At 34.7% G+C, this 143,569-nt stretch overlaps 3 protein-coding genes across 5 annotated transcripts; all 3 read right to left on the bottom strand.

Annotated features, from left to right (window-relative positions):
- Positions 1 to 5,392: 5,392 nt before the first annotated feature.
- On the bottom strand, positions 5,393 to 11,548 carry KRT27 (keratin 27). Its single transcript, XM_051994537.1, has 8 exons — positions 11,081 to 11,548; positions 10,469 to 10,551; positions 9,916 to 10,072; positions 9,452 to 9,613; positions 9,012 to 9,137; positions 7,524 to 7,741; positions 6,363 to 6,421; positions 5,393 to 5,729 (listed from the first exon to the last, which is right to left on the bottom strand). Exons 1-8 carry the CDS (start codon positions 11,516 to 11,518, stop codon positions 5,587 to 5,589), a joined length of 1,386 nt encoding a protein of 461 aa, XP_051850497.1. The 5' UTR covers positions 11,519 to 11,548; the 3' UTR covers positions 5,393 to 5,586.
- A 10,497-nt stretch (positions 11,549 to 22,045) lies between these two features.
- On the bottom strand, positions 22,046 to 34,056 carry LOC127560177 (keratin, type I cytoskeletal 28-like). The gene is made up of 8 exons (XM_051994536.1): positions 33,527 to 34,056; positions 32,424 to 32,506; positions 30,770 to 30,926; positions 28,218 to 28,379; positions 28,001 to 28,126; positions 25,888 to 26,105; positions 24,665 to 24,720; positions 22,046 to 22,513 (listed from the first exon to the last, which is right to left on the bottom strand). The coding sequence occupies exons 1-8, from the start codon at positions 33,989 to 33,991 to the stop codon at positions 22,371 to 22,373; spliced, it is 1,410 nt and encodes a 469-aa protein (XP_051850496.1). The 5' UTR covers positions 33,992 to 34,056; the 3' UTR covers positions 22,046 to 22,370.
- An 18,401-nt stretch (positions 34,057 to 52,457) lies between these two features.
- On the bottom strand, positions 52,458 to 94,402 carry KRT10 (keratin 10). 3 transcript variants are annotated; one of them, XM_051994533.1, is made up of 15 exons: positions 93,704 to 94,402; positions 92,538 to 92,620; positions 91,775 to 91,931; positions 91,522 to 91,683; positions 91,287 to 91,412; positions 90,643 to 90,857; positions 89,722 to 89,894; positions 59,433 to 59,719; positions 57,174 to 57,256; positions 56,403 to 56,559; positions 56,146 to 56,307; positions 55,916 to 56,041; positions 54,665 to 54,879; positions 53,733 to 53,930; positions 52,458 to 52,821 (listed from the first exon to the last, which is right to left on the bottom strand). In XM_051994533.1, exons 1-15 carry the CDS (start codon positions 94,349 to 94,351, stop codon positions 52,815 to 52,817), a joined length of 2,799 nt encoding a protein of 932 aa, XP_051850493.1. In that variant the 5' UTR covers positions 94,352 to 94,402; the 3' UTR covers positions 52,458 to 52,814. The 3 variants fall into 3 exon arrangements, with proteins under 3 accessions (XP_051850493.1, XP_051850495.1, XP_051850494.1); XM_051994535.1 differs by lacking the exons at positions 52,458 to 52,821; positions 53,733 to 53,930; positions 54,665 to 54,879; ... (3 more) ...; positions 57,174 to 57,256; positions 59,433 to 59,719 and adding an exon at positions 88,616 to 88,983 and having other exon boundaries at positions 89,587 to 89,894; positions 93,704 to 94,400; XM_051994534.1 differs by lacking the exons at positions 52,458 to 52,821; positions 53,733 to 53,930; positions 54,665 to 54,879; ... (3 more) ...; positions 57,174 to 57,256; positions 59,433 to 59,719 and adding an exon at positions 88,616 to 88,983 and having other exon boundaries at positions 89,607 to 89,894; positions 93,704 to 94,399.
- Between the last annotated feature and the right edge of the window lie 49,167 nt (positions 94,403 to 143,569).

Raw genomic sequence — 143,569 nt, 5'->3', positions numbered from 1 at the left:
ATAGTGGAAAGTGTGGTTAATTTAGGGTTCAAATGCTGTTTCTGCTATTAGCCTATGGGATCTTAAGCAAGTCCCTTCCATTTTGTTATCCAAAAATGAGGAAGGAGAACTACTCTGAAGTCCCTGGGAGCTTTATTTCTATGATTTTGTGACGAACCTGCTCAATGAGTTTTTGCTCTTTTGAATGGATCTTCTTAGTGATTAGCATCTCACCCACCTTTGAAATTTGTATTATTTTCTATATATTCATCTGTGTGTCAGTGTTATCCTCCTTTCCTCCCATAGAATATAAACTTCTTGAGGACAGGTTTTTTTTTTTGTTTTGTTTTTTCCCTTATATTGCTAGCACGTTCATCACAGGAAACTGAAATCTAGTGAGGATATATAATTTGTTAAGGATCGTGTAACTAGCAAATAAGTGTCTAAATATTCAGGTCCTACTGGATCCTTACAGACATGTTCTTGTAGAGTCCTTAAATAGTTCATTTAAGATAGCTTATACACACATACACACACACACCACAGACATTCCTTTTCCTAGTCTTCTAACCCCAACATTATTTTCACTAGCTCAACTAGCTTTTTTCTTCATATTTTAAAATTATGTTATGACACATGGAGCTCATTTGGATGGACTCATGGTGTCATGAAAATAAGCATAACATTATGAATAATTTTTTTAACATCACTCCCAACCCCATAAGTTATGTCTTGAAGAAAAATTTGTTAATCACAAAAAGATAATTTTAATTTTGGCCTCCCCACTAACTGAATGGCCTCTGGTTAATTATTTTTTAAATAAAAAACTTTTAATTGAGACAGAATAATAATAAAATATGAAAGGAAAAAAGACTATTCTACAATGGAAAATTCCATGAGCAAAGGGCACAATTTCTCACAGATTGTCCTACCTTTGGAAAGAGAAAGAATATTCCTCAGAAAATTCAGTTCTACAACTGAGTCTCAGCTTGAACATGTGGTTAATTATTTAACCCTCTATTTCAGACTCCTTGTTGGTCAAAAGAAAATAATAATATTGAGTAGCTTGATTGGGATCTCTAATTAATGCCCATAAAACTATTTGAAAGGGCACAAATACGATATACATATTAATTATGTAAATTACTATAATAAAGTTGGCTCTGTCAGATAGTGGCCAGTCTCCATCAATTATCATGAAATCTCTGCTATTGCTTAGTGATTAGAGGCCTATGTCTTTAAGAAAGTACCTTTTTTTTTTTTTTTCCTGAATGAGAGTTTCAATGTCAGATATACAAAGTGCTTTGAAAAGAAGCTCTGATATTTTGTTGCCATCAGACTATTGGGACATCTGTCAGAAAGATCACAAGACTATAGACATAGATCAAAGAGGGACCTCAGAGGAAATCAGTTTAACTCTTTAGTTTATAAATAAGGAAATTGGGGCCTAGAGAATTTGTCACTTGCCCAAGGAAACAAACTCACATTTATAAGCTATTTTAGGATGCTAAACTGTCACCAAATATGTGGATTTTCAACCCTGGCTCTTGTATAAAATATTTTATAGAATTAGCACTACAAAATGTTTTTTATTTGTTTAGATACATGGTAGAACAAAATGTCACAGAAAAATGAAACCAAGTCAAGAGACCAGGACTCAACTCTTTATCGCTATTCTTAATTTAGTTTGTGACTTAGTCCAGTGATTTATATTTGCCCCTCTTCCAGGAGCAATGTGTGCATGAATATGTGTATGTATGTATGTATGTGCATATATATATACACACACACTCATATATGTGCTGTGAGTATAAATGTGAAACTATGATCCTTAGATGAAAGACATTCAAAAGACACAGAGTATTATTAACACAATAATCTCTTGATCTCTAAGAATTTTGTAAGCATGAATTAACTCACAATCTTTTCTGAGATAAGGAAAACCTATAATTTTCATGAGTTTTGAGACAAATAAGAGGTGATGTTAAAAACCCACACAAATCACAGGCCATACTAATATCAAGGCTTAGACTTTCTGATTCTTATTTCTTATTCTAGGATTTATTCATAAGCAGAGTTATAACTAGTAATTTTAGTACCTGGGGCAAGTAACACAAAATGAGATCTCAAATCAACTTTGTAATTCATGATGAGAAAACTCCATGTAAAAAAAGCTCAGTTGAGGGAGCAGATACTCTAGAGTTCTAGTTTCTGTCTGAAGGGTACCTTGGAATACCTGCTATCCAGGGTCAGAGAGGAAAAAGGAAATGACTGCACTGGAAAGGAATTACATGAAAGTATAACTTCAGTTGGAAAGAGAATACTTCATTTGCAACATTCTTATTTCATTTTCCAATTTAAGCATTAACTTTGATACAAGTGTAGTCAAAGTAGAAGTGCAACAAAATTAAAAACTGTACAATTTAAAAAATTTTTTACTTTAAACATTTGTATCTTCTAAATTTTGTAATCCTTAGGTTTATCAATGGTTCTTAAAGAATTGTCTGGGGATGTCTAGGGTTCCATAAGGTCTAAACTATTTTCATAGTAATACTAAGATATTTTTATTTCTAACATGACAAGTGTTAATAAATGTAACTCACATAAACAAAAGTTCTTTTGTGATTCCCTAGTAATCTTTAAGAGTATAAGGGAATCCTGAGACCAAAAAGTATGAAAACTACTTAGATAAAGTGCCCTTCATCTCACCTTTATTACAAGTTTGTCCATATTGTATATTCTAAATGAATATTTAGATATTCGAATGGTTATTTAATTAAAACTTAATATCCTAATGAATTTTTAAATAGTCTAAATGAATATTCTAGGTTAATGTTTTAAATTAGATTATATTAACGAATATCCAACAAGACCATGGTTTTATAGGAAGAACTTTATCTTACTTTAGAATGGTTTTCTCTCGTTAATTGCTCTCTTTTCCTCTAAAGTCCACCCGAATGCTTTAGTTGGGTTGTTTGTGGGGTAGTTTTTTTGTGTACATTAAAAGCACTATATAGTTATATACTATGTGATGTTATTATATATATATATTATACATATTATGTTGTATATTATTGTTATTATAGTTATGATAATTTGGTAATAATTTTGAATCATAAATAAATTTTGAATTTTGAATTTGTTATATATTATTATTATCATCATGATTATAATAATTGGATAATAGGTGAAAGTGAGGATTCAAAAAGATAGGCAATTTCTGAGAATACCCTAACTATTCATTGGTTGAAGTTATTGTATTCCTTTAAATTAAGTTACTTTGAATGATTTGTATATCTCTCATATCAAGGACACCAGCAACAATAGACATTAGTGCTTACTATGCATAGGGTCTTCTCCATTCTGATACCTCAATGTGGTATGGAGGTGAGACTGTACCACTAGAATATATAAGTTTTCCTAGGCCCTACCAAGCTGAAATAGCTTTCAATATCGGTCCAGTTATGGGCTATATTTTTGTCGTCTGAGAAACAGCCTATCTAAATTAGATTCATTAACCAGAAGGGCCATAGTGATGATTTTTTAAAAGACCATTCATGTGGTTTAATGCAAAGAGAATATAAGACTTTAAAAAACCTGAATTCAAATCCTACCTTTGACTATTCTAACTCTGTTAACTATGGGAAAGTAGTTTTAGCTTTTGACTGAACCTTTATTTCCTCATCTGGAAAATAGGTATAATAATGCCTGTAGTTTCTATATCACAGTGTTATTATAAAGCTTAAACCAGAGACTGTATGCAAAGTGTTTTGCAAACCTGAAATCACTATTTAAAAATGTCAGTGGTTATTAATTATTTGCTATGGTTAAGGGTGGGACAGCTATATAGTAAAGTCAATGGAGTGCCAGACCTGGAGTAAGGAAGCCTGTATTCAAATTCAGTCTCAGACATTTCACTAGTTGTGTGATCCTGGGCAAGTTATTTAATCTCACTGTGCCTCAATTTTCTAATCTATAAAATGTGAATAATAAAAACACCTACTTCATAAGGTTATTGAGAGGATCAAATGACATAAGTAAAGGACTTTGTAAACTTTAAAGTATTAAATAAATGTTAGTATTTCAGAGATTTGTTACAGTGCTTCTGAACCCATGTGCTTATCCTCATGTCCTACCATCAGATTTGAGGAAGTGTGATAAAATTTTTAACCATTTTAGCCAGTCTATGAGATAGAATATGAGTAGGGAAAAATGGTCCAGTGGAAAGAACAATGGAACTGAGAAGACCTTGGTTTAAGGACCTCTGATACTTCTTATGTAGGAAACTTTGGATAAATCATAACCTTTCAGTTTCCTTACTCATAAAATAGGAGATTGGGACTAGATGGCCTCAAAAGTCCCTTTAATTCTTGCTTTAGGATCCTATGACTTTAAGGTCTTTTTGAAGATAGGACCTCATGGTCCTATCTATGCTAATGAGGATTGTTCTGGATTCATCAGACCATACTTCTCTTTCCCCCTACTTCTGGAGAATTTAAAATATGATTTTAATTGAACATGCTGAAAAAGCATTCTTTGCCAATATCTGAAGTACTTAGGTCTAAGAAGCCACTTCTATTTAATCATAAAAGAACAAATTTCTGTTATGAAGATTCTGAGGATTTTTGTAGTAATCATATTGTAGAATCATGTAACTATTAAAGTCAGTTAAATGGTATAATGGGATAGAGTGCTGTGCATGGGGTCAAGAAAACCTGAGTTTAAATCTAGTCTCGGATATATATGACCTGTGTGGTCCCGGAGAAGTCACCAACTGCTTCAGTTTCCTCAAATGTAAAATAAGGCTAATAATAGCACCTTCTTTCCAAGGTTATTTGGAAGATTAATTAAGATAATATCTTGTAGAACACTTAGCATAGTGTCTGGAATATCATAGCTATTTAATAAATTCCTCCTTCCTCTCTCCCTCCCTTCTTCCCTCCCTCCCTTTTTCTTCCTTCCTTTTTTCTTCTCTCCCTTCTTCCCTTCCTCCCTCCCTCCCTCCCTGCCTACCCCCACCCCTTCCTTCCTTCCTTCTTTCTTCCCCTACAAACTAACCCTTTGTTTGTCTGGGGAAAATGAGATAACTTTGCCAGCCTAATTTATTTTTCTTGTGTACAGAGATGTAGATTGAGGCTAAAATTCATTCAAGGATATGTCTAAAGGCTTGTTGCTGAGCAAATGGCAGAGATGATGTTTGAAATATATTCCCCCAACTTTAAATCCAATACTCTTTCCATTATACAATGCTTTTCTCCTTCTCAACACTCAACAACAAGATTGCATTGAAATTTATTTCATATGTAAAATGTACTCCTGAGTTATGATAGCATCACATCAATTAATGGACTTGAAAGTCCAATTTCAGCTTTCCTTTGGATTTCTGAAACAAAGACCATTGGAACCAGTTAGATGGCTTGCGACAGACAGAATTTTTATTGAGAACTATTGAAGAAAAACAGAATGGAAATTTTACTATTCTAAGAACACTTTGTCTTAACTTGTTAAAAGAAAAAATAGAAAAAAAGAAGCCTTTATTTTCTGTACTTATTTTAATTGCGTATTTGAACTTCAAGACTTCTCTTTCAGCTTTGTCTTTGATCATGTTTAGGAAGGCACTCTCTGCTCCGTCTTGATGGTATTAATTTTGGAGGATTTCTCTTCAACTGAGTGGACCCTGGAGGAGAGAACTTTGCCCCGAGGATCAATTTCTTCGACAAGTGTTTTAACTACTGTGGTTTTAGATGAATCTAAAATGAAATAGCACTTATATGAACACTCAGAAAGTGTAGATAATTAAACTGTAAATATAGAACAATTCACTTAGCCTTTTGTAGTCATACACATGTGCACATCCTGTACACATGTTTGCACATATTTATAGTCATAGGCCTTTTATGCATGCACATGTATATGTATACATATATTCACAATGTTACATATATATATATGTATATGTATATATATATATATATATATATATATACAGATAAAATTTTTATCCAGATTTTTTTTCCATGTTTGCTTGTAGGCAAATATATACAGCACACATACACAATGCAGCTATGTAGACACATGTGCCTACACATGCACAATATATAATACAACTATACACAAACATGTAACATGCACAGGTCAATATGCTATAGACACATCCGTGTGTGTGTGTGTGTGTGTGTGTGTGTGTGTATACTTAGCACACATGCATAAGATATATGTGCACCCCAAGTCCATGCACACACGCAAGCAATACATATATGTATACATGCATAAATATACATGTATACATACATGAACACATGTACACAAACATATGCCTAATATAGATATATACTCAACACCATAGCAACATATTCTGAAAGATGGAATTTGTACTTGTTTACCTTTTATCTGATTTCCTGATCCTCCAGATCCAAAACCAGCTTTGGATTTGTAACAATCTCTATTAATTATATAAAAAAAAGAAAGTCAGGTCCCTGAAGTCAAGGTCTGGGTTTCATTTAATTCAGTCCAAATAATAGGCATTTACTTCATTCCTAATTCTATTCTAAGCACTGTACTTGGTGCTGATGATACTAATCCTGTATTTCCTCCAGTGAATGGTATGGTCCTCAACACATAATCAATGTTTTTAAATTTGTTTCTTATTTCTCTCTCTGCTCTTCTTGTCTCTCTATCTCTCTGTCTCTTAGTCTCTCTGTCTCTCACTGTTTGTCTGTTTGTCTCTCTTCTCTGTCTGTCTACCGGTTTCTGTCCTCAGCAAAGAACAAAGGAATTGAAAACAGAAGCTAAAGTTTTATGTTATCCTTTGAATTTTTTCTGTTCGCAATCCCAATCATAGATTCTTTAACTTGTTCCTTCTCCCCCTCCCTCCAATACAATAGATATTTATTTAACACCAATTATGTGCAGAGAAAGTACCATTCTACGTACATACATACACTCTACATAACCACTGAGCTTATATACAACCCAACTGATACCCTTATGGAACTTGTAGAAGCAGGGTGATATGAATTTAGAATTAGAAGACACCTAGATGATACAATGACCAGAGTGCTGACTTTGGAGTCTGAATGACCTGCATTCAAATCCCTAGCTGTGTGATCTCTGGCAAGTCTCAAACTTTTCTGTGCCTCATTTTCTCATCTGTAAAACAAGGGAGTTGGGTTTGGACATGTATACTAATATTGTATTTAATTTATACTTTAACATATTTAACATGTATTGGTCAACCTGCCATCTGGGGGGGGGGAGGAGGGGAAAAATTGGAACAAAAAGTTTGGCAATTGTCAATGCTGTAAAATTACTCATGCATATAACTTGTAAATAAAAAGCTATAATAAATAATAAAAAAGAAGAGATTCTCAGTGATGTCAAAAACTGAAAAAAAACAAACAAACAAACAAAAAACAAGGGAGTTGGGTTCCATGGCCCCTAAGATCCTTGTTAGTTCTAGGGCTATTGCCCACTCTATCATCTTGTTTTCCTCAAAGTAGTTTCCATTCTTCAGAAGCATAGTTTACAAAAGAAGTTGCACTTACCCATCCTCTCCATCAATGAGGGAGCAATATGTTCCAATTTCTTTTTCTAGATAAACCTTAATGTCTAGAAGATGCTCATACTCTAGCTTCTGGCCCTCAGTCTCAGTCCTGACCTGCTGTAGTTGCTCCTCCAGAGCCCCAATCTGGGCCTGAATTTGTGAGAGCTGCACACAGTAGTTCCCTTCTGTCTCAGTCAGTGAACATTCAAGTGAATGTTTCTATGGGGATAAAAAGAATTGATGGTGGAATTGAAAAGGAAACAGTCAGTAGAAATAAACATTATTACAATGTGTGTGTGTAGGATTCCAGAAAATTGCCTTTCTGGGATTAATTTCTGGTGTCAACCCAAAAGTAGCACTTCCCCAAGAATTTTCCAGGGATTAAACTCTTCTCCTTGTATTTGAGGATGGTACTACTATCTTTCTGGGGTGTTGGTGCATTTGAAAAGGTCAACTCTTTCCCCTCAGTCATTTCTATACTGGCTATATCTTAAGACTCATTTTGGGACTTATTTTCAAGGGAAAAATGTTCCTTGAGTCAGAATTTTTGAAACCAGCCTCTGATGCTAATTATAGCATGAGGTCTTAGTTTAATCACCTGTAAAATTGAGTAGATGGCTTTTAGGGTCCTGTTTAAACCTAAATTTAGGGTCCTGTGGAACCCTTGGTTACAGCTGCAGCTTCTCTTTCTAAAGCTTAGAAACTCTAATTCTTAAGATCCACATTCTTCACCCTTATTTCTACTGCCTCATATCCAGTTTCTCCAAGCCAGACTGGTCTGACTGCAATTATATATACTGTGTTTAAAAATAATTGAAACATTCTAAGGAAAGCCTGTTGAAACATAAAATATGTCCCACAAATAGACTCAGAGAAGGAATTTGCTCTTTAAGTTGGACATCCTTGGCTCTGTAGATGAAAAGACATCGTATAATCTAGAGAGAGATACTCTCTCTAAGCCTACATGATGTAGGGGTTAGATGAGGGCTGGGAGTTATTCGATGTGGGTCCTGGATAGTGTTTTTTGACCATGACAGAAGGGTGTAGGGAAAGCGGCATTTTGGTATTTCCTTTGACTTTGTGCCTCCCTATAACTTAAAAAGTAGCTTTGTATCAATGCTATAGCCTAAGGCCAAGAAGATACTACCAATGTAGAGTTGGTATCTAAGATCTTCTGTTATATGAAATATTGAAAAACTTTCTATTAAGTTAGGGTGGATCAATACTGAACCACACACACACAACCATTGTTTCATTTCAACAACACTACATAAATGCCATTTGAAATATATTTTAATTTTGAATGTATGTTAATGAGCAAGTCTTAATTAATAAAGCAGAGTTCTAATGAATGAAATGCAAATGTATTTTACCTTGGAGGCCTAACACAGATGAAAGCTAACATTGCAAAAGATGAAAGGCACTATTTTAAGTCTCAGCTTCCTCCTCCAACCTCTAAAGGAAATGTGTTTCGTAAATCTTCACATACCGTTGCCAAGAGGGATTGCAGCTCGATCTCCAGGGTCTGTACTGTGCGTTTCATTTCTGTAAGCTCACTCCTGGCTGAGGTGGTAGCCCCTGCATCATCTGAGATCTGCTGCTGGAGTGTGGCACTCTGGAATAAATGGCATTATTAGCTTAGGTCATTTTTAAAATGCAAAGGCTAAGAACTGAATACTTCCAACCAGGAAGAATGAAAAGAGAAGAATGATCAATGAATGAAGAATCCTGGAGACCTAGAAGGAGACACTGAAGAGCTGATGTACTATTGCAGGACTTGAATTTCATTAAGTTAAATTTAAATAGTTATCAAGCAAGTTAATGAGTTGTGTTGTTCAAAATTCAGATTATGTTCGGATATTTTAAAAAATCTTTTGTTGACAGATTAATAGTAAAACTCATATATAAACATTACTCTAGTAAAATTACCTTTTCATTGAACCAGGCTTCAGCATCCCTGCGGTTCTGCTCAGCCAGATCCTCATACTCGGCCCTCATATTGTTCAACAGAATGGTCAGATCTACTCCTGGGGCTGCGTTCATCTCCACATTCACATTTCCTCCAGCAGCACACTGGAGGGCTTTCATTTCCTGAAGGAGAAGATTAATTTAGACTATTCTGAAGAAGGTTCTACATACTTTTAAAAGAGCATAATGTCCACCATCTTTAGGTCTGGGGATCTGAAATTTTTCAGGTTTTAGATTATGAATATCTATGTGTCAAAAAAAAGGGGAAAAAACCCAACAATGTAATCTGCTTTTGCAAAACAAATCTTTCAATGCACTGAACAGAATTTGGTCAGCTTTTCCTTGGATTGCTCTTTACATTTGACACGAGTCAAGGGAAATGTCAGTTTTCAGAGGGATACAATTGGTGTATTGGAAACTTCTACCTCTTCGTGGTTCTTCTTTAGATAAGTAAGTTCCTCATTCAGTGTCTCAGCCTGGATCTCCAGGTCTGTTCTGCACAAGGTCAGTTCATCCAACACTCTTCTTAGACCATTGATGTCAGCCTCAACACTCTGATGAAGAGCAAGCTCTGTTTCATACCTCAAAAAACAGTAAAAAGTTTTTTCAGCCTTAATCCTGATTATTAAAGGATTATGTAAAACATAAAACTCAAGCTGAAATAGGTAGAAATTAAACATCTTCATTGGATTATGGGATAAACATGCTGTGCTGATCACTTTACTTAAAGAGATGAGACTAATAGTGAAAAACAAAACAAAATAAAACACTTTCTTGTATGCTGCAGACTTTTAACATTTTACTCTCATGATTTAGATGCAATTTTTATAAATATACTGAGATTTTAAGCTATTTTTCATTCTTATACTCATTTGAGTTTAAAAACAAAATAACCAATTTCTTAAAGTTATTTTAGATACAATGGATAGGAGAGGGAAATGCTTTTTAGTTGGTTTCTATTCCCCAAACTTCACTTACTTTAGTCTAAAGTCATCAGCTGTCAATCTGGCATTGTCATTCTGCAGGACCACATTGGCATTGCTGGTAGTTGCTGAAATTACCTGGTAAAAAAGGAGCAGATCAAGAAAAGAGAAAATATTTTCATGGATCATTTATAATTTTTTTTCTGAACACAAGTCACTTATCATATTATAGTAAGGCATCTGTTGCTCTCTGGCATGAAAGACTGGCTTTTGATAGTTTCAGATTATGTCTTTGGATTAGTAAAGACATCTGCAGAGAGAGACTGATTTACAATGAAATAGCTAAAAGATTCAAGTATATCACTGGAGACTTTTTGTATTCCTGTTGCTCTTTTGCTCTTTTTTGTGTTTTTTTTTCTCTTTTGAAGAGGTAAAGATGGCAGGAAGGTGTGCTACATGCTAAATTATTGATAAACATATCCATAGAATACCAGTTAGTGGATTTATCCTACTCAAAGATTTAAATTTTCACAAAAATTCTCCTAATGTCTAGTAATTGATTATGGAAATTTGAAAACTTCTAAAATGAAGTCACATATATGGTCAACTATTTTGAGAGCACAATATGTCTTGGAGTTTTGAGTCTTATGAAATTATGTTTTCTTACCTTATTTTTAAGGTCTTCAATAATTGGGAAATATCTGCTGTAGTCATGATCAAGACCCCGGCAAGAGCCAGGACCATATTTCTCATACCATCCCTTAATCTTCTGCTCTAGATCAGCATTTGCTTCTTCCAGAGCACGCACATTATCCAGGTAAGAAGCCAGGCGGTCATTAAGGTTCTGCATGGTTACCTTCTCATTACCAGAGAGGAGCCCCGCTTCATTCCCCAGCAAGGTAGCATAGGAAGAGCTTCCCCCACCCAGACCATATCCTCCTCCAGATGAATTGCCACCAAAAGCACATGAAAAGCCACTGCCTATTCCAGGCATTCCACATGTACTTCCAACCCCAAAACCTGCTCCTCCACTTGGCAATCTAACAGATCCAGGTCCCCCACATGAGCCAATCCTTCTGGATGAAGAAGAGAATCGGAGAGACATAGTGTCTATGGGGAAGGAACCTATGCTCAGATGGTGGGGTTCAGCAGTAGTGTGTCGGCAGTTTTCATTGGTTCTTTTTATACCCAGTGATTAGGGTGTTTCTTGCTGAGTTTTGCCTACCAATCTCACAATGATGTTTGCCAACTCATGATAAATTATGTGTAATTGGATGACTTTTTTTAATTAATGTCTTGCTTTGTCCAGTTTTGTAGGTGGGTGGTTAGTTGCTGGCTATTTGTTATCTCTTGGATGGGGTGGAGTATTTTCAAGGTCATTTACCACATTACATTTTTAATTTTAGGTGAGTAATTCTTTCCTGAAGTCACTGAGACATAAGGAATAGAGGATCAAAGTCAAAGTAAGTGTTAAGTGTGTGTAACTCTTGTGTCTGAGGATTTCAGGACCTGAGGAACCTGAAAAGGGGAAGTGTTTCTTATTCTCTTGACTTGCTTCAAATGGGAGATGGGGGACAAAGTGTGATAGCGTTCTGGTATCACACTGCTTCTGATAGGACTTCTTCCCCTCAGCATCTTAGAGAGAATATCTGGAAGAAATCGTTAGAAGTCATTAAATCCACACATATCTTTTTTTTTTTAAGGTAAGGAAACTGAGTCTGAGAGTGGCTAAATATCTTTCCCAAAGTCACCAATTTGTAGGTATCGGAGACACTTTGAACCCAAGTCCTCTTGACTTAAAGTCCAGTGCCCTAATTATTAAACCAAACTGAGAAACTAACGTGAAACCTAATAAAAATAACATAAAACATAAACACAATTTCTACCTGTTCTGTGAAAACTGGTGAATGTATAGTGATGATCCCTTAGATATCAGTTCATAAGAAAACTCTTGTAATATGTACAGGAAACTCCCATTTTATAAGTCCAATTCAACAAATTTCATTTTAAAACATTGTCTATTCTGCACAATGCTAGGTTCTGAATGTATAATTATGAAAGAAGACCTTGTCTTGTCCCTTGGGGAAATTACAACTTACAAAATAGCAAGTGAATAAATAACTATAATAAACATTATAAACGTATAAGAGAGGTTCAAAGAGAATAAAATAAGGGATAGGAGAAGAGAAAGGTCAGGGAGAGGTTAGGGAAGGTTTTCTGGAGGAAAGACCTTGAAGGAAAGAAAAGAAAGATACTGTGGAAATGCAATCACTGGCACATGATGACTGATTGGGGATGGAGTCAATTTCATCTTTGCCTCTCTCATCCATCATCTTTTCTCCATTCATATCACAACCACCTTCATTTGGGCACTCAGAATCTCTTGCCTGGATTGTTTGGTTAGCTTTCCAGATTTTTTTTTTCTGAATCCATTTTTTATCCCTTCCTAACTCATCATTCACACTGACTTGTATGGTATAAGTCTGACCCTATCATTGCTTTACCAAAGAGAGCTAAGTAACTCCTTTTTCCCTTTAGGACAATGGACAAATTACTCTTTTGGGTAGTTAAAGCCCTTCTCAGTCTGATTCTCATCTATTTTTCTACCTTATTATTCTACCTCACATGCCCTACCCTCGAGCCAAAATGACCTACCTGATGTTGCCCATATATAACATTCCATCTCTTACCACTGTACCTTTGTCTAGAGTAGACCCTTTGCTTGGCAATCTCTCCTTCCTCCTGGAATATTTAATTCTCTGTATGGCTCAAGCTTCCAAGTCATTTCCTTCAAAATGCCCATTTTTAATTCTATGCACATTTTTATTCTACCCATATACTTTACATTTATCTTGTATCTATTCTGTGATTTATCTTTGTTGAGTTATTTTTCAGTCACGTCTAACTCTTTATGACCCCGTTTGTGTTTTTTTTTTGGCAAAGATACTGGAGTGGTTTGCTATTTTCTTCTTTAGCTCATTTTACAAATGAGAAAATTGAAGCAAATAGGGTTAAGTGACTTGTTCAGGATCACATAGCTAGTGAGTGTTTGAAGTTGGATTTGAACTTAGAAAGATGAGGTCAGTCCTCTAACCTGGCCTTCCTTTCCATTGTGCCACTGTTGCTCCATTCTGTGATAATAACACTAATAATGGTTAACATTTATTTAATTCTTTACAATTTGCAAAGTGCTTTACATTTGTCATCACATTTGATCCTCTGGATAAAATCAACTCTGGAAGATGGGTGCTAATGTTATCCCCATTTTATAGATATGGAAATTGAAAATGAGAAGATCAAGTGACTCTCCTAGGGGATCATAGCTAGTGTAGCAGGATTTGTAATCAGGTCTTCTTGGCTCTAAGTGTGACTATGTACTGCACCAGCTACTGGGAAATCATTGGGGGGGCCCTAGGTATCCTCTAGAGCCAAGGGATGCTGTACTGAGTCATAGAGAGCTTATATAGGAGTAAGAGAGACCAGAGGGCTCAAGGATAACTTAATTATATCAGTTTACAGCTTATTGGCATCAGAGACCACTTTCAACTGTCATTCTTATAATTACATAGTATTTCATCTTACCATTGCAAAATGGTGTTGGCCAGTCTGGCAATCCCAGCACCTTAGGACTGAAACTACTTCCTAAATCACTTGATGTTAATTATGATCTCGTTGTTCTATAGACACCTCAAACTTCCCAGGCAGTTTTTATACTGGCTTCTCTGGTTCCTTAGTCCTGGGATTAAGATTCATCCTCTCCCAGACTTCTACAAACTCTGATGATACATGGGGAGAATGAATAGATAGTGGGGCAGGGAGCTAAGGAAATGAGAAGAGGTTCATATATCTCTTCTTTTTCCTCTCCTTTCTCTTCTTTCCCCTTTCATTGCCTCCACCCTCATCCAAGTCCTAATCACTTCATACCTAGACCTTGCCTAGTTGGCTGGTCAGTCTCATCATTTATGTCCAATTCTTCATAATCCCATTTATTTCTTTTATTCATTCATTCATTGATTGAATTTATTTATTTATTTATTTAATATTCCCAGTTAAACAATTTTTTACATTTGTTTTTAAATCTTTTGAGTCCCAGATTTTCTCCTTTATCCCCACCCCAACCCTCATTAAAAAACACATAAGAAGTTATGCAAAACATTTCCATAAAAGTCATACTGTGAAAGAAAGCATGTATTTCTATTTGGGGTTTTCTTGGCAGAGATACCGGAGTAGTTTGCCATAACCATATCAGCTTACTAGCATCAGAAATCCCTTTCAACTGTCATTCTTATAATCATACAGTTATTTCATCTTATCATTTGATAAAGATGGGCCATTTGATAGATGAAAAAAATGGAGATAAACAAGGTTAAGTGACTTGTCCAGAATGACACAACTAGTGTCTGAATCTGGATTTAAACTCAGGTTTTTCCTGGTTTGGACTCTAGGCCTGGAGCTCTATCTACTGTGCCACTACTCTCCCTTACCCCATTCAATAAACTCCAGTGGCTTTCTATTACTTCCAAGATCAATTATCTGTATAGAAAATAAAATATATTCTATTTGATTTTTAAGTTCCTTCATAATTTGGTCCCCTTGTATTATATCAGTCTTCTTATACCTTCCTTCCCATCACTAACATTTCAGTCCATTGACACTGGTCTCCTTTCTATTCCTTGTAATATTTATAAAATCCTTTTAGCAGTGTTTTGTACCTACTGGTGCTATAGAAATACTTATTCCCTTTCCCTCTTCTTCCTTCCTTTTTCCCACAAGACACAGGCCTTTTCACGGATTGTCCCCTATGCCTGAAATACTCTTTTTCCTCATCCCTTCCTTTTGGCCTCCTTTGCTTCTTTCAAGTCCCAGGTAAAATCTCACCTTCTGAAAGAAGCCTTTTCTACCCCTCTTTAACCTTAGTGTCTTCCCTCTGAGACTTCCCCCAATTTATCCTATCTCTGGCTTGTTTATACGTAGTTGTCTGCTTGGTGGTCTAGCCATTAAACAGAGGTTCCTGAGCAGTGTCTTTTGGCTTTCTTGACATCTTCAGTGCTTAGCAAGTCCCTGGTACATAAATGTTTATCGACTGACTGATTTACTTCTTTCACTTAAGGGGAGGGGGACTGAAGACCCTGGGCTGCCCTGGAAAAGACTGGGCTGATATGGACATCTACCATCTCCTACCAGGGTCAAGGATCAAGCTAAAAAAGAAATAGATTGTTTTGTTTGATCCCTGGCTCCAGGGCCCTCCCCTGCCCCATACTACAAGTCTATTTTTACTGAGTTCTATTTTAAATACTGGCTTCTTTCTCCAGACACTCATCCAGTGAACTCCTGCTGCTCTCTGTCTATCTGATGTTACCCAGACTGCCCTTGTAGATAAATTATATCCCCCTTGTCCATACTGGAGTCAAAACTATTTCCTAAATGAGCAGCTAGGTATTAATTTGATTGTCTGATTAAAGTAATCCACACTAAGGGATGAGAGACTTATTGGGAGAGGGGTATTGACCTTTTTAAAAGGGAATTTGTTAACTCAAATGAGTCTCTAATTACCACGTGCAGGACTCATCTGGGGCCAGGGAAACCTTTTGGTGCTGCTCTTCTATTTTTGACCACACACTATCTCACTATGCTTTTACACTCTTCTAGAAATAAAATAATAAAATAAATAGAATTGGTATTATAGTCCATCCAATGCATCTTTCACCCTACCCCTAGTAGCATACTTGATTTTGCAAATGACCTTGATTCAGTGAAACAAGAGTCACACAATTATAGAATTTCAGAGCTGGAGAGGACTTCAGAAGCCAAAATATAAAATAGTGGCCAAAGTGCTAGACTTAGAAGTGAGAAAATTTGAATTCAAATCCCATCTCAGAACCCAGGGAAGTTACTTCAACTGTTCATTGTTTTAGTTTACTTCTGAAATGAGGAAGGGTTGGATTCAATAGCCTCTGAGGTTCTTTCCAACTTTAAATTTTTGTTATTATGACTACATAGCATGGTTTCCAGTTTTCTTATCAATCAGATTACCCTCCTGGATATATGCCTCTTTGTTAATATCCTTCCTAAGCTTTATATGGCTTTTGTTCAGTCATTTTCAGTCATGTCTGAATCTTGGTGACCCCTTTGAGGTTTCCTTGGCAAAGAAACTGGAGCAGTTTGCTATTTCCTTCAGTAGCTCATTTGACAGCTGAGGAAACTGAGGCAAACAGAGTTGAGTGACTTGACCAGGTTCACACAAGTAGTAAATGTCTGAAGCTGTATTTGAACTCAGGTCTTCCTGACTCAGTGCTCCATCCACTGTGCCACTTTATTATATATAGTACCTGGAACTGAACCCAGCATTCCAGGACAAAGTATATCAGTGCAATCACTTTGACTTAATCTGACACTATAGTCTTTTTAACCCAAACCACAATCATATTAACTACTAACAATGATATTTTGTTGACATCAAATTTGTAGCTCAATGTTTCACTCTCACTGGGTTCAACTACTACCCCTTCCATATGTCTTGCAAATCCACATATAACATTAATATTAATAGGTACCATTTGTGTGCATTAGATGCGCAAAGACCTTCACAAATATTTTATAAATATATTTAGAAATCACAATTATGTGAGATAGGAGCTATTATTATTCCAATTTTTGCATATAAGGAAACCGAGTTGAACTGATTTGCCCAAGATCATATGGTTAGTAAATATCTAAAATGGGATTTGAATTTAGATCTTCCTGACTCAAGATCCATTACTCCTCCTGCCTTACTTGTCTAGTTCCTTCCTGTGAGCTCCATTCTCATATCAATTGCCTGTTGGACATATCCACTGGCATGCCCCATAAGTATCTTAAGTTCAACATGTCCAAAATGGAACCCATCATCTCTTTCCTCTTAAACCTTTCCCTCTTTTAAATTTCTCTATATCTGTCACCACTGTACTGCAGACACCCAAGGTTGCAGCCTTAAAGACATCCTTTACTATTTACAACCTACTGGGAAAAAATCTTACCAGTTTGCCATCAGCTGGGATGAGCCTAAGAAAAGATTCATTATGTCTGAGCCTGAGTTCCTTTCCTGCCAGTCTTTCTCTTATCACAATGGCAGTAAGATTTCTGAGTCAGAAATTCTCTTGTCACCTTTTTAGGTATTGTCCTTATTCATTTTTGTAGACTAAAAGCTCTAGATTTTTACCATACTTCCTCCTCTTCAAAAGAAAATTGTGCTGTACATTTCTCTAGCTTTAATCTTCTACTCTGTCAATAATATAAGAGGGAACATGTGAACCCTTTCAACAGTCATTGGATAGGCACAGTTGTAACCTGTATCTTCAGTATTTTATCTTTGGTTTTAACAAGAACAAAAGATTCAGTATCTTTCTGTTTTCTACATCTTGTGAAATATTTTAGTTTGTTCCTCTGCCACTGAATTAATAGAATATTGCTCTTCTTTGATGGATTTGGCTGAAGTTTCAATAAAGTTTGCTGTAATTATCCCATCATTCAGCACTTCTTTGAAGTCGAAAATCCACACAACTCTTAGTTTTTTTCTTATTAGCCTGATGGAAGTTTAAGCCAAAGGATGTGAATCATCTTGCTTGGAATTCCTGTTTTCTTCTAGCATATGCTATTGGATTCTGGCCCTTACACTGTCCAACTGCTGCTTTGTTCATTGATGTCTAAAGGAAACAGAAGTTATATATTCCTACTATCATAATTTATATTAGTTGGGAAAATATCAATCTAGATATTGACCCAAAAAATAGACATACCTAATGATACAATTTGTCATATATTTATATCTTTATATATTTTGTTTGTGCATAGTTGTCCACATGCTGTCTGCTTCATGAAATTGTGAGTTCCTTGAAGGTAGGGATATATGTGGTTTTCTTTGTTTCCCTAGTGCTTATAATAGTGTCTGGCATATAGTAGGCACTTAATAAATGCTTGCTGCCTGGATTTGGCTTTATCAGGAAGGGAAAGAGGGAAGGAGGGAAAGGAAAAGAAAAGCAAGAAGGGAAATAGGGAAGAAAAGAAGAAAAGGGAAAGAAGGAAGGAGGGGGGGAATGAAGGAGGAAGAGAGGGAAAGAGGAAGTGAGGAAGGAGTCTTCCAATTGACTAGTTCCAATTTGTGGAACAGCTTTACTCGCAGACATTTGTCTTTCATTCTTATACCATTAGGGAGGTGATGTCACGACATGCAAGTGAATTGGATTTAAGAGAGAGAGAATTATTTTCCTTATCCTTCCCAGAGTCATCTGACAGAATAAAAAAATAGAATCCTTTTTCCAATTCAGTCAAATTAAGCAAAACATCAAAAAAGTCTGATGTTATATTTATAGATACACATGTGTACTCCTTTACCTCTACAAAGAAGGCAGAAAAGTACCATCTTATATCACTTCTCTGGGACCAGATTTAGTCACTTTACCTTCAGAGCATTGAGTTTTGATTTTTTTTTAAAATTCCCTTTGCAAAGTAGTAGTCATGTATATTATTTTTCCTATTCTTACTTCACTTTATTTCAGTTCATATGTCTTGCCATGTTCCTCTCTATTTCTAGTAGAATTCCTGGGTAAAAGGATATGAACATTTTAATCACTCTTTTATCCTAATTGCAAATTGCTTTCCAGAATAATTGAAGCAATGTCCAGCTCAATGAACAAGTCATTACTGTACCTGTTTTTCTATAACCCTTCCAACATTGATTATTCCCATCCTTCATCATTTTTGACATCTTTCTAGGCACAAGATGAAATTTCAGAATGATTTTATTTTAAACTTCTTTATTGTTAGGGATCCTTTGTGTGATTGTCAATAGTTTGCAACTCTTCCTTTGAGAATCATTTGTTTTTCGATCATTTATCTATTGGGGAATGCCTTTTGGTTTTACATATTTTCATTAGTTGCCTCTGTATCCTGGATATCAGATGACACCCCATCCTGGCCTTCATTTAATATTTTATTTTTTTCCAATTACATGTAAAAACAATTTTTAACAATTTCTTAAAATTTTACATTCCAAATTCTTTCCTTCTCTTCTTTCCCTTTTACCTCACTGAGAAGACAAGCAATTTGTTGTTAAATATAAATGTGTAGTCATGCAAAACATTTCCATCTTAGTCATATTGTGAAAGAAAACAGAAAACAAAAAAATTTCAAGAAAGATAAAGAAAAATTTTTAAAAATTATGTTTCTGAATTGCACATATTTAACCCATATTGGATTGAGTCCTGTCTTGGGAATGGAGAGAAGGAGAAAAATTTGGAACACAAGGTTTTGCAAAGGTGAATGTTGAAAACCATCTAACTATCTTTGTGTGTATTTGGAAAAATAAGTATTATTTAAAAAAATTTTTAAAGTATGCTTCTAGCTGCATTCAGATGCATCAGTTCTTTTTCTGGAGTTGGTTGGCAATTTTTTATAATACGTCATTCAGAATATTTTAGGTCATTGTATTGCTGTGAATAGTTAAGTCATTTGCACTTGTTCACTATACAATATTGCTATTAATGTGTACAATGCTCTCTTGATTATGCTCATTTCACTTCATATCAATTCATATAAGCCTTTCCAGGTTTTTCTAAGAACATCCTGTTGATCAGTTTTTATAGTGCAATATTGCAATTATTTACCACAACTTGTTCAGCCATTCCCCAAATTATTTTATTGTGGTATATAATATAATATATTGGTGAGGTGTATATTTTCCTTATTTAATAGTTAGAAGATAAATTACAGGATGACCTTAATTAGGCATGGGATATCCAAAAGAAATTGGATGAAAAATCAATATAGAAAAAAACTAAATGGATGAAAAATTGCAATAATCTGTACAATGACTATAATCATAGCTGGAAGGTCAATTCCCCAGAGTGAAATGCATTCCATTTCCTCACACCTACCTCTAAATCTCTAATTTCTTTCAAGGCTTACTTCTAACTTTTTCTTAATTTATCTACCCATTGTTCAAACTACTAGTACTACTGCTGATTCCCTTCTAAAGTTATTTTATATTTACTTCTCTTCATATAAGTTATATCCTTTCCTATATCTTCTCCTTCTCCAGTGTAATAAATGCTCCTGAGGGATTATACTTTGTCACTTTGATTTGTGGCTCCAGAACCTATAGTGAATGACTTGCACACAGTAGGCATTTAATTCATGTTTGTTGAATTAAATGAAAATCATTACCTTAGCAATTTTCAGAGTTTTCTAGAAATGTTATTTGTATTCTCAACAAGCCTCTGGAACTGGTAAATATTTTAAATTAGGAACTGAATACCCAGAAAGGAATACCTATATTTAGTATTCTCATCAAAAAGCAAGGCTGAGGACTAGTTAGACTTCAGATGTTCTCCCCCATTTCCCCCATGCAGATACAAATTAAATTTGAATTGTGACAATAGTGGTACAAAGTTTAAGAATGCTTGAATGTGATTCTGGCTATTACCTAAACCTAATGTAAAGAGAAATGAGGAGTGTGTTGGCCAATGGGAAGGAGGAGGAAGTTCTTGGAGTATTCCTAGAGATAGCCTATCTTAGCACGGTGCCTAACACATAGATGACACTTAATAAATGCTAATTTACTGACTGAGCTTAACCTAAACTTCTATGTAGTTCCTTGGACTATATCCAAACTGGGAATCCAAGGATGTTGCACCCATTCCAGTTCAGACTCCTCTCCTTTATCCAACTCAGGAATGGGCAAAGAAAGAAAGTTGGCAGCTTAGATAGTTCAGTACATAGAGAGGTGGACCTGGAGTCAGAAAGAGACCTTAGTCAAATCTGACCCAAGATATTCACTAGCTGCATGACTCTAGACAAGCCATTTAACTATTCTGCCTCAATTTCCTCAATTGTAAAATGAGGTAAATAATAACATCTGCCTTTTAGGATTGTAGTGAGAACAAATAAGATCAAATGAAATTTGTAAAGTGCTTAGCAAAGTGATTGGCTTAGGGTGGATGCTATATATATGCTATAATTGTTATTATTTTTATTTTTGGTTACACTTTTTTTGTTGTTGTTCAGTCCTATCTAATTCTTTGTGACCTTGTTTGGGGTTTTCTTGACAAAGACACTGAAATGTTTTGTTATTGCTGTCTCCAACTCACTTTATAGATGAGGAACTGAGGCAAATAGGGTAAAGTGACTTGCCTAGAGTCACATAGCTAGTAAATGTTTGAGGCCAGATTTGAACTCATGAAGAGAAGGCTTCTTGATTTCAAGTTTAATGCTCTATTCACTGTACCATCTGGCTGTCCTCTATACCAAAGTTTTCTAAGCTGTGGGTTACGACCCCATATGGAATTGTATAACTGAATGTGGGAGTAGCGAAAAATTTGGCAACAGTAAAAGGATCAAATATTCCAATAAGATTTAATTTTTTATGTAAAAATAATCAAGCACATTTATCTCATTAGGATGCAAATTTGAATTTATTTTTAATAAATGGTAAAATTATATGCATAACAAAGAATTCTTCTAAAATAATATTTTTAGGCTTTATTACCAGTAAATATTTGCTTTTTATACCTACTTTATATACCTATATGTCTGGGGTCACATAAAAATTTCTTGAGCAAAAAGGGATCCTTAGTAGAAAAAATTTAAGAAACCCTGCTTTATTATCCTTTCTGTTTATTTTTATATCCACTGTTTATATCAATACTAAAAGCAAACAAAACATCCCAAGTAATTCCTCTACCCATTTATAAACAAGTAATAACAAAAATGACTCATTAAAGAAAATTATTAAGACACTCAAAAATAAAAACTGATGTATATTTGCTTCTTTATTTAACAACAAAAAAACCCCAAACCTGCTATCTGAGAAGAGGAAAAAATAGAAGCAGAGATTTTTTACTAGGTACTAAGAACAGAAACTATTTTTCTTCTCATGTTTAGAATCATTCATCTTTCTAGAATCCTTGTCTTGGCTGGGTTCTCTAGAAAGGGATCCTTTGTTCTGTTTTGCCATTGCTCATCTTAGAACTCTTTTCTTCAATGGAGTGAACCCGGGTTGAGAGAACCTTGCCCCTCTGATCTAGCTCTTCAACAACCGTCTTTACTAGAGTAGTTTTGGAGAGATCTAGAAATGAAACATAGGCAAAATCAATTAATTAGGCAAAAAAAAATTATTAAGATCCTATATTATGTATCAGCTGCTAAGTGCCTAGGTTACAAGAAGAGGCAAAAGACAGTCCCTGTCCTCAAAAAGCTTATAATTTAATAGGGGGATTGTAATGGGCTGAGGCTTGAGTTGATGCAATGAGGTCCCAAGCACATGAGGCTAAATAGTAGTTGGACCATACTCTATTAATATATATGCTTGGAGAAAGAATGGCCCCCGCCCACTCTTTGTGCAAGTCCTGATGTGTTGTATAGGAAATGACGATTTTGGTGGGTGGAGGCAGGGGAGTGGAAAAGGAAGGGGAAGGAGAGACTTTTGGGATTGCCTTGCCATGGTTTGCTCAGCTCACATCTCTCTCTGTTAGCTGGCTTCCTGTGACAACTGTCCATATTGCTATCGCAACCTTTCTTGCCTATATTTGCTATCGCAATCTTTATTCACCTCTTCACTTCAATAAATATTGAAGATTTTCCCCTTAACCTGAGTTCCTGACTCCGGCTGATTTTAAATATGCGGTCATTACAGGGGATAACATAACATATAAAACAAGCTATATATAGGATAATAAAAAATAAGCAGGGCTGGGGAAGGTTTTTTATAAAAAGGTCAGATTTTAGATGGGATTTAAAAGAAGCCAGGGAGGTCAGTAGATAGAGCAGAGAAGGGAGAGCATTCAGCAGGGGGCAAAGAGTCAGAGAAAGTGTCCAAAGCCAAGAGATGGGAGTATCTTGTTTGCAGAACAGTTAGGAGGCTATTACTGGATCAAAGAGTATTTGTTGGATAGAAAGGTGTGAGAAAGCTGGAAAGGTAAGCCAGGTCATGAAGGACCAAGTCCAACATAGGATTTTTTTTTTTTTTTAATTTTGTTCCCCAAGGCAATAAGGAGTTACTGGAATTCATTGAGTAGGGAGTGGTGACATGGTCAAATGCATTTTAGGAAATTCATTTTAGTGGATGAATAGAGGACAGATTGCACTAATGTAGACTGACTCATAAACAGGCTACTGCCATAATAAACAAAGGGTCAGGTGATGATGAGGGTCTGCCCCAGAGTCAGGGAAGTGAAGGGGAGTGTACTCAAGAAGTATTGTAAAGGTAAAATCGGCAAGCCTTGGCAACACATATATACACACGTGTGTGTGTGTGTGTGTGTGTGTGTGTGTGTAACAATAATAATATAATACATGTGGAATGGGAGTTTGGCACATACTTATTCCATGTGCTTTTCCACTTAAGATGACAAGGCTTGCCTAAGAGCAGAACAGATAGTTCTTTAGGAGATGTACAATCTCCCTCTTCCCAACCCCCTCCCCTATTGCCTTCTCCCCATCTTGTTCCCAAGCCTCAATGCATTCAGTTTTCAGTTCTGCTTGTCAGAATCCCTAATTTCTGATATGTGAGGCATTTCCTCATCTTGAAGCCATTTCTCAACAATTTTCACACCACTCATCCTCCTACTCCCCTTCCTCCTTTCAGTTTCCCACAAGTGTTGTCTTCTCTTCATTAAAATGTAAGCTCTTTGAATCAAGCCACTGTACTGCTTGCTTGTTTTTGTATCCCTAGCATTTAAAGTACCTGGCACACAGTGCAAAAATTATCTATTTACCTGCTTCGTAATCTAGCTATTCATCTCCATCTTTCTCACTCCCTCCTCTTCCCTTCTTTCTCTTTTCCTTCATTCTTTCCTTCCTTCTCTCTCTCCCTCCCCTTTTTCCCTTCCTCCCTCTCTCCTTTCCTCTCTCCCTCTCTCTTCACTTCCCTCCCTCCCTTTCTTCCTTCCCTTCCTCTCTCCTCCTTTCTTCCCTCCCTCTCTCCTCCTTTCTTCCCTTCCCCTTCCCCTTTCTTCCTTCCCTCCTTCCCTTCTCCCTCCCTCTCTCCTTTTTTCCTTCCTTCCTCCCTCCCTCCTTCCTCCCTCCCTCCTTCCCACCCTCCCTCCCTCCTTCCTTCCTTCCTTCCTTCCTTCCTTCCTTCCTTCCTTCCTTCCTTCCTTCCTTCCTTCCTTCCTTCCTTCCTTTCTTCCTTCCTTTCTTCCCCTCCTTCCTTTCTTTCTTCTCTTTTTGCTAACTGGAATATTACAAGAACAGTAAAAATAGGAATGCATTTTAATACCTTTAGTTGAATTTCCTGAAACTCCTGACCCATAGCCTTTTGTTTTGGAGCATGAACTATAAAAATAAAAATAAAGAAAGATGACTTTTTTTTAAATTTTTATTCTTGGTGTGATAACAGGAATATTTAAATCCAAGTGAACTTTGCATCAAAACCCAAAATCAGATCTAATTTTGCTGTAGAAGAAACCGAGGCTTGTATATTTAGAACCTGAAATTAAATGACATTTAATCTGAAATGAACATTTATTTAAAAGACCAGAACTGCCTTTTACTTATGAATCTTAACATTCTAAAGTGACAAAATCGACACATAGAAATGTGAATTCACTTTTGTACTTAGGAACTTATGAAATTATTCTTTCTAGATTTATTTTAGGCAGATAGACTTATGAGTTTCTCTTTTTACCTTATTCAGAGTTGCTAAGAAGTTTACTCATTCTCGTTCTCATCAAAACCTGGATTCTGCCCTTGGCACAAAATTTTATTTTTATAGGGAATCAGGTTTCCATACCACTTCCTGTGTACCATCCTTCTCCCACCTCCTTCCAATTTCCCTTTATTCTCTTTCCTAATTGGAATATAAACTACTTGAGAGCAAGAACTGTTTTTCTAGCTTGTATTTGTTATCTCCAGTTATTACCACGTTGTCTAGCATATAGTAACCACTTGATAAATGGTTTTTAAATTAATTTTATTCATTCATTTTTTAACAAATTAGTAGGATGGAAGTTTTCAGGTAGACGTGTTGAGATGAATTTGGGATGGGCAATTTGATGTTATTTAGGGAGAATAGACTAGTTCTTATGCTAAAGTGAGGAATGGTTACTAAATGAAGTCATTTGATCAGATTGGAGTGCCAGAAGTAAGGAGAAGAGAGGGAAAGAAGAAAGAAAAGATGGAGTGGAGAATCATGAATCCAATAAGAATCAATTGATAGAGAAACTAGTAAATAGGAACTTGTGAAAATAACAAGGATTTTGATTTGAAGGGCAGGTAACAGAATTCTTGTGAATGTAATACCATTAGAGATAGCATGATATAGTCTCTAGAGCTTATCTCAAAGTGAGAAAGACTTTGATTCAATCCTGCCTCTGACCTGTGTGACCCTGAGCAAATTACTTAATCTCACATTTCTTTAGGCAATTTGGTGACAACTTGTTTGTGTTTTCTAAAGTCTTGTGATCCTGAAAATAAATAGCATTTTCTAGTGGATTTCCTTACCTTCCATCCCCATCAATTAGTCGACAGTAGGTCTCAATTTCCTTTTCCAGACGAATCTTGGTATCAAGCAGCTGCTCATACTCCAGCTTCTGGCCCTCAGTTTCAGTCCTGACCTGCTGCAGTTGTTCCTCCAGAGCTCCAATTTGGGCCTGGATTTGTGATAGCTGCACACAGTAGTTCCCTTCTGTCTCATTCAAGGAACATTCCAGTGAGTGTTTCTAGGGGTACAAGAGAAAGGCATATCTAAGATTAAAATTAAATCAGAAAAATCAGGAATGAGTCAGATAATGAAAATTGGCCCAGTGGATCTAGGGAAAGGATTCTAAATCTAATTTTTGGGTCATGGATTCCTTTTGCAGTCAGATGAAGTTTTTTCAGAATAATGTTTTTGAATGTACACTTATAAAGTCATCTCTCAATGCTGGTGCCCTGCATTTCTGTGAATGGACATCTGGACCATCTACATAGTGTATTTGGTCTCAAGCTCATTTTTCTGAGAAATGTTGGGATGATGGACATGACAGTTAGCAGTTTAACACTTAAAAAATGCCATATGTCATACATTTCCTTTTCTTCCAGCTTAGTGAAAAGGAAAATGTGTCTCCACGCTGGCCTCTTCACACACAGCCAACTGATGGCTAAGGCTAAATGGTTTCCATTCTTTGGTCATAATGGGATTTGGTTTCTAGTTTTTGTGTTACTAATGGACAGATAATGTGCCTCAATGGAGAGAAGACTGATCTCAGAGCCAAATACATACTAGCTGTGTGACCCTGGTAGAGTGACTTAGTGCCCAAACCAAGTCTCTAAATTATATATCCTTGCTGATTTTCATTGGTATCAGAAGTTTTCACAATGGGAGTTCCCTAATTAGATAAAAAATTCAACATAGCATATTAAAAGAATAATGACATAATTTCTTGGTTAAATTTAGCAGGACACATAATTTATAGTTATTTAAAATATTTTAAAAAATAATCCCTATTTCTCATTGACTTGTATATATTTTTGTGTGTACATAAGATTATAAAGCTAGAGCTAGAATGGATCTCAGGTCATGTAGTCCACCTCCATTGTTTTACAGATGAGGAAACTGAGATGAGGGAAGTTGTGACTTACTTGAAGCAGTAAGTGATATAAGCAGTTTTAGAATCCACAGCCATGCTTTTTCCAGTATACCAGGCTATGGTTTCCATGCCAAAAATATAAGTTTCTTAGGAGTGAGGTGAGAGGTTGGAAAACTGTTTCATTTCTGTCTTTGTATCCATACTGCTTAGCATGTAGTAAGCACTTAAGACAGGCTTGATAATTGCCTGATAGTTGAGGCAGAAATTATTTTATAACATGAACTTTAATCAATTGACCAATAAGCATTTATTATGTGCCTATAATGTGCTAAGCATTGTCCTAGCAGGGGTCCTCAAACTATGGCTTGCAGGCCAGATGCAGCAGTTGAGGACGTTTATCCCCCTCACCCAGGGCTATGAAGTTTCTTTATTTAAAGGCCCACAAAACAAAGTTTTTGTTTTTACTATAGTTCGGTCCTCCAACAGTCTGAGGGACAGTGAACTGACAGTTTGAGGACCCCTAGGTTGGGCATTGGAAAGACATAACTAAAAAGGTCCCTGCCCTCAATAACTAATTTTTTTGGGGGGGGTCTTCAGGTCAGGAAATTTTTTTGTTACTGTAGATTTGTTATTATTTTTAAATGAGCATTCAGTCCTCGTTGGGAATAAAATGCTTGATGATTTCAAGGAGAGAAATATAATTTCCTTGTTGCCTTGCCTTCCTCCCTCTCTTCCTTCCTCTTCCTCTCTCCCTCCCTTCCCCTTCCTCCCTCCCTCCTTCCCTCTCTTCCTTCTCCTTCCTCCCTCCCCTCTTGTCCTTCCTTCCTTCCTTCCTTCCTTCCTTCCTTCCTTCCTTCCTTCCTTCCTTCCTTCCTTCCTTCCTTCCTTCCTTCCTTCCTTCCTTCCTTCCTTCCTTCCTTCCTTCCTTCCTTCCTTCCTTCCTTCCTTCCTTCCTTCCTTCCTTCCTTCCTTCCTTCCTTCCTTCCTTCCTTCCTTCCTCTTTCTTTTCATTTTCAACGCGTTTGATGCACACAATTCTCACTCACCGTTGCTAGAAGAGATTGTAGCTCGATCTCCAGAGTTTGGACAGTACGCTTCATTTCTGTGAGTTCGCTCCTGGCCGAAGTGGCGGCTCCAGCATCATCCGAGATTTGCTGTTGGAGCGTGGCGCTCTGAATCAGAAAACAGTTCAAGTCAGTGTGGTGAAGACAGGAAAAAAAAAAAAAAAAGACGGGTAATGAATATCAGCTGTAATAGACCTACTTTTTCATTGAACCAGGCTTCAGCATCCCTGCGATTCTGCTCAGCCAAATCTTCGTACTCCGCCCTCATATTGTTCAGCAGAACGGTCAGATCCACCCCGGGGGCTGCATTCATTTCCACATTCACGTTCCCACCTGCAGCGCACTGGAGGGCTTTCACTTCCTGAAAATAAATCACCAAGAAGACTTTCAAGGAGAAGTTTGATGCCAGTTCTTAGAGATTCACCGAACTGCCATATCAGTTTTGTAGGTTGAATTTTTTTTTTTTTAAATTGAATTCAAATTCATTCCGAATCCTTTCTTTGATGAGATTTCTTGCTTTAAAAAATGTTGATAGTTGGTATAATGCAGCATTTCCTAATCTGGGATCCATGAACTTCTTAAAAATTATTTTGGTAGTTATTTCAAAATAATTTATTTTCATCATAATCCTGTACATTTTATTTTATACATTTGAAGACTATTCTGAGAAGGGGTCCATCTATAGGCTTTTTTAAATTGTCAAAGGGTTGTGAGTTAAGTTAAGTAACCCTTAACTAGGTTAGGTTAGAAAGACATACAATCAGGTGTTGAAGTGTGATCCTAGAATAGTCACTGAGTCTCTCAGTGGCCCTTGGCAATTTGCTAAGAATCTAAACTGAAGAACTCTTTATCAATGTACTTTAATAAAATAAATTCCCTTATTGGAACTTCAATTCAATTTAATAAACATTCATTAAGTACCCACTATGTGCTAGAAACTATGCTTAAGTGCTGGGAATAAAAAAGGAGACAAAAGATAGTCCCTGTCTTCAAGGAGTTTATAATCTAATGGCAGTGGTAGGGGGCACATATAATGTGTAAACAAAAAATACTAATTCCCCCTCAAAGGATAAATAAATAAATAAATAAACAGTTTAAAAAGGAATTGAAATCCACTAATACCAATGAAACTATAGGTTTGATTTAAAATTTTAAAAAACCACACTCCCCCTAAAACAACAACAACAACAAAAAACTCTGTTAGATCCCAAACATTTATCAAAAGCTTATAGAACATTGGGTATTGTTTTAAGTACTTTGAGGTAAGAATTTAGAGAAGATATTAAGCAAAGTGAATGAATCTTTCTAAACTGGACAAATACAATCCAAGCTGGATTTAGAATGATAAGATCTGGATTTGAATTCAACATTGACTATTAATTATATTGGGCAAGACATTGAGTTTCTCTAGATCTTGAATTTTTCCCATATAAAATGAGGAAATTGGATTAGATTATGTCTAAGACTAAGTGAGCCCTTATCAAATGACATTATTTTTGTAAAGCACTTAGCACAATGCCTGACACATAGTAGGAGTTTAATACATGTTACTATTTCTTTCCCTTCCCTCCTATTTTAAACATTAATTTTTGGTAAAACTGTATAAAATGTACTCTAGAGTCTATTAAACAAACTATACCACATGAATATGTTTCATTCAAAAATATATATTGAGCAACAATTAGGTGCAATGCACAGGAGCTGGAGAAGATCTCAGAAGTACCTAGTCTAACCTTCTCATTTGATAAAGACACTGAAACATAGTGTGATTTTGGGACTGTGTTACACAGGCAGTAGGTATCATAGGTAGGATATGAACTCAAGTCCTGTGATCCCACAGCCAATATTCTTCCCCTTTTACCACAAAAATGGCTAAGACATTTTCCCAGATATATGTTGTTGCTCCTGGTTCGTTATTGAAGATTAGACCAAATGACATCAGGAGGGAGATACCTTAACTTGCAAGTGAATGGGCAGGCTGTACAAAGTTATCAGCCTCACTTTCTTAACATTCACTGAACAGTCGTAACACAACTGGCAATGGTCATGGATTCATTAGGAGATCTTGGCCTTTTAAAAGATCTTTACCAGATCTCAGTTTGTCTGAGACAATGTGCACTCAATAATTAAAGGCTTCTTAAGAATTGAAACAATCGATGGCCTAAATTGTCTTCATAACAGAGTCAGTCTGGGATGGGAAAACCCTTAGAGTTTCTGGCCTGAACACAAACTATTACTATGAATATAGGAGATGATTTTTTTTGAGATTTTGTAGTATTACAAATTTAGAGCTGGAAGAGACATTTAAAATCAAGCCTATAATTTTATAGATGAAGAAACTGAAGCCCAGAGGGGTTAAATGACTCAAGAAGGAATCTATGGCTGGATTTGAATCCAGATTTTACTGTCTAAAAGTCCATTAATTTATTAACCACACCATCCATAAGACCAATGAATTATCACTTTTTTTCTCTTTAAATCATCCTATATAGATTTTTATTTATATTTTAATATTCCTGGTTGATTGTAAGCTCTTTGACATCAAGAACTCTTTTTGTCTTGTCTTTGTTGTGTCTGTGCCATGTACTGTGCCATGGAGAGCTTTTAAGAAGAATCTGACCCAAAATCAGTCCATTAAAGTGGGAGAATAATTTGGCATAAAGGGGAAGCATGCATGATTATTATATTTGTAATTGACCAGAGGGCAAGTTAGTTGACTAAAGAAGGCATGGGGCTTTAATTTATTCCTACCTCTTCGTGGTTCTTCTTGAGGTAAGTAAGCTCCTCATTCATAGTTTCATATTGGATTTCCAGGTCTGTTCTGCAGAGTGTCAATTCATCCAGGACTCTGCGTAGGCCATTGATATCTGCCTCAACACTTTGATGAAAAGCCAGCTCATTTTCAAACCTTAGAGAACATTGCATTGATTTTCAGGTCAAGGCATAAGGTAAGACAAAAATAAAACCAAATTCCCTTTAAGTTGAAAATTAAAATAGGTCAGGATAGAACTAGGAATAATTTCTTCTGGGCAATTATTAATAATTAATTTATTATTAATACATCATTAAAATATGAATTATACATATATACACATACATTATTAATAATAATTTCCTCTGGAAAGTTATTATTAGTACCACAAACTGTTCTTATGACAAGTGGTATAAAATGTTGTCTCAGCGGTGAGTGGGGTAAGACAAAGAACTCTTATTTACCCCTTACTATACCAATATGAGACCACTGGTTGGGAGGTTATGTTCCTATGGGAAGGAAAAAGCAGGACAAAATAGAAGTAGAGCTCATTTTTGCACATTGCCTGGCAGATAGTAAACCCTTAATAAATGCTTCACTATTATTTTGTGTTTATGTTGCTAAAGGGATGCAAATACCATCTTATTGTCAGTTGTTTCAGTCATGTCCAACTCTTTATGACCTCATTTTTTGGGTTTTCTATACAAAGATACTGGAATGGTTTGCTATTTCCTTCTCCAACTCATTTTACAGTTGAGAAAATTGAGGCAAACAGGTTAATTTATTTGCTCAAGGTTACATGGGTAGTAAGTATCTGAGGCCAGATTTGAACTCAAGAAGATGAGTCTTCATAGTGCTGTAGCCACTGTGCTACCCAGTTGCCTGTAAATACTGTCGGTGTTCTCCAGATCTGGCAACGTTTCAATTCAGCTTCCTGGGGGAAAGTCCCAGTTACTCTACCATAGTTATGGCTCTAACAACTAATTCTCTGATAAACTTAAAAAGCATAAAGAAATTTTTTTTTATAATTCTATCTATAAATCAATTAACAAACATTTACTAAATGCTAGGCACTTTACTAGGCCCTAGCGTTACATGTATCTTACTCATAGTAATATCACTTCCAAATTATTTCACTGGTGTAAAGTTCCAAAAACCCATTCAAACTTTTTCTGTCTCATTTTTCCCTTTCCTTTCCTTTCCTCTTTTTTAATATCATAGGTTGTATTTTGTTAAAAATTCAACTATTTTACAATCCTGATTTTGGTTGGTAGTATTACAAGATGAATCCCCTTTCCACATTTTTATTATTCTTTCTTATTTATTGGATATTGAAACATTCAATCAAAGAAATAATAATAACTAGTATTTATATAGCAATGTGTGCTTTGCAAAGTGTTTTATATTTGATAATCTCATGAACCCAGGGAGAGAGATGTTATTATCCCCATTTTACAGGTGAGGAAACTGATGCTAAGTTTAAACTAGTTGAACAATGTGACATAGCTAATATGGATCTGAGATAATATTTAAATTCAAGTTTCTCTGACTCAAAGTCTAACACTCTTTCCACTGTACTGTGTAGCTTCTCAGAAATAGAAAGAAACATTTCTTCCATAAACATTGTCCCTAGCATTATTGTATACTTCTTACTTCAGACGGAAATCATCTGCAGCCAGTCTGGCATTGTCAATCTGCAGAACAACATTAGCATTGCTTGTAGTGGAAGAGATAAGCTAGAACAAATCAAAAGAGAAAGAAACTTTTAACGTGCATTTACAAGCCAAAATCTCATTTCACAAGACCAAATGTGGTACAAAACTAAATGAAGAGCTTTCTTAAAAAGCAATTAGAGTGTTTTCAACTTTAAAAGAAAGTACTGGTATAGTTTTATTTCACTCAAGATCACAGACATCAATCTGGATTCCACTTAAGTTATCATTCCATATTATTCATTTTATTTTTTGAGTGAGAGATAAAGAGGCCCATTCGTTTTCATACAGCTGGTAAATTGCCAATCTTGGGATTCTAATTCCAAATCCAGCTCTAATAAATATTATTATAGCAAATAAATTCTAAGATCAGAGAATTTAGAACTGAAAAGAACTTTAGAAGTTTTTTCCATCTCTTTCTTTTTACAGTTAAGGAAACTGAGTCTCAGAGAAAATAATTGATAGACCCAGTTTTCCTGATTCTAAACTCAGCACTTTCCTTCTACTTCAAGCTATCTCATCTTAGCTGAAAATGTTCAAAGTGAGAATACATAATTGAACTGGAAGCATCCAGTCCAATGCAATGAACATTTACTAAGTGCCTACTGCATGCAAGTCACTATTATAAGTGGCTGGGGATACAAGGACAAAATGAAAAATGGCATTGATTAGTTTTAATAACATGGAAACTCTTGAAACAATGTAAAATTCCTTACAAATGACTTACAATGACTTAAAAGAATAGGGATTGCCAATTAAAATTAATTATAACATTGTACCATACATGATAAGTATTAGAACTCTGCATTTCACCTTATCATAGAGATTTTGCTGGCACATTTATAATACCTAGGCAAGGCATACTTGGAATTCTTTCGAATTTGGAATTTCTTACCTTATTTTTTTTTATTTTAATTTTTCAAAAATTTTAAAAGCTTTTTATTTTCAAAACATATGGACGGATAAGTTTTCAACATTGATTGCAGAACATTGTGTTTCAGATTTTCCCCTCCTTCCCCTCATTCCCTCCTCTAAATGTCTTACCTTATTCTTAAGCTCTTCAATCGTCAGTTGATATCTGCTATAGTCATGGTCTAGGCCACGGCAAGAACCAGGACCAAATTTCTCATACCACCCTTTAATTTTTTGCTCTAGCTCAGAATTGGCCTCCTCCAGAGCTCTCACGTTGTCCAAATAAGAAGCCAAACGGTCATTAAGGTTCTGCATGGTGACCTTCTCATTGCCAGAGAGGAGGCCTTCGTTCCCCACAAAACCAGCACAAGAAGCACTTCCAAAGCTACCACCAACAGGGTTCCCACTGGGGGAACCCCCTGAGCTCCCCCCGAAGCAGCTTCCATAACCTCCACCAGGTAAGTTTCCACCTCCTACAAAAGAGCCGCCACACAGGCTATTATTCCCAAAGCTAGTGCTACCATTGGGTATTCTGACGGAGCCAGCTCCAGACCAGGAGCAAATGCGTCTGGGTCCACTAGAAATCCGAAGAGACATGGTCTTTGAAGAAAGAGCTCAATTTGTTTGTGGGGTAGTTAGAGAGTCAAAGTGGAGAGCCTACTTAGTTTAGATGGTTTCTGTGAGTTTTATATACAATGAGTAGGGGTGTTTCTCTTTGAATTCTGTCTGAGAAAAATGATATCTGCTAGATCAGCATGAATTATCCATAATTGGATGATTTGGGGGGCAATTAATATCTAACTCCTGTGAATTCTCTCCATATACATGCTAGCTATTATTATTGTTATTAGGAAGGCAACTACCTTAAGGATATTTATTATCTTAAAAATAATAGGGTGGGGCTGGGTTATTTTAATTATTTATCTTCTAATTTTTTGATGAGTAATTCTTTACTTTCATCCAGCCAGTAGACTATAATTATTATCATGTAGTGTAAGGTATTATCATATTTCAAAGAAAAAGTAAAAGTTTGATATGGAGCCTGTTTGTCTTTGGAATATCAATACTTGAGTCAATTTATTTAATTTAGAAAACCCTATAGTATAACTCACTACATCTTAGGCTTAATGTAATAGGCACAATAACATCTATAATTAAAAATATCAGGAGGACTTCACTAACTGTATATAAAGGATTTTTCTTCCATTTAGATTCTGCAAAGAATATTCTCTCTGAAAATAGTGAGCATCTTTGGTTAATATGTCTCCTTGTTTTATGTTCTGCTTAATATTGATTCATTCTATGCTTTTCTGCTTTATGAGATAGTACTCCTTATAAATGTCAATCATCCTTCTTTGTTAGATTTTGATAGACAAATTTATTATCTACTCCATTATGACTTTTAGCAGACATCTTTTTTCATGTGGGAAACAGGTTAGATTTTTACTAAGATGGTTTCTGGGTGTTTTTGGTCTTCTTGTTGTGGCAATTACATTGTTTAGAATTATTTAGAATTCTGAGTAAAATTACAATGTGTCATTATCATTTCTGTTGTTCATTTTTGTTTTGTTTTGGTTTTTAGTAATTCATTTAAAGAATTCAGGATTAATCCTTTTAAATTGCATGCCTTTTATTTATCATTATTTCTCTTCCTCGTGCTCCTCCTCTTTCTCTTCCTCTTTCTTCCTTCTTCTCCTCTCCCTTCTTTCCTCTCCTCCCTCCCTCCTTTCCTTCCTACTTCCCTCCCTCCCTCCCTCCTTTCTTCCTCCTTCTCTTCCTTCCTTCCTTCCTTCCTTCCTTCCTTCCTTCCTTCCTTCCTTCCTTCCTTCCTTCCTTCCTTCCTTCCTTCCTTCCTTCCTTCCTTTCTTCCTTCCTTCCTTCCTTTCTCTTTCTCTGTCTGTCTCTCTGTCTTTCTTCTTCAGTAAATTTTGACAACTTCAATGAGTTGACTGTGCATAGACAACTTAGAAATAACTCCCACATCAACAATAGATGTTTTCCTTTATGCAAAGATATAGTTAATTTCATTTTTCTGTTGATATTCTGGTACTCCCTATGTCTAGTACCTACCAAACCTATTTTTGAAGAAAGTGATCAGGAAAAAGCTGGTGCAGTGAATAGAGTAAGGGACCTAGAATCCAAAAAATTCAATTTCCCCTAGAATCCTAGATACTTAGGAATTGGATAACCCTGGGCACTTAATTTAGTCTTTATCTCCCTTGGTTGGAGATAATAATAGGAACTATCTCCCAGGGTTGGTGTGAGAATAAAATGAGATAATATTTCAAAAGTTTTTTGCAAACCTTACAGTACCGTATAAATGCTAATTGTTATTATAGAAGAGTAAGGCTTCTGTCTAATCTACAAATCTCATTTCCTTCTCAATCATAATTTCCCATATAAATAAATGATAATAAAATAATGATAAATGAATAAAATAATAGATTATAAATGTATTATATTATAATGATATAATAATAAATATAAAATATGATATAAAATAAAATAGTGTTTGCTACATGTAAAGCACTGTGCTAAACACCAAGAACACAAATAGAAAAATAAGACAGCCTCTGTTCTCAAGGAGCTCAAATTTGAAAATGGGAGACAATACATATAATATATTTTTCCCCATTCTTTCCCCTTTCCCCTTTGCATTGGAATAGAATATATTTTCATTTGATTTGAAGAATCTTATCAACTTCTTTGGAGAATTTCTCTACCACATTATCTTCAGTAACTGAGTACATGAGCTTTACTTATTCTTATGGTAGTCTTTTTGGAAATAGTTAACATTAGAACTTCTATACCTGATGTCTAACTATATCATGCATTAATTTAGGGTGTCCCAAAAGTCTTGGTGTAGGTTTAACTTTAATATTTTAATCCTTCTTATTCTTTTAATAGTTTAACATTGCACTAAGATTTTTGGAACATCTTGTCTTACTTTTAACCTCTGGGCAAACAATAACACCCATTCTACTAGCACTTTCTTTGCCTTTCCAAGGAGTATTTGTGAGCCATCCTTCACTGAGCTGCTTCCTTTGTTCTTCTGGCTTCATTAATGAAAAGAACATCAAAACTGCTATGATTCCACAGTTCTGGCAATGAGTATATTCATTAATTATTGAATAAAACTCTCATGTTTAAGAGATGAATAGTCAAACTTTTTTTTTTTTTTGGTTATCTGAAAGAAATTGTGTGATTCTTCAAATCTTGTACTTTCTTTCTCACTATTCAATCACCATCACTAGATGATATTAGTATAGGTATATCTTACTTATTTTAGAATAGCTTGCATCTTTTCTTTTTCTTATTCCTCACAGGAAAGGAGCAGAGAGAAAGGGAGCAATCATTAAGTACCTACTATATACGAGGCATCATCTAAGTACTTTACAAGTGATAAATATCATGTTTGTTACAACAACTCTCAAAAGGAAATATTATTCGCTTTTCATAGGAAAACCGAGGAAGCAGAGATTGTGTGACCTGCTTAAGGTCACACAGTAAGTGTCTGAGGTCAGATTTGCATTCAGATCTAATTCCAAGCTCAATCGCTCTATCTTTTGCCATTTAGCTACTATCTACCTAGTAGAATAGAATCTTTTTGAAAACGAGTTATTTCATTTGTGTCTTTCTATCCCTGTATTCAGGACATTTCTTTGTATGATGATTAGATACTTGTTGAATGTGATCTTATAAGGTCACAACATAAATATGGGAATCACTTTGTTGGAGTAGAGCCCTTATGGTTGCCTCGTGCTGAGGACTGACCGCTTTTCCCTTAGCTCTTCATAGTTGATTGCTGATGTGTTGCAACCTGTTCACTCATACCATCCACTTTCCCATTACCCTCTGAGTAACATTTAATTTTAATTCTTTGGAGACTGCTGTGGTCTATGATTCATCCTGATTATTAATCTCAAGTGGAGAATTAAAAACAATATTTTCCAGAGTTACAGAGAGGAGATTTAACACAGTGGCCACATTGAAGAGGGACTTTGTTTGTAGATAACATTTAGCACAATTCCTGACACATTAAATATTTAATAAATGTTTGTTGACTTACTGACTTGATCTAACTTTTAGCTTGCATCAAACCGTAAAGCAGGGAAGGAGGAAGGAGAAAGGGAACAGATGGATGGAAAGGAAAAAGAATTTTTATGTACTATGTTCCAGACTCTGTGCTAATAAGCATTTTACAAAAATTATCTCACTTAATTCTCATAACAACCTTGGGAGGTATGTGATATTATTATCCCCATTTTGTAAGTAAGCAAGGACATTTTGGTGTCTGGATATAGTTCTAGGCCCAAGGTCAGAAAGACCTGAGTTCAAATTTAGCCTCAAGAATACTTACTAGCTATGTGACCCTGGGCAATTAATTAACTCTGCTTTTGTAAAATGAGCTAGCGAAGGAAATGGCAAATCACTCCAATATATCAAGAAAATCCCAAATGGGGTCACAAAGATTGAACATGACTGAACAACAATAAGAAAACAGTTAAGGAAATTGAGGCAGACAGAGGTTAAGTGATTTATTCAGGGTTAGACAGGTGGCAAGTATCTGAATCTGGATTTGAACTCAGGTCTTTCTAACCTCAAGTATAGTACTATATTCACTATACCACCTAGTTTAACCTTTTTTGGTTATATACCTATTAATTTTTTTAAAAAAGCATGCACCTCTAATATATGCCTATTTTCCTAATTATAAATTGTAAACATGCATTATTATACTAATAATTCTGCTATAAAATTTACAGAAAATCTAGAAATTAACAAGATGAGATAAAGATAAAGATTTGATCCAAACTTCATTAGGGAGCCACAGGAGTTTATTGAGCAGAAGAATGTCATTGTCAGATCTGTGTTTTAGGAAAAATCACCAAGGCAACTCTTTGGAGGATAAATTGAAAACAGAAAGACTGTAGGAAGATAGACCAGGAAGTAAATGATAGCAGTAGCTGGAACAAGAGATGATAAGAAACTGAATCATGGATTTGACTGTATCACCTCTCTATTCAGCAAATTTCAGTGGCTTCTTATCACTTCCAAGATAAACATCACATTTTCTGTTTGTTTTTTAAAGCCCTTTATAACCTGTTCTCTCTCTCCCTTTCTGAAATTCATACACCCGATTCCCTTCCAAGACTGCTGCCATCTAGGACACTGGTCTCTTTACTGTTCCTTGCACATGATCCACTATCTCTTCACTCATCACATCACCCTCTAGCCAATTTTCACTGTCTACTTATCTCCCCACCTTAAACCTTGGAATTCTTTCCCTCTTGTCCTCTGTCTATTGCCTTCCCTGGTTCCCTTTAGGTCTTAGCAAATGATTTCCCTTTACATCAGTGTCTTCTCTCTGTGGATTACATCCAATTTATCCTTCCTGTATCTTGATTATATATAGCTGGTTGTTTGTTCTCTCCCCTGTTAAGTCATGAACTTCTTCATGGTAGGAAATGGTTTTGCCTTCTTTGTATTTCCAGTGCTCAGTATAATTCCTATCACATTTATTACTGTTATTCAGTCATTCAGATGGGCTCAGTTCTTTGTGACCCCACAGACCAAGCTGTCCACAGTGTTTTCTTGGTCCTAAAAGAAGTCTTAGACAAGATATTACAAACAAATTTATCCAGTTTCTCTAAGTGTGAGAATATATATATATGTTTTGGCATTTAGAATCCAGTATGGTTTCTATTTTCCTCTGTTCTCCAAAGTAATTTTCACCCATGTAAAGAAGTTTTGTCTTTTAAATTTGAATTTAGTTATTTTTCTTTTGTATTGAATTATTATTCATATTCAAATATGAATAATTAATTGTTGAATTAGATATTTTCCCTTTGTATTATTATTATTTTTGCTGTTTTTTTGTCATTTTTTCAGTTATGATTGACTCTCCATAATCCCATTTGGGATTTTCTTGGCAAAGATACTGGAATGGCTTGCCATTTCCTTCTCCAAATCACTTTACAGAGGAGAAAACTTAGGCAAATAAGTTTAAGGGATTTGCTTGTCACACAGGCAGTAGGTTTTGAACTCAGGTCTTTCCTATTCTAGACCCAGTGCTCTACCCACTGAGCAACCTAGCTGCCTCCTATCACATGCTAGGAGCTTAATAAATAAACATTTCTTGGTTTCACTTGAATTGGACTGGTGTCTGTGAGAGTAGAGAAAAGTAGGCAGATGTGAGTGATGTGGTAGTAGTAGAAATGACAAGATTTGACAAAAAAGTGTAAAGTCAAGGATGAAGACAAGTTTACCAACCCTGGCTACTGGAAAGATGTGGGTGTCTTCAAGAAAAATAGATAGTTTTAGAGAGAGACAAGTGTTGAGAAAAGGTAATAAACTCTGATTATTAGCAAGAGGTAATAAATTCTGTTGAATCTGAGATGCCTGCAGGGCATCAAATACCAAATGTTCAAAAAACAGTTAGTAATTCAGGATTGAAGTTTAGGAGAAAGACTAAGGGTGGATATATAGATCTAGGGGAGTCATCAGTATAGACCATTAAACCCATGCAAGCTATTGAGATCCTTGAAGGAGGGTGTAGAGAAGAGAAGAGAGCCTTGGGATACAATGGCACTTTGCAAATGGCACTTTGCAGGTATATTAAAATTGATGAGTCAGCAGAATGAGAGTCAATCAGATTAGTAGGAAGAGAAACAAGAAAGAGTAGTGCTATGACAGCTCAGAGCAAGAGTATTCAAGAGGAGAGGGTGCTCATCAGTGTCAAAATCTGCAAAGATAATAGTGAGAACTGGGGAAAGACCATTGGACCTAACAATTAAGAGACCATTGGAACTTTAGAGAGAATAGTCTTGATTGAATGAGATTTCCAGTATAATGACATTAAAAATCTGGGATATTAGGAGAATGCTGATGCCTTCAAGGTATTGAATTTATATCTAAATTTTTTCCCAGGCATATTACTTCCCAAAGAAAATTATTTAATAACAAGGTTAGTGAATTACCATTAAATCAGGTCAACTAATCCTTCTGTGTTTGATGACAATTTAATTGGTTTACAGAGCTTACTTTATATCAGAAAAAAAAGGAACTATATTCATGTGACTAATTCATAAGTTTTATTAGGAAGTATGTAGATTTGCAATATTTAGCTGCTGGGCGTGTCAGAATTATAATGAGTTTCTAGAGTGAGATAACCACTAGATTCAATATTTCATTGGTATGGAACTTGTGTCTATCATTCTGTGAATTTTTTGATAGTATTTTATTTTTCCAAATATATGCAAAAATAGTTTTCAATATTAACCTTTGCAAAATCTTGTGTTGCAAATTTTTCTCTTTTCCCTCCTTACTCCTCCTAAAGATAGCAAGCAATCTGATATAGGTTAAACATGTGTAATTCTTCTAAACCTATTTCCTTATTTGTCATTCTGTGCAAGAAAAATCAGATCAAATGGGGGGAAAACATAAGGGGGGGGGAAATGGAGAGAAAAACTAAGCAAATAACAATAACAAAAAGGTTACTATGCTTTGATCCACCTTCAGTTTTCAAAGTTCTTTCTCTGGATGTGGATGGCACTTTCCATCCCAAATCTATTGGAATTGCTTTGAATCACCTCATTCTTGAAAAGAACCAATCTATTGTGAATTTTTTGAGAAAGATCTTTCAGTGGTCTCCTGAGAATTTCTGCTATGGGCCTATGATGCTCAAAGAAAAGTAAAACTAATTCAGTAAAAGAAAAAACTTGGGGGTGAGCTAAGAGTCTCTCTAGGTGTCTGAAAAGGACAGTTGTATTTTTAGTAAAGAGTAATATAATAACTAAGTTTAATCCAAGATTGTTTTATTTTTATTTCTATAATATTGATTTTAACTTATCTACTACCAATTAGTTTCTTTGCTAATCCTATAAATTTTATTTTGTGTATTACAAAACTTTATTCTGAAGAAATATCCATAGATGGCTAAAGAGGTCTTAACAAAAGGTTAAGAATTCTTGATTTATATTTGTATATAATCCACATATCCATATCTACATATATTATCGACATCTATAATTTTATCTTCTCTCTCTTTTTCTGTCTCTATCTCTCTTTCAGCAAAACTTTTTCTATCCATTTCTCTTTCTCTTCTCTTTAACTTTTATCTTTCTAAATTACTTTGTATCTATTATATCCATATATACTCTCTCTACCTCACATTGAATTCTTTTTTGTTACAAAAGAATACAGTAAGCATAATTAACTGACAATGAATGTCTTTGACAATATATGCAATATTCCTTCCACGCATAGTTCTCCATATCTCTTTCCAGAGGAAAGGTGTGTTTTGTGACCTTTCCTCCAGGACTAAAATTTGTTGTTGCATTTCATCATAGTTTAGTTTTCATTTACTTTATTGAAGTTATTGTGTTTAGTGTCACTTGCTTTCTATTTCCAGCAGGTGGCAGCAGGTCTAAATTCTGGTGTAGGATTACTGTTTTCAGGATCCTGGAATTCCATCAAAATCTTTATTTGGCAGACCCTTAGCTGCACTAATAAATCATTGGTTCTTTTATTAGAAGTGACCACAAAGCTGGTCTATTAACAATTTCACTGGAGCAAAGAAAATGAAAACAAAATAGAATTGTCTAATAATGTTTTTTAAAATTAAAATTATTTTTTTGTTAAATATTTTCCATAACATGTGAAGAAATTTAACAATCATTTAAAAAATTTTTGAGTTTCAAATTATCTTTCTCCCTCTCATTTCTATTCCCTCTTCCCTCTTTGATAAAGTGAACATTTTGATTTCAATTATACATCTGAGTGTAAGGACAGATCTGTTCTGCCTTGATTATACTAATGTAAAGATGCAATCATCCAAAAGAACAGTCCTACAATAATGGGAAGACACTGAGAATGAAAAAAAAAATAGGCAACATATGTGTAGATTTATTAGGGTTTATTGGGCTAACTGGGACAGTTTACTAACAAGATTTTGTAATATAGTTTAATTCTGGAACTGCTAGGTCATCTTCCTTAACATTTAGAAAATTATTTCCTTGATATTTTTGACCTTTTCTTTTTCCAGTTGAATTTTATTATTATTTTTTCTAACTCTATAAAATAGTTATTTGCTAATTTGATTAGTATGGTCCTGAATAAGCAAATTAACTTAGGTAGATTTATCACATTTATTATATTTGAGTGTTTTACTTAGCAATTAATATTTCTCTAATTGTTTAGATCTATATTTGTGTGAAAAGTGTTTTGCAATTGTGCTTCCATAATTCCTGGATTTTTCTTGGCAGTAGATTTGCCAGTATTTTATATTGTCCATTGTTATTTTAAATGAAATTTCTTTTCATGTCTTTCTTCTGGATTTTGTTGGCAAAATATAGAAATGCTGATGACTTTTGTGGGTTTTATATCTTGTATCTGCTTAAGTTGTTAATTGTTTAAAGTAGTTTTTACTCACAAAGAGAGACAGTTTTGTTTTCTCATTGCCTATTTTTATTCCTTCAATTTCTCTTTTTTTTTTTGTCTAATTGATATGGCCAATATCTCTAGTACAATATAGAATAATAGTAATGATAATGAACAGCCTTACTTTACTACTGAGTTTATTAGAGAGGCTTCAAATTCATTTCCATTATGTTTGTTCTTGGTTTTAGAAAGCTACTACTTATCATTTAAAGAAAAGTTCCATGAATTCTTATGCTTTTTAGTGTTTTAATAGGCTTTTCATATGTTTTATCAAAAGCCTTTTCTATATATATTGATATAATCAAATGAATTTTATTGCTACTATTGCTATGGTCAATTATGCTGCTAGTTTTCCTAATATTGAATCAATTCTATATTCCTGGTATAAATCCCACTTGCTCATAGTGTATGATCTTTATGATATAATGCTATAATTTCCTTGTTAGAATTTTATTTAAAATTTTTGCATTGAATATTCTTAAAAGATGTATCATTTTCCCATATATATATAGATACACAGTTTAACCTTATTGAATTCCTTATGATTTCTCTTTCATGTTTACCATTTTATTCCTTATTTCAGTCATAACTGAAAAGTCATTTTTTTTTCCTATTCAGTTCCAGTCTTTTCATCAGGAATGCTTGGAACATCTTTCATTAAATATCATTTTTCCCATTGAAGGATTATACTCAGTTTTTGCTGGATATGTGATTTTTGTTTTTAATATCAAGCTCTTTTAATATCATATTTCACCCTCCCAGAACCCCTACTTCTTAACATGGGAGTGGCTATTTTGTGTGATTCTGACTGTGGTTCCACAATATTTGAATTATTTCTTTCTTGCTGTTTTAAGTATTTCCTCTTTGACCTAGGAGTTCTGGGAGTTTTCATTTTGAGATCTCTTTTGGGTGATGATTGGTGGATTTTTAAAATTTCTATATCTCTCTCTGGTTCTAGGATCTTGGGGTAGTTTTTTTTTTTTAACAGATTCTTGTAATATGATATTCAAAATTTTTTTGATCATAGATTTCAGACAATCCAATAATTCTTATATTGTTTCTCCTTAATTTTTTTCCAGGTTAGTTGTTTTTCCCATGAAATATTTAGTTTTCTTTTTGTTTTAGTCTTTTGGCTTTGTTTCATTATTTCTTCATGTCTCATGGAGTTATTATCTTTCATTTATCCAATTCAAATTTTTTAGGAATAATTTTCTTCAGTGAGCTTTTGCATCTCTTTTTCCATTTGGCCAATTCTGGTTTTTTAAAAGATGTGATTTTTGGTAGTTTTGTGCCTTTTAAAAACCCAAGTTGTTAATTGCCTTTTAATAATTTTATTTCTTTTGTTTATTTGTAATTTTATTCTTTTGCTTTAATTTTAATTTAATGAATCTATTAATGATTCATTTAATTGATTTAATTTTTCCTTTCCCACTATTACTTGATTTTGAAAACTGTTTTTTATCTCTTCTAGGACTTCTTCTTGAGCTTGTGTCCAATTCACATCTTTTCTTTTAGGCTTTGCTTGTAGCCTTTTAAAATTCAGTGTCTTCTTCTGAGTTTGTGTCTTGATCTTTTCTCTCATAACAGTAACTTTACAGTTTCTTTTTGTTGTTGTTTGCTAATTTTTCTAACCTATTTTTTGGTTTGGAACTTTTTATTAACATTGGTCTCTGTTTCTCATGTGGGGAGCAGAAGGCCTCTATTTCAAGCTTCTATTTCAAGTTTTTTTTTGTATTAAGTTTTCAGAGATAGTTCAGGAGGTTTGGAAATTTTGGATGCTTTTAAGGTGGTATGATTTGGGAAGAGTTGTAGTCACCACGATATTGGTCTTCACTTTGATCTGCCTAACTCAGGAAGAATCTCTGATTCTTTGTTATTACAATCAGTGCTGCTCCTTAGGTTCCTCCTTTCTTGAGCCTGAAAATGATACTGTTACTCAGGGTCCCTGATTCTTTGGGATCATAAGTGATGCTGCCCCTCATGGCTTCCTTGACTAAAAGTACACCTCTGCCCTTAATTTGTGACCCAGAAGTTTGCTAAAAGCAATAGAGTTGCCAAACAGTTGCCCTTCAGGGCTCCTACTTCTTATGACCAAAAGTGCTCTTTTCTGCTCTTGAACAATGGTCCAGAAGTGGGTATATGTAATTAAGTTGTCAGACAGTTTCTGGTCCAGAATCTAGTGCTAGCTGGAAGGGTATTCTATAATCTTTTTTGTCCAAATACTGGGTTCCTTTTCTGTTTTCAGCTTGGGAACTCTCAAAGCTTCTTTTGCTTCTACTCTACTACCTAGTATCCCCACTGATGTATCATCCACATAGACTTTGTGCCAACTTCTCTTCCATGTCATAGAACTCTCTTTCCAATCTCCTGTTGTTGTCTTGGACTAAAAGGTCACTCTCTGATCATTAGCTCTGACATTCCAGAATTCAATTTGAAACATTATTTTAAAGATGCATATAGAGACAGAAAGACTTAAAATCTGACATCAGATGCTAGCTGCATGATGCTAAACAAGTCACTAAATCTCTGTGTGCCTTAATCTGCTGGAGAAGGATATAGTAAGCCTTTGTCATCTTTGTCAAGAGAACTCCGTGGACAATATGGGCTATGACTGAATGATTGAACAACAATATATAATTAAATGGGAAGGTGGAAGGGAATATATCATGCCTATTATGTATCAGATATCATGCTAATAGTATCCCATATAATCCTCACAATAGCCCTTTGAGATAGGTACTATTATTATCCCCATTTTATAGTTGAGGAAATTGTAGATAGAGTTTGAGTGACTTGCCTAGGGTCACATAACTGGCATATATAAGGCTGGATTTGAACTCTGGTATTCCTGACTCCAGTCCTGAAATTCTATCCAGTGTACCATCAGTTGTCTCTGGTCCTATCCTATCCTCCCTACCCCTTGTTCCCCTCTACCCCCCCAAAAAGATGGTGGTGAGGAGGTATTAATAAATGGCTATTAATTGAATGAATTGATTGATGAGTGATTGACGAATCACTCAACATGTATTCTTTTGATTCGTCAATCACTCATCTGTTTCTTGCTCTTTTTCTTTTCTTTTGGTACTTCTTTTTTTTTAAACTTTTAAGGTTGAACTCTGCTCCTAGGGTATAGAGAGACTGTCCCAAGCATCCTGTGCATCCCAGAATCTTGGCTTTGAGCACAGGGTCTCCTTATGTTTGCATGGGGTAAATTCATCTGCTCTTTTCAGGAAACTACCTGCTTTCCCAGAGTTTGTCTTCTGAGCTAGGATTGGAAGCTGCCCCACTGATTTACTCCTTTACTGAGCCAACTGAGAGTCTTAGTTGCTGATTTGCTGTTATTAAGACCTTCTCATCTGTCTTTCCACAACCTATATGAACTAGACTGAACACTCTTTTCACTCCAATGAGACTACTTTTCTTGACATTTTTTCAGTCTATCTTGAATTAGAGAATGGTATTATTCCATCAGACCATATTCAGAGGCTTGGTTTAAACGTGGTTTTTGAGGGAAACTGGGAAAGCTTGAGCAGTTTCTTGACTTTACTCTGCCTCTTGTCTCTGAGTTTGCAAATTTTCCAGAGTGATATTTCTAGGCCGTATTTGGCTTCATAGGATCATAGATTTACATCTAGAAGGGACATGAGGCTGACACCAATTCTGTCATTTGACAGAAAAGGAAACTGAAGCTAAGAAACATCACATGATTTACCCAGGGTCATATGGATGATTACGTGTCTGAGTCAGGTATCTGCTTTTAACATTGTTTTTTCTACTCTCATATACACTGTGTAGGTTCTGGAATGATGCAAGCCATAATGCTGCATTAATACAGCCTCAGACACTAGCTATGAAACCCTGAGCAAGTCTCTTAAATTCTTTTTATTCCAGTTAGGTGATAGAGTAGAGAACCCAGTCTGGAGTCAGGAATACCTAAGTTCAAATTTGGCTGCACACACTTACTAGCTGTATCATACTGGGCAAGTCACTTTACCTGTTTGTCTCATTTTCCTCATCTGTAAAATGACCTGGAGTAGAAAATGTCAAGTCACTTCATTATCTTTGTCAAAAAATGGGTAACAAAGAGTTAGACATGATTGAATAACAAAAAGTTCTACTTTGTTCATCAATAATTTATTTAGTACTTTTAACTTGACAGAACACTATACATATATTATTTTATTTGGTCTTACCAAAAACTTTATGAGTTACATGTCATTATTATCCCCATTTTATACATGAGGAAACTAAAGTGTTACTGAAGCTAATACCATTGCTCTTAGCCACTATTTTACCTTGCTACTTCAGTTGCTTTTAATGGTTTTTCCAGATTTGAATATTGATTCAATCAATATTGATTCTCATAAACAGGTCTCTTCATTAATAATGATAGACATTTATTTTGTGTTACATTATTTTCCAAGTTCTTTCCACATGTAACCTCATTTGAACCTCATAACCTCCTGTGGAGGTGGTGATAGATATTGGACTTGTCCATAGTTCTAACGTTAGTGAGTCACAGACAAAATAATAACAAGGTCTCTGCTGACGCCAAGTCTAATGTTCTTTCAATTATACAGTGCTTCTTGACAATGAAGAAACTGTGGGAGGGGTGGGATTGGGAAAGACCCAGAACCACAGAAGATGGCTGTCACAGCACACTGCTGTTCTCATCCATATTCAGTCTCTCCCCTTGAAATACAATGTCTGCACTATTCTTTTGATCATGCTTTTAAATAGTATAATAATTCTTAAATTATCTCTCCTTGACTTATTTTTCAGGTCAGTTATTTTTCCAAGGGGGTATTTCCCATTTCTCCTATTTTTCAGTCTTTTGATTTACTTTATTATTTTAATGTTTCATAAAGTCATTAGCTTCCACTTGTCCAATTCTTTTTTTTTTTTTTTTTTTTTTTTTTGCTGAGGCAGTTGGGGTTAAGTGATTTGCCCAGGGTCACACAGCTAGGAAGTGTTAAGTATTTGAAGCCAGATTTGAACTCAGGTCCTCCTGACTTCAGGGTTAGTGCTCTATCCACTGTACCACGTAGCTGCCTCCCTCAAATTATATATATATACATATATATATATATATATATATATATATATATATATATATGTATGTATATACATATATATACATATACATATACATATATGTATGTATGTATAAAAACAGATAACTTTTTATTTTCAAAATATATGCAAAGATGGTTTTCAACATTCGCTCTTGCAAAATCCTGTATTCCAAATTTTTTTTTCCCTCCTTTCACTTCACTTCCTTTCCTGGACTGCAAGCAATCCAAAATATGTTAAACATGTGAAATTCTTCTATACATATTTCCATATTTATCATGATACACAAGAAAACGTAGATCAAAAAGGAAAAAATGAGAAAGAAAGAAAAAAAGCAAGCAAGCAACAACAAAATAGTACTATGTTGTGATCCATGTTCATTCAGTCCCCATTGTCTGCTTTCTGGATAGAGATGACTTTTTCTATCACAAGTCTATTGGAGTTGGCCTGAGTCACCTCATTGTTGAAAAGAGCCAGAGCATCACAGTTGATCATCACATAATCTTGTTGTTGCCATGAACAATGTTCTCTTGGTTTTACTCACTTCCTTTAGCATCAGTTATGTAAGTTTCTCCAGGCATTTCTGAAATCATCCTGCTGATCATTTCTTATAGGACAATAATATTCCATAACATACATATGCCATAACTTATTCAACTATTCCCCATATAATAGATATTCATTCAGTTTCCATTCCTTGCCAGTACAAAAAGGGCAATCACAAACATTTTTGTATATGTGGATACTCTTCCCCCTTTTTATGATGTCATTGGGATACAGACTCAGTAGAGATACTGCTGGATGAAAGGATATGCAACAGTTTGATAGTACTCTGAGTATAATTCCAAATTGCTCTCTAGAATGGTTGAAACAGTTCACAACTCCACCAACAATGTCTAATTTGTAATTTCTAAAGCATTATTTTCTTCAGTGAGTAACTCCTTTTCCATTTGGCCAATTCTATTTATTCAAGGAGTTATTTCTTCAGTGAATTTTTATGTTTTTCTCTTTGGCCAATTTTGCATTTTTAAGAATTCTTTTCTTCATTTTTTAAAATCTCTTACCATTTGGACTATTGTGTATTTAAAAGTGTTACTGAAGATCTGAAGATCACTCTTTCGACCTGAATTGGCAGTAGCTAGTGAGATGCCTACAGGAATAATTGCTATCTTGGTTTTCAGGGGTGATCTTGTGGGAAACCACATGTAACATTGTACCTTATGAGAGCTACTATTGAGTGCTTCCCTTAAGCACTCAACTAGTAGATGGTTGGTTTTTTTTTTAATTTAATTTTTATTTCCTCCAGTTACATGTAAAACAACATTTTTGTGGGTTATATATATACATCCATTTTTTACATATTTCCATATTAATCATATTGAGAGAGAAAAAATCAGAACAAAAGGGAAAAACCACAAGAAAAAAGGCAAAAAATAATAAAAAAATATGAACATAGCATATGCTGATTTACATTTAGTCTCCATAGTTCTCTTTTTGGATGTGGATGGCCTTTTCCGTCCAAAATTTATTGGGATTGTTTTGGATCACTGAACTGCTGAGAAGAACCAGGTCTATCATAGTTGATCATTGTACAATCTTTCTGTTGCTGTGTACAATGTTCTGCTTGTTTCAGTCAGCATCAGTTCATGTAATTCTTTCCAGGCCTTTTAAAAATTAATCTGCTCATCAATTTTTATTTAAAAATAACATTCCATTATTTTCATATACCATAACTTTTTGAGCCATTCCCTGATTGATGTGCATCTACTCATTTTTCAGTTCTTAGTCACCACAAAAAGAGCTGCTACAACATTTTTGCACATGTTGGTCTTTTCCTCTTTGTTATTATTTCTTTGGAATATAGATCTAGTAGTGACACTACTAGATCAAAGGGTATGCGCAGTTTTATAGCCCTTTGGACATACTTCCAAATTGCTCTCCAGAATGGTTAGATCCTTTCACAACTCCATCAACAATGCACTAGTGTCCCAGCTTTTCCACATTCCCTCCAACATTTATCATTATCTCTTCCTGTCATCTTAGCCAATATGACAGGTGTGAGGCAGTACTTCAGAGTTGTTTTAATTTGCATTTCTCTAATCAATAATGATTTAGAGAATTTTATCATATGATTATAGATGGCCTTAATTTCTTTATCCAAAAATTACCTGTTCATATCCTTTGACCAAAATCCATTTATTGAAAAATGTCTTGTGTTCTTATAAATATGACTCAGTTCTTTACATATTTTAGAAATGAGGCATTTATCGGATACACTGTCTGTAATTTTTTCTCCCAGCTTTCTTCTTCCCTTCTAATCTTGGCTGTATTGGTTTTGTTTATACAAAATCTTTTAAATTTAATTTAATCAAAGTTATCCATCTTCCATTTTATAATGTTCTCAGGTTCATCTTTGGCCATAAATTCCTCCCTTCTCCAAAAATCTGATAGATAACTATTTCTTGTTCTCCTAATTTGCTTATATTATTGCCCTTTACACCTAAATCATGTATCTATTTTGACCTTAGTTTGATATGGGGTATGAGATGTAGGTTTATGCTGAGTTTATTTTCCAGTTTTCTCAGAAAATTTTGTCAAATGGTGAGTTCTTATTCTAGAAGTTGGAATCTTTGAATTTATCAAAGAGTAGACTACTATAGTCATTGATTATTGTGTTATGTGTATCTAACCTATTCCACTGATCACTCCTCTATTTTTTAGACAGTACAAGATAGTTTTGAAGTTTGCTTTATAACAGAGCTTTAGGTCTGGTACTGCTAGGCTACCACCTTTTGAATTTTTTTCCCATTAATTCCCTTGATATTCCTGATCTTTTTATTTTTTCAGATGAATTTTGTTATTATTTTTTCTAACTCTATAAAATAATTTTTCAGCAGTTTGATTGGTATCCTACTGAACAAGTAGACTAATTTAGATAGAATTGCCATTTTTATTATATTAGCTAGGCCTACCTCTGAACAACTGATAATTTCCAATTGTTTACATCTGACCATTTGGGTGAAAAGTGTTTTGTAATTGTGTTCATATAGTTCTTGGGTTTGTCTTGTCAGGTAGACATCCAAATATTTTATTTTGTCTATAGTTATTTTAAATGGAATTTCTCTTTCTGCTGGGCTTTGTTAGTAACGTATGGAAATCCTCATGATTTGTGTGGTTTTATTTTATATCCTGTAATTTTGCTAAAACTGTTAATTGTTTCAAATAGATTTTTGATTTATTTTCAAAGTGTACCATATATCATCTGTAAAGAGTGATAGCTTTATCTCCTCATTGTCTATTCTAATTCCTTTAATTTCTTTTTCTTTCTTATTGTTAAAGCCAACATTTCCAGTACAATATTGAATAATAATGGTGATAATGAACCTGCTTGTTTCACTCCTGATCTTACTGGGAATGCATTTAGCTTTTCCCCATTGCCAGTAATACTTGCTGATGGTTTTAGATTAATGTTGCTTATCATTTTAAGGAAAACTCCATTCCTATGATTTTTAGTATTTTAATAGGAATGCTTTTACTATATCTACTGAGATTATCATGTGATTTCTGTTAGTTTTCCTATTGATATGGTCAATTATATTGACCCATCCCTGCATTCCTGGTATAAATCCCACTTGATCATGGTGTATTATCCTGCTTATAAGTTGTTGTAATAAATGGTTATTTAAAAAAAAAAACAGCAACACTTTTACTCATATGACAGAGAACATAATTACCAAGCTCTCCAAGTAGAGTTATAGTACAATAGTTGTGAGGCACATGTGTAAGAAACACAAATGTCTGAGGTAACTTAGAACTTCAAAATTGTAGACCTTTCTTATTTTTTCTTTCTCTGGAGAATCCTCATGGATTCACTATGGAGCATGGCACTGGAGATGGGTGAATTGCTCTGTTGTTAAATGGGTTTGTTCTTCAAAGGACTCCCAGGAATATCTAATGAATAGGCTGAAATGCTGCTAGGCTGTTTCTTCCTCAGGAACAATTGATGCCCCTATACCAGGGGCATGGCTGCTGCAATATTGTGTCATGCAGTTTGCTTGGCTGCTGAGCTTAGCTAATGCTAGCCTGGACTGAAAAGCTTATTTGATCACTGAAATTTTACTGAATGGATGAATCTATTTGAATCCTGGCTTTGCTCTTTGACTGATACTTATCCTTCTCACCTCCTCTAGCCCTTGGCCTAGCTGGGTATTTATATGATGCTTTTTGCTTGGATGTTATTTTTGTCCTATTTGACTCGTCACATCTTTGGCCTTGAAGTTTGTCACTTCAGAGGTAAGAGGTATGCCCTCTCTTGTTAGAGAGTTTTTCCCCTTTGTTAGTTGGTTCATTTCAGTGATTTATCCCACCCTTACTTAAAGTGATAAGCAAGTTACAGTTCTCAGATTCTTGTTTGGGCCTTGTGCAAGGAAGTAGCTGAAGACAAAGGTATTTTGTTTCCTTCCCTGAACAATGACTGGGTTGGACTGGATTGTTTCTCTAAGAACTTACTTTGATTCATATAAAGAGAAAGATAACATACACAATTACATTGTTTGCATCAGTAAGAAAGTTTATTGAAATATATCAGTACATAGGAACAGAAAGTTTCTTTATGAGATTTTCATTGAAGAATGGTCTTTGGCAAAGTGAAAAGGAATAGGAAGGAAATCATGAGAAACCTTTTAGATCCCTTATATTTAAAGAGAGAGAACTTGTCTAAGACCATTAGGAATGATGGAGATTTTCTTTGCCCAGTCTTGATATATTGTGGTCTTCAGAAAAGAGACTCTTCCATGTTCATATTAGCTAATAACAGTGCTTCTTGGTCTATGATTCCACTCTGGATGAAAGGACTCTATTATCAGAGGCTAATTCCCCAACAATGGTCTTGATCGACTGGTTTCTATTAGAATCTGTAGGTGAAAAATGACCAATACTTGTATTTCGACTATATAATGAAGAAACCATTCTTTAATGAAATTTAGGAGAATTTAAGAGCCCTCCCCCCCAAAGCTAGGGCAAGGAAAATAAGTAGCAGTAAATGAAATCATTAATTTCATAATGATTTCATAATTTCATAATTAAGGGAATACAGTCCTCTAATCACAGATATTGCAGTTTGGTCCTTGAAATGCATATTTACCAAGCACAATACTTTAATGTACATATATAAACTTCTGATTGAAAGGAAAACATGAAAAAAGAGTCCAACAAAAACGGCCCCTTCTGAGTCCTATTCAAAATTTCATTTTGAAATTCTCTATCATGTAAAATATTTAAGGATCCATGATTTTGTTAGCATGGATATTCATTTTGCCAGCACAGACAATTTCTAGAGTTGTCCTGACTAAAACATCTTCATCATTTAGTCAATCTCATTAGGAACTTCTCCTAATTTAGTTAGGAGGGCTCTCAAACAATCAATTTTTTGACTCATATTACAAATCTTGCCTCTAGAAACTTCCAAAGCTTGCATTGGACTCCTGTACACACTCTCTCTCTCTCTCTCTCTCTCTCTCTCTCTCTCTCTCTCTCTCTCTCTCTCTCTGTCTCTCTCACTCATTGCTCATGTTATAGAAAGATGTCATTTCAATTTAAGCGACTTTTAGTGATAGTGACCTCAAGTTAAAACATAAAATTATATCCAAAGTCAATATTTTAGCTTCAAAATTATCAAAACAATATATTTCTGAAAAGAGAAGCTTTCTTTGATGCTTGTGTTTCCATATTTAAGAAGAATGAAAGAAGGAAAAAAGGAACTTCAAAAACAAAACCCACAAGAAATTAAAATGGCTTCTGAATATCCTAGTTAATTTCTACTAACCTTGTTCCAGAGCTGTTTTTAGATGAAGATTCTCCACCAGATTCAGTGCTTCCTCCTTGTTCTCCACTTGAACCTCCTCTGGTTTTGAGTCCTCCACTGCCACTAGAGCTTCCTCCATATCCACCCCCTTGGCCACCACTGGAATTTCCACCATATCCACCACCAGAGCTTCCTTTATGGCCACTAACTTCGGATGAGCTACCAGAATATAAAAAGGAAGATAAATTTTAATGGTTATCTCTCCATAAGCATGAGAAAATATATGTTTCTCTCCCCAGATTTTATTAAACTGTTAGAGTAACAATAATTCAAGAAAAGATTGATGACCAACTGTGATGGTGTATGTCCATAGTCTCTCCCACTGGGGAAGACTGAGACTGATGGATCACTTGAGTTTGGGCATTCTGAACTTCAATAGAGATAAAACTAATTGGATATCATCATTAAATGTGTCACCATAAAGTGAACCCTTGGGGACAGAGGATCATCAGACTACTTGAGGAAAAGCAAATCATCTATTATGGGAAAAATAGAGCAAGTGAAAGTCCTCATGTCAGTCAGTATTTGGAATTGAACACACGAATGGACATTGCACTTTCATCCTGGGAAAGATAGGGGGAAGCAGGAGAGAGAGAGAGAGAGAGAGAGAGAGAGAGAGAGAGAGAGAGAGAGAGAGAGAGAGGAGGGAGAGAGAGAGACAGACATAGAGAGACAGAGACTGAGAGACAAATAATTTTAAAATACTTGAAAAAAGATGTCTTTTTGGCCAGGATGATCATTCCTTGATCCAAATCAGGCAGGATGAATCCAACTTTTCAAACAGAGTATTTATCCTCTAACAACTCCTTCCTTCCCCAAAATTGGGAGTTGCTTGCCTACCTAAAAAATTCATAGGCAGGAAAATTTCCAATAGTGAGATTTCTTTCACTCACCCTCCTTCCTCTAGCAGGCTGCGGTAGGTCTGAATTTCATTCTCCAGGCGGATCTTGATGTCGAGGAGCACCTGGTATTCTAAATTCTGACTTTCTGTTTCAGCCCTGATCTGCTGTAACTGCTCTTCCAGAGCAGTGATCTGAGCCTGGATTTGTGACAGTTGTACACAATAACGACCTTCTGTCTCTGCCAAAGTTGCTTCCAGGGATTGTTTCTGGGGAGAGGAGCATTGTGTGAATGGACAAGGTCATTGGTTAAATGGGATTCAACAAAACTCCAATTGGAAAATTTATGGAAGAATGAAGAACTTTGATTCAATTTAGAACTATGTGATCTGACTGAGTTTTAGCTTTTCAGTAATTTCAGACCAATACCACCCACACTTTGGCCTTGACATGGTGCCTTGCTTGTATTTCAAAAGCCTGATATTACATACTTTGCTTCTTTCTCTATATACTTGTTGTTCATTCATTCAATAATTTCTGACTCTTCATGACACTATGAACTATACAAAACCCAGGCTTTCTATCTTGCATTATCTCTCAGTCTTTCCACATTCATCTTCATTGTTTTCATGACACTATCTATCCATCTCATTCTTTGCCATCCACTTTTTCTTTTCAGTCTTTTCCAAGTGTTGTCTTCTCGTTACATGGCCAAAATATTTAAACTTTAAAATAGTAAATAGCCTGAATTAATTTCTTTAAATATTGATTTGACTCCTTCCTATATAAGGGACTCTCAAAAGTCTTTTCCAGCACCACAGTTTGAATTGATTCTGCAGCACTCAACTTTTCTTTTTTATTCCAGCTCTCAGAGCCATGTATTGCTACTGGAAAAACCATCTTTGATTATACAGAATTTTGTTGGCAAAGTAACATCTCTGCTTTTTAGTATGCTGCTCATATTTACTATAACTTTCATTCTAAGGAGCAAGTCTTTTAATTTCATGGCTGCAGTCACTGTCTTCAGTGATCTTTGAACTAAAAAATATAAAATTGGACACTACTTCCATTTCTTCTTTATCTATATGCCATGATCTTAGGTTTTTACTCTCTCCTCTTTCACCCTCACCAAGATGGTCTAATAATGTATTACCTAATTTGATGAACACTCATATTTGGGATCATAAAACTTAAAAATTAATGTTCCAATGTTTCAAAGTTTTGTATTTTATTGAGAAGTGCATTAAAACATTTTGGAAACACAGAGTTTATTTTATGGAAGTAAACATCTCATTGGTAACTTACCAGGGCCATTTGTGACTGTAATTCAATCTCTAAAGCTTGAACATTTCGTTTCAATTCGGTGATCTCAGATTTGTAGCTGGACACTTGTTCAACATTGGTATCAATCTCTGTGGTCAGCTCCTTGCTCTAGGATTATAAAAGCAGAGGAGAGAAAGAAAAGAATTATTAGAAGATAATAACCACCTTTATAATGAGGTCAGTGGCTTTTAAGCATGATAAGTTATTTTCACCTTTTCATTGAACCAGGCTTCAGCTTCTTTGCGGTTTTGTTCAGCCATAGTCTCATATTCGCTTCTCATGCGGTTCAGATATTCAGTAAGATCCACTCCTGGAGCAGCATTAATTTCTACATTCACATCACCTGTAGACACATTCTGAAGATCTTTCATTTCCTATGGGAAGAAGAGAATCCATATGTTTCTATGGCTTTTGTGAGAATTTAGGGGATAGGGTATAGCATTGTGGGATAGAACAGAAATTTTCTTACCTCCTCATGGTTCTTCTTCAAGAAGTCCAGTTCCTCATTCAAGTTTTCAAGCTGCATCTCCAGGTCAGTCTTGGCCAAGGACAGATCATCCAGGACTCTGCGCAGGCCATTAATGTCAGCCTCCACACTTTGATGCAGGGTTACTTCATTCTCATACCTCAAAGAGACATGGTATAATCATGAATATAATTCAATTTATTTAAGTGAATATCTTTTGAGAAGGAGAATAGGAAAGAAGATGTTGAGGAAATGTAAATTTACAAAATATAGTACAATATAATAAAATACCATGCCAATCCAGATGATGTAATACACATTAATTAAGGGTTTATTGTATATGGTATATTTTTCTGGGTGCTAGAGAAATTGTATTAGTCTGAAATGACCAACTTTATTAGTAATAGATTGTATTTATTACTAATAGAGTAGTGACTTGATTATTAATAGAATTAATTTCATAGTCTGGTAATCATTTAATTTACTATTTTAGTTAAGCATGTTCATTCTACTTTACACACAAATGATGATAACTATTAAAAAAAGCAGCAAAGTCTAAAATGACTTAGAAGTCAGTTGCAAAATAATTCTCAAACATATTAGAAAAATTCTCTGATGGTCTCTAGATAATGTTCAATTTTGAATGATTTTTTTTTTGTCAGGCAGGATGTGCCATTTCAAGACCATTAGAAACTCATTTTGATTTTGTTAAGCAATCACCAAGTTCATGACTGACAATTTCAGGGGCACATACTCTTTATTCCCTTTGCTTACTTCAGTCTGAAGTCATCAGCAGCCAGTCTGGCATTGTCAATTTGCAGCAGCACATTAGCATTGTCAGTACTTAGATTCAGGATCTGGTAGAGGAAACATAATTTAGAAGGAAGTCATGTATATGGATTTTTGAAAAAAAAAAGATGGCTTTTAAAGAACCGAACTTAACCATTTATCATCTCCCAGAGTTTTATGGGATTACTTCTGTCTTTTATAGATGAGATAACATGAGGAGGTGGAGCCAAGTGGCAAGAGTAAAGGCAGGAACTTGCCCAAGGTCTTCCCAAACTACTCCAAATTTCTTTAAATGAGTCTAAATAAATTTTAGAGTATCAAAATATCAAAAAAGATGGAGTGGAACATTTTCTAGCTGAGGCAGAAAATGTATGTGGCACCAGGGTGGGAGTTCAGTATTTAGTCCCAGTGCAGCACATGCCAGAGCAGCCCTGGACCCAGCCCCAGCCTGGGCCCAATCGCTAAATCAACTGCAGTACTGGTGACTTCCAGACTTCTCAGCCCAGAAACACCAAAGAGGATCTGAAAAGTCAGCATAAAAGGGACTAGAGTGGAGCCCAGGGTGAAATCCTGGCATAGGCCTGGCTTCAGTCCCAACTCCAGCCCAGGCCACAGCTCTGGCCCTGACCCCAGCATCAGGGAAGCAGAACCTCTGAACCAGCAGTCGTGCTAGAGGGTTCTGGACCTTTCACCCCAGGGACACTAAGGAGGACTAGAAGGGTCAGTGGAGAAGGTCTGTGCAAGAGGATGGGAGTCTGGTATGACAGCTTTGGTCAGCCTTAGCCAGTGGAGCCCCATCCCTGGCCAGAACACTAGATCTTGGAGCTATAGTGGAGTGGGTACACACCTAATAGCTCCAGGGCAGAAATGACTGCTTGTGGTCAGATTCCTAGAAGAATTTCTGAAAACAACTGCACAAAACCCTGAAGCTTGGGACAATGCACCCTCCATCCAGGAAACAGAGCCCTACTTTAACAAAAAGTTAAGAGCAGAGTAATAGGATAGGAAAATGAGCAGAAAACAAAAAAAAAAAAATGTTTCTGACCATTGAAAGTTATTATGGTGACAAGGAAGACCAAAACACACACTCAGAAGATGATAATAAAGTCAAAACTCCTACATCCAAAGCTTCCAAGAAAAATAAGAATTGGGTTTAGGCCATGGAAGAGCTCAAAATGGACTTTGAAAATCAAGTAAGAGAGATAGAGGAAAAATTAGGGAAAGAATTGAGAGAAATGCAAAAGGAATACAAAAATCTAATGAGAAGAATGCCTAATGCCTTAAAAAGCAAAATTGGTTAATTGGAAAAGGAGATACAAAAGCTCATTGAGGAAAATAATTTTTTTAAAAAAATCAAATTGAGTAAATGGAAGCTAATGACTTTATAAGAGATCAAGATACAATAAAACAAAACAAAAATGAAAAAATAGAAAAAATAGTGAAATATCTCATTGGAAAAATAATTAACCTGGAAAATAGGTCCAGGCTTTCCTACTGGTCTATCTACTATGATAAAAAAAAAAGACCCTAGACATTATCTTTCAAGAAATTATCAAGGAAAACTGTTCCGTTATTCTAGAAGCAGAGAGTAAAACAGAAATTGAACAGAAACAGAAAATGAAATGTTCCATTGATCATCTCCTGAAAAAGATTCCAAAATGAAAATTCCCAGGGATATTGTAGCCAAATTCCAGAGCTCCCAGGTAATGGAGAAAATTTTGCAAAAGAGACAATTCAAATATTGTAGAGCCACATTCAGGATAACATAAGATTTAGCAGCTTCCACATCAAATGACCAGAGGGCTTGGAATATTATATTCCAGAAAACAATGGAGCTAGGATTGCAATTAAAAACCATCTATCCAGCAAAACTGAGTATAATCCTTCAGAGGAAAAGGTGGTCATTCAAGGAAACAGAGGATTTTCAAGCTTTCATGATGAAGAGACCAGAGTTCTTTTTTGGTGGGAGAAGAATTGGATGTTGAGGCTGGCTCTAAGTAGCTGCCAATGAGGAACTCCCTTTTATAATACAGATGAACACCTGCTTTGAATCTTAGAGAGTTGCCTACAGACACTGGACGAAATTAAGTGACTTCTCTTGGACCATGTAACTATTAAGCTTCAGAGAAAATTTGAACCTAGGTCTCCTGACTCTGAGATCAGCTCTACAATATATTTTTAAAAAATAAGATTAAGGACTAAGTACAAAACTAGTTCAGAAGCAGCATAAATGATGTTTCTTACCTGATCCTTTAGTTCTTTTATTTGGTCATAATAATGAGAGTAGTCACGAGGTTCTCGCTGATTGGCATTGCCATTTTTCTCATACCATTCCTTGATCTTTTGCTCTAGATCAGAGTTAGATTCTTCCAGACTTCGCACTTTGTCCAGGTAGGAGGCCAAGCGATCATTCAGGTTCTGCATGGTGACCTTCTCATTGCCTGTGAGGAGCCCTCCATCCCCTCCACCAAAGCCTCCCCCAAGAACTCCACCAAAACTTCCTCCACCAAAACTTCCCCCACCATAGCTTCCTTCACTATAGCTTCCTCCACCAAAACCATAACCACCAAAGCTGCTCCCAACATAACTGCCACTGCCAATGCCTCTTCCAAAGCTGCTTATTGATCCACTGCCAAAGCCCCCTTTTGAGCAGCTACCATAACTAGAACCCCCACCTGAGCTAAATCCTCCACCAATAGAGCCAGTCCCATAGACAGAGCCTCTACTGCTTGAGACTCTGATGGAAGAACCTCCTCCTCTTCCTCCACTGCGGGAGGAAGAGTATTGCTTGCTGGAATTATATCTCTGGGACATAGTGATGCAGTAGAAGTTTAACTCAAGCAATGCTTGCTCTCCAAAGTTTGTGCCAAGCCTTTATATATACTGTACTGGGAGGGTGTGTCCCACCTGATGGATTTTCTTCTCACTAGGCTGATTTCTTTTTGACAATTTAGCATTATCATTACTAATAACCAATCTAATACATTCTGGTGTGTGTGTTTGCCCTTAAAACAAATAGCACATTTATTATGTTGAAATGGAAGATGGGTGGAGTTCAATAGAAACTCTCATTATTTTTTTCATCTTTTGCAGAACATTGAGCAATTGGTTAAAAACTATATTCTCAGCAAAAAAAAAGGAATGAAAGTGATGGATTTGGTGGTAAATTTGTCAATCTTTGTGTCACACATGCACACACAAGAATCATCTTTGCAAAAAAGCAAATGGCATGGCAGAAAGTATTCCAAGTGATAGTCTGAAAAAAGTAATTTAAAAATTGTAATTTATTGGAATAACCAATATCGTGACTGAACATTATAAGCCGTAGTACAGATGCCAAAGTTCTTTCATGAAGCTGAAGGCATTGCATTTTAGAACTATTATGTACACAGAAGTTATAAATGCCTAACTTAGCGCCTGAATATTTCTCTCTTGAAATTTCTTCTAGAGAGTAAGAGATTTTTGACTTTTTGCCTAAAGATGGTGATGATTAATCTTTTTTGGGGGAGAGAAACCTTTATATTAAAAGAATTTGTATCATTTTGAATTTTTTTCCAACTGCTGAGCACATGAAGTCATACCAGTTTTTATTTTTCCTTTTAACTCATCCATCATCATTGAAATGTTAGATTTTGTTGATCTCACCATAGCAAAACTAAGGAGTATAACAGATGAATTCAAAGACCCAGGGTTGGTTCAGGTGACTTGTAAAATTCTTCCTTCCTTTCACATTTTGTGATTTGTGTGTGAATTGGATTAAAGTGAGGCAGAGTTGCACAATGTCTTCAACCCCATTATCTCTTCCAGAGTTATTGAACTCTAGTGTCAGAACATATGTCAAAATGACTGGTGATGGCTTGGGATGATCTTGGTTTCTTTGATGACTGATAAGGTTCGAAGTGCTCCACAGCTCCTGTCTAGCTACCTTCATTTTAAATTGGAACAAATTGTTCTCATTTGCCCATTTGCCTGGGGAAAAGTTTTTACATAGTTGGGGTAGTTTCTCTCCTGATTTACCAATGAGTTTGAAATCTATTCATTATTCTCAATAAGATTCAGTCCATCTTCTGAGATGGTTTACTGAGGTGTGGCTGCTGTTAACTTTCTTGAAGCCATAGGCAAGAATTGAATGCCAATTGGACACAAAAAGTGGATTGCAACCCTGAAAAGTCCTCAGCAAGCCTCACACAAAAGATGCTAGTCTTCTTTGAACAAATTATATTCCCTATCCAAGAAAGTTAAAATATTGATTGAAAAGTGAGAATGTACATATGAATTTTTTCCTTTGGAAAGAATTAATATCCCATCATCATCATCATCATCATCAGTAGAATTTATATAACACTTTAAAACTCCCAAAGATCTTTAAATATGTTAATTCAATTGATGCTAATCATTACTAAAAAATGGATCCCCATGAATTAGTAGCCAAGCTGTCCCCATATTTAACATAGTTTCTTGAGTTAAATTCTTTTTTTCAATAAATATTACCATTTTCTTAGTTACCTATCACATGTGTAATCATGGGTGAGTCCCTTTGCTTTTATGAAACTCAATTCCATTGTATATAAAACAGGGGTAATAATGTCTGAAACTCTTCCCTCCTAGAGTTCTTGTGAAATCCAGATAATCACAAAGTCATGATATATGCAGTGTTTACAAGATTAAAGTGCTATGTAATAAATGACTGAGATCATTATCATTATCATTAATAGCAATATAGGCCTGAGTTAGAGGTATTAGTTGTTCTAGGTCATTGCTTGGGTATGTACTATAGATAGAGGATCAACACTTGTGATTGCCCTGCTGTCCAGAACTCTTGTATGAGAAGACTCCTCCACCAAAGCAAATCAGGTAAGTATAGTCTTAGAGAGCTGCCTAAAGCACTGAGGTTAAAATTGATCTGTCTCAAGATCCCATAGCCAGTGTATCTCAGAGATAGGATTTAACTCCTAGTTGGATGCCAATATTCCCTCTCACTTCAAATCTGCAATAATAACAATAAAAGATAGCATCTATGTAACACTTTTAGGTTTGCAAAATACTTGTCATATACTATATCATTTGATCTTCACAACAGCCCTGGAAAGTATATGTTATTATTTTGTCCATTTTATGGATGAGGAAACCGAGGCAAAAAGATGTTAAATGCCATAACTAATAAATGTCTGGGCAGGATTTGAACTCAGATGTTCCTGACTCCAGGGTTTATCCACTATGCCATTTAGCAGCCTAATATGATAGGTGAATCTTGAATTAGAAACAGTCTTCTGACTTTCACTCTTATGTTTCTTTTTTCATACCAATCTATATGCATATAATCACAGTGACTGACATTATATAGCAACTAAAAAATTGGAAAGTACTTTACATTTATTATTTCATTCGAACCTTGCTATAGTTTCTTTGAGAGAGGTACTGAACCTGTTATCATCCCCATTTTTTTAAAAAGAGAAAGAATTTATTTGAGAAAAAATTTTACTAATGCATTAATTTAAAAATTAATTGCAAAAATATTGCAATCCTTGTGAAAGACAGACATACTGTTACAAACTATAGAAAAACCAAAAAAAGTTTGATACTATTGAAATATTAAACCAGCTTCTGGGATTAAGGGGTATGACCAACAAATCCGTAACAGAATTTAAATCTGGAAGATTAGATCCAGTATTAGTACGTACAATATTACTGGAAATAGAACTTCAATTCTTTTATTCTTTTCTAATAAATCCCTTAGCATTTTTTAAAGAACAATGCTCTCAAACCTTAATGATTAATTTAATTTCCAAGTCTTTGAAAACACTGTCATGAAGAATGTGAGTAGAAGACAAACACATATTAACTTAGATTTTTGGAAGTTTTACTCAGGAAATATTTATATTATTTTATCTTAACTACATATCTATGTGTATCCTGAATACTGAATTCAAGACATGTTTATGATTCATAAGTTTTGCCAGTGGAAATAGTTAAATATGAGCACATATATAATATTATTCTTCCCTAATTGCTTTTCCCACGAGTTATATTTATATCAAAGCTATAAAGATATATATGGATATATATATATATATATTCATTATACTTGCTTATTAATGGATAGAACAAGTTCTGCTATATAGGCCTGATGTTTTAGCATTCATTTTATTCTTCTTATATAGTTTTAATAACAAAAGCAACACCTACTAGATCCTCTCAACATTCATGGCAGTACAATAATGATATGAAATTCTCCAAGGAGCATCAAGGTAACTGGAAATCACATGACATACTGGTTTGCTTAGTAATAAATGCTACATTGAAAATAAATAGTATTATACATTATCTTTCAGTATGAGAAATGAACAATAGAAACAGATCTGGCAATCCTGTGAGTTCCTTGAGATCTGAGAGATGTGTCAGTAGAACATAGATATAGCTTACTTCTAATCAAAAACTATGCCCAGAAGAAAAAAATATTTTTCAGTTTAGGAAAAATGAAATTAAACCTGGATATTTTTTGCTGAAATTTTAAAAAATGACTTGGTAGAGATAACAGCATAAATATTTGAGCAGAACCAATAGTGCTAGTGGCAGAAAAGAAATGGTTTTTAATTTACAGATCTTATTTTATTGAATTATTTTGTATTTAAAAGTGAAATGCTTTATTATATTTTCTCAGAAATAACTACAAAGATTACAGAGTCTTATATAGTTTAAAGATGCATAATGGGTGCTGAGTGACAGATGTCCATAGGAGTGGAATTTTAGAAAGTTAATTCTTGGAATAGAATGACACCATCACTTTGGTAGTAAATTCATAGGAATGACAATTGGACACAAGGTAGGGGACATACTACACTTGGTCAGAGACAGGAGAGAGTCCCATTCTCAGATGGACTCATAGATTTTATGGTTTAATTTCCCCTATTTCATGTCTCTCTCTTCATACATGGTAATTTCAGTAACATCAAGTCTTCTCTCAATCAGGTGTGTCAGAAGCAGGCCACATAGAGCATAAGTTTTCTTATGTGTACCTGAATACATTTGGTGATTTTCTTCAGAACATTCTTATCATGTATTTTCATGCACAAAAAGATAGTATATACGCTATCAAACAAGCTAAACAACTTCTAAGGTAAGATTGGCCCCCAAGCTTTTCTGTTTCTGCAGAAAGGTTATTTAGAATAGGAACTGTTTTTCTAAACTGCAGTTGGTCAATCCAGTTCTCCAATTCAGGGTAAACTTGGTCTGGAACTGACAATAGATGCTACTGCTGTGGTCCTGCTGGATGAATTCTTTGCTGGGCATGAGCAGCTCTATGGAGCTCCAGCGGCTATCATATACTTTCATTTCTCACTTCCCTCATCCCTACCCTAAAACCTCTCCCCCTTACCTCTTTCTCCTAATCCTATGATTGCCATTTTATAGGCCTTCACCAATCATCTTGATTTTTGTCTTGCCCTTGTCTTGCCCAGTCAATGACTCCAAGAGAGTGAGATTGATGACTTTACATAATTCTGCCTCACTTAAATCTCATTCACACACATGTCAAGATATCATCTCATGACATCTTTGGTCCTATTCAAAACCAAAGAATGAACAATAAAAATTGTGGCTGAGAAGTTAGTTGACTTGCTTAGGGTCCCAAAATATTTTAAAGTTTAGGGATGGGGTTTGATCTTATAGCTTTCCTGAAGCTGCCTTCCAGCCTGTTTGCTCTGCCATTTCTCAGAGCAATATCTGCATATTGCATGAGAACACCAAGATTACTTTGTCACAAATTCCTTTCTTTCTAGAGAAACTTTGTTCCAAATTCTTAAAAAAAATTCTCAGATATGATGAATACAGAGAAGCATGTAAAGATTTACATGAACTAATGTAAAGAAAAGTAAACAGAGCCAAGAAAACAAGGTACACAGTGACTGTAATGATATAAATGAAAAGAACTATGAAACATACAAAAGTAAATGTATCAAAATCAAAAAGAACAAGGTTGGCCATCCAAAAAGAAATATGAAGAGATGCTTCTACCCTACCCCTTTGCAGAGGTAGAAGGCCCATGGGTATGATTCTCTGCATGTAGTTATTTTTTTTTTTTTGATGAATTGATCAGCTTTCCTGATTTTTTTTTCTGTTCTTCTGATGTTTCCGCCCCCCTTTTTAATCTTTAAAAAATATTTTTTGCTATTCTGGGTAGCTCTTTTGGAGGAGAGCAAAGGGATGTTGACAATAATATTTGTGATATAATAAATTAATAAAAATTGTTATGTTTTCCTCACATAGCCCCAAATTTAAAAAAAAACTCAAGAAGGAAGTTCTTGGAAAGATCTTGAAAAATAAGTTCGGATATTTGGCATCTCTCTCCCATTGCTAATTAGTTTTTCCTATTAAATTTGAAGCTACTTATTGTATTTCATGATAACAACAGAAAGAATTTCTGCTGGGGCTGAGGACTGGTTGCAAGCATCCCCACAAAATTTATTGTCCTAACATATTGCAGGTTCTTTAGCTTGTCAGGACATGCCTGTTGAAGAAGAGTACATCAAAAAAAAAAAAAAAAAAACTCTCTGGGACTGATCCTTCAGGAAGATAAGAAAGCCAAAGAAAACCTGTGATAAGTTTGCAGAAAATCTGAATAACACACAGGGTAGGGTGAGCAGGTTCAGAGAATTGACAAAGCTTTGAGACTTAAGCAGTCATGGAAAAAGCCTCAGCTCCTTTGAGTTTCTCAGGACATTTATAAACCAAGAGGATAAAATGTTGGACCTAGATTTAGGAAGATATGAGTTCAAATTTTCCTTCCTACCTATGTGATCATGAGCAAGTCCTGCCTGCCTCAGATCCTTCATTTATAAAATAGGGGTGATAGTAGCTCCTACCTCCCAGGGTTTAGGATCAATTATTTTTATTTTTATAAATTGCTTTATAAATCTCAAAGTGCTGAATATAGAAGCTAACTACTATTTGATGATATTGTGGACTCGTCTGAACCAATCACAATCTGTTTTGTATTAAGTTCATTTGTATATATGCCTTAACACTCTTCTGGCAAGCGTAGTGAATTCTGTTTTATTTCAACTTTGTTTCAAGAGCACCTTAACAACGAACAATTAACCAACATTTGTCAAATAGAAATGAATTGTATTTAATTAGGGAAATGAGAGGATGCCTGTATGCCTGAAGAGATAACTCAGGGAATGAGTGGCTAGAAGTTCAGAACAGGGAAGAATCATTTGGATTGGAATAAATGAGAAAAGCTTTGTAGACAAGGCCGAATTCAATTTAGATATTCTATGAAGAGTAGATAGTACTTTTTGATAGTGTCTTAAAAGTGTTATTTTTAGAAAAATATGATTTAGGGTAGTGAGAGAGCGGACATGTAGAAGAGAAAAGATATGAAGGTCTTGGAGGTTAAAGATGGCAATTTTGTTACTATATTGTTAAATATAAAAACACTTTAAAAGCTCTACATAAAACTAGATCACTATTTCATATGTAATTCCTTATTTTTGTTTATGTTTCTATTTACTGAAATATTCCTGTTTAAACATGATTTTCAAGTTCAAAATAAAAAGAGAAAATATTCTTAAAGAAGTTAAAAGCAGATAAATAAAACATATGTACAGATACTTGACTAATTTGACTTGAGCAGGAGTGGTTTATGTATGAAAAAAATAAGAAACCCCCAGCTTTTGGAATAAAAATTCACTATTTGATAAAAATTGATGGGAAAATTAGAAATTAGTATGACAGAAACTAGGCATTGACCCACCCACACCTAATACTGTATACCAAGATAAGGTCAAAATGGGTTCATGATTTAGACAGAAAGAGTGATATTATAAGCAAATTAGAAGAACAAAGGATAGTTTACCTCTCAGATCTGTGAAGAAGGAAGGAATTTGGGGCTAAAGAAGAACTTGAGTACATTAATGAATACAAAATGGATAATTTTGATTATATTAAGTTAAAAATTTTTTGTACAAACAAAACCAATGCATACAAGATTAGAAGGGAAGCAATGAACTGGGAAAAATGTTATGTTTAAGGGTTCTGATAAAGGCCTAGTTTCTAAAATATATAGAGAATTGACTCAAATTTATAAGAATTCAAGTCATTCTCCCATTGACATAGTCAAAGGATATGAACAGACAATTTTCAGATAAGAAATAAAAGCCATTTCTACTCATATGAAAAGGTGCTCTAAATCACTATTAAGCAGAGAAATGCAAGTTAAGACAACTCTGAGGTATCACTACACACCTTTCAGATTGGCCAAGATGGCAGAAAAAGATAATGATGAGGGAGGGGATATGGGAAAACTAGTACATTAATACATTGTTGGAAGAGTTGTGAACTGATTTAACCATTCTGGAGAGCAATTTGGAACTATGCCCAAAGAGCTATCGAATTGTGCATACTCTTTGATCCAGCAGTGTTTCTACTGGGCTTGTATCCTAAAGAGATCATAAAGGAGGGAAAGAGACCCACATGGGAAAGATGTTTGTGATAGCCCTTTGTGTAGTGGCAAGAAAATGAAATGGCATGGCTGCTAATCAGTTGAAAAATGGCTGAATAAGTTATGGTATATGAATGTTATGGAATATTATTGTTCTGTACAAAACGATAAGCAGGATGATTTCAAAGAGACCTGGAAAGACTTACATGAAATGATGCTAAGTTAAATGAGCAGAACCAGGAGATCATTATACATGGCAACAGCAAGATTATACGATGATCAATTCTGATGAATATGACTCTTTCCACCAATGAAATGATTTAGGCCAGTTACAATGGTCTTATGACAAAGAAAGCTATCTACATCCAGAGAGGGGACAGTGACAACTGAATGTGGACCACAACATAGTATTCTCACTCTTTTTTGTAGTTTTCTTGCATTTTGTTTTCTTTCTCATTTTTGCCCCTTTTTGATCTGATTTTTCTTGTGCAGCATGATATTTTTGGAAATACATATAGGAGAATTGCACATGTTTAACAAATATTAGATCACTTACTGTCTAGGGAAGAGGATGGGGAGAAGGGAGGGAAAAATTAGAACACAAGTTTTTGTAAGGATGAATGTTGAATATTATTCATATATATACATTTAGAAATAAAAAGCTATAATTAAAAAAGAAAAAATAATAGGAAATATCTGTAAGATATTTCCTATAGATAGATTGAGGATGGTTTTGGAACAGAGTTATGGTTTTGCACTTTATCATATAGGTAAAATTTTCAAATGAGGAATGACATTCTCAGAGCTGTGCTTTAAGAAGATGAGAGTGTATAGATTGGATTATATTGAAGAAGTGGAGATCCTACAAGTAAGGCTCATTTAGAGACTGCTAAACTGTGAACTGACAAAGTCATGAAGCAATATGGAAGCAGTGGGAATGGAAAGTAAGTAATAGATAAAAGACATAATACATTGTAAAGATGACACTGTTAAAGAATTTACTGTATTGGTCTTTAAATTGTGAATAATTGGAGCTGCACAAAGTGGGTGAAGAAAAAGGTTTTGGAGATAATGAATGAATCACTTTTAGAGTGAGGAATACAGTTTGCAAACAAAGTTCTCCCAGACAGAATACCTCATTTTGCAATAAAGGCAGAGAATTTATACACAAATCATAACTGGGAAGGGAAGGGGAAAGTGGATTACAGTACAATGATTTTCAAAGCCTATATGGTTTCCCAAGATAAGCCCATGAGTGCAAAACAAAATGAGTGTTCTCCAGTCCTGTGGGGAACAGTTCTTAAGTAATTGTTTCAAATACTAAGGATTGTTACTTGATGGTTTGAGGTTTATTTTCTCTTCTATAAATTAGGGAAGAGGAGATTCTCCCTTGTCCAAAGGAGAGTATAGAGAACCATTGGATTGAATAGGGCCCTGGACTTGAAATAAGGAAGGTGGTACTTACTAGATGTTTGACATTGGGCAAGTCACTTAATCTCTTTAATATTTCTTCTTAAAATGGGAAAGCTGATATTTGTGGAGAAAAATGCTTTGTTAAAGGTAAGCTTGGACCTATTGTTATTTAGTCATTACAGTTTTTTCTGACTCTTTACGACCCCATTTGGTGTTTTCTTGGCAAAGATATTGGAGTGGTTTGGCATTTCCTTCTCCAAGCTCATTTTACAGATGAGAAAACTGGGGCACATAGGGTTAAATGACTTGCCCAGGGTCATACAGCTAGTGTCAGAGTCTGAATTTGAACTTAGGTCTTCCTGTTGCTCTACCTAGATACTCTATATTGGAGTATACATACATATATATATATATATATATATATATATATATATATATATAGAGAGAGAGAGAGAGAGAGAGAGAGAGAGAGAGAGAGAGAGAGAGAGAGAGAGCTATTTTCTTTTAATTATTATCTACACCCCATTCCACTGAAAAATTTGGCTTTAGCCATGGAATCAACATGAGATTTGATAAACCTGTTTTAACCTTATCTTGTCAGAATCCAAGTCTTTATAGGACTGCCTGCTTATTTCCATGACATACCAAATCATCTTCCCTCAGGCCCTATCTTCACTGTCTTATGTTGGGAAATTAGACTATGCCCCCAGATCCACCCTGAGCCTTGATAGGTCAGTTTTGGCCTTATTTGCTGAGATTCAGGTCTCCCCAGCAATTTCATGCCATCTATGTGGGATATAATCTATCTATGCTATGAACTTTCCAGTTTTTTTTTTTATGCATTGCTTTCTCCCATGAAAATAAATATGTCTGTAGAGAACATGTACTGGCTTGCTTCCTTATATTTATATCTAAAACTAGTTAGCAAATCCTTAATAAATTTTACTTTCTTCTTTTCCTCTTCTTTATCTTTCCCTCTCTCCCTTCTCCTTCTTTCTTTCTTTTTATTCATTCATTCATTTATCCATCTACCTAGGTAACTATCTGTATTCTCTCTTCTTTTTTGACATTTGACAACATTTTAATATAATTAGTTTCATTTCAAGTTGCCATTTCTTTCCTTTTTAAAAATTGTTTTCTTTGTTTTTCTGGTTATACATGCACATTAATTTTAAAAAATATACATTTTTATGAATCATGTTGGGAAAGAAAAATCAGAACAAAAAGGAAAAACTATGCAAAAAATAGAAGAAAAAGGGGGGGGGGAAATGATCATAGCATATGTTGATTTACCTTCATTCTCCATAGTTCTCTCTCTGGATATGGTTGGAGTTTTCTATTCAAAGTTTGTTGGGATTGGCTTGGATCACTGATCTGTTGAGAAGAACTAAGTCTTTAATAGTTGATCTTCACATAATTTTGCTGTTGCTGTGTACAATGTTTTCCTGGTTCTGCTTTTTTCAGTCAGCATCAATTCATGTAACTTTTTCCAAGCCTTTGTAAAATCAATCTGTATATCAATTTTATGGAAAAATAATATTCTATTACTTTTGTATACTATAACTTATTCAGTTATTCCCCAGTTGGTAGGTAAGTACTCACTTTCCAATTCTTTGCCACCACAAAAACAGCCACTACAAATATTTTTGTACATGTAGGTTCTTTTCCCTCCTTGTATCTTCTATTCAATGATAATAAAGCTGATGTGTAGGAAAACCTCATAAGTAGCTCTCTGACAAGTGATATCTCTCTTTTAAGCAAGAATGTACATATTAGTTATCTTCAGATTTAGGGAGCCTGGTATCACTTTCATATCCATCTGAATAGTGAGTCAGGTAAAATGAGATGTACTCTGAGTATCTGATATCAGACCCTATTTACTTATGCTAGGCCCTATTGTTGTTGTTTGTCCTTCCTTCTGGAAGAGAACCATGACATCAGGGAGGTGATGCCATGACATGCAAGTGAATTGGATTTTAAAATGGGATAGCTGTGCAAAGTCACCTGACTCACTGTCTCCTCCAGAGCCATCTGGGTTCAGTGGCCAGAATAGATCAGGATGACTGGAGATGATGCTGGATGAAATGAGAGACACTGGCTTTTTTCAAGCTAAGGTCTTCAATTTTAAAATGAGTTTTAGAATTCATGTATGTTTTGAGTTTCAAAATTTTACTATAAATTACATAAGATTCCTACTCATTTTTATAATAGATTATGTATCTAAATTTAAAAAACCCTATCTTCTTGCCCATAAAAGAGAAATTTATTTAAGAAAGGAATTTGGATGGGAGTAAATTTTTAACTGGATAAATACTTTGGTTTCTTCTGTGAATGATATATTATTTGAATGAATCAAATTTTTGTAACCAGTTAAAGATTTGTATACTTGTTGAGAATATCTTAATGGATTTTAGGTGTTTTCACTTTTTTTAAGAAATAAAAGAATTGTAACTGATTACCTATAAATCAATAGGAGTGTAGGCAAATTAATGGCAAAAACTATCTCAAATGAAAGTATGCAATTTAAGAGTACTTAATAAGTCACTGGTTTTGCTGAACAAGTCAAGAAGACTTGGAGCAGAATAGGGGTCCTTCTAATACAGCCTGAGAAAATCTGAAGAAAGACCTAGGGTTGGAGAGTAATCTATATGAAGTTCAGATACCTCCTGGTTAGCTTGGAGAAACATCAAGTGGGAACTCTTTGGACTAGCTGTATGTGGCCAGAGCCCCAGCAAGAACCACACAGACTTTCACCTCCCAGACTATTTGTGGAATTGGGATTTGAGTCCCAGAAGACTGAGCCAACCTCAGCTGATTGGGAACAATGGGCCAAGGGTGCTGCTGGAGATGGGACCCTAGACAAGAAGGAACTAGCACCCAGTGAGGACAGAAGAAACAAGGCAGGGACGCTGCTGGCTATAGGCCCTTGCAGGAGGATTGAGTTCTTGTTTTGGGGTTCCTGTCAGTGTGGAGAGCTGAAGGAAAGTTTGAGACACCATCCCCCCAACTCACAATTAGAGTTGCTTACACTAGTAGCTCTCATTTAAAAAAATGAATTGGCAAAGAAAAAAGAACCTCACCATTGAAACATGTTATGCGAAGAGGGAAAACCAGGATTCATCTTCAGAAGAGAACACTTTAGTGAAAAACAAAACAAAACAAAATCTTCTACCTTAAAGAAAAATGTGAAATGGCTCCTTGCCCAAAGAGAATTTATAGAAAAACCCTAAAAAGAATTTAAAAATCAAATGAGAGTTACTGAAGGGGAAAAGAGCCATTCAAGAAAAACAAGAAGCTTATGGGAAAAAGTTAACCAACTAGAAAGGGAGGGTACAAATGTTTCAAAGATGAAAATAATTCTTTGAAAATTAGGATTGGGCCAGTAAAGCTATGAGAGACAAAGAAATAATAAAACAGAGTATAAAGAATGAGAAAAGAGAATAGAATGTGGAACATCCTATGAGAAAAACAACAGATCTGGAGAACAGATCAAGAAGAAAATAAGAATAATTAGACTGCCACAAAGTTTGAACAAAAAGAGAACCTTGACACAATAATGCAGGAAACAATTCAAGAAAATTGTCCTGGAGTGATAGAACATGAGAGGAAAGTAGAAATAGAAAAAACCCCACTGAGCATCACTTCAAAAAGATCTTTTGTGGGAAACACACAGGAATATTATTGCCAAATTTTGAAACCCCCAGATCAAAGGGAAAATTTTGCAAGAAACGAGAAAAAAAAACAATTCAAATATGCTGGAGTTACAATTAGAATTGAACAAGTCTTATTAGCAGTCATAGTAAAAAATTGCAAGTCCTGAAATCATATCTACCAACAATCAAAAGGACTAGGCCTATGGTCAAAAATGTCATATTCAGCAAAATTATAATTTCAAATGAGAAAAAGTGGATATTCAATGAACTTGCAGATTTTCAGAATTAAACATTTAAGAGTCAATAAGAAAGATCAATTTTAAGGAACTTAAAACAGACAAACTGTTTAAAAATGGACAAATTGCTTATTTTTTTACATGAGAAAAAATATGCTATATGTTTAAGATTCACATCAACAATAGGATAGGTCAAAAGAAAGATTGGCAGAATTAAAATAAAAATATTAATCATGTAATAAAATGAGGTGCAGAAGTAGAAAAGGCACCGAGGTAACAGTGGGGGGAGAAGGGCTTGTAGTTCTGAAAACCTACTCACATCTGGAATGGATTCAATAGACAATACTACATATATACATATATACCATGAAGGGTATAGCACTCTCCAAAATGTATAAAGAAGTAAGAAGGGAGAGATGAACAGATAGGGAAGCAAAGGGTGAGGAAAGAAGACAAGGGAGGGATCCTCATGTGGGAGGAGGTTAAGTAATAGCAAGACAAGTTCTAGAGTCAAATTTAATTAAAGAGGCAGCAGGGATAGGAAAGACGTGTATATATGTGGGTGTGAGTGTTTGTGTATGTATATATCTACATATGTATATGTAAATATATCTTTTCTTAACTGTAGCTTGGTTGGGAGTGGTGGTGGGGGTAGTATAAAAGGGGGGAAAAGAATAAAGTAAATAAGGTGTGCAGCAGAGAACCAAAGAACAACTTATAAGGAAATTTTAAAAAATGGAAATTCATGAATATAATTTCTTCTACTAATATATGTACTTCTTTGATCTGTAATTTGTTGTTATATATTTTGAATCTTTTCTGATGTTCTGCTTAATGAATACACGACAATGTTCTCTTTTGTTTTGCTTTATTTTGTTTTGTATTTCTTTTCTGTTTTTCTTTTTTTTTTCCTTACTCTGGTGTTTTTTTTTTTCAAATAAAATAAATTTTTAAAAAATCAGTGAAGAAATGATTTAGTGCTATAACTAGTCTTGGATGCTATTTGAAATAAGAAGGAGAATTTAGAAAATGAACAAAATGAAAAGAAGTTTAGGAAAAGAATATGAAGGGGAAAAGAAAGATATGGTTTATTTTAATTTAAATACAAAATAAGAAAAGAAAAAATACCATGTACGCAGCAGAACACAAGAGAAGATTTAAAATATAAGCAATACATTTCCATTTCAAGAAAGCCTATTAATAAATACTACATACTGTGTTCAGAGATGTCCCTCTTTCTTTTGCTTCTTCGTAGTTTTCTTTTTTCTCTGCTGTACACTTTTTATTTTACTATTTCCTCCCTTCCTAACCCTACCCCCAGAAAGCTTCAATTAAGTGCAGATTTTATTTACACACACACATATTTATAAATATCTACAGTTATACACATATATGTACTTACACAATTATATGCATCTATGCAAGATTGTAATATGGTTGTTTGCCCTCTGTTTCTCTGATAACTCTGAAAGAGTCTAAATCTTTCCATATTTTTGTAACTCTAACAACTCATCATTTCCTATACCACAGTAATATTCTAAAGTTTTATTGTCTAGTTATTTTAAATAGTCTAAAACATTATTATTTAATGTACACTATACATTATATAGTATAGTTTCTCTATTTCTCTTTTTTGATTAAATATATTTTAGCTTTAACTTTATCTGAGTTCATGATTATTATCCTTGATACTTTTTACACAATAAATGCTACTCTTGATATTTATTTTATGTTTGTATGTATCTCTTATTTCATATCCCTCCAGAGTCCTCTGCTTTACTTCTACTTACCACCTTGCCTTTCTATTACTTAATCTGTCTCCACTCTGAGGACTCTTCCTTTATTGTCTCCTTTCATCCTTTCTTTCTGCACTTTTCTTTCTATCTGGATTTAGAAATTTTTTATAGTTTTCCAGATTTTTTATCTATCTATCTATGGAATTTCCCTCTTTATCCACTTTATCCCCATTAATCCACATATCTTATCCCATTCTTGTTAATCTATAAAACTTTCTATACCATCCCCTTATCTTATTTCCATATCCTTTATTTCTTTATACATTTAAAAGATTTTATTTCCTTTTATATATATTTCTTTTTTTAACCCAGATCTGATATTAATAAGTTCTAATTAAAAATCCCTTCCTTATCTTCTTACTACTTCCTATCCCCTTACTTTCTTATTTCTTCCTTAATTTAGAAGAATTTTGTACCATATCTATCTCTATCTATCTATCTATCTAGTTCCCTCTTTCCTGATTAGAGTAGGGTTCCAGGAAAATAAGCCCTCCTCCATCAAATGTGTCAGTTTTCCCTCTCACACTTCATTTGTATAAGATACTTACTCATTTTGCCTTTTCTTACATGTTTTGCTTTTTAGAATCACATCATACTTAGCTCTACCCCAATCTTTCATACTAACCATTTACTCATGACAATCTTAAAAATATGGTTTACATTTCCACATATAAAAAATAAATTGTTTGTTCTTATTGAATCCCTTGTAATTAGTCTTTGATATTTATCTTCTATTTCTCTTGGATCTTGTATGTCAAATTTTCTATTAAGTTCAGGTGTGTGTAACAAAATTCTATAAGTCTGGCGATTCATTGAATATCCTTTTATTTTTTTCCATTCAAGATTATGCTTAACTTTGCTGGGTTTGATATTTTTTACTGCAACCCCAGTTCTTTACCTCTTTTATATATAGTGTTCTAAGAGCTGTGGTCTTTTAAAGTAGCTACTGCTAAATTTTATGTGATTTTAATTATGGTTTTGTTGTATTTGAATTTTGTTGTTGCTGCTGCTGATGCTCATAATCTTTTTTTTTTCCTGTAATTTGCTGGTGAATAGTACTTTTCTTAATCTAGGGGAATTACAGAAAAATGTGAGAGGATTCATTATAATTGAAATTATAAATTGGGATTCTATGTGATATCACTTGGAAAATAGATGTAGGTGTGAATGGTTTTATTCTAATCTCCTTTTAAGTGAAATGTGTCTCCTAAAAAGACACAGGGTTAGTCAGAATATGTTGTATTATTTAGCTTTAAGACAAAGTGTTGGGAAGATGCATTGATCTAGAAATTTGTTAGTTATATGATCTTAAAATAAGTTACCTCATTTCATCAATTTGTGATATGAATAAAGATAGTGCCTAATGTTTATTTGATAATCCATTGTATTAGAAATATTGGCAGATTAATCAATTCTTTTAAAATTTGAATTCTTTGGGGCAATAGATTAAATTGATATTGATAGGATTGTTTATAAAATGATATAAATTATTAGAAACTTTTTATTTTGCAATGTAATGGGTAGTAAATATATACTATTTTTCCTGTGGATTTGATGTAGCAAATATCTTTTTATGATGTCCTCTGTGTAATGGAATTCTAAAATGTTATCAGCTTTGCAATTAGAGTAAGTTATTTTTAACAATAGTGGCTTATAATGTTTAACCAGCATATTTTGAGTTAACCTAACAATGAATTTAATCTAGTAAAACCTTATTTGTTTTATGTGATTTCATTTGGCATATATGTGTGTGCGTGTGTGTGTGTGTGTATATATATAAAGCTTTTTGCTAATTGGGCCTTTAATGAAATGGGAATGTACTTCATACTAATTCCTTTCCTAATCTATGATGATTTTTAATTTAAAAGTCATTTGTAATAGTATGAATACTTTTCTATGTAAAAGTAATATGTAAACTTACTAATTTAATATATTTCAGTTAATACTGTTTTATTTCATCTTTTAAATTTATGAAATAGGAAGTACTATTATTATACTTCTAAATTTTCTTACAAATCCTAGGAAACTTGCATAAGAAATTAAAATTTATCATTATTAAGATAAATTATTAAAGTAAAAATCATTGGAGATTTTTTAATTTGAGTAATGTGAATTTATTAAATTATTAGGCATTACTGTCATGATTTTGAAACCTAGGAAATATTTAATTGAGCATATTTTAAAAAGAGAAAAATAATAATTGATTGCTTTTTGGAAAATAGGAATGAGAGAAAGACTTTCTATAAATCTCTTTATTTATAAATCTGCCAGCTTCAGCAAGTTTGTAAATTATTATTAGCCCTGTGAGAGATTTAGTGAAACCTCCTCCATTACAAATATTCCTTAAATAAGAGGTGGGGGAAATTAAATTGTTTACAGTACATAAGTTATTTATGTACTACTTTATGGTTTTGAAAATTATGATGTTAAACAATAATAATTGCATTTTTCATCAGGCTGATTTTTAAGCTTTATTGAGAAAGAGAAATAATAGAAAATAAAGTTATGTAAAAAAAATTTTTTGTTTGTGTGTTTTTAGAAAGTCTGATGCCTTTTTTTGTTTGGTAGCTAGTTTACTGCAACAACTTGAAAGTGTTGAAAACCATTGTTTCTAGTCCTATTATGATTAGTGAAACTGGTGTTTAAAGGTATATCCCTTTGGGACTGTGAATTTTCTTTTGAACTTCTTTCTCAAAGTTGTTGTCCTTGAGCCAATGTTTCAACACTTCAGAAAAATGTCAGTGGTTCAGTGAGAGTGAGATCTGTGATGACCACTGGATCTTTGTTCTTGGAAAATAATTGGGAGTATGATCTTGGAAAAGCCTCTTGATTTAGTTTCCCATACAAGAATTACTTCCATCTGGTTAATTCTGAGCCTAGTTGCATCATTCTGTCATACACTTGGCTGCTTCTAGTCTTTTTACCTCAAATAAAATAGAACTAGGAATATTTTATCCTATTATACATAAATTAAGTTATTCTGTACTCTTGGATTACTTAGGCATGGAGGACCAAGACTGATGCTATGATAGCAGTCAAAGCCTGCTTCTTCCTTGCATAGTGAATCTCTTTAATCAAAGCAAATTCTTTAATTTATTTTTTTATACTAAATCTTGTAGTTGTAATACTTTAGCATCTCTCCATTGCTATAAGCTACAACTATATGAAATATCTCCAACATGGATGAGTGCTCAAGTTTGTCATCTGCCTGTTTATAGTCATACATTCATGCATTATATGTGATTTTTGAAATATCTCAAAATACTATGAAAAAAAAGCACTGATATAAGAGTTTGTGGGATCAAAATATGTCTGTTGATTAGTTCAAATTAAAATTGGAAACTTCTTCAAATTTGTTTTGAAGAAAAGAATTTCAGTGCAATTAGTTTCCTTAGAGGATAGTGACTTATAGAATATCATTATTTCGTAGGAAAAATAAATTTTGCTTAGATTTATTATTTAATGTGGGATTGACACCTATTTGTGGTGCATGCCCTGAAGTACAATTATGTTTTTATTATGATAAAAACAATTCATTTAATTTGCACTGTTTTTTGCATACAATTTAAATTTAATTATTCAGTATATTTATATATGACTTTTGTAACCACTTGGGTAAAATTAGCACATACCAATGTTGATAATGATTATATTAAAGATCATATAGGATTAGTATGTAGATAAGTAATCCATATATCTAATTATCTATGCATATCTATCTATCTATCTCAAAGGACAGAATTGAGAAGATTAAGATTGATCATATGTCACAGCAACTAGGTAATGCAGTAGTCCCTGGAACCAAGTACAGAATCCAAATCTGTTCTCAGACAATGATTAGCTGTGTGATCCTAGGCAAGTCACTTAATGCTGATTGTCTCCAAAAAAAGAAAGACTAATTCTCTATCATTTATTTATTGATCCTGTTTACAATTAATTGATTTTTGTCCTGTAACTGCTTTTATTCTTTAGTTGAGTAAGTCATGATTTTTTATCTTTGAAGTTCCTTCAGGATTCATCTGACCAATTACATTGAAGAATCTAGCTCTCTACTTATCACCGATCTGTATTTGCTTCATAGAATTTAACTGATCTTGACAGGTGTATGTGAAAATAAGGGAGACAAGTCTAATTTCTTTATGTGACCAAGCTATCATTTAAGGATGTGTGGTTTGTGACCTTGCGCCTGCACTCTCGGAAGGGAAGGTTGTTGCCAGCCCCCATTACCAAACTTCCAAACCATCACCTTGTTTACCACATCTGAACTCTGTAACTAATCATGTTGCCCTCAATTATATGATGTTCAGTTTTTTGTTCTATTCTCCTCAAGGATTAAAAAAAGGAACTGTCCTTTTGCTTGGAGTCTTTGTCATAAATGGAGGTATCTTGCATGTAGAATTGCCTCAATGTATGTTCTTGTTAAATTTTTATTACAGCAAAATCCAATCTTCTCATTTTGGTTAAAATGAGCTGTCCAAGATTAAACTGCTAGTACCTGAAGTAGGATCTGAATCCATTGACTTTTCCTGATTTAAAATCCAGAGCTTCATATAGGTGCTAGAACTCATATTGGCATTTTTAGGCTACCTATGACATCATGGGATCATAGTTTTACATTTGGAAGGTATACAAAGACTGAGACCAATGACAGAAGAGGAAACTGAGGTTGGGAGAAGTTATATGATTTTTCTAGGGTTACATGAGTGATACATGTCTGAGGTAGGATTTGATTCTACTTTTAATATCATTCTTCTCTTCTGGTATATACTGTGTAGGTTCTGGAATGGCACAAGTCATGATGCTGTGTGAATACAACTTTAGATACTTATTAGCTGTGTGACCCTGAAAGTGTCACTTAAGTTCTCTGTGCCCTAGTTTACTCATCTGTCATTTATATGATGCTTCTAAATTGGCAAAAATACTGTACATATATAATTTGATCTTCACAAAAACTTTATGAGGTAGCTGATACTATTATTCTTGTTTTACAGATGAAGAAACTGAGAATGAGGGAAACTAAGTGAAATCCTTAAAGTCACAAGCAATTAATAAGTGTCTCTGACAATAATAATAAGTGTTTCTTACAAGATTTGAACTCGAGTCTTCCCAACTCTAACCCTAGCACTCTGACCCACCTCAGTTGCCCCAAATGGCTTTTCTAGATCTGAATATTGACCCCATGTTCCTCATAAACATATCCCTTCAGGGGGTGGAGCCAAGAGAGTGGAGCATTTCTGAGTGACTTCCTCTGAGCTTCCTTCAAATCAGCAGCAGATTAATCCTCTGAACTGGTTTTGGAGTGACAGAACCCACAAATATTTGGAGTAAAACCAATTTCCAGAAGATATTTTGGAAGAACTTCAGAAAAGGTCTGTTTCAATTGGACAAGAGGAGAGGCAAATGAGACCAGATTAAAGTGCAGGGAGCCCCGGGGCAAGGAGCTGGGGCAGGGAGCCAGGGTGTTGTAGTATCCCCCTACCAGGAAATCAAGGTTCTTAGGCTACTCTATCTTGGTTGCCAGTAGTTCAGCAGATTTGCTGTAAAACACTCAAAGCGTATACAAGAAGCAATTTTTAAGTCCCTAAATCTCAGAACTTGGGACTTGGCCATGCTTACTGAGCAACAGAAGTCAGTCAGAAACACTGGCTCCAGGGCAAATTAAAGTAGCTGCTGCTCTTTGCCTTAAAAGCAGACCTCAACCTTTAAAAAATGAGCAAAAAAGCAAAAAGAACTCTGAACATACACAGCTTTTATGGAAAGAGAGAAGAACAAACCTCAAATCCTGAGATTCCTAAAGGCAAATCAGCTCCAGATGAAGCCCCAAAGAGTGATATGAGTTTTGTCCCCATTTCACAAAGCTTTCTTGGAAGAATTCAAAAAAGATCTTAAAAGACAGAAGAAAAATGGGAAAAGGAAATGATATCTTTGCAAGAGAGTGTGGAAAAGGAAAACAAAAAATTATTTGAAGAAAACTCCTTAAAATAAATATGATGGAATGGGAAAAGTATATAACTTCCGACAAATAGATTTGATGAAATGGAAAAGGCATATAACTCGTTACAAAATGGATAGGAAAAAGAAACCCATTCACTGAAAAACAGAATTTGTTAAGTGGGAAAAAAATGCAATTAACAGAACAACTCATTTAAATATTCAATTGGACAAGTACAAAAGGAGATTTTAAAAAGCTGACTGAAGAAAATAATTCATTAAAAATTAGAATCAAATAAATGGAAATGAATGACTCAGTAAGAAATCCAAGAATCAGGCAAACAAAACAAAAAAAGTGAAAAAATAGAAGAAAATGTAAAATACGTCATTGGAAAAACAATTGATATGGAAAAAAAGATCTAGGAGAGACAATCTAAGGATTATTGAACTTCCTGAAAATCATGATGAAATAAATGAGCCTAGTCATCATCTTTAAGGAAATCATTAAGGAAAATTGCCCTGATGTCCTAGAACCAGAAGGTAAAATCGCCACTGAAAGAATTCACCAATCACTTCCTGAAAGAGATCCCAAAATGAAAATTCCAAGGAATATTGTAACTAAATTTTATCATTATTGGATCAATGAAAAAATATTGCAAGGAGCCAGAAAGAAACAATTCAAATATTAAGGAGCCACAATCAAAATTATCCAGGACCTAGAAGCTTCCACCTTAAGGAATCAAAGGGCCTGCAATTTGATATTCCAAAAGGCCGAAGAATTTGGATTGCAGCCAAGAAGCAACTACATTGAGCATTATCTTTCTGGGAAGAAGATGGACATTCAATGATATAGGTGAGTTTCATTTATTTCTTGATTGATGAACTGAACTGAACAAAAAAAATTGATCTTCAAATAGAGAACTCAAGAGAATTATAAAAAGGTAAAAAGGAAATAATTCTTGACAACTGTATCTCTGTTATTGGTATACTTAGAGTGTGGGTATAATTTGATTTTATTGTGATAATATGAAAAAGAAACTAGAGGTAGAAAATGATTCGTACTGGAAAAGAGGAAAATGGAGGTGAAATGAGAAAATTATATCTCATAAAGAGGCAAAGAAGACCTGTTTTAATTGAGGGAAAGAAGGGAGGGGGATGGACATTGTGTGTATCTTACTCTCCTCAGATTTGGCTCAAAGAGAGAATATCAAACATTTTTGGTTTCACAGAGAAACTTCTCTCACCTTATATGGAAGTGGGATGGGAAAGGGGAAAGAAAAGGGAGAGACTACTAGAAGAGAAAACAGAAGTAGTAGGGGAAAGGTATAAGAAAGTAGGAGGGGTTGTAAAGGGGAAGGGCTGTTTGAGGGAGGTGGTGGTCAAAAGCAAAATACTTGGGAGAAGAGAAGGGAAAAGAGATGGCAGAATTAATCATTTTAACTGTGAATGTGAATAGTCCATACAGAGATGGGACAGAAGCAGATAGCAGACTGGATTAAAAGCCAGAATCCCACAATATGTTGCTTACAAGAAACACATTTAGAGTGATACACACAGAGTGAAGGTGAAAGGCTAGAGCAAAATCTATGAGCTTTAGGTGAAGTAAAAAAAAAAAAAAAAAAAAAAAGCAGGCAAAGTGATCCTGATCTCAGATTAAGCAAAAGCAAAAATAGATGTAATTAAAAGAGATGAGGAAGGAAACTATCTTGCAAAAGGGCACTATACATAATAAAGCAACATCAATACAAAAGAATTGAATAACATTCAAATTCTTAGAAGAGAAGTTAAGAGAGCTGCAAGAAGAAATAGACAGCAAAACCATTCTAGTGGGGTATCTCAGTCTTGCTCTCTCAGACCAGATAAATCAAACCCCAAAATAAATAAGAAAAACTTAAGGAAGTAAATAGAATATTAGAAAACTTAGATATGATAGATCTTTGGAGAAAATTGAATGAAGACAGAAAGAAGTATACTTTTTTTCTGTGTGATTGGTGGAACCTATACAAAAACTGACTGTGTATTAAGACACAAAACCTCAAAATCAAATCCAGAAAGGCAGAAATAGTAAATGAGGTTTTTTTCAGATTATGATGCAATGAAAATTACATTCAATAAAAGGCTAGGGGAAAATAAACCAAAAATTAATAGGAAATTAAATAATCTAAAGAATAAATAAGTGAAACAATAAATCATAGAAACAATCAATAATTTCATACAAGAGAATGACAATAATGAGACAGCATACCAAAATTTATGAGATGCATCTAAAGGGGAAATTTTATATCTCTAGATGCTTTCTTTCTTAAAATAGAGAAAGAGAAGATCAATGAATTAGACTTACAACTAAAAAAGACAGAAAAAGAACAACTTAAACCCCCCCAATTAAATGCCATATTTGAAATTCTGAAAATAAAAGGGGAGATTAATAAAATTGAAAGTAAGAAAAATATTGAATGAATAAATAAAACTAAGAGTTGGTTTTATGAAAAAAAAACCCATCAAAATAGAAAACCTTTAGTTCATTTGATTAGAAAAAGGAAAGAAGAAAATCAAATTGTTAGTCTCAAAAATGAAAAGGGAGAACTTTTCACCAAGGAAGAGGAAATTAGAGTAATAATTAGGAATTATTTTGCCCAACTATTTTGATAAATTTGATAATTTTTTTTATTTGAATATGTATTTTTTCTTTTCTTTTTTTTTTTAATAAATTTTATTTTATTTAATAATAACTTCGCATTGACAGAATCCATGCCAGGATAATTTCTACACGACATTATCCCTTGCAATCACTTATGTTTCGTTTTTTCCCCTCCCTCCCTCCCCCCCCCCCCAGGATGGCAAGCAGTCCTATATATGCTAAACATGTTGCAGTATATCCTAGATACAATACATATTTGCAGAACCGAACAGTTCTCTTGTTGCACAGGGAGAATTGGATTCAGAAGGTAAAAATAACTCAGGAAGAAAATCAAAAATGCAAATAGTTCACATTCATTTCCCAGTATTCCTTCTTTGGGTGTAGCTGTTTCTGTCCATCATTTCTCCAATGAAACTCAGTTAAGTCTCTTTGTCAGAGAAATCCACTTCCATCAGAATACATCCTCATACAATATCGTTGTCGAAGTGTATAATGATCTCCTGGTTCTGCTCATCTCACTTAGCATCAGTCCATGTAGGTCTCTCCAAGCCTCTCTGTATTCATCCTGCTGGTCATTCCTTACAGAGCAATAATATTCCATAACATTCATATACCACAATTTACCCAGCCATTCTCCAATTGATGGGCATCCATTCATTTTCCAGTTTCTAGCCACTACAAACAGGGCTGCCACAAACATTTTGGCACATACAGGTCCCTTTCCCTTCTTTAGTATTTCTTTGGGGTATAAGCCCAATAGAAACACTGCTGGATCAAAGGGTATGCACAGTTTGATAACTTTTTGGGCATAATTCCAGATCGCTCTCCAGAATGGCTGGATTCGTTCACAACTCCACCAACAATGCATCAATGTCCCCGTTTTCCCGCATCCCCTCCAACATTCATCATTGTTTTTTCCTGTCATCTTAGCCAATCTGACAGGTGTGTAGTGATATCTCAGAGTCGTCTTAATTTGCATTTCTCTGATCAATAGTGATTTGGAACACTCTTTCATGTGAGTGGTAATAGTTTCAATTTCTTCATCTGAAAATTGTCTGTTCATATCCTTTGACCATTTATCAATTGGAGAATGGCTTGATTTTTTATAAATTTGAGTCAGTTCTCTATTAAATTTGATAATTTAAATGAAATGGAGGAATACCTACAAAAATTTTGATTGCCCAGATTAAAGAAAGAGGAAATAAATTACTTAAATTGATCCATTTTAGAAAAAGAAATAGAACAAGTTATTAATCAACTCCCTAAGAAAAAATTTCCAGGGCCAGATGGATTTACATGTGAATTCTACCAAACATTTAAAGAACAATAATTCCAATACTATGCAAACTATTTGAAAAAATAGAGAAAAGAGTTCTACCAAATTCCTTTTATGATGCAAATATGGTGCTGATACCTAAATCAGATAGGATGAAAACAGAAAAAGAAAATTATAGACCAATTTCCCTAATGAATATTGATGAAAAATCTTAAATAAAATATTAGCAAAGAGATTACAGAAAGTCATCTCCAAGATAAAAACATCATAACCAAGTAGGATTTATACTAGGAATGCAGGATTGGTTCAATATCAGGAAAACTATTAGCATAATTGACTTTATTAATAACCAAACTAACAAAAATCATATGATTATTTCAATAGGTGCTGAAAAAGCATTTGAATAAATGCAACACTAGGAATAAATGGAGTTTTTCTTAAAGTGATTAATAGCCTCTTTTTTAAACCATCAGCAAGCATCATATATAATGGGGACAAACTAGAACCATTCTAATTAAGATCAGGGATGAAAGAAGGTTGTCCACTCTCACCATTACTATTCAATATTGTATTATAAATGTTAGCTTTGGCAATAAGAGAAGAAAAAGACATGAAAGGAATTAGAGTTAATAATGAGGAAACCAAATTATCACTCATTGCAGATGATATGATGGTATGCTTGAACCCTAGAGAATCAACTAAAAAAATATGAGAAATAATCCACAACTTTAGCAAAGTTACAGGATACAAAATAAATCCACATAAATCATTAGCGTTTTTATATATTACCAACAAAGTCCAGCAGCAAGAGATACAAAATAAAATTCCATTAAAAATAATTTCAATAGCATAAAATATTTGGCAGTCTATCTTCCAAGGCAAAGTCAGGAACTATGTGAATACAACTACAAAACACTTTCCACACAAATAAAATCAGATCTCATGAATTGGAAAAGTATTAAGTGCTCAAAGGTAGGCTGAGCAAGTACAATAAAAATGACAATACTATCTAAATTAATCTACTTATTTAATACCATGTCAATCAAATTCCCAGGAAATTATTTTACAGATCTAGAAAAAATAATAACAAAGTTCATCTGGAAGAACAAAAGGTCAAGAATTTCAAGGGAATTAATGAAAAAAATGCAAATGAAGGTTACCTAGCTATGCCAGACCTAAAACTATATTATAAAGCAGCAGTCATCAAAACTATTTGGTACTGGCTAAGAAATAAAATAGTAGATCAGTCAAATAGGTTAGGTTCACAAGACAAAATAGTCAATACCTATAGTAATCTAGTGTTTGACAAATCCAAACACCTCAACTTTTGAGATAAGAAGTCACTATTTGGCAAAAACTGCTGGAATTAGAAATTATTATGGCAAAAAGTAGGTATTGACCCAAACCTAACACTGTATACCAAGGTAAGATCGAAATGTGTTCATGATTTAAACATAAAGAATGATATTATAAGCAAGTTAGAAGAACATATAATAGTTTATCTCTTAGATCTTAAAGGAGGGAAAGGGACCCAATATGCAAAACTGTTTGTGATAGCCCTATTTGTAGTGGCAAGAAACTGGAATCTGAGTATGCCCATCAGTTGGAAAATGACTGAACAAGTTATGACATATGAATGTTATGGAATATTATTATTCTGTAAGAAATGATTAGCAGGATGATTTCAGAGAGGCCTGGAAAGACTTATATGAACTGATGCTAAGTGAAATGAGCAGATCCAGCAGATCATTGCACATGGCAACAGGAAGATTATAACATGATCAATTCTGATAGATGTGGCTTTTTCCAACAATGAGATGATTCAGGCCAATTCCAATGGTTTTGTAATGATAGGAGTCATCTGCTTCCAGAGAGAAGACTGTGAGAACTGAAGGAGGATCACAACATAACATTTTCACTCTTCTTGTTGTAGTTTGCTTGAATTTTATTTTCTTTCTCATTTTTTAAACTTTTGATCTGATTTTTTTTTTTGTGCAGCAAGATAATTGTATAAGTATGTACACATCTATCGGATTTAACATATATTTTTATCATGTTTAACATATGTTGGATTGCCATATAGGGGGGTAGGAGGCAAAAAGGGAGGAAAAATTGAACACAAGATTTTTCAAGGATCAATGTTGAAAAATTATCCTTGCATATGTTTTGAAAATAAAAACACATAAAAAATAAACATGTCCTTTCACTAAGAAAAATTGCAATTTTATGCTGTTATATTATTTGTAAAGTTCTTTTAATACATAATCTTATTTGAATCTCATTACCCCACAGAGATAAGGATAGTATTGGATTTGTCCATGATTAATGAGTCACAAAACAGAAAAAATAAGATCTGTGCTGATGTCAAGTCTAATGTTCTTCAATTACACTGTGCTTTTCTATAATAAAGAAACTGTGCTGGGGTGAGGTCAGGAAAGACCGAGGACCACAGAGGGTGGGTGTCATAGCAACATGGCTGCTCATCCACATTTAGTTTCTCTCCTCTCTCCTTTTCTCACTCTTTCTATAACCTGTTACTTATCATTATACTTGGGCTGGCTTGATCTAAAGAGACCACAACCCCCTTGCCATCCATTACCTGCTTCTCTTTCAATTCCATTGTGAAATTGCTAGTGTTATCAACTGCTATTTATTTTAGATGTGTCTAGTAATTCCAAAGCATAATGAGCATTCTAGATGAATTTCATCTGGATGTCACTGGATATCACTTATACTCTCTTCTCCCTCCATACTCTTCAGGGAAATTCCCTTGATTAGCCTGACACTTTCTCCTTCACACCACAATTTGACCCAGGATCCTGACTCACTTTCACCCCGACCTTGGTGAATACTTAAACAAGTATTTGTCTAGTTTTCCTCTAAATCAAGGTTTCTTAACCTTTTGTGTCATAGATCCCTTGGACTATTAGGTAAAGTCTATGAACCCCTTTTTAGAATTATGTTTTTAAAATGCATGCAATAAAATGCATACAATTATAAAGGAATCCACTTCTGTTGAAATGAAGATACTTTCACACACATACTTATCTATGTGCATTTGTGTGTATCTCTATCTATTTATCTATTTTGATCCAAATTTATAGATTCCAAAGTCTATAGATGGAGAATGTCTATTCTTAATCACCTAATTTCCCTGGAACTTAATGACCCTTGGGTTGAATGATACATTTTAATTCCCAAATCTGGAATACCTAGAATGAGATATAAATTCATCAACAATGGGAAAACATTCTTCTTCAGCACACAGATGGAAGGAAAGAAACTGACCTACAAGTACTTGGTAACAGTAATGCTCCCCTATAATGCTCCCCTACCTCCTCTGCTTTTACCTGTCCATTTTCAAAAGTATTTTGCTTCTGCCTATACCCTCCTCAAATCCACCCTCCCATAGGCTTCTTTTATCCTTTCATCTTCCTTTTTCCATGCAGGATAATATGTATTTCTGTATACAATTGAATATGGATGTAAGGAGGAATTCACATTTTTGACTACAGAATAGGAGGAGATAGATGAACAATTCCCAAATATCTTTCTGATATTATAATTCCAATTACTTTGGATTTTTGGAAACCATGTAATTGGATCCCAGAGAATTAAAAGAAGATACACACTCTCTACCTTTATGGAGGAAAGTACTCTTGAAATTGGCAATGTGTGGGTACTATCTTTGGTAAACTGCTTTATAATTCTTAGGACACTAGTTTGAACTAGGGGAAAAGACTTTGAAGGAAATTTTGTATAAACAACTTCCAAACACACAGAGGCTCAAAGGTCGAAAAAACCCTGGATTTAGAATCAGATGGCATGGGGTCAAATCCCAAACTTGGAATGTTGCACTTGTGTGAGCTTTGGAGAAGCCATTTCCTTTCTCTGAGCCTTAGTTTCCTTCCCTACAGAGAAGGAATGACTAAGTTGGACTGGATGGTTTCTCTAAGATCTTACTTTGACTCATATGATGACTTTTCCTGGTAAGGGTATTAATATCTCATTCAAAAGATAAAGATAACACGTGCACAATTACATTGTTTGCATCAGTAAGAAAGTTTATTGAAGTATTGCAGTAAACAGAAATAGAGAGATTCTATATGAATTGTTTCCTTAAAGAATACTCTCTGGTAAAGTGAAAAGGAATAGGAAAGAAACCATGAGAAACCTTTTAGACACCTTATGTTTAAAGAGAGAGAAGGTGTCTAAGACCATTAGGATTGATGGAGATTTTCTTTGCCCGGATATGTTGTGATCTGTTGTGGTCTACTGAAAAAGATGCATCCGTGTCAGTACCACTAATAATAGTGCTTCTTGGTCTCTGATTCCACTCTGGATGAAAGAACTCTACCATCAGGGGCTACCTCCTCAACGATAGTCTTGATCACATGGCTTTTATTAGAATCTGTAAGTGAAAAATTACTAGTGTTGGTATTTCTACTGTATAATGAAGAGTACTCCTCTTTAAGAAATTGAGAAGACTTTAAGAGGCCCCCAAAGCTGCACTTGAACAACAAAAAAAAAAAACAATGACTGAAATTATCAACTGAAATACTCTGCTATCATCAAAGAAATTGTAATTTGGTCCTTGAAAGGAATATTTATTAACTAAAATACCTTAATGTAGATATACAAATTCCATTTCTAATCTAAAGGAAATTGTGGGGAAAAAAGAGCCTAACAGCAATGGCTCTTCTTGAATTTTATTCAAAATTTCACTTTTGAATTATTCCCTACCATGTCAATATTCAAGGTCTGTGGTTTTGTTGGTGTTGGTCTTGCCTACACCAACACAGGTCACAAACCTTTAACATTCGATGGCCTTCTTAAGTTTTTCTAAAACAGTCCTCATCATATAGACAGCCCAAGAGGAGCTTTTCCTATCTTAGCCAGGATGATTCTCAAACAACAGATACGTAATTGTTCAATTGGTTCTTATTAAAAATCTTGAATAAAAAAAGGGTCCATAATCAAAACCTACAAGAAAATTAAAATAGTTTCTGATTACCCAAGTAATATTCTGCTGACCTTGTTCCTGAGCCGCTTTTAGATGAAGATTCTCCACCAGATCCAGTGCTTCCTCCTTGTTGTCCTCCACTTGAACCTCCTCTGGATCCAGAACTTTTGAATCCTCCACTGCCACCAGAGCTTCCACCACCATATCCTCCACCTCCAGAGCTTCCGCCATATCCTCCACCTCCAGAGCTTCCGCCATATCCTCCACCACCAGAGCTTCCTCCATATCCTCCACCACCAGAGCTTCCTCCATATCCACCACCAGAGCCTCCTCCACGGCCACCACCTCCAGATGAGCTACTGGAAAAATAAAAAGGGAGACAAATTTTAATGATAAGTTATCCACAAACATTATAAAATGTGTAGCCTCCCTCCCAGATTTTTTTTAGACAGAGAAACTAAATAGTTTGAACAGAGATAATTGGCCATGTGTGATGATACATGTCCATAGTCCCTCCTCCTGGGGGAGATTGAGATTGGTGGATCACTTGATTTTGGGAATTCTGAACTTCAGTAGGATTAAGGTGGATTGGATGTCATCATTAAAGATGGTACCCATATAATTAATCCTTGGGGGCAGAAAGCTCCCAGATTGCTTTATAGAGGGACAAATTATGCCAGGTGGGAAAAACAGAGCAAGTGAAAGACCTCATGTCTGTCAGTATTGGAATGGAGCACATGAATGGTCAATGTATTTTTAACCTGGGCAAAATAGGGAGAAGAGAGAGAGAGAGAGAGAGAGAGAGAGAGAGAGAGAGAGAGAGAGAGATGGACAGACAGAGATATAGAGACAGAGAGAAACAAAGACAGAGACAGAGACCAATGGAAACAGAGACAGAGACTGACAGAGACAGAAATAGACAGACAGAGAGTCATGATGTTCATGATCATTCCTTGGCCCAAATCAGGCAGATGAACTCAACTTTTCAGACAGAGCTATGTATTCCTCCTTTAACAATTCTTTGCTTCTCAAAAATTGGGAGAAGCTCCCCTGCCTAGAAAATTGTCAGGCAGGAAAATTTCCAACAGTGAGATTTCTTTCACTCACCCTCCTTCCTCTAGCAGGCTGCGGTAGGTCTGAATTTCATTCTCCAGGCGGATCTTGATGTCGAGGAGCATCTGGTATTCTGAATTCTGGCATTCTGTTTCAGCCCTGATCTGCTGTAACTGCTCTTCCAGGGCAGTGATCTGAGCCTGGATTTGTGACAGCTGTACACAATAACGACCTTCTGTCTCTGCCAAAGATGATTCCAAGGATTGTTTCTGAGGAGAGAGATGCATGGTGTGAACTGATAACATCATTGATTAAATGGAATACAACAAAATTCATTCTGAATAGAAAATTCATGAAAGAAAAAGATATTGGATGTCAAGAAGAAATTTGTGAACTGACCTAGTTCTAGTATTTTAGTAATTTCAGACCAATATCACTTACAATTTCTATCCTGATGTGGGGTTTTGGTTGTATTTCTAAATCTTTATGCTTTCTATTTTACTCCTTTTGTTTTAAGATGCCCTAATGATGATATTCCCTATCTTGGTGATGAACCTTTGAAATCACAAAATTTTATTGGAAAGCTTAAAATTGAATGAGAAAAATTTGTATTTTATAGAAAAGTATTATTATATGAAAAGTGAATTGATCCTTTTTGGAAACATAGAGCTCATATTCTCAGTTAATTGTTAACTTACCAGGGCCAGTTGTGACTGCAGTTCAATTTCCAAAGCTTGAAGGCTGCGTTTCAATTCAGTGATCTCAGATTTGTGACTGGACATTTGTTCAACATTGGTATCAATCTCTGTGGTCAGCTCCTTGCTCTAGGATCATAAAAGCAAAGGAGAGGAGGCAGAGAAAAGAATCATTAGAAGACAATAATAACCTTTATAGTGAGGTGAGTATCTTTTAAGCATGATAAGTTATTTTCACCTTTTCATTGAACCAGGCTTCAGCATCCTTGCGGTTTTGTTCAGCCATAGCCTCATATTCACTTCTCATGCGGTTCAGATATTCAGTCAGATCTACTCCTGGAGCAGCATTCATTTCCACATTCACATCTCCAGTGGACACGTTTTGAAGATCTTTCATTTCCTGTGGAGGAAGGAGCGCCCATGATATGCTTTCATGATGATGCTGAAAACTATGGAAATGGGTTCTGTGATAGAACAGAATTTTTTCATACCTCTTCATGGTTCTTCTTCAGGAAGGCCAGTTCCTCATTCAGGCTTTCAAGCTGCATCTCTAGGTCAGATTTGGCCAAAGTCAGATCATCTAGGACTCTGCGCAGGCCATTAATATCAGCCTCCACACTTTGACGCAGGGTCACTTCATTTTCATACCTGAAAGAGACATAATCATGAATATAACTCTATTTAAAAGAATATTGTATGGAGAAGGAGTAGGACATACAGAGAAACAGAATATAATATAATATAATATAATACTTTACTATAGCAGTCCAGATCATACAGTACTCACTAATTAAGTACCTAAAAGTACAGAGCATTTTTCTGGATGCTAGAGAACTTGTGCTACTCTAAAAGAAGGACCAAATTCCATTAGTAATGGTTTGTAGATATGACTGATAGAGTAGTGACTTGATTATTGATAGAATTCATTTCATAGCCAAGTAACCAATTGATTTCATATTCTCTTTAAGCATGTTTATTATACTTCACATACAGCTGATGGTAATAGTTGATTAAAAGCAGCAAATAATCTAAAATGACTTACAAGTCAGTTGCAAAGTATTTCTGATATCAAACATGTTAAATGATGTTATTACCATGATCTAACAATGATCAATTTTGAATGTTATCATATATATTTACTAAGCAGGATGTGCCATTTGGGGGACATTGGAAACTTAATTCTTAAACAATTAGTCACACCAAATTCATGTCTAACAATTTTAGGGGCACATGCTCCTTATTCTCTTTGCTTACTTCAGTCTGAAGTCATCAGCAGCCAGCCTGGCATTGTCAATTTGCAGCAGCACATTAGCATTATCAGTACTTAGATTCAGGATCTAGTAGAAGAAAAATAATTTAGAAAGAGGTCCTATATATGGATTTTTGAAAAAGACTTCTTAAGAACTGAATTTAACCATTAACTTACAGAGTTGTTTGGGGATACTTTTGTCATTTAAGAATGAGATAACATGCATGGTACCACCTGTTTGCTAAAATTTGAATCTTCCAGGACTTCTCAAGAATGCCTTTTCTGACCAGGCATTTATTATTTTTTTCTCAATCAAACCTGTTCTTATTACTCTATGTTATTTCACTGACTCCAGGATACCTCTGCCTTATTTGCTACTCTCTCTGTATATTTCTAAGTAATTATATTTAGAATTTGTCCAGGATGTCTGAATTTTAGATATCGTTGGAAGATATAAATTGCATCTCTCTTGCTTCCAATTGGAAGAAATTCATACTTCTGGAAAATGTAAGAGAGAAGAAGTTTCTATGAGATTGGAACATGTATTATTCACCCTGTTAGAATTAGCTGAGATTCCACCCCCACCCTCCATTCCAATGGTTCTTAAGTTTTTCCTTTTATAATTTCTCCCCTTCATTTCTTTGATTACACTTGCTTTCTTCAAGAGTTCATTAGAAGTCCAATAGCTTTCATCAGTCTGTCATCCTTAATGACCAATAATGGTTTGCCATTGCATATTCTCTCAACTTTTCTGATTTTGGATTACACTGAATTATTCCCATGACCATGAATAAAATGGGCAACAACAATTAGCAAGCTTATGTTTCTTGATTTAAGGTTTCTTTATCTCAATTCTTTTTTTGTGGGAAGGGGATTGGAGTTTGGGACTGGGTCTATGATTTCATTGGTCCAAGTAGCTGCCAATGAGGAACTCCCTTTTATAATGCAGATCAACACCTGTTTTTAAACTTAAAAGTTTTAGAGAGTTGCCTAGGGACATTGAAAGAGATTAAATAACTTCTCTTGGACCATATACCTATTAGGCTTCAAAGAAAACTTGAACCTGAGTCTCCTGACTCTGAGATCAGCTTTACAGTATATCTAATATATATATATTACTAAAGATTAAGTACAAAACTGGTCCAGAAGCAGCATAAATGATGTTTCTTACCTGATCCTTAAGTTCTTTGATTTGGTCATAATAATGAGAGTAGTCACGAGGTTCTCGCTGATTGGCATTGCCATTTTTCTCATACCATTCCTTGATCTTTTGCTCTAGCTCATAGTTAGATTCTTCCAGACTTCGCACTTTGTCCAGGTAGGAGGCCAGGCGATCATTCAGGTTCTGCATGGTGACCTTCTCATTGCCTGTGAGGAGCCCTCCATCACCTCCACCAAAGCCTCCTCCAATGCCTCCCCCAAGGCCTCCCCCAATGCCTCCACCAAAGCCTCCTCCACCAAAGCTTCCCCCACCATAGCTTCCCCCACCAAAGCTTCCCCCACCATAACTGCCCCCACCAAAACCGCCCCCACCAAAGCTTCCTCCACCACAGCTTCCTCCACCAAAGCCACCACCACCAAAGCTACTCCCAAAGCTGCTGCTAGCACCAAAGCCTCCTCCTCCTCCTCCAAAGCCCCTTACTGATCCACTGCCAAAGCCCCCTCTTGAGCAGCTGCCATAGCTAGAGCCTCCACCAATAGAGCTAACCCCATAACCAGAGCCTCTACTGCTTGAGATTCTGATGGATGAACCTCCTCCTCCTCCCCCTCCACTTCGGGAGGAAGAGTATTGTTTGCTGGAACTATATCTCTGGGACATAGTGATACAGTAGAGGTTCAGCTCAAGCAATGCTTGCTATCCAAAGACTGTGCCAACCCTTTATATACTGTACTAGGAGGGTGTGTCCCATCTACAGTCTTCTCACTAGGCTAGCTTCTTTTTGCCAATTTAGCATTATCATTACTAATAACCAATCCGATACATCCTGGTGTGTGTTTCGCCTTTAAAATAAATAGGACATTTATTATGTTGAAATGGAAGATGGGTGGAGCTCAGTCAAGACTCTCTATCATTATTCTTTTTCATCTTTTGCAGAACATTGAGCAACTGGTAAAAAAAAAAAACTATATTCTCAGCAAAAAAAAAAAAGGGAATGCAAGTGATAGATCTAATGGTAAGTTGACAATTTCACATACATACAAACACACAGAATTTTCTTCTCCATAAAATGCAAAAACCATGGCAGAAAGTATTCCAAGTGATAGCCTGAAAAAAATAATTTAAAAATTATACTTTATTGGAATAATCAATATTGTAAGTGAGCAATATAGGTGCTGGTTCAAGTGCCAAAGTTCTTTCATGAAGCTGAAGGCATTAATAAATCTTTCAAATGAATAACTCACAGTGTTTCAGAGCTATTATGTACACAGGATTCAGAAGAGTTATAAATACCTAACTTAAGAAGTGTCTATATATTTCTTTCTAGAGAAGTTTTTCTTCCAAAGAGTAAGAACTTATTGACTTTTTGCCTGAAGATGGTGATGATTAATCTCTTTGGTAGAGGAGCTTTTAAATTGAAATGATTTCTGTAGTTTAAGATTTTTTTAAAAATCTGCTGAGCACATGAAGTCATCCCAGATTGAGATTTTTTTTTTTGCCTTTTAACTCATCCATCATCGAGGTGTTGTATTTTGTTGATCTCCCAGCAGCAAAACTAAGGAGTATAACATATGAGCTCAAATCCCTAAGGTTGGTCTAGATGACTACTGAATTCTTTCTATCCCTTCCATTTCTCAGGTTATGAGATAGTGGAATTGTGTAATATTTTGTTCATATTCATCTTCCATTCAGTGATCCTTTATGAAGCATCATCTAGGTACAATGCACCATGTCAATCATTGGGAATACTAAGACAAAAAGCAAACTATCACCTCCTTTCAAGGACCTTTGCCTTTCAGAGGCTTATAAGAGGGACATAGTAAATATAAGTATGTATATGTGCTATGTATGTATATACACACACACATAAAAGACATATATGTATATTTTCTAATGCCTGAAAGGTTCTTGTAGGGTTCTTGTGAAGCAATGTAGGGATGGTGTGAGCAATGTTTGCCAGATAATTATATTATGTAACAAATAACTGATATTATTATTATTATTAATATTATTATTGAACCAGAATTAAAGACATTAGTTTTTCAGGTCATTGGGCATGAACTGTAGGTATAGGATCAAGACTAGTGATTTGCTTGATGTACATAATTCTTGCATGAGAAAACTCCCTCACCAAAACAGATCAGCAATTGCAGTCTTAGAAAGCTGCCTAGAACACTGAGGTCTGTCCCAGGGTCTCATAGCCATTGTTTGCCAGAGGTGAGATTTGAATCCCAGCTGTCCTGCTTTCAAGGCCAGCCCCTTTTCCCCTCTTCCAGGAACTCCCTCTCACTGCAGATCTGAAATAATAACAATAAAAGATGGTATCTATATAGCACTTTCAGTTTTGCAAAATACTTGGCAAATATTGTATCATTTGATCTTCACAATAGCTGTGGGAGTAGTTGGTATTATTATGTCCATTTTATGGGTAAGGAAACAGAGAAAAAAGAAATTAAATGCTTTATCTTGTAAGTTTCTGAGGCAGGAGAAACTCAGGTTTTCCTTTCTCTGTGCCATCTAATAGTCTAAGATCATATAGTTCATAAATGGTGAATCCTGGATTAAAAACAGTCTTAACTCCCAGTTTTGTGTCCTTTCTCCAACACCAATTTGTGAATATAATCACAATGGGTGACATCTACATAACATTTAAAAGGTTGCAAACTACTTTGTTTCATTTGAACTTTGCTATGGGTTCTGTGGAAAGAGGTACTAGACCTATAATTATCTCCATTTTTCAGATGAATAAATTGTGGCTGGAAATTTAGGTGACTTGCCTAGTGTCACAAAGATAGTCTTAGACTTTAGAGGTGGTGTCTGATCCTGTAGCATTCCTGAAGCTGCCTCTAGCCTGCTTGCCATACTATCAGAGCAATCTCTGTATATTACATAAGAACACTGGGGTTAGTCTGGTTGCCTCAAATTTCTTTCTGGAGAAACTTTGTTCCAAACTTCCCAACCAGGAAGTTCTTGGAAATATCTTGAAAATCAAGTTTGGATATTTGGCATCTCTCTTCCATTGCTAATTAGATTTTCGTATTAAATTTATAGCTACTCAGTGCATTTCATGAGAACAACAGAAAGAGTTTCTGCAGGGAAGGAAGACTGGTAGCAAGCATTCACACAGTTTATTATTCCAACATATTTCAGCTTCTTAAGCTTGTCAGTACCTGCCTGTGAGAAAAGAGTACACCAAAAAAAGAACACCCTAGTATTGATCCTTCATGAAGATAAGACCAAAGAAAGCCTGTGAAAAATTGAGCCAGAATGTCGAATAAAATCAGAGAGATGTTAAAGCTTTGAAACCCAAGGAGTGATAGAAAAAATTTCAACTCATTTGATTTTTCAAGGCATTTACAAGGCTAAGTGGATAGAAAGTTGGACCTTGAGTTAGGGAGATGTGAATTCAAATCTTCCATTGCATTCTTGAGCAAGTCCCTTAATTTGCCTCAGCACCTCCCTTCTAGGGTTGTGATGATCAAATTAAAAAAAAATTTCTATGTAAATCTAAAAGTTCTATGTAGATGCTAATTACTACATGATAGCATGTTAGACTTCTCTAAACTGATCACATTCTGTTTTGATTAAGCTAATTTATACACATGTCTTATCCACTCCAATGACAAGAATAGGGAATTCTATTTTAGTTCATCCTTGTTTCCAAAACATCTTAACAATAAACAATTAACAAACATTTGTCAAATAGAAGTGGATTGTATCTAGTAAGGGAGATGAGAGGATGCCTGTATACCTGAAGAGATGACTAAGGAAATGAGTGGCTAGACGTTCAGAAGAGGGAGGGATGATTTGGACTAGAATTGATAGGACAGCTTTGTAGAGAAGGCAGATTACATTCTAGTTCTTCCTTAAAGTGTGCATAATACATTTTGGTAGGTTGATAGGTTGAGAGGGTGAGGGATATTCCATTTAGAGAAGAAAAAATATGAAGAAGGACTTAGATATTTAGGAAGGGATAAGCACAATCAGGGCAATTTTTGTTACTATTTGTTTAATAAGATTTCATATCAAATCCCATTTTTCATTTTTATTTCTTTTTTGATGATTAGATTCATAGTAAAAATAAAAATTAAAAAGTATATAAAATTTTCCCTCAATTATATGTTAAAAGAATTTTAACACTCAATTTAAAAAAATTGAGTTCTAAATTCTCTTCTCTTTCAAGCAATTTGATATAGGTTATACAAATAGTTATGCAAATACTTCTGTATTAATCCCATATTAATCATATTGAATATACATCATTACATATTGAATATAATCATAAAGAAAACATAGACCAAAAAAAAAAACCAACAACAAAAAATAAACAAACCACCAAACCTCAAAAAAAAAAAAACCCAAAGTTTAAAAAAGTTTGCTTCAATCTGTATTCTGACTTCATTATTTCTTTCTCTGGAGATAAATAGCATTTTTAAAAATCATTTAAGTCCTTCAGAATTGATTTGATCACTATATTTTGAGTATAGCTAAGTTATTCACAGTTGATCATCATACAATATTGTTCCTGTGTATAATATTTTCCCAGTTTGCTCATTTCACTTAGCATCAGTTTATGTAATTCTTTCCAGGCTTTTTGAGAGCACCTTCATAATTTCTTACAGCACAATCACATTCCATTACATTTATATACTTCACCTTGTTTAGTCATTCCCTAATTGATGGACATTCCTTCAATTTTCAATTTTTTGCCACCATTGGCACCAATGGTACCAATACCTATAGGTATTTTTTGGTACATATTGGTTCTTTTCTTTTTTGTTTTTTTATCTGTTTAAGATACAGGCCTAGTAGTGGCATTGCTGGATCAAATCATATGCATAGTTTTATAGTCCTTTGGGCATAATTCCAAATTGTTTTTCAAGAAGCAGCTAGCTGGTACAGTGATAGAATACCAGCCCTAGATCCAGGAGGACCTGATTTCAAATTGGATTCTTAACACTTAGTAGCTATGTGAACCTGGATAAGTCACTTAATTCCAAATGGCTCACTAAAAACTCCCCCAAACCCAAAAAACCCTCAAACAAACCAACCCAAATTGTACTTCAGAATGGTTGAATCAGTTCACAACTCCACCACAATGCATTAGTTTCACAATTTTCCCACACCCACTCCAACAGCATTTAAATTTTGTCATTATTAGCCAACTTGATAGACCTAGGGTGGTAGTTCAGAGTTGTTTTAATTTGCATTTCTCTAATCAGTAGTTATTTAGAGTATTTCTTCATATGACTATAGATAGCTTTGAATACTTCATATGAAAACTACCTGCTCATATCCTTTGACCATTTATTAATTTTGGGGATAGCTCTTATTGTTTATAAATTTGAATCAGTTCTCTCTTTATATGAGAAATGAACTCTTTATCATTAAAAACTTGTAAAAAGAAGATAGACATTATGAGAACTGTGTTTAAGAAGATGAAGGGGTGTAGATTGGATTGAAGAAGAGGAGAGCTTAGAAGTGAGATGCCATTTAAGATCCTGATAATCTCTGTGTGTGACATGAATCAATATAAAAGTAGTGGAAATGGAAAGTAAGGGATGGATATGAGACATTATCCAAGGATGACCAAGAAAACTGCATGTCTAGCATTCCACAGCCCAAGACAAAATTTGAACTTAGGTCTTCTTGTTCTGAAATTGGCTTTCTATCTACTTTGTTAAGCTACATAAATTTGAGTTTAAATTGTGCTTTGAACTTTAAACAATAAGATTTCATTTATAGGATCTCATTTGATCCTATCAATAATTCTGTGATATGAAGCAGTGCAAATTATCCTCTAATAGTGTAGAATCCTAATATTGTGAAACACTGCATGAATTCAGGTTATTACTATTATTGAGCAGTACAGTGTCAATAGAGTGATAAGGAGAGAAATTAAATTATTTGATAGCTTGGCAAATGTTTTGAATTTGTGCTTCTTTGAAGGATTATCTTTATTGTCCCTAGATTTTGAAAGTTTTCTGGATTATTATTTTATCTTTCAAAGAAAATGGGAGAAGAGTTTTGCATCCTGAGTGAGGGGAATAATTAATTTGAAGTGAGAGAATCTCTCTTTCTCTCTGATCTTGAACAAGTTACTTACTATCTCTGGGCCTCTGTTCTCTCGTTTATAAAATGAGAGTTAGACTAGGTGTAATCAAAGGTCTCTTCCAGTTCTAAATGCTATGATTTTACTGAGTACTTTTGGACAGCTCCTGCCTTGGATTGGTATTTTGCTTCCCTCTAATATAAATCCCTTAAAGATTGTTTTTAGTTGAAAATTCCAATGTATGTTCTTTCTCTCATCAAATAAGTATGTTATTCTTCAGCTAGTAAGCAAGATAAGGAAATGAAATACATTTCATAATAAAGTTAATGAAATATTATTGTGATTCATTCATTTTGGCCATGTCCAACTCTTTGCGGCCCCATTTGTTGTTGTTATTGTTTCATTTATTTATAGCAAAAATGCTGCAGTGATTTACCTTTTCTTCTCCAGCTCATTTTACAGATGAGAAAACTGAGGCAGAAAAGGTTACATAACTTGCCCAAAGTCACTCTAGGATAGTAACTGCCTAGGGCTAAATTTGAACTTAGGAAGATGAGTCTTCCTGACCTGGTGCTCTAACCAGGCTGTCCCTAATGAGATAGCATGGTACAATGGAATGAACACTGGGCTTAGAGTCAGGGAAGTTGAGCTGAAATTCTATGTTTGGCTAAGGACTTAATCTCTCAGAACTCCAATTTCTTCAACTATTAAGTAATGGGAGTAATCATGAATGTTGCTTTCAGTGTAAGGAGAAGTAGTTGAAACAGTAGATAGAGTGCTGGAGTTAGGATGACTTGAATTTAAATGTACTTGTGTCATTAGGAGGATAAAATAAGATAATATTCATAAAATGATTCATAAACTTTAAAGCACTAGTTGGTATTATTATTGTTATTAATTATTCTATATTCTAAGACAAACAAAGAAAAACTTCTTAGGGCATTTAAAACAAAGTTTGAGAACCTAGTTCTTTTGCTTAATTGTTGCATGAAATTATTGTGTGAATATGTGATTGTGTGTTTATATTTATGATCAAGTTTTCTCATCCATAAAATAAGAAATAATAATATTTTTGTCATGGTAAATAAAGGCTCAGCTGCAGAATTAGAAAAATCTGAGTTCAAGTCCTGCCTATCTCTGATACACATTGACTATGTGACCTTCTCTGTACCACAATCAATGTCTCAAAACTGTACAGTGAAGTTTTTTTTTTTTTACCAGAGATTCCTGTTGGCAATGAAATCACAGATCTTGTACACATATCCTAGAAATATTATAACATTAATTCTGCCTAAATTGATTATCACAAGCCCGTGACTCAGTTCTGAACTTAACGGCTAACTCACATATTACAAATATATCTAATTGACTCAAGTATAGTATAGTGGGAACACAAATGTTTAATGTTTATAGAGAAAATGATCCTCTGGTTTCCTTCAAGACTCACCTCAAAGGTCACTTTCTACATGAAGCCTTTCCCACTGTTTGGACACTTGAGATTTTCCCCTCTATCTCTTCTTTCTCTTCCATGTAACCTCCTGGAGGTTTTTCTTTGTATCCTCAATGCTTAGCTCAGTGATAGCAAAGAAGCTGACATATGGTTAGACCTTAATCAATACTTGCTAGTTGTTTATCAGTCAGTCAATCAAATGATTGACTTAATATTAAAAGCACCTAAAAGGCACTTTTCTAAGTGCAGGGGACACCAAGAAAGGTAAAATTTAATTCATTTATTATGTACTTACTATATACTAGGAATTGTGCTAAGCACTGAGGATACAAAAAAGAGGCAGACAATTCCTGCTTTCAAGGATCTTACAGTCTAATGACATTATTTATTAAAATATGCTTCAAACATAGACATGGCAAAAATAATTGATACAAAACATGACATTTTTAGGGAAACATTTTAAGCCTAGTGTTAAGCCCATTATCATATTTTCTAAATGAAACGAAATGTAGCTTTCAAATTAAACAGGAAATCAAACCAAAACATTTTAATAATCGACTGATGAACATGAATGTCTTCAAACTATATGATTCCACAAAAACACAGTCAATAACTCCTTTATCTTGTGGAATCTTTTTCTAGTGATAGTTTTATTTCATTTGAGACTGATAGAATTGGAGGCACCCACGTTCACATACCTCTTAGTTAGGTTTGTACCAGACTGAGTAATGATCAATTAATCCAATGATAAATAATGGTACCTTCTTTGTGAATTAGTCTTAGAAGGGTATTTATGTATAGGAGCTGACATCAATGAAATTGCAGTTCCAGTTGTCATCCTTAATATCTTATTGGTTTCTTCCTTTGGGTGAAGTTAATTTTAATCTGCAGGAAAATCACAATGAATTACCAATAATAGAAGAAAAATGTAGTAAAAACACCCCAAAATTTAAACATAGAATACCTTTTAGTTTCCACTAAAAGCTCATATTAAAGAAGCAATTACATAGATCCTAATTTGAAGGAATTAAATTACTCATATTGTCCATTTCTGTGACTAAAATTTTTCCCCAACTGGTTCATATGTCCAATGTAATTTTTCCAATGCCATTAAAGTAGGTGTTCCCAAATATAATTGTGATCAGGTCAATTGGTTCTATCTTCAAAATTATTTTAAATTATAGATGTATAGGTTTGTAGAGAATAGCAAAAATACTATTAGCAGTGAAAAAATTGTAACATACCAAGTTTAATTAGAATATATATTGAAAAAAGAAAATTATATGATAACTTTGCTGCATATTTGAAAGAAATAGTAAATTGTACATAATAGAGCTGCAGTTTCAGGTGCAATTCTCTTTTTTTTCCTATTCCATTTTATTATGGAAATGCTTGTTTTGTTTTTTAATTTTAGAATAAAAAAATAAACTATATAAATTGTCCTAAAAATAATATTTACAGAAAGCAATCAATTGTCACTCTAGGGCTCCCTACTGATCTTAAACCATGTTAGGGAAACAGGAAACAGAGTTAATTTTAGAGAGGCAATGTTCCATTAATGTCTTTATTTTATCCATGGAATGAAAGGGGGGAAAACTAAATGGAAACAAATTTAGTGGGTTTTTTCCTCTTCATTTTGTGAATATGAATTTATATACTTTATGAATATATTTATAAATATATTAAATAAATTTATGTTTCTCAATAGATTTAAATAAATTATTTAGATAATTATAATAGGCACTTATGGAGTACTTAAAGGTTTGAAGAATGCTATAGTTATATTACATGAAAACTAGGGATGTGATATTATTTTTATTTGAAAGGGCATCTTATGATAAAATAATACAATTAAAACTGGAAAGAAACTCATATTTTACTACAGATGAGACAACTGAAGCACATAAAGGTTAAATGGCTTGCTAGGATCACTGGGGTAGGATTTGAACTCAGATATTCCTGACTTTAAGTCTAGAATCCTGTTCACTGTGTCATCTTTTTGACATAATGCAAGCAATTGTGGGTTTCTTTCTTCTTCCATCCCATCCTCTTTCTTACAAGAATAGTAAGTAATTTCATAGCATTTTTGTATTTCCCAAAAGGCTTCATTAAATTAGTATTTAAATAAAACACAAGTGACCAAATTAAATTATTGTATAGTCTAATTAATTGTTGAGGTTCCATTGTTAGGAATTAACCGTATGTAGTACATGACTTAAAAAACCCTTAACACATTATTGGGTTTTCTTTTCCCCCACTGGTTTTCCTTAGTACCAAAAATGTTTATGATGAAAAATAGAAAAACTTGGAAACTTTATTACCAATGATAAAAAAAAATTTTTTTGACCTTGAACAATTAGGTTTAAATCCTAGGTTTGGCCAGGTCTAGAATCTGCAGTTCTGATTTCCATTTCTCAAAATTTTGGACCTTTAGTCAATAGAAGTTCTCAGTTCTGGATTGTGTTCAGCTCTGGAAAGGTTGTTAAAATAACAAATGACAGTTATTAGTCACAGATAATTACATTGGTAATCCCTTTATGATACTGGCATTACCAATCTAGACTACATTACCCATCCAATTGGGTAATTATATTGTATCAGATTTTTTTATTTTATATATTCTTTATATCAATTTAGGGAATATGTTTAATTAAGTCAGAATGCCATTCAATTGTTTTGAACTTTTCAAATAAGGAAAAATGTTACTGGCAGACAATTTAATTCACTAATTTTGGTAAGATAGTTCTTCACAGAATTAGGCCAAGAAGAAACCACTATCCACTCATCCAAGCTTATGCTCTGACCTGTCTTTAGAGACCTAGTATAGAAATAATACTATACCCTCACCTTCAGCTGCCATCACCATCAGTCCATCTAATGAAAACAGACTGCCTAGGTCAACTTTCCTGAAATTAGCTTTCTTTTTTCTTTCTTTCTTTCTTTCTTTTTTTTTTAATTAAAGCTCTTTATTTTCAAAACATGCAAGAATAATTTTTCAACACTGACCCTTTCAAAACCTTGTGTTCCAAATTCCCCTACTCCCTTCTACTCCTCCCCCAAATGGCAAGTAATCCAATATATATTAAGCATGTTAAAATATATTAAATACAATATATGTATGTATATATATATATATATATATATATATATATATATATATAAAACTATCAATGCTTTATTTCTTAGGCAGAAAAGCGGTGCAATGGATTGAGTGATGAGCCTGGCCTATAGTACAAAAAAGGTTAAGGACCCTTGGTCTATGTATATCAAAGATTAGTTAGCAATAAGATGTAGTCTCTCCGTTAGGCAGCATGGTTTTACTAGCTTTTATTGTGACAAGTGAGAGTTCTATGGGGAGACATGGAAGAACAAGAGTTCTATGGAGAAGAACGTGGAAAATGTCCATGACAAAATAAACAAAAACCAAATTTTAATTGGAATCAATAATTTTTAAAAGAAATCTATGTTTGGGATAAAGAAAAGAGAAGACAAGCAGGAAAAATAGGAGATAAGAGAAAAGGGGAGAAGAGAGATGTACCTCATAATACATTTTTAGTTAGGATTTAACATATGGGCAACCTGAATTTGAATATGAGGCTTGATAGAAATAACTGAGTATAGCAGAAAAGCAGACTTTAGAAAGTAGGATAGAGACTTTAATTATTCCTTCTTATAGAATAAAAGTAACTTGGAAACATTATTGCCAGTAGAAAACAGAAATTAGAAAGATGAAGAGAGATATTTTCGACTATTTAAAGACTTGTTATATAGAAGAGAAATGGCACTTATTTTCCTTGGTCCCAGTTGGCCAAACGAGGAGCAATGTAGAGTGGAAGGAGTTGCAGAGAGGTCAATTTCTGTTCAAATATTAGGAATATTAAACCAACAACTATTAACAGAGTTCCCTAAAAGTTGAATAAGCTGTTTGGGTGGACAGGGAAGCAGGATCTTCCCTATCACCGGAGGTCTTCAAACAAAGCCTGTATGGGAACATAGAATTATTTTAGATAGGATTCATGATTTGGGGAGGGGTTGCACTAGCTACTCTTTGAAGTACCTTCCAATTCTAAATATATGATGTTGTGGCTGTGGCACAGATCAATGCTCTGTGATTTTGTTAAATTTTTCAGTCCTCTTCAGAATTACTCTGACAAGTCCAGTAATATAAATTGCCTAATTGCCAGAAATAAATTGAAACAGAATGATGGGGACATTCTTTAGTCAAAAATTCTTCTGATTGCCTAGGAACAGAAGGTTTTTGTTTGTCTATTTGTTTTTCCCCCCTCTATTTGTTTCCTTTCTTCAAGAACAATTTTTCAACACTGACCTTTTCAAAACCTTGTGTTCCAAATTCCCCCCCTTCTATCCCTCCCCTAGATGGCAAGTAATCCAATATATGTTAAACATGTTAAAATATATTAAATACAATATATGTATATATATACTTATATTTATACAATTATTAATGTTTTATTTCTTAGGCAGGAAAGCGGTGCAATGGATTGAGTGATGAGCCTGGCCTATAGTACAAAAAAGGTTAAGGACCCTTAGTCTATGTATATCAAAAATTAGTTAGCAATAAGATGTAGTCTCTCCGTTAGGCAGCATGGTTTTATTAGCTTTTGTTGTGACAAGTGAGAGTTCTATGGGAGGACATGGAAGAACAAGAGTTCTATGGAGAAGAACGTGGAAAATGCCCATGGCAAAATAAACAAAAACCAAAATTTTTAAATTAAATTAAATTAAAAAGTGTTTTAATTAAATGCTTTTGATTTGGAATTTGTGTCTTTTGTATGATCTGACAATGGTGTTTGAGTAGGAGATTTAGGCCATGAGTTACACAGCCTAGAAGTAATTTGAACCCAGATTCTTTGATTCCAGAGCTAGTGTGCTTTCTAATTTACTCATAGGTACACAGAGAATCCCTCCTTTCTTCAGAGAGGGAGTCCTACAAGGCATCTATCTTTAGCATGGTAACTATGACTAGATTCAAAGAGTAGTCATTAAGAGAAGGTGGCTGAAGCAGATTCTATGAAATGCTCAAAATTTGTTTAGACATCAAAAGATGTCAAGGTCATCTGCTGCATCCTGGGACATTACTAGTTGTCCTGTCACTAGACTTTGATGGTTCAGGAAAAAAATGAGACTGATTATTTTGCTCAACTCTGCCTCACTTAAATCCAATTCACTCATGAGTCAAGTCATTACCTCTAAAGTCGTTAGTTCTAACACCCACACAATCCACACCCACATCCTCCCTACCTCCCTCCTCTACCTCCACCAGATACAATGATCTTAGAAAAGCTATGAAAGTTGATTTGAGAGCTTGTCGTTTGGAAGAGCATTGGAAGTTATACACAATGGGTTGTATATGTCTGTCACTATCCCTGACCATACAATAGTTTGTGATCAATTTCAATCTCATTCTTTAGGTGAATTTTGATGTCTTAGAGTTCAGCCTTCTGGCATTGGGTTTCATTTTGCATTTGTTAAAGCTGGACATCCAGATTATTAATTACCACTTGTATTTGTGAAAATTGGACACCACAGTTACCTTCTTTCTCTGCTAAACTAGGTTCAAGCAATTTTTTTTTCCTGAAAAAATAGAAAAGAAATATGACAAAAGAATTTGTTTTTAGTTGCATGCTAGAAAATCAAAATAAAACTAAAACTAAAATGCTTCCATACAGTGAAATTAATGTTTTTAAAGCTATTTAAGGAGTATGTGTATATATATATTTCACATATTCATTTATGTAAGAGGAACTCAGGTCATTGTTGAGGTTTTGAAGTGCAGTTCAGACTCTCCTGGTACCAAGTCACAAGAATGTGGGGTTAGCCACCAAGTGATAATACCCCCAAAGTGTATGGGGTTATGGGTTAGTGCTGTAAGTAGTCTCAAAAAATTTTGTAAACATAGACATCCTTCAAATAAAGGGACAAAGATTTTATTACACTGCTAAGAGTGGGCTAAATTCCAAGAGGAATTAGCAAAGAAAGAATTTTTAGCAATTAACAAGGGAAAGGTAAGTTCCCTAGTGGTATTTAGAATTAACCAGGAGGAAGGCACCATTAAAATGTGGCAAGTAATGAATTATGGGGCTAACCTTAAAGGGGGTTTAAGGCCTTAATAGGTGTTAGCTTTTATGAAGTAGAAAGGCACCATCTTCATGGGCTAAATTCACAGAGAAGTTTGGTAGACAAACTCCAAAAATGAGTTAGCAGGGGAAAAGAATTACAAAATTCTTTGTATTACAATTTGAATTACAATTACACCATTGACTGGCAGACTAATCCTAAAAAGGATTTAGCATCCTAAAAAGCATTAATCATAGATAGCAAGGAGTAAGAAGCCATGAGACAGGAATATCCCATCTTGGGTTAACTCTAACAAGTTGTTAGAAGGATCTATAGTATAAGCAAATATTTTGTAGGGAAAATATAACTTTGGAGGTTTGACATCATAACTTGGCTTTCTGATTGAATACAATAATGTTGGAATTTCCAGAGGCCTCCATTTTGGGTGGGAATAGAATCAAAAGTCCACTGAACAAAAGGTCTACATAAGTGCAAAAGGCCCACCTAAGGCTGAGTTGATCAGTGCTCTCATCTGCTTACGTTTGGGAGTATTATCATCCTATCAGTACTTTTAGACTTTAACCCCACCTGGATACTGGGAATCTCATCTGTCATTTTTCATTCAGCTACCAATGTGATTTTCTTAAAGGGTAGGTCTTACCATATCAGCTACCTACTCAAATAATTTTCAACAGCTTCTAGTTACCTCCAAAAAGAGCTATAAAACTTTCTGGTTTTCATATTCTGGTCCTTGCCCTTGTCGTTTTATATTTCATCTCTATCTATCTGTACATTTTATGCTTTAGCTACACTGGCTATTTACTGAGGTATTTTCTGCCCTTCTGTTTTTTCTCTGGTATTTTCTGTGACTGAATGCTTTGCCTCCCCTAATCTTCTTCACCTTTTAGTTTCTCTGACTTTCTTCATGACCCAGTTCAAATCCTACCTTCTACAGAAGGTGTATCCTAGGCTCCCTGAGCTTTCCTCTTTCCCTCAGAGTTTTGTTGTTCTTTAGTCATATCTAACACTTAAAAATACTGGAGTAGTTTCCCATTTCTCCAGTTCATTTTACAGATGAGGAAGCAGAGGCAAACAGAGTTAAGTTAATTACTTGCTCAGGGTCACATAGCTAGTAAGTGTCTAAGGTCAGATTTGAATTTAGGTGAGGTTTTCTAGTTCCAGGCCCAGCACTTTATCCATGTACCACCTAGCTGCCCATCCTTCTAGCTGCTCATCTTTCTGAGATGACTTATTCTGTATATAATGTGTATGTACATAGTTATTTACATTATCACCCCCATTAGAATTGAAGCTCTCAGAGGGCAGCCACTGTTTTTTTTTTTTAAACCTTTCTTTATCTCCCCATTGCTTATCACTGTGTATAGAATGTGTTAAGAGTTAGTAAATGTTATTGACCAACTATATGTCAGCTTTCTTACTAGAGAACATGGGGACTGAAGCTCAAATTCCAAGATTTGAAGAGTATGATTTAGTTCAATAATCTCATTCTTGTAGTGCTATTTCTTCAGAGCTAGTGGACATTCACAGTCATCTCTGCTGTGAGATAACAAAGTGGAATAAAGGAATGGATAAGATGCAATATTATTTATGGGTCCTCTTAATCTCAGGGATTTTTTTGAAGGGGGAAGGATATAATTTTTTGCCTTTTTATTAAAACAGTTTTCGGTATCCTCATGATTCTGCTCAGTAAGTTTTTCATATGTTTTACTTCTCTTAGTCAGCAAAGTAGTAAGATTAATTCCAGGAGGGATAGCTTCCTGATTGGGAGAACAAAGCTGTTAAAAATATTGTAACATTACAGAGAGCAGCTTTCATGGGTCTGTTAGTAAACTTTGCTTCCAATATAAGTTAAAATATGATTTGTAAAAAGGAATATTTAGTTCTATTGAAATATTATACTTCTATAAAAAACTATCAGCAGGATGATTTCAGAAAAGTCTGGAGAGACTTACATGAACTGATGCTAAGTGAAGTGAATGGAACCAAGAGAACATTGTATACAGCAACAGTATTATATGATGATCAATTCTGATAGACATGGCTCTTTTCAACAATGAGATGATTGAGGCCAGTTCCAATGGTCTTGTGATTTAGAAAGTCCTCTGTACCCAAAGAGAGAACTATGGGAATCACAATATAATATTTTCACTCTATTTTTGTTGTTTGCTTGCTTTTTGTTTTCTTTCTCATTTTTTCCCTTTTTGATCTGATTTTTCTTGTGCATCATGATAATTGTGGAAATATGTATAGCAGAATTGCATATATTTAGCATATATTGGATTACTTGCCATCTAGGAGTGGGGGAAAAGGGAGGAAGAGAAAAATTTGGAACACAAGGTTTTGTAAGGGTGAATGTTGAAAATTATTTATGCATGTACTTTGAAAAAAGAAGACTTTATATAAAAAAAACCAAAATATATGCATAGTTTTCAATATTCACTCTTGAAAAACCTCATGTTCCACATTTGATCTCTGAGACAAGCAGGAAGAAAGCACTGATAGAGATCATTTTAGCTCCATTGGCCTGCTCTCTAGGAAGGTCTTCCAGTCAGAAATCCAAGTTATGTCAAACCTCCAAGATCCACCCTCTGTAGGGGTCTTGGGCAGCCTCATCTTGCCATGTTCTGTCAGAAATCCCAATCATGTCTTTGAAGTTAAATTTTCCTTATGAAATCTACTTATGGGTCATCCCATGGTTGCTGCTTTCCTTTGGGTCAGTTGTCATGGCACTCTGCCCCATGGTGTCTTTTCCCTTCCTCCATGACACGTGGTATTTCTCCTAACTCCACTATGCTTCTCAACTCCACTTCTCCTTACAACTAACTCTTTTGGGGTGCAGAGTCCCTTTCAAGATTTAGCCTGCCCTACCCAGGTATACAAAGATATGCTCCAACCTCATGGGGTGCTCTCTTTCTACAGGGTAATTGTGATTTCCACTGAGGAACTTGCCTTCATATTTACCATTCCAGGTGTCTATTGTATTCTTTCATTTTGTCTGTAACCTCTTCCCTAAATAAATCTACCTTTTGCTAAAGAGAATGGCCATCATGAATTCTTCACATGACTAAACCTCAAGTTTTCATGCCTACCATCATGTGGTGTCTATATCACCTACATCATTTTGATAATAATGATGATAATTAATAGCAAGAATACATTTTAACATGTTAAAAGCACTTTCCTCACAGCAATCTTGTGAATTAAGAAGTGCAAGTATTTTGGGGATGCTTTTTGGATAGGGCCAGTGATTTCATGAGGAAATCTCAGAGAGGAAATTCCTGTCTTCAGGAACTGAACTGAACAGGAACTATTCTGCAACTTTTAGGCACTGAAAAGCTAAGTGATTTGTTCAGGATCATATAGCCAGAATGTGCCAGAGAGGAGACTCTATTATTATCCCTATCTTACAAAGAAGAAAATAGATACTCAAAGAGAAATGCTGAAACAGAGGAAAGGACATTAGCTTTACATTTTGAGCATTTTACATCACATTAGCTCTACAGTTTGAGCAACTAGGTTCAAATCCTGCTTCTGAATTTTATAATCAGTGTGCCATTGGCGAGTCAATGAATTTTCCTGAACCTCAGTTTCCTCTTCTGTGGGATAAGGAATTAAACTAAGTGGCCTTTGATGTATTCTCCAGCTCTAGAATCTGTGAAATGGCCTTACCTTCAGAAAATTTCTTGTTCTTATTGACCCATTTCGCCAGGGAAACTACTTATTTGCTGGGGGTAAAGAGCCCTCTTCTTGTCATTCTATTTAGAGAGCACTGTCTTCTGCTCACATAAGAGCTTAGTTTGTGATTTTGGATAATGTGATTGAATCTTGATGTTTAATGTTCCATATCTTCCTTTCACCATTTAAAGACAGAGCCTATATCTTATATTTTAAATGCTTAGTATAGGCTCTTGTTAATAAAAAGTGTTTAAGAATCATTGGCTCACTGACATTCCCTTGGATTTGATATTTTTCTTTTGTGTTGTCTTTTTCCCCTTAAAATCTTCAGCATGCTCCACTTTGATAAACTTTGCTTGCATTGGAAGAATTTCTTCCACCCAAAGTTATATAGTCACTTCAGTGAGATTTTTATTCTCTTTTCCCTACTAGAAGAAAAAAGAAAATCAAATGCAAATATTTAATACCTTGCTGCTACGGGTAAAGTCTACTGTTAAATGGTATGATTCAATTGGTCAGTCAGCCAATAAACATTTAGTAAGCATCCACTATATGTCATGTATTCTATTAAGCACTGGAAACTTTAAAAAAAAAAAAAAGAGGCAAAAATTAATCCTGGCCCTCAAAGTACTCTCAACTAATGGAGGAGACAACATGCAAACTAGTACAGACATTCAAATGTGTGATATCCCTCCCAGCCCATTCCCTAGCGTAGCATGTGTGATTGATGAATTATTCCCCACTTGCTTCCAAATGTAATCTTGCTGCCAGTGTAAGTATGAGAAAAGCAGGATTTATTTGCTTTCATCCAACTGGAAATCCCTTTTAGACTTTTTCCTTAAGGCTTAAACTGGATACCTGAGCTGGGAATGAATTTGTCATTAGTCACACCTACCATGGGTGAGTCCATATGGCGTCATAAACCCACTGGTAGAAAGCATGGGCTGGCAAAGGAACCTCAAGCGGCTCTGGGTAGGGACTTTCCCTCATGTTTGGGATTAATAGAGCAGGATAAATTGGAAATAATAAACAGAGAGAAAGCACTAGAATTAAGAGGGAATCAGGTGAAACTCTGAAGTTGTTTTGGGGACTCTGTCTTTGCCCTTGAAAAGATATTTCATAGAACCACAGAATTGAAAAGCCATAAAGAATGTCAGAGACCACCAACCCCTACCAGACAGACCTAACCAAGAGCCCCCTCCAATATTCACCAACAAGTGGCCATTTAACTTTTCTTCAAGAAATGGATTATGTAGAACTCTGAATCAGACCCTTCCAAGTCTGGGCAGTGCTTACTGTTAGACTTTTCCTCACCTTTCCTTACATTAAGCCCTTGGTTTCATTGTAGAGAATTAAAATATCATTTCTGTTTCACATAGATAAATCAAATGCTTGGATTAGTTGTTGGGAAAGAGACAAATTGAGAAATTAGAAATTTAAGGAGTGATTTAGAGCAGAGTTGTCAAACAAGCTGCCAAGCTGGCCTAATACAGCCAGCAGCACTCCTGAATACATATTAAAATGTAATTGTAAAATATTAAACACAATTAATAAAATACAACAAAAATGATATTAATATGCCATTTTCTAAATTAATACGCACCTACAAAGATCTTTATGTATGTAGTAGCCCCCATTTTCGTTTGAGTTTTGTACCACTAACTCAGAATATTAAAAAAGAGAGTAGTCAGTCACCCAACAGATATACCTGACACAAACTATGTATCAGACATTGTGCTAAGATCTGTAGATGCAAAGAAAAGCAAAATCCAAGTCCCTGACTTCAAGGAACTAAAAAAAGAAAGTGTCATCTGTGATGTCATGGAAAGAACGCTAAACTTAGGGTTAGAGTTCCTGGGTTAAAGTCTTAGTTCTTGGAAAATGAGTGGAAGCCCCTCAGTTGGGGAATGTCTGAATAAGTTATGGTATATGAATGTAATGAAATATTTTTTTCTTTAAGAAATGATAAGTAGGCTGATTTCAAAAAAGCCTGGAAAGACTTACATTAATTGATGTTAAGTGAAGTAAATAGAACCAAGAGAATATTGTATACAGCAGCAATAAGATTATAGGATTATCAACTGCGATGGATCTGACACTTTTTCAACAATGAGGTGATTCAAGGCAATTCCAATAGATTTGTAATGGAAAGTGCCATTAGCATTTAGAGAGAGCACTATGGAAACTGAATGTGGATCAAAGCATGGCATTTCCCCCCCTTTTTTTGGTGGTGGTGGTGGTGGTTTGCTTGCTTTTTTTTCTTTCTCATGTCCCCTCCCCCATTTGATTTTTCTTGTGCAGCATGACAAATAGGGAAATATGTTTAGAAGAATTGCACATGTTTAACCTATTTTGGATTGCTTTCTGTCTAGGAGAGGAGGGGAGAGGGAAGGAGAAAAATTTGGAATACAAAGTTTTGCAAAGGTGAATGTTGAAGACTATTTTTGCATGTATTTGGAAAAATAAAAAGTATTATAAAAAAGAAAATAATAAAGTCTTAATTCTGTTATTCATGAGTTATATGCTATTGGTTAGATAATTTTATTTCTCTGAGACTCAGTTTCTTCATTTGCAAAATGGGATTGTAATAACTACTCTGTCTATATTACTGAGTTACTGTGAGGGTCATATGAGACAGCATGTGAAAAAGAGCCTGTGCTTTAAAATACCATACAAATATTAACTCTTTTAGGGATAATTATGGTTTCATTTGTTTTTTAAATAACTTTTTATTGACAGAATCCATGCCAGGGTAGTTTTTTACAACATTATCCCTTACACTCACTTCTATTTCGATTTTTCCCCTCCCTCCCTCCATCCCCTCTCCTAAATGGCAAGCAGTCCTATACATGTTAACTAGGTCGCAGTATATCCTAGATACAATATATGTGTGCAGAACTGAACAGTTCTCTTGTTGTACAGGGAGAATTGGATTCAGAAGGTATAAATAACCCGGGAAGAAAAACAAAAATACAAATAGTTCACATTCATTTCCCAGTGTTCTTTCTTTGGGTGTAGCTGCTTCTGCCCATCCTTGATCAATTGAAACTGAGTTAGATCTTCTCTTTGTCAAAGAAATCCACTTCCATCAGAATATATCCTCAAACAGTATCATTGTTGAGGTATATAGTGATATCCTGGTTCTGCTCATTTTACTTAGCATCAGTTCATGTAAGTCTCTCCTAGTCTCTCTGTATTCATCCTTCTGGTCATTTCTTACAGAACAATAATATTCCATAACATCCATATATGTGGTTTCATTGTTAAAGAGAATTCCCAGATGAGAAAAGACCCTCTACTAATGTTGGTTAACCTCCTAGATTCTTTGGCCTCTTTCAAGTCCCAGCTAAAAGAAGACTTTCTCAATTCAGCCTGATACTAGTGCTTCCTTTTTGTTGGTTACCACCAGTTTGTCCTGTCTAGCTTGTTCAAATATAGCTGTTTATAAGTTGTCGCCCCCATTTTACTGTGAACTCATTAAGAGTAAGAATTGACTATTTTTTGCCTTTCTTTGCATTCCTAGGCTTAGTACAGTTCCTGGCACATAGTAGGTGTTTAATAAATGTTTATTCACTTACTGACTACCTAGCACCTCTGTTACAATTTACATTCTTGAAGAGTTACCTAGTATCATACAGTTAATGTGTATGAGAGAAGACACTTGAATACATGTCCTTCTGGTTACAAGGGTAGTTTTGTACCCACTAGACTGGATTGCCTATTATTTATATTATCTATAATATTATCTATTATATCTATATTATCTATAGTGATAATAGTCTCAATAAGATGACAATAATAATAATAAATATTGTATAGTAGCATAGCTGGGAGGGTAGGAAACTAGCAAAGCCAGTTAGTGGAAAGATGAAAGAAAAAGGCAAAGGTGGAATTCCATTCTGACACATATCATTTTGTATACCTGCTTTCATATAATGAAGTTATTTCTACTTGCTGATAGACAAATTGCACTAACAGTGAATTTAATTTACAGGAGAAATTCCATCAATAGGTACTTGCATACATCCCTGCCCTTTGGGCAAATAATTTATTGAATGAAGTTGTCCAGGGTTGAGATTGATGGAAGAATTCTAAAACCTGCAACTGTAAGATGTTATTTTTAAATTCCATATTTCACAGATATTCAGAATGATCAAACTGGAAGAGACCTTAGAGCTAGCTAATCGAATCCATGCCTGAATAAGAATCGCCTCTGTGAAATCCAGGACACGTGATCATTTCATCCAGTTTCCTCTTGATAGCTACCAGTGATGATGAGCTCACCCTCTATTGAGCCAGTCCTTTTCATTTGTGGATTAAAATAAAGAGTTTTTCTATAAATTAAGCCAAAATCTGCCTCTTTGCCTCTTCTGCCCATTGTCCCTAATTCTGACTCCTAGAATCAAGTAGAACAAGAATAATTCCACTTCCATAGGATAGCCTTTCAAATATTTGAAGACAATCAGCAAATTTTTTAAAAAATAATTCTTTTCTTTTCTAGATTTTTATGTTTAGTTATTTCAATTATCTGACTCTTGTTGACCTCATTTGGATTTTTCTTGGCAAGGACACTGAAGTTGTTTGCCATTCTTTCCATAGCTCATTTTATAGATGAGGAAACCGAGGCAAACAGGGTTAAGTTGACTTGCCCAGGGTCACACAGCTAATAAGTGACTGAGGCCAGATTTGAGCTCAGGAAGATTAGTCTTCTGACTCCAGACCTGGTACTCTATGTACTGCACCATCTAGTAGCCCCTGAAATGTTTTAGATATTTATAATTTTTTTTACTTATGTAGAATTCTAAAATAGAATGTTCTTCAGCCCTTGGACTTGAGGTTGGTAGAGATGCGAACAAAAGAGATGTGATCCTGGTCAACTCAGAATATAGATTGTCCACTTCTACTTATTAACTGTGTCTTTGGAGAACAACATAGAGAGTAGCAACATGTCAGGCTAACTCTGAGACCACGCTGGCTTCTGAACTCTCTTTGATTCTGGTACTTAATGTCTCTTGTTTCTGTTCTGTTCTGTCCCCTTATCACTTTCTCAGGGAATCTCAGTTCCTGTTATTCAGGTCACTGATTCTGACTCTGGATTACCATTTTCATACCTGTCCATTTGGAGATGTGGCTTTTCTTGCTTCCCAGCTTTGTTTCAAGCTTTGTATCTCTTGCCAGAATCTTCAAACTACAACTTGGAAAGTCTTCAGTCCCAACCCATGGTGGGTCCCACCCCAGGCCTTTGCCCGAGGGTGAGGTCGGGAGGAGCAGTATATCAATTATTAAGAGCCTGTCATAGCTTTGTAAATTAGCATATCATTTTCTTAACTAAAATATGATAATTCATCAAGATTTATTTTTCTCTGGGCAGTTTGCCATTCTGCATGATCTGAGATCTTCACCATAAGCTATATATTATCTGATAACATCAACCTATCAGGTTATGCAGTAATAATAATAATAAAAAAGTTCTCACACACATGTTCAAATATATGCCAAATTTATTTACTAATCCCAAAGTGCTATTAAGCATCTTTTAAAATCTATCTCTTTTGTCAACTCTTCACTTTCACTCTGACATCTAAGCACAAATATCCTTCAAGAATCAATTCTTGGATCTCTATTATCCATATACATTCTCTTCTAGTCTCTTTCATGCCCTCAGCCCAAATTGTCATGTCTGTGTCCATGACTTCCAAATCTTCACTCTTAACTTTATCCAATTGCTCCCCTGAGGCTCTGGTCTCATATTTCTAGCTCTCTGCTAAAAACCTCCATCTTAATGTTCTGTTAGCCCATTAAACAGTTGTACTCCCCTTCTCATCAAACCTTTTCCCTTCCCTCTGCCTATTTGTTACTTTCTTTTGATGGCACCACCAACCTCCCAAGGACCAGGATTGTAAACTTATAGTCATCTTTGCCTCTTACTTTCCCTCATACCTATCTCCAGTCAATCAATGACCAAATCTTGTCATTTCTACTTCAAAAATAAATATAGTCATAGAACCATGAGAACTGGGGAAAAAAAACCCTTAGAAAAACACCTTAGGACAATCTTCTCATTATATAGATCAGTAAAAAATAAAACATTTATTAAGTCTACTATGTGTCAGATGTGAAATCTGAGTGAGTCCCAGAAGAATGATTTAAATTGCCCAGCTAGTAAGTTACCCTGACTTTTTATCAGATTCGCTTGACTCCAGTTTCATGTTCCTTCCACTGTGCCACACTTAGTTCATTGTGTAGCTGCTGTCTTCCTTCCATTCTCTCTTCAGCTCATCTTTTCTTGCTTTATCTCAGTCTCATTTCTCATCTAGACCATTACAGTAGACTCCCAAATGACTTGCCTGACTCCAATCTTCTCTAATTTATCATTCACATTTCCTCCCTAATGTAGGGGAGGAAGGAAGAAAGAATTAACATTTATTAAGTGCCTACTATGTACCAATTACTATGTTAAAATACTTTACACATATTTTCTTATTGATTCTCACAACAACTTTGGCTATATGTATGTGTTCAATTGTGTTTGGCTCTTTGGGATCCCAATTGGGGTTTTCTTGGCAAGGATATTGAAATGATTTGCCATTTTCTTTTCTTTCTTTTTCTAGCTTTTTTATTTTTTATTAAAGCTTTTTATTTTTCAAAACAAATGCATGGACAATTTTTCAACATTAACCCTTACAAAACCTTGTGTTCCATTTGCTCCACCCTTTCCCCCACTCCCTCCCCTAGATGGCAAGTAATCCAATATTTGTTGGGGTTTTTTTGTTGTTGTTTCTCTCTCTCTCTCTCTCTCTCTCTCTCTCTCTCTCTCTCTCTCTCTCTCTCTCTCTCTTAGTGTTTTTTTAATTAAAGCTTTTTATTTTCAAACATATTCATGAATAATTTTTTAACATTAACCCTTGCAAAGCCTCGTATTTCAGATTTTCCCCTCCTTCCCTCCACCCTCTCCCTAGATGGCAAGCAATCCAATATATGTTATACATATTAAAATATATGTTAAATCCAATATGTATATTTAACATATATTTTAAATCCAATATGTATAAACATATGTATACAATTATCTTGCTGCACAAGAAAAATCAGATCAAAAAGGAAAGAAAATGAATAAGAAAATAAAATGCAAGTGAACAACAACAAAAACAATGAGAATGTTATGTTGTGTTCCACACTCAGTTCCCACAGTCCTCTCTCTGGGTGTAGATGACTCTCTTCATCACAAGATCATTGGAACTTGTTTTGCCATTTTCTTTTCCAGCTCATTTTACAGATGAAAAAACTGAGTCTATCAGGTGGAAGTAACTTGTCCAGGGTTTGTACAGCTAATAAGGGTCTGAGACCAGATTTGAACACAGAAAGATGAATCTCACTGACTCTAGGCCAGGTCTTCTATTGAACATACTAACTGCCCCTACAACCTTGGGAGGAAAGTCCTGTTATGATCCCCATTTTACATGTTGAGGAAAATGAGATAGAAAAAAGTTAAATGACTTGTTTAGAGTAACACAGCTAGTAAATATCTGGATTTGAATTCAAGTCTTCCTGACTTCAGGGCTGCTGGGTAAGTCATGAAGACTGATATTGAGCCCAAATTGATCTTTTCACAGCTTTTAGCCATTTCTTCTAGTTTTGCTCTCTGGAAACAAGCAGAAAAATTTTATTTCTTCTTCTAGGAAAAAAGCCCTTCAGATAATTAAAGCCAGCAACCATTCCACACCCTCTCCTTTGTTTTGTAATTATAGTGTCCAAGTCACCTCCCGACTGGGTCTCTCTCCTCCTTGTATTATATTATGAGCTCCTTGGGGTCATGGCATATATCTTTGGGATCCAAGTATCTCAGTGTAAGTCCTCAAACACTGAATGTGCCTAATAAAATTGAATTGAATTGTATTATATTCAAATACTATCATGTTAGAAGAGATAAATATAAGAATTTCTTAAGAAGTTTCTCCCTTTATAGATTCATTGTAAACAAACATTAACAACAAAAACATACCCAAGTAGACTAACCTTTTAAATGAAGTTTATGTCAACATAATGACAGGATTGTCTTCTCAAGTTCCTCAGTAGAATAGGCACGTATCTATATATGCTAGAGAAAGGTTAGGGTCAGAAGGAAAAGGTGAAAAACAAGAGTTGGATTTGGAATCAGAAGATGGATGTGAATTCTGGTCCTGACAATTATTACCTATGTGACCTTGGGCAAGCCAACACCTCCATGCCACGACATCTCTGCTCTGACCATCATTCTTAATCTCTTTCCCACTAAAAGTTTGGTCTGTTCCTCTGGAATCTCAGGCTCTGATAGGTGAGCTTGTGACTCATATAATCATGAATTGAACTTCTTTCTGTTTCCCAGTCATCTGCATACCTTGAGTTGTTCCTCACCCTTTCATTTTCCCATCTCTACTTTATCTGTTGTTTTTCTCCATTAGAATGTTTCTTGAGGATAGGAACTTTCTTGCTTACTTTTATTTATATTCCCAATGTTTAGCAAAATTATTGTCATATAACAGCTACTTAATGCTCACTAGCTCTATCTATCCATTTTTCTATTATCTATTTTTCTATCTATCTATCTATCTATCTATCTATCTGTTTGTCTGTCTGCTTGTCTATCATTTTTTGGCTCTAGTTTCTTCCTCTATCAAATAAAGGGTTTGGAGAAAAGGACCTTAAGGTTCTTTCCAGCTCAAAATTTCTGATCTTGTAAGCTATCAGAATATTTCTCTTACCATCCAATTAAACCTGATTACTTTTCTTCAGTCTGGAGTTCCACTGGTCCATCATTAAATACTTAAGGCTTTTGCTTGAGAACAAAAAAATATAATGGAAGAAGATCTCTTTAGAAGTGAGAAAATACAATTAAAGTCACCAATAGCAGGTGGAAAATGTTAGCTTTTGCTCTAATTCATCAATTTCATACTCTCAGTAGAGGAAATGTACTGATGCTGGGCCTTACAGATCCAGAAACTGTTTTTGAACTCAATTAAGAGACATGAAAGTAAACTTCTAAAATTACACAGCAGCAAAAGGAAAAGCATAGATTTTTATATAGATTTTTTTACATAGATTTTAGAGCTAAAAAGGTCCTCAACAAGTCATTCAGAACAACTTTTTAATTTTACAAATGAAGAAACTGAGTGATAAAGACAGTAAGTGACTTGTTCAAATCATATAAAGTATTAAGTAAGTTATTAAGTCAGTATTTGAACATGTCTTCCTATTCCACATATAGGAATCTATCCATTGTGGCACACAACCTCAATACATTTTTTTCCTTTTTTGAATGTGTTTGATTTTAAATTTTTAGCTAAGTTTTCCTACCTGATAAGAAATATTAGGAAGTCTTTGCAATATTTTTAAGGCATTAAGGGTGTGTGATTTTATCAGCATAAGTCCTTTCACTACCAATATAGATTATGTCTCTACAAATATACAACTTTAGTGTTCTTCTATAATAACCATAATTGTCACTTACATAGCACTTGAAATTTTGTGAAGCACTTTCAATGGACTCATTCAGTAGAGTATTTATACACTCTTGTGAGGTAAGCTCTACTATGGAGGCTGTTATCTCCATTCTATAGACGAGTAAACTGAAGTTGAAGGAGTTTAAGTAATTTGTTCCTGAGCACACAACTAATGGATCTCAAAGACTGGAACTGAACCCAGATTTCCTTCACACTAAAGAGAAATCAACACTCAAGTCGCATTCCCTTTCTTCAGGTATTTCTGTGGTTAAATTCATGACAAACCCTCCAAGAACTTAGTTAAGTTGGTCCTTAGGCAGCAGATATAACCTGTCACTGGCTAAGGACATTTTAAGTAAGATAATGGATAGCATAAAACTTTACAAAAAGCAATAAAATCCTCAATGAAACATCCTTTCTTTTCTCCCTCCCTTTTTTCTTTCCTCCTTCCCTCCCTCCTCTCTCCTTCCTTTCCTTCCTTCCTCAAAGGTCTTTTCATCTTTAAATCTATGATCTTATAAAATCTGCAGAAAACCCCTTAGAAACAAATGTGCCACAAATCTTTGAAGTGATATTGGTATTTAAAATGTCAATATTTAGGATAGTCATATGGTACATATTAGGCACTTAATAAATGTTTATCGATTGACTCAATTGACTGATTTTAGGAAGTCTCTGTGTATTCTACTTGAGACCAGGTTGAATCATTAACTGCCTTTGACAACCTTAGACAAGTCTTTTGACAAGAATCTCTGTAAGTAAGATAAAAGAAAAAGACCAGTTTCTGAAGCATAGGATTCATCCTTTATAATTAAAGCTGTCTCCACATTCTTAATTTATCTTCTTTACTTCAACTGTTAATTCATTATAAGCTCTGCCCACTTGCATATCCTGTTAGAGCAAGATTCTTTCCCCCTTCATTTTTGAAAGGAAACACTTTTGAAAAATTCTAATGACAATGTAGGACTAGACAGTTTAGAGCTGGAAGGAACCTTATACAACAATGAGGTTAGAATCTAGGAGACAGGTTAAAATTCTGCTTATTATACTCAGTAATTGTGTGATCAGTGGAGCAGATTATTTACCCTTTTAAGTTTTATCTGTATAATGAATGTAATAAAATAGTTTTCTGGGAGGGAGATAAATACTTGGAGAAATTTTGACAATATAAAAACCAAAGATATCAATAGAAATAATAATAAAAAAATACCTGTGGTACCTTGGAGTGGAATAGAGGGAAACACCATGAAACAGTGGAAAAAGTCTTCCATTTGGAGTCAGATGACATAGGTTCACATTCTGATTTAATGCTTATTACTTAGTGACCATGGTCAAGTCCATCTAAATTTCTTAAACTATAAAATAAAGGGGTTGGACTGGATGTTTTCTAAGATCCCTTGAACTTCTAAATCTTTGACATTTTGACCTAATTCATAAAGTTATTGCATATTAAATGTAATAATATATGCAAAACATCACATTGACTTTCAAGACCTATAAAATCCCATTTATTATCATCTTGTCCAACCCTTTCATTTTATAGATGAGAAAAGTAGCCCCAGAGATATTAAGTGACTTGTCTAACAATGGTAGCACAGTTATAGGTGTGGTCCAAAGCCATTGAGGAAAGTCTAAAGGAGTCATTCTCCCTGGACATGAAGAGGGAAACATATCTTCAGCATTTGGGATCAAAAAAACCCCTGTATTTTTCAGGTAGGTCTTCATGAATTTGAAGGGCTATCATACTTAGGAGAGATTAGCTCTGCTCATCTAGGCTTCAGAGAGCAGAAGTAGGTCTAGTGGGTAGAGAAAATGCTGAAGAGATTCAAGCCTGATGTCAGGAAAAAAAAAAGAATAGAGCTGACTAAAAGGAGAATGGACTGCTTGGATGGTGGGGATGGCACTGGAGGTATTCCCTCACTGGACTTCTTCAAATAGAGCTTTGATGCTCACATGTTGGTGATGTTTCTTTTTGGAACAGAAAATCTGTGAGGTTTTAACTTTTAACACTTGTTATTCTGTGAGTTTTTTGAAAGTGGAAAGTTGGATTTTGTGATACCATAAAAAGAGTTTTCAGTTTGGAGAAAATTGACTTTGGTAGACAGTGAGGTGACACAATACACAGAATACTGGAGAGGCAGGTAGGTGATACAGAGAATAGAGCATTGGGCTTAGAATCAAGAAGATTCATCTTCCTGAGTTCAGATTCAGCTCAGACACTTATTATCTGTGTAACTCTGGACAAGTCATTTAACCCTGTTTTCCTCAGTTTTCCTGTCTGTCAAATGAGTTGGAAAAGAAAATGGTGAACCACTCCAATATCTCTGCCATCTCCAGTAATCCTGGCAGCCAGGTGGCTGCTGAACCCAGATAGCTCTGGAGGGGAAAATGAGATAGGTGATCTTGCACAGCCCTCCCTTACTTAAATCCAATTCACTTGCATGTCATGGTATCACCTCCCTGATGTCATGGTCCTTTTCAAGAATGAAGAATAAACAACAATTTACGAACATGATAGTTCTCTAGGTACTGTAGGAAATACAAAACAAACAGAAAATCCATTTTTCTTGGAGGAGTAGAGGGATTAGTTGGGGGAGACAAAACATACATAATGAAAACTTTAAGCAATGTCACAATGAGTTCAGAGTTCCAGAAGCATATGAGATGTGTGCATGTGTGATCAACAGTTTAAAATGTGAAGACAAGGAATTAGAACAACTGATAATATCTGAATTTGATGAGAAGGAGGTCACTGGTAATCTGGGAGGGAAAAGTTTCAGTGATCTGGGAACAGAAGCCAAAAAACAGATGTTAAGGAGGGAATGGGTGGGGCAGCAGGGAAGGCATTTGTACTTTTGAGGAGATGTAAAAGACCTAATCCTATGAGTGAGAGTGAGAGATGAGTGAGAGGGGAAAATTTGGGTGGAGCAAAGAAATCTATGGTAACATGAGAACTGAGATGAAGGTCAGAGTTTTGGAGAATATTAGAAGTGCCTGGGAATATTTCAATTCTACTTAGAATAAGGAATCAAGACGATTCAGCAACTGAAGACATGAAAGAGCATAGTTGGGGGAAGAGAAAGTGAAGTCAGAAACAATGGCTATCTGGACCTGATAACCACTTGGTACTAATAACAGAATTTAATTAAACAATTATTAAGGATCTACTCTGTGCAATGCTCTGTGCCTGTTGGATGTTTAACTTATACTTGGGTATTTCAACTCAGATGGTCCTGACTCCAAGTCTAATAATGTTTTTCACAATGCTGTAATGCTTCTTTTCCTTCATTTTTTAAAAATAGTATTTTATTTTTCCAAATACATGCAAAGATAGTTTTCAACATTCACCTTTGCAAAACCTTGTGCCAAATATTTTTCTCTCCCTTCTTTACTTCTTCCCTCCCCAAGATAGCAAACAATTTGATATAGTTTAAACATGTGCAATTCTTCTAAGCATATTTCCATATTTGTCATGCTGCACAAGAAAAATCAGATCAAAAGGAAAAAGAAAACACAAGAAATAAAAATAAGCAAGCAAACAACAATTAAAAAATGAAAATATTCTACTTTGATCCACATTCAGTCTCCATAGTAATCTCTCTGGATGTGGATGGCACTTTCCATCACAAGTCTATTGGAATTGCCTTGAATTACCTCATTGTTGAAGAAGAGCCAAGTCCATCACAGTTGATCATCACATAATCTTGTAGTTACTGTTTATAATGTTCTCTTGGTTTTGTTAATTTAACTTAGCATTAGTTCATGTGAGTCTTTCTGGGTCTGACTCTGGAGAGCTTGAAATTCTACCATTCTAAGATCATATTGTAACCAGTACTTCTTGTTCTGACTTCTGGAGTCACACAGGATAAGTATAATTCTTTTATGTGACAACCAATGCTCCATTTTACCCTCCTCCATGTAATCTATGAATTGGTGACACTGGTCTCCTTGGTTTTTGCACAAGAAACTCCCACTGAAATTCTACTTTTTTTTTCTTTTTTTGTCTTCCTCCTCTTTCTCTTTCTCCTCCTTCTCATATTTTTCTTCCTTCCTATTACAGATAGGAACTTTCTTTTATCCTCACTTTTTAGTACAGTCTTTGGCACAGAGTAGGCACTTAATAAATGTTTATTGACTTTGCTCAAAAAATTTAAATACAGCCATCATTTCTTCCCTATTGCCAGTTTTCTATCTCCGGAAGTCTGTCTCTCAACTGGAGGTAAACTCCAGTTCCTTTAATTATTTCTCATATGATATAGTTTCTGAGAAATTTCTCTATTTTGGTTACCTCTACATAAATTATTCTGTAATGTATGTCTTTAGCCCTAATTTCTCTCTTAGATAAGGTTGACAGGAACACCAAGAGGACTATATGTTTTGGAAGGATGTGTTGTCTGTTCTCCATAACAGTCATTTCAAACATAGCAATATTGTCAAGGATAGGGTTGGTTAGAGGTAACTGGAATGTCATTTTTTATTTAAAAAAAATTAAATCTACTAATTTATAATGGACAGTAGAATATTTTCTCCCAACCCTACCCCCAATCCCAACCTTGTTGCTTTGAGTACATGGCTAAGTTTGGGACTTTCCATTATTAATCAGAGAAACACAAATTAAGACAACTCTGAGATACCACTACACACCCGTCAGATTCGCTAGAATGAGAGGGAAAGATAATATGCAACGTTGGAGGAGATGTGGGAAAACAGGGTCACTGATACATTGTTGGTGGAATTGTGAATACATCCAACCATTCTGCAGAGCAATTTGGAACTATGCTCCAAAAGTTATCAAACTGTGCACACCCTTTGATCCAGCAGTGTTTCTACTGGGCTTATACCCCAAAGAGATCTTAAAGAAGGGAAAGGGACCTGTAGCAGCCTTGTTTGTAGTGGCCAGAAACTGGAAACTGAGTGGATGCCCATCAATTGGAGAATGGCTGAATAAATTGTGGTATATGAATGTTATGGAATATTATTGTTCGGTAAGAAATGACCAGCAGGAAGATTTCAGAAAGGTCTGGAGAGACTTACATGAACTAAAGCTAGGGGAAATGAGCAGGACCAGGAGATCATTATATACTTCAACAACAATACTATATTATGCTCAATTCTGATGGACCTCATCATCTCCAGCAATGAGACGAACCAAATCAGTTCCAATAGAGCAGTAATGAACTGAATCAGCTACACCCAGGGAAAGAACTCTGGGAGATGACTATGAACCACTACATAGAATTCCCAATCCCTCTATTTTTGTCCGCCTGCATTTTTTATTTCCTTCATAGGCTAATAGTACACTATTTCAAACTCCAATTCTTTTTGTACATCAAAATAACTGTTAGGACATGTATGCTTATATTGTATTTAATTTATATTTTAACATACTTAACATGTATTGGCCATCCTGCCATCAGGGCGAGGGGATGGGGGGAAGGAAGAGAAAAATTGGAACAAAAGGTTTGGCATTTGTCAATGCTGTCAAAATTAGCCATGCATATAACTTGTAAATAAAAAGCTATAATAATAAAAAAAAAAGTTTGGGACTTTCTGTATATTTTCATCTCCTGGTAATGAAATCTTGTGTTACTCTCTGGTTGGATTCACCCTTCTTGGTAAATGCTGAGTTAAGACCTGTCACTCAGTGTAATTTTGATTTCAACACTGATTAACTGACAAGCTTGTATAATTATCACCCTCCTTCAATTAAATTCACAATTTTTATGTTGCAACACATGCATATTGCAAAATCTCATAACAAATCAGATTTTATTTTATATTAGCAAACTTTTCCTGTCAACTTACTTTTATAAAAACATATACAAAACAACAACACACCAAAACCTTACTGACTGCTTGCATTGCTATGGCCCTTGGGCTAAATAGGGAATTCTGCCTAGCAGAAACTAATTGCCAATAATGTATAGCTCTTTTGATTATATTGCCCAGTGTCCCCACTGGCCATAGTATAGTAACAGACTCATTATGTTATTACAATAATAACTAACACCTGGAGAGTGCTTTAAAGCTAGTAAAATGCTTTACCTCAATTGAACCTCACAATAATCTTGTGGATTAGGCCTGTAGTACCATTATTTCTATTCTATTTATGAAGAAATGGAAAAGTAAGGAGGTTAAATGACTTGATTAGCCTCTCAAAATTAGTGTCAGAGGAAGATTGGAATTCAAATGTTCCTGATTCCAAATTCAGCTCTTTATCTACTATTTCACCCTATTCTATTTTTTTAAACATCCAATGTCTTTATAAATGACTAAGTTAAATATATTTCTCATTCAAAATTATAGATATTTCTGGTAATTGTCAGCTTCTGAAAATCACCATTTTTGATTTATATATACACATAGAGCTTCTTGAAGCCAGGAGGTGTGTTCATTCTTGTCTTTATTTCTCTTTCCACTTATTAGCACAGTGCTTGAAACACAGGAGAAGGTACAGAAGAAATCTTTCTCACACTTCAAATTTTCAGGGGTAATGCCATGTTTTCCTTTTTCTTCTTCCTTTTCCTTTCTTCTTTTTGTTCTTTGTTAAAAGAAATAGTTCTACAGGCAATTTTCAGATGATGAAATTAAAACTATTTCTAGTCATATTAAAATATGCACTAAATTATTATTGATTAGAGAAATGCAAATTAAAACCACTCTGAGGTACCACTACATATCTCTCAGATTGGCTAACATGACAGGAAAAGATAATGATGAATGTTGGAGAGATGTGGGAAAACTGGGACACTAATACCTTGTTGGTGAACTTGTGAAGTGATTCAACCATTCTGGAGAGCAATTTGGAACTATGCCCAAAGGACTATCAAACTGTGCATACCCTTTGATCCAACAGTCTTTCTGCTGGGCTTATATTCTAAAGAGATCATAAAAGAGGTGAAAAAAAATGTTTGTGGCAGCCCTTTTTGTAGTGGCAAGAAACTGGAAAATGAGTGGATGCCTATCAACTGGAGAATGGCTGAATAAGTTATGGTATATGAATGCTATGGAATAGCATTGTCCTATAAGAAATTATCAGCAGGATGATTTCAGAAAGGTCTGGAAAGACTTACATAAATTGATGCTAAGTGAAATGAGCAGAACCAGGAGATCATTACACATAGCAACAGCACGATTAATGATGATCAATTCTGACAGATTCTTTTGGTTCTTTTCAACAATGGGGTAATTCAGACCAGTTTCAATGGTCTTGTGATGAAAAAAGTCATCTGTGCCTAGAGAGAGAACTGTGGGAACTGAATGTGGTTCATAACACAGCATTTTCACTCTTTTTTGTTGTTGTTTGCTTGCATTTTGTTTTATTTCTCACTTTTTCCCTTTTTAATCTGGTTTTTCTTGTGCAGCATATTTGTGGAAATATGTATAGAGGAATTGCACATGTTTAACATATATTGGATTACTTGCTGACCTGGGGAGAAAGTAGGAGAAAGGAAGGGAAAAATTAGAACACAAGGTTTTATAGGGATGAATGTTGAAAATTATCCATGTATATATTTTGAAAATAAAAAATTATAATTTAAGAAAAATGAGAAATGTAAAGGGTGAAATTACTACCAATAAAGAGAAAATTAGAGCAAAAAAAGGATGGTTTTCTGAGTATGTCAGGGGAAAGTATACACTGGGAAATGGAGGTGATATATTAACAAAAGATATCAATATAATTTAAAAGAGACAATATGTTTGCTGGATGTTTTGATAATCTAATAAATCCACTGAAACTTTTGATTCTTATTTTATTTAGCTGTAAAGTGAGGGAATTGGACTAGATGGTCAGAAAAGTACTTTCTAATTCTTAATATTTGAGTCTCTTATAAATAAAAAAAAAAGCCTGGCTCCATCAACAACAGATTGTGACAGATTAATCTTATTTTCTTTTTTTTTCCCTTTGGGCTTTTAAATATAGTTTACTTGTGTTTCATGATAGTTTTATGGAAATGTAGAAAGATCTGAACTAGATTATAATACATTAAGATTGATCTGTAATTAGTTGAATGGCTAGACTGAAAGAGTAGTTATTGGTTCATCATTTGGGAAGTAGATCTCTATTGATGTGTCTTGGGTATCTATGCTTTGCCTTGTGATTTTCAAAATTTTGATCAATGAGTTTGATAAAAGCAAAGAGCATATTTATCAAATTTTCAGATGATACATAGATGAGAGAGATAGCTAACACAATAGATGACAAAGTCAGAATCCAAAGAGATATTGGTAGCATTGGGCTGAGTGCAATGAAGTGAAATCTAGGAGGGATGAATGTAAAGTTTCATAATTGAGCTCAAAAAATCATTATAATTGCAGAATGATGAAATTATGCTAGATAGTAATTTGTTTTTACAAATATGATGGTTTTATTGGATTGCAAGTGCATCCTTCATCAATAGGGTGATATAGTGATCTTGGACTGCATTAAGAAAAGCATTATTTGGAGACAACGTAAATCAGCACATGCTATGTTGACTTTTTTTCAGTTTTTCTTTTTTTTTTTTAATGTTTTTTCCCTTTTGTTCTGATTTTCTCTCTCAACACAATTCATAAAGAAATTCATATTAAAAATGTTCATGTATAATCAGAAAAAAATAATAATAAAGTGGGGAAAAGGAAAAGAAAAAAAAGAAAAGAAAAGCATCATTTCCAGGAATAAAGAAGTGATGGTCCTTTTGTACTCTATCATGGCCAGACCATATCTGTAGTGTTATATTTAATTCTGGATGCTGAAGCTTCATCATTACCTAATATCCATTCAGCACAACAAGCTGAACTTGAGGCTGTAGCCAGGGCTTGTAAAGTGGGAAAAGGAAAAAGAATTAATATCTACATTGATAACGGGTATGAATTTGGGGCAACACATTATTTTGGAATGCTATGGAAATACTGGGATTCCTCACTTCCTCAAGACATTCCATCAAGTAATTGGAAACAGGTTTCCCATTAATTGGATTGTTGACTGTTTTCTCAGCATGTCAAAAGTTTTTAAGTATATACCATATGAGGATTGGTTAAATGAATTGAGATGTTTAGCTTGTAGAAGAATCTTCAAGCATTTGAAAATCTGTCAAATGGAAGTAGGATTAATTTTATTCTACTTACTGAATTAAAAAAAACAAAACTTAAGAGCAGTGGATGAAAGATACAAAGGCAAATTTAGGCTTGGTATCAGGAAAAACTTCCTTGTAATTATAGCAGCTGCAAAGTGCATTGGGCTGGCATGGGAAATGATAGATTCCTTCTCATAGAGATCATTAAGCAGATCAATTGTTATAGTGGGTATTCATTTTGAGTACAAGACGGAGTACAGGTAACCCCTGAAGTCTCTTCTAACTCTATAAGGTTGTGATTCTATGAGATGTTTTTTGAGTGCCTTGAGAAATGAAGAGAGGAATAAATCAAATTAATTTATTATAACATGCAACTGTGTCAAAAACAAACAAAAGCCAATCCACATATTAATAAAGGACTCTGGCACCTACATAGGTGGTAGAAAATGAAAGATTACATCAACTTTAGTTAACTAAATCTAGCAAGGTAATTCATTGAATCTCTTTGAAATTCATTGAAATTCCCCTTGCCAATTTATAGCATGATTTCCTTTTGTATATAATGAAGGATTTGAATGATAAGACCTTTAACACTCCATTCATCTCCAAGATTCTGTGTTTGTTTTAGCCATCAGCTTACTTATTTAGCAAGATGTATCTAGGAGAGTATAACTTTTTGAATCCAGGCAGGGGTCTAGCTATGTCTTCTTCATCTTTGCAATCCTCATGGTATTTACAAAGCCTTGTTCTTTCACAGAGTTGGCTCATAATGAAAGAGTTATTTCATTGAATCACATATTTTAGTTTTTAAAAACCAAAATGATATTCCTTATTATTTATTTTTAAAGTTGTTTAGACAAAATATCTTTGTTGATTAAGCCAAAGGGAATACTGTATAGTATACTCCATGCTGTATCTGGAGTCAGAGGTGCTGGATTTAAATCTTGATTCTGTCACTTATCACAGGACCAAAAATCTAGAACCAAAAAGGATTTCAGGGGCCTTTTAGTCCAACCCTTTCATTTTAAAATTTGAAGAAACTATAAAGGGAATTTAAATGGTGGGCCAGGGACTTAAGAATAGTAGGTCACAGGAGTAAAATTTGAACTCAGTTCCTCACACACCAAAGCCTATACTGTTTCCACTTTAATTGGACAAGTTAATTTAACTCTCTAGGCTTCAGTTATTACATCTGGAACATGGGTAGGCTGGACTAGCTCTTTCCAATTCTAATCTTTATGATGTTGATATCCTTAGGAGAATAATTTCTTCATGGATTATCTATTCTCCATCCATTATTATAAGATGCTCATCAGTACTCAATATTAGCTGAGTATGGACATAGAAAGCTTACTTTGGAATGAATTGGAGGTTACAGGATTGTGGGTATAAATAGAAATTCCCAATAATTTTTTTGGCATTAAAAACTGCATAAAAATTAAACATCTCTTCATATGGACCTCCCCACCACCACATATATGCATTTGGACATGATGAAAGCCCAGTTCTCCAGAATGTAAAAATCTCTCCTAGTACTTTTTTATATTTATGAGGAAAAGAGCTTGCAAATGAAAAGCCACAAAAAACAAATGATAATTGTCAATCTGTATTTAAATGGAAAATCACTTTTACTGAGTCATGGAGAACAGCAGGTTGAGCGATGCAATATGTATCAATATTCTTTATGAAGCCGTCAAGTTAAGACGTGTTCATTTGAGTTGGAAAAGTACCATCAGGCACATCGCATTAAAGCAGGAGGTGCTCAATAAATGTTAATTGGATTAAATCTTTCTCATTTAAAAGAATAAAAACCTTTCTGTTTTGTTGACAGCTAGCATTATTTCTTACTAAATACTTTGGGATTTCAAGAGAACAATAAAAATTGCATTTATTTTTTTTACTCATTAAGTCAAGTTAACAAATATTTAAGTGCCTACTATGTGACAGTTACTATGCTTGAGGATGAAAAAAAAAAGATAAAAAAAAATCCCTGCCCTCTAGGGGCTTACAATCTAATGAGAGAACAAGCAAATAACAATGCACAAATAAACTTTAGACAAAATAAATTGAATATAATCACAGAAGGAAGGCCCTAGAATAAAGAGGGAATGGGAAAGGCTTTTAAAAAGGTAGGATTTTGGTTAGCTTTTAAAGGAAACTGGAATGGTGGTCTCTGTTGTAGAGTCAAATCAGTTGTGTCTGGCTCTCTGTGATACCATTTAGGGTTTTCTTGGTCCCAAGATAATTGGTTTGTCATGAGGGAACTAAAACAAACAGGATAAAGTGACTTAGCAAGAATCATACAGCTAATGTCTGAGGTCACATTTGAACTCAAATCCTCCTGACTCCAAAGAAGGGGCGAGGGAACCAAAAAGCACTCTAACTTAGCTCAACATCAAATGTTAGTGAATATTTTAGCAGGATAAATTTGTTCAGTGCTACAAAAAGGTGAACAATAAACAACCCTTCCAGAAAAAGAAAACACTAATTGAAGGCTTTAAGAGTCATGTTTCACCTTTATCATTTATTTACTGTGTGAAATTTTTGGGCTAGTTAACTTCTTGGAACCTCCATTATCCTATATTACAAATGAGACAGTTGCACTAAAATAGCAGTTCTTATCCTGAGGTCTTTATATATTCAATATAATTTGTTTCTTTTGTAATCTTCCATATTTTATTTTATGTATTTGTGCATTCTGAAAAAGGGGTCCACAGGTTTTACCCAAGAAAACCACAATGAAAACAAATTTAAGAATCACTGGAATATATCATCTTTGGGGTGACTTTCAATTTTAAAATTCCAAGATTCTAATTCTAGGTAATATCAATGATGAGGATTTTTTTAAAATTAAAGAAAAATAAGTTGCTTGTTTTTTTCCCTAGGTTAAAGGCAAGTTAACTTTGTGTATATATATATAATATATATATATATATATATTCAGATAAATTATTTTTCTGATGTTGTGACCTATTTTTGCATAAAACATATCAAAAACTTTCTTTGATTCTCCCACAGCTTTCCTCTATTATTTGCATTCTTGCCCTCTTGAAATTATTTTTGCATATGTTTTGGAATTGTTTATTTATGTATGTGTGTATTTTTCTAAAAGAATGTAAGGTCCTTGGAGAAGAAACTTTTACTTTTATTTTGATATATTCTAGTCATTTCCATTTTAGGATGTCAGCTTCTTCCCAAGTAGGAATTGTTTGATTTATTGTATTATATCCCTAATGCCCAGCTCAGTATCTTGTATGCAATAGTAGCTTAATAAATGATCGGTTATTCCTAAACAATAGGCACAAAATAAATATTTAACAAATGTTGAATTGAATTTTTATATACTTTACTTATACACTTCACTAGATTGGTAATAATGCTTAAAAGGAATATTAGAAATATCAATCAATAGACATTTATTAAGCACATACTATGTGCCAGGCATTAGCACATAATTTCAGAGAAGTACATCAACTAGGATGGTTACAAAGGGATGACTTTTTTCCAGTCATAACAGTTCTTAAAGACTATCTAGTAGGGGTAAAAGGGTTATAATCTGCATTAATTAGTGAATGGTGGCAAGTGGATGGAGTGTTGGTCCTGGAGTCAGGAAGACTCCTCTTCTTGAGTTCAAAGTCCTCAGACATTGTGTGACCCTGGGCAAGTAACTTAACCTTGTTTACCTCAGTTTCCTCATTTGTTAAATGAACTGGAGAAGGAAATGGCAAGCCACTCCATTATCTCTGCCAAATGGGGCCAGGAAGAATCAGATACCACTAAAATGATTGAATAAAAACAAACAAAACAAAAAGTTATATTATGGCAACATTTGAGATGGCATTTTTTTGAATTTCTTTTGCCTTAAAAAGTTTGTTTCATCTCAAGTATCTAGAAAATTCAGGTTTTTATCTTTACTCCGTAAAACAATAAGCAATTGTGTAACATTCTTTTTTTAACCCATAACCATGCACATGAGTTGCATGACAACCATTTGCAAGAAGTCTTCAATGTTCATGTCTTCCAATCATCTTTCCATAATATTTCTGAGCCCTGTACCCTGAAGGTGGTGCATAACAATGACTAAGATGTTGACTGGCCTCTCCTCCCAATTGGAACCTACCTTCCCCTACAGCAATTCCCATCCTTCTTGTTTGTATTCAGTCTTGTTGCTAGTTTCAACATTTAAGGATGCGACAGTACACCCTCCCAAGCAAGAAATTCTTGCGTGGACTGCTTCTCCCACGGCATTCTCTTATTTTCCTGCCCCTGCAGAAACAGTGAAGGGGTTCACTGCCCCCAGGTTCAGAGCTGTGAGAGAATTGAGTTCATCATGCTAAGATGTCTAAAAGCACCATTTCTTATGTATGTGAACCTGGGCAAGTCAGATAATCTCTCTGAACCTCACTTTCTCCATATGTAAAATTAGGAAGTTAGGTTCTATGATTTTGAAGTTCAGTTAGGTTATGCGGTGCCTAGAGTAGTGGGTCTGGAATTAAAAATACAGAATTTGACACTTTCTAGCTATGTAATCATGGGTGAATCACTTAATTTCTGTCTGCCTCAGTTCCCTCATGTATAAAATGAGATTATAATAGTATCTACTTCCCAGGATTGTTGTGAGGATCAAATGAAATCATAATTATAAAGTACTTAGTACAGTATCTGGCATACAGTAAGTGCTTAATAATTGATGATTCTGTTTCTCCCTTCTCTTCCAAGACCACTTTTCAGCTCTAAATTGAGGAATCTGCTCAATCTAAAACTCACTGTCTAAATGCCTAGACCAGATTGTGTGTGTGTGTGTGTGTGTGTGTGTGTGTGTGTGTGTGTGTGCTTTTACTACTCATCTTGGAAGTGATTTTTAAGTATAGACTTTAAAAAAAATCAGAATGATCTCCTAAATTCTATTAAGTGAAAATGTGTATGTTCATGATTCATTTTCTTTCTCATTCACATTTACTTTCATCATAGATTCTCATATTCCCTATGAAGGTTACTGTCCTATGTGGCAGACTTGTTAGACAATCATAAAGTATGTATATATTCAGTATTAAAAGTGTAATTAAATATTTTTAATGTCATCACAAAAAACATGCCCTGAAATTACTTCTTCAAAAGTGTGATGTTGCTGTTTTTAAGGTTTATGAAAGCTCATAAAAGCAAACAAGGAAGGAAATATATTGAAGTAAATCTTATGTAATAGAATAAGATAGTCAGTGAGTATCTTTTAAAATTGAACTCTTACTACCTTACTATATGTACTTATCACTGTCTATTTAATTAATAGACTAATTTATATCCTTTCATGTCAATTAGGAAGGACAATTGAATCATAGCTTTATGTTGATTTAAACATGTAACTAATAAATAGTTCTATTCAAATAGTCTATTCAAACAAAAACATTTCTAATTCTAAAAGAACAAAAAGATTTTTTTTTTTTTTTACTTTTATTATTTCTCCCATTTCCCTATGGCAAAACCCTTACTTGTACCAAAGGGGAATGAAGTTACATGTCAGGATGATGACTGAATTTATATCACTTATTGGAATCACAGGTCTCCTGGCTCTCTTCAAAGGTTAGCTAAAATTTAATTCCTTCACAAATTTTCTGACTCAGCCCTATTAATTATTCTATTTCCTCCCACCTCAACCTTTTTTTCTTTTATGTTGGGTGTGCTGGAATCAACATGTATTCATTCTAGAGAACCAATTGTTAAACTTTCAGTCTAAGTATTTACACCTTGGAGAAGGGCAAATGATACAAATTAGGATTTGATTTGTTGATTTTCTAAACTTAAGAAAGTGATAGAGAAAATGTCCATTATGAAGATTAAGTGTGTTGAGAATATTTTTTCCTTGAGAGCTGGCAAACATTTACAAGCACACTCTACTATTATGTTTTGTGCTTATTTATTATGTTATTTCCTCCCAGTAAATAGTAAGCTCTTTGAGGTAAAGATTGTTTTCATTTTTAACTTTGCATTTCTGTCATTTAGCACAGTACCTGATAATAGGCATTTAAAAATATTTGTCTAATTAAATTAAATGGAAAGAAAACAATAGCTAAACATTTCTTTGTTGCACTACTAAAATCCCTTTTTGCTCCACAAAAAAAGAAAGGTATTTCATTAACTTTCTCTTGATCCAAATTAATCATAATCTGAGTTTAATTGCCTTTAAATGTGGTTTTATTTATACTGTCATTGTCATCATGTGTATTGTTCACCTGGTTTTTCTTTCTTTATTCTGCTTTAGATCATATTGATTTTTCCAGGTTTCTCTGAATTTCTTTCATTTCTCAATTCATATAACTAAATAGTACCCCAATGCATTCATATATCCCAATTTGTTCAGCCCTTCTCCAACTTAATGAGTACTTGCATTGCTTACATTTTTAGGCTCCCTTGTACTGAATCTTCCTTTAAGAGATCAAATGTAGAAATACATTATCATTCACTGAATAAAAATTCTTAAATATCTGTGAGGCAAGATATTGTAAAGGATGAAAAAAAATTAATAAGATGTCCCTGCCTTCTAGGAAATTTTAGTCTCATGGAAGAAATTTTTTTTCAAATCACATAATTTTATTTTTTTATTTTTAAATTTTATTTATTTTTAAAGCTTTTTATTTTCAAAACATAGGCATGGATAATTTTCAACATTGATGTTTGCAAATCCTGTGTTCCAAATTTCACCCGTTTCTTCCCCTCATTCCTTCCCCTACTCAGCAAGTAATGCAATATATATATTAAATATATGCAATTCTTCTATATATATTTCTACAAGTAAGTATTTCTTGCTGCACAAGAAAAATCAGACCAAAAAGGAAAAAATGAGAAAGAAAAATTGCAAGCAAATAATAACAAAAACAGTAAAAATATTATGTTATGATTCGTACTCAGTTCCCACATCCTTTCTCTGGGTTCAATTGGCTCTCTTCATCACAAGACCATTGGAACTGATCTGAATCATCTCATTGTTGAAAAGAGCCACATCCATCAAAATTGAATCACCGTATAATTTTGTTGCCATGTACAATTATCACCTGGTTTTGTTCATTTCACTCAACATCAGTTTATGTAAGTCTCTCCAGCCCTCTCTGAAATCATTCTGCTGATTGTTTCTTATAGAACAATAATATTCCATAATCATATACCAAAGCTTATTCAACCATTCTCCAACTGATGGGCATCCATTCAATTTCCATTTTTTTTGCCACTGCAAAAAGGGCTGCCACAAACATTTTTGCACATGTAGGTCCCTTATGGGAGGAATTTTTAAAGCACAGATGCTATCATGTTATTTCTCTTTTCAATGTACTTCAGTGGTTCCCTGTTTCTTCTATGATTAAATCCTCTTGTGGGGATATTTAAAGTTCTTTACAATCTGGCCTGGACCAATCTTATTATTAGCTGTGTAACTGTAACTTTTCTTAGCTTATGTCTCCTCATCTGTAAAATGAGGATAATCATAGCAACTTTTTTATATGGTTGTTGTAAGAATCAAAAGATTTTGCAAACTTTAAGGCTCTATATAAGTTCTAAATAGTAATAATAATGATAATAATAATGTCATATCACACTGATGACTTGTTGAAAGAAATTTCCTGAATCTCATTCAAATTAATTGCTGTCTAATAATTTCTTCTCAATTTCACACTTATGTGGCAATTTTTAAAGCCTAAATTCAATATTTTACATTTATCAATAGTGTTTTCTTAGATTCAATTCATTATTAGGCTTAATTATAGTTCTAATTCTATTCTATCAGCCAATGCATTAGCTCTTCTTCTTGCTTTGGGTTTTGTGAATATTTTCTAAACATATCTAGAGCTTCAATCAAGATAAAGATGAAAATTCTGAATAGGATAGGACCAAAACTTGAGCCATGTGGCACACATCCCTACCAATGAACACTGGTCCATCAGCTAATGCTTTTTGGTCATGGCTATTCAAACAGTTATAAATCTTTCAAGCATATGTAAACATACAATGACAATGGTTTGCATTTATATAGCACCTTACAGTTTTCTAAGCACCTGCACATATTATTTTATTTGATCTCCAAAATCTGTGTGATAATATATTATTATTATTACCCTCATTTCATAGAGAAGGAAACTAAGACTGACAGGAATTAAATTGCTTGCACAAGTTCCCACAGAAAATATCTGAGATAGAAATTGAATCTGATTCCTCTTGACTCCAATTCAAAGACTTTAATGACATGTTACCTAATCACCTAGCATCATCAGTCAGTCTACATATCTCCATCTTGTCCACAGGGCTATATAGCAAGAATATTTGACAAATGTCTTACTGAAATTCAAATACCCTTTCATTTATTTATTGCATTTATTCGTAATAAACCATAGTTTTTAGTATCTGCTAGACTCATGAACTGATTAATATGGCATATCTTGTTCATGGCGGACACATGATGACTTCTAATGATCCACTTCTCTTTTTAAGTACTCATAACTCTGATATTTAATAAATTGTTCTTGTCTGACACATTTCAAGTTTGTTGATGTATGGTTTCTGGAACCTACTTTCTGTTTTTTAAAAATTGGAATATTTTTTAATCTTTGCTTCTGTCCCCCTTCCATCCTTAAAACCAATAGAAGTTTAGCAATCACATGAAAATTTTATTTGTATTCTTGGTTGCAATCAGGATACTAGTCTGGAGATGAAAAATGTTATAATTAGGGAATATCTACAAATTTTCCTAATTTGACCAGAATAGAATCAATAAAGGTAAAACATATGACAGTTACAAATATTCTTTTTGAGCCACATTGTAGAAAGTTTTAAAAGCCAGGATAGAGATTTTGCATTTTATCTTTTAAATAATAGGGTATCAGAAACCAAACATTTTTGATTAGGGGGTGACACAGTCAGACCTGTATCTCAGAATTTTTTTTTTGGCAGCTATGTGTAGAATAGAATGGGGAGGTGATATAATAGAAGTAGGGAGTTCAGAGTGGTTTTTCAGGGATGATATGATGAGGATCTGAACCAGGGCAGCGGCTTCATGAATAGAAAGATTGGGACAATAAGCAACATGGAGGTGGAATTGATAAGAATTGGCAGTTGACTTGATATGGGGAGTGAGGATAAGGGAAGAGTCAGGGATAATGCAGAGTCTGTGAACCTGAGTGACTAGATATTGGTGCCTTCAATAGAAATGGGGAGGTTTAGAAAAGGAGTAGTTGGAAGGGAATGAAAATCAAAAGTGGGTTTGAAAGGAGTTAAAGGGAGAATGATAAATTTGAGAGGGGTGAAGACAATGAGTTCTGCTTGGAGTTTGAGTTTGAAGGGCTGATGGGTTGTCATTGTTATTTGTCCTTCCTTCTCAAACAGGACCATGACATAACTTGCCATGACTTGCAAGTGATTGGGATTTAAGTGAGTCAGGGCTGTGCAAAGTCACCTGCCTTGTTCTTTCCTCCAGAGCCATCCGTCCAATGGAACAATATAGATCAGGATGACTAGAGATGGCCCCGGATGCAATGAGAAACCTTGCCCTTTTTAAGCAAAGGTCTCTCCCAGGTCTCATAAAATTTAACTGAGGCAATGCCCAAGCAGTGATTAAGCTGGGTAAGAAAAGAATCTTCTGGTTCTAAATCTCATAGTGGTGGAAATAGCTTATATAAGACTTTGCCACTGACTAGGCATTTCTATCAATGTTCTGGTGCCTGGACATCTGGTTTCTTGAATCAGGGATGCTAGGATATTAGAAAGGAAGCTCTAAGCTTCATTATTATTCAGTATCCCCTCTTTGTGGGTCCCAGAGAAGCACAAGCACCTAAAGATACAAACACATTTTTTTCCCCACAAGAGAAACCCTTCTCACAGGTAAACCACCATTTCTCCTCCCAGATCCATCTGACTTCTTACATTTATTCTATCACCATCCTATGCTTCCTCACCAAGTATAGACTGGCTTCTTCAGATGCAATAGCACCACTTCCTTTCTGTCCCTTTCAAGTAGATTGATTACATTTAGCCCCTGGTAGACGTGCTAATACTATTTGCTTCCAAATGGAGCCAGATGTTTCCTACTGCTTCAATTCAACAAACATAGCCTTGGGAATCCTTAACATCTACGAGAGATACTTCCTGGGCTCCCCCTCCTTCTGGTTCCTGCAAGTACCTTATTATTCCCAATTAGCTGGTAGGGTGGTGATGATTCTAAGGTGATGCAAAGATGATTCAAAGAGTTCAAATACAGGCAACTCATAGAACTGTAGTGTTATTTTAAAAAAGGCAAGTTGGGAAAAGAAGCAGGTTTTTTTTAGGGAAAAGGTTTACTTTAGAGTACACTATAATTGTTATTATTAGGAAAAATTCAGACTATGTGATGTTATGAAATATATAAAGATATTCATAATATGAGCTGTTAATGCATTGTTTGAGGCGTAGTAAGGGCTTAATACATGTTTATCAATTAATTAGTTAATTAATTCAGCAAGATTTCCAGGTGGAAGTTATTCATTTGGAAATATGAGTCTGATCTAGGGGGAAGCTCTCTATCAATTAGACTATGTTGCCTTTCTATTCTACATTGGAACACAGTATTTTGGGAGCATATCATATCCTATCTCATATTAAATTACAAGCTTAGTGGCAGGTACTAACTGTGTCATTTTTCATCTTTTATTTTCCCCAGCATCCAGCATACATCTTGTACATGGTAATTAATGCCTGTTTAGTTGAACTTTTGGCTTTTTGGAGGGAGAATAAAAATGAAAAACAAAAATGTCAAATTATTGATTAATTTATTTGAATATTTGAAAAAATGCATGTTATAGCTTGAACTTTTCAGATTGACATCAGAAACTTTGATTCCCAGATAGTTACTTACTTTCTACTTTCCTGTATTCGGTACAAAACTGACCCCTCACTCTTGGGTAAGACTTTGGCATAAATCACACATTTGTAAACCAATAACATTCAGACTACCCTTTTCCAAAGGCTTGGTTTTGGAAATTTCCTGAACATTTGAAACGATTTTGACAGATGTCAATTTTTCTAAAAGTTATTTCACGAGGTTCCACAAGATGGCACTCTTGCAGCAGTTAAAAAAAATAGGTAGCTCATCTTCTATGGTTTAGTTTCTCCCATTCATTGATTTTTAAATAACCTTAGTTATTTAGAACAGTTAAATCTTTGGGCAATGTATAAGCTCCCCAGAGAGTGCTATCCTTGGATATGGGTTTTCTTTCCTGGTCCTTTACAGCAGTCCTTTGCTTGGCAATTTTTCTTCCAAAGGAAACAAACAAATAAAAAATCCAAACCAAATTAAAACAGAAAATTTAAGGAAGCAGTGAAGTATATTGGAAAGAAAACTTATTCTTGTGTCATAAGATCAAGGCTCAAATTCTACCTCTGTTACTTGCCTCTTTATTTCTCTACTTTCACCATTTGAACTTGGATAAGAGATTTAACCTCCATGAATCTGAACTGTAAAACAAGAAAGTTGGATTGAACCTTCATTTGGGATTTTCTTAGCAAAGATACTGGAGTGCTTTGCCATTTCCTTCTCCAGTTCATTTTATAGGTGAGAAAACTGAGGCAAATAGGGTTAAGTGACTTGCCCAAGATCACACAACTAGTGTCTGAGGTAAGATTTGAATTCAGGTCCTCCTGACTCCAGAGCTAGTATTCTATCAACCATGTGACCCCAAGAGGGTTGGATTAGATGGCCTCTGAGGTTCCTTTTACCTCTAAAGTTATATTCTGTTATGGCTCTGACTTTCAGTCTAAGCAGGTATGAAACTCCTATTTAATCTTCTGTGGGTTGGCTATACTTTTATGATAAGACTTATTTGCAGTGTGGAGTGTGTGGAGTGTGTGTAGAGAATGGAGTAAAGTTAACATAACTATGAGGAATTATAAAGTCCTCTCTGCAGACTGAAGGCTCTGGTATACAGAAAGAGAAATGAAAAATGAAGATTTTTTTTCATTTCATTCAATTAATCATTCTACTTGGGATCACATATCTAGAATTGTAAAGGACCTAAGTAAAATGACTTGTCCAAAGTCTCACACATATTAAGCATAGTTAGGATTTAAATTAAGATCTTCTGGCTCCATTTCCAATGCTCTTATAATTATATCATACTGCACCCCCTTCCCTCAATTTCTTTTCACATAAGAAGAGACATTTCATGCTATGTTCCATGAAGGGAATCTTAGATTATAGGTGATGGCTAGGGTTTGGTAGGGTTTTTCAAAGTAGATATTGTTATTTTAGATAGTGTTATAAACTGTTTTATTACTTGAAACTTGTGTGTCAATCCTATTTTGAATCTAATACTTTTCTCTTCTGCAACTTTCATTTGTTTTTGATGGTATATTTGTTACCAGCAATAACAAAGGGTACTATCTGAAAACAAATACTACAGTTGTTACCATTCATCCATGAAACTGTTATTACATTTGTAATCAAATAAAAAAATATAAAAGTGAAGAAAGTTTATTACAGCTCCTACAGTTTCTTCCATTCTCAACCTTATTACTCAAATACTTATTCTATTAAATCTTACAGATGACCAAATCCCCCTTCCTTCCCACCCCAAATCCTATCAATGATTAGCTACAAACACATTTTGTTTTATTTTTATTTTGCTTATATTTGTGTCTTTAACATTTTATTGCTGAAGACATGTAATTTTCAAAATGTAAAAAGTAGATTTCAAAAAAGTTGGAACCTCCTAATTTAGACTTTAAAATACCAAAAAAACAACAATAAAAACCTCCATACTTTTGGTTTCACTGCTCTAGGAAACTCTCTCTACTGATATAACTCGACACCTATTTTTCAACTTATGATTTTAGAACTAAATTGAGTGGGTCATTGGGAGGTTAAGTGACTTGAGTTCATGCCTTATGAGAATTGGTTAAAAGGAACTAACAGGGGATATATAGATTTAAGTATATATTAGCTATCTTCAACTATTTGAAGGGCTGTTCACTCTTAATACTCTCCCACTCCAACACATCAATTGGCAAGTCCTATCTTTGTGATATCTCTCAAATATGTCCCTTTCTCCTCTATGACACTGTCACCATCATGGTCCAGGTCATTATCATCTCATGTCTGGAATAGTGAAATGGTTAATAGGTTGGTCCCCTTGTCTTAACATCTCCCCACTTCAATTGATCAATAGGCAATTGAATCAATGAGCAACAGGTCTGACCAAGTCACCCTTCTCTCCTACTCAATGAATTAAAATGGCTCCCTATTATTTCCAGGATCAAATATGAAATTCTCTATTTGGATTTTAAAGCCCTTCATAACTTCCTCCCTTTTCTTCCTTTCCAATAATCTTCTCACCCTCCTACCCACCAGATTTTCTATTGACACTGGCTTTTCTGCTGTTCTTCATAATATATACTCCATCTCATATCTCCAAATATATTCCCCATATCTGGGACTCTCTTTCACTTCATCTCCTTCCTAAATTCCCTGGCTTCCTTTAGGTATCCACTGAAATCTCACCTTTGATAAGAAGCTTTTCCTGGTCCTTCTTAATGTTAGTCCTCCTTCTGTTAATTTTCTTAATCTTGTATTTATTTTCTCTGTACATAATTGTTTGCTCATTGTCTTCCCTATTAGACAGTGATCTCCTTGAGGACAGACTATCCTTTCCTTGTTTTATATCTTTGATGTTTAGCACAGTATCTGATACAGAGAAGATGCTGAATAAATGCTTATTGAGTAACTGGCTTAGGATGTAGTAGTTTCCTTCTTGTGAGAAGTCTTCAAGCTAAGCTTGGAAGACCTTATCTTAAATATATTGAGAAAGGATTCTTATTCTGGAATGGATTATGCTAGATGACTTCTAGTCACTTTCTAATTCTGACACTAATTTTTAAAATAGACTCAAAAACAAACCTCCAAGTTTTCATTTTCTTGATTGCCAGTCTTATCATAGATGCCTTTGGATTTTTAAATATGTTGGTATTTTTAATGATACATGGAGTTGAATATATGAAACCTACCATTATACATACTATCACATTTGCAATCATGTCTCAGATTAAAGAAACAATGCATAG

This window comes from Antechinus flavipes, chromosome 4 (assembly GCF_016432865.1).
Source record: "Antechinus flavipes isolate AdamAnt ecotype Samford, QLD, Australia chromosome 4, AdamAnt_v2, whole genome shotgun sequence".
NCBI lineage: Eukaryota > Metazoa > Chordata > Mammalia > Dasyuromorphia > Dasyuridae > Antechinus > Antechinus flavipes.
The sequence above is the reverse complement of the archived record's forward strand: the minus strand, read 5'-3'. Positions and strand labels throughout refer to the sequence as shown.

Bases quoted from the DNA above. Each gene is read 5' to 3' on its own strand.
- KRT27 (XM_051994537.1), bottom strand. From the start codon at position 11,518: ATGTCTCTCCGATTCTCTTCTTCATCCAGAAGGATTGGCTCATGTGGG. The intron at 10,552-11,080 runs GTAAGAAAACAT...CTTTTTTACCAG, and splicing joins TTGAAGACCTTAAAAATAAG to GTAATTTCAGCAACTACCAG. The intron at 6,422-7,523 runs GTAAGTGCAACT...TATAATTAATAG, and splicing joins CTCATTGATGGAGAGGATGG to AGATTGTTACAAATCCAAAG.
- LOC127560177 (XM_051994536.1), bottom strand. From the start codon at position 33,991: ATGTCTCTTCGGATTTCTAGTGGACCCAGACGCATTTGCTCCTGGTCT. The intron at 28,127-28,217 runs GTAGGTCTATTA...TTTCTGATTCAG, and splicing joins AAGCCTGGTTCAATGAAAAA to AGCGCCACGCTCCAACAGCA. The intron at 22,514-24,664 runs GTATTAAAATGC...TTTCATTTCTAG, and splicing joins TTCAGGAAATTCAACTAAAG to ATCTCTCCAAAACTACTCTA.
- KRT10 (XM_051994533.1), bottom strand. From the start codon at position 94,351: ATGTCCCAGAGATATAGTTCCAGCAAACAATACTCTTCCTCCCGAAGT. The intron at 89,895-90,642 runs GTGAGTGAAAGA...TTATTTTTCCAG, and splicing joins AGCCTGCTAGAGGAAGGAGG to TAGCTCATCTGGAGGTGGTG. The intron at 59,720-89,721 runs GTGGCAGTGGAG...GCTATAGTGAAG, and splicing joins ATATGGTGGTGGAAGCTCTG to GAAGCTATGGTGGGGGAAGT.